The sequence below is a fragment of the Pseudopipra pipra genome, chromosome 13 (genome assembly GCF_036250125.1).
Source record: "Pseudopipra pipra isolate bDixPip1 chromosome 13, bDixPip1.hap1, whole genome shotgun sequence".
Classification (NCBI taxonomy): Eukaryota; Metazoa; Chordata; class Aves; order Passeriformes; family Pipridae; genus Pseudopipra; species Pseudopipra pipra.
In genome coordinates this window covers 17,305,229-17,412,518 of record NC_087561.1, presented here as the reverse complement: position 1 = coordinate 17,412,518, position 107,290 = coordinate 17,305,229, and the positions used below count along the sequence as shown (strand labels likewise).

At 48.9% G+C, this 107,290-nt stretch overlaps 3 protein-coding genes and 5 long non-coding RNA genes across 12 annotated transcripts; 1 reads left to right on the top strand and 7 right to left on the bottom strand.

Moving 5' to 3' along the window:
• Positions 1-3,902: 3,902 nt before the first annotated feature.
• LOC135421736 (serine/threonine-protein kinase PAK 3-like) lies at positions 3,903-67,927 on the bottom strand. The gene is made up of 6 exons (XM_064670423.1): positions 67,746-67,927; positions 67,045-67,279; positions 66,735-66,798; positions 5,544-5,592; positions 4,625-4,740; positions 3,903-3,906 (listed from the first exon to the last, which is right to left on the bottom strand). The coding sequence occupies exons 1-6, from the start codon at positions 67,887-67,889 to the stop codon at positions 3,903-3,905; spliced, it is 612 nt and encodes a 203-aa protein (XP_064526493.1). The 5' UTR covers positions 67,890-67,927.
• LOC135421603 (uncharacterized) lies at positions 35,865-37,086 on the bottom strand. Its single transcript, XR_010434116.1, has 3 exons — positions 36,868-37,086; positions 36,326-36,389; positions 35,865-35,915 (listed from the first exon to the last, which is right to left on the bottom strand). It is a non-coding gene; the product is annotated as an uncharacterized LOC135421603 (long non-coding RNA).
• Positions 44,146-47,880, bottom strand: LOC135421206 (uncharacterized). The gene is made up of 3 exons (XR_010433905.1): positions 47,758-47,880; positions 47,440-47,562; positions 44,146-44,218 (listed from the first exon to the last, which is right to left on the bottom strand). It is a non-coding gene; the product is annotated as an uncharacterized LOC135421206 (long non-coding RNA).
• LOC135421205 (uncharacterized) lies at positions 50,424-53,585 on the bottom strand. The gene is made up of 3 exons (XR_010433904.1): positions 53,473-53,585; positions 53,155-53,277; positions 50,424-50,496 (listed from the first exon to the last, which is right to left on the bottom strand). It is a non-coding gene; the product is annotated as an uncharacterized LOC135421205 (long non-coding RNA).
• LOC135421602 (uncharacterized) lies at positions 56,140-59,301 on the bottom strand. Its single transcript, XR_010434115.1, has 3 exons — positions 59,189-59,301; positions 58,871-58,993; positions 56,140-56,212 (listed from the first exon to the last, which is right to left on the bottom strand). It is a non-coding gene; the product is annotated as an uncharacterized LOC135421602 (long non-coding RNA).
• A 206-nt stretch (positions 67,928-68,133) lies between the features above and the next one.
• Positions 68,134-86,118, bottom strand: LOC135421735 (serine/threonine-protein kinase PAK 3-like). Its single transcript, XM_064670422.1, has 10 exons — positions 86,049-86,118; positions 85,415-85,546; positions 83,763-83,957; positions 73,491-73,680; positions 72,945-73,008; positions 72,454-72,502; positions 71,535-71,650; positions 70,561-70,678; positions 68,545-68,667; positions 68,134-68,139 (listed from the first exon to the last, which is right to left on the bottom strand). Exons 3-10 carry the CDS (start codon positions 83,769-83,771, stop codon positions 68,134-68,136), a joined length of 675 nt encoding a protein of 224 aa, XP_064526492.1. The 5' UTR covers positions 83,772-83,957; positions 85,415-85,546; positions 86,049-86,118.
• LOC135421218 (serine/threonine-protein kinase PAK 3-like) lies at positions 76,069-83,413 on the bottom strand. The gene is made up of 12 exons (XM_064669469.1): positions 83,252-83,413; positions 82,744-82,869; positions 82,240-82,365; positions 81,736-81,861; positions 81,250-81,372; positions 80,573-80,783; positions 79,451-79,514; positions 78,992-79,040; positions 78,072-78,187; positions 77,134-77,251; positions 76,651-76,750; positions 76,069-76,322 (listed from the first exon to the last, which is right to left on the bottom strand). The coding sequence occupies exons 1-12, from the start codon at positions 83,411-83,413 to the stop codon at positions 76,069-76,071; spliced, it is 1,575 nt and encodes a 524-aa protein (XP_064525539.1).
• A 9,432-nt stretch (positions 86,119-95,550) lies between the features above and the next one.
• LOC135421588 (uncharacterized) lies at positions 95,551-98,584 on the top strand. Of its 5 annotated transcripts, none has more exons than XR_010434099.1 (5): positions 95,551-95,565; positions 96,013-96,201; positions 96,574-96,737; positions 97,210-97,448; positions 97,748-98,162. It is a non-coding gene; the product is annotated as an uncharacterized LOC135421588 (long non-coding RNA). The 5 variants fall into 5 exon arrangements; XR_010434098.1 differs by lacking the exon at positions 95,551-95,565 and adding an exon at positions 95,572-95,666; XR_010434097.1 differs by lacking the exon at positions 95,551-95,565 and adding an exon at positions 95,572-95,721.
• Positions 98,585-107,290: the final 8,706 nt, after the last annotated feature.

Below are 107,290 nucleotides of genomic sequence, written 5' to 3'. Positions count from 1 at the left end.
TAACAACAATCACAAGAGCAACAGAGGCAGCTCTGAAGCACAGGTGGCTCGACAAACACTCTGTTCCTTTAGTACAGCTAAAGTTGACATGCATACCATGGACTGCTCCACCAGAAGTGAAATACATGATACGTACTGAGATCGGCGAGGTAAATACTTGTTAGTGAGGATATCAGTTGTGGCTGGTCTGAGCTTTTTCTCCCTGTGCTGGTTTCTGCAGAGCTTTTCTTCCCAGTGCTTGTTTTCTGTGTGCATTTTTTCCCAGTGGCTCTTTTGCCAGTGCTTGTGCTTGGCATTTCAGTGTCGGGCAAGGAGACTTCTTTAGGTTGTGGTGCTGCAGCAACACCTGCCATTGCAGAGCTCTTGAGGATCTGTGGCAAGAATTAGTTTATGTCAGAAAGGTGGCTTGCAGAGATGTCCTGAGATCATAGTTCAAATGCAAACCCTTGGGAAGATGCTGTTGGCCACAAGTCAGGCTCTTAAACTGTCTTTTGCTGCCCACTTCACAAAGTGAATGGACGAGAAGAAAAGACTGGATTTACACAAGTTCATGGGCAGTTTCCTCTTCAATTTTCATGCATTTTGTCAACTGGGTCGTGCAGAGGGGCAACTACCCTCTAGGGCACAGTTATTGCTGTGTGTCCTGAAAGGGACAGTCTGACTCAACTTGGAAGTTCCAGACTGCTTTTCCAGGTGTCAGTGGCTGGGCTGAAGCACCATGTCATGACAGGGCTACAGCCCTCACAATCTTCAGCCACAAAAAGCAAGCGCTGTCTGCTCAGGAACTTGCAGCTCTGATTGACACCAAAGGCAGTGCTAATGTACTCTGGCACTTACTGATTTCACTCCTTCAGGCTTTGCTTTGACAACTTTCTTCTCTACTTGCTCTTCTTTCCCCTCTTGTCCAGAAAGAGAGGGAGCCAGCAGAGGTTCTGGTGCCGCTGTTCTGGGTCTCCTGACTGCATCAATCAGAGGAGTCATCTCGGCAAGACTCTTGGATTTTCCTAAAAACGGATGCTGCACCAAAAAACCAAAGAAGAACAAAAGGAGCCATTACTTTCCAAATGCAGTTTCTCACAGGCTCCAGCGGGATTCCTCTGGTTACCAGCAATACACATCAGGAGGACGTAGGGAACTATCTAGACCTCCAACTTTCCTCTGAGGAAAGGCCAAGACAGATGGCACTGGAGAAGAGAAGGTGCCAGGGAGAGCTTATTGTGGCCTTTCAGTCCTTCAAGGGGACACATTTTTTCAAAGGGCCCGGTTGCAGTGGGACAAAGGATCATAGTTTTCAAGTGCAAGAGGATAGATTCTGGTTACATCTAAGGCAGTCATTGTTTAGAATGAGGGTGCTGAAACACTGGCACAGGAAGTGGATACCCCATCCCTGGTCAGGTGGGACAGGGCTCTGAGCAACCCAGTCTAGTTGAAGATGTCCCTGCTCGTTGCAGGGGGGTTGGACTAGATGCCACTTAAAGGTCCCTTCCAAGCCAAACTATTCTAGGATGCTACTTAGTTGTCATTTGAAAAGCACCAAGACTGGAGATTAGTAGGAGAGGAGGCCTCCTGATGCCTCTGAGTTTAGCTGATGACAAAGCCCATCCCTGGACAGCTGTTTCACCTGCAGCCACTTTACCTTCATCAGCTTCCTGGCCGTCCATCGACGCTTCACCTTCCGTTTCAGGCAGGACTGCAGGAAGGAACGGAACACAGGCGACAGGTTTCTGGGAGTCTCCAGCTCGGGTGGCTTGTGCTTAGGCTTGGGACAAAGGAAACACAAGACAGCCATTAACCATCCCTCCCCGAGGGGAAGAGCTCCAGCACAGGCCAGTCCTTGCTTTCTGAGACTTGACCTGGGGCTTCTCCAGGAGCCCTGATCAACATTTGAGCTTAAGGAAGCAGAGAATTTTCAGCATCCAGACCAGTCCTGCTAATTCCCTTCAACTCTTTTTGCTGCCTTCTGCAAGGCAAATGCAATCCAAAAGAAGTCTTCCAAGAAAAGTCAGGGACCTTTTTCAGATAGACTGGAAGACTGACATTTTCCATAATTGTTGCCTTCCTCAGGAATTAACTGTGCAGCATTTAACTTGGTTTCAGCTGTTAGTCATGGGGTTTTATCCCCGTATACCTTCCTGGCCTATTGCACACTCCTTTGGTGTAAGAGCGGGTCATTTCATTTTAGGGAATTAGCATCTACAACTGCAAACTGGAAATACATTGGCTTACTACAAGGAGCTGTGCTAGAACCTACTTTTAGAAATGTACTGGCTAATACATACTTGTGGCAGTACTAGAAGCAGTGACCTGCCCTGAAAGGCTCAGGTAAGCAGTGGGCACTGGTCCAAGTTTGAAAAGACTTCTGGCCTGCAGATCCCCTTGAAATGCTTCTCACAGTAATTCTCCAACGGGAGAATCCTGCTGCTGAAAAATTCCTGCCATTGGGAGATCCAGCTCCAAGGGAGTTCAAAGAGCACAGGAGGAATTCAAGCATTGTTGGAGGCCAAAACGGCCCATTTCTGCACTGGCACATGTCACTTCTCCTGTGAGCAGATGTGCTCCAGGACACTTTTAGACGTGGGCCTTGGTGGGACTAGTTCAAGCTGATGTGAGTGGGAGAAAGATATGGCTCAGGGGAGAAAGGCAGGGCTCTCTGACACTATTTGCACCTTACCTGTGTAGGACCATCCACCATTTCTAGTGCCATGATCCCAAGGGCCCAGATGTCCACTTTGGCATCATATTTGTCTCCTGTCAACATTTCTGGTGCCATATAGAAAGGAGTCCCAATGAAAGATGTCCGTTTCTTCTCCCAGGGCATAAGCCAAGCACAGAAGCCAAAATCAACTGCAGAGAAAAACAAGTACTGATAAAACCAGCTTGAATTATGAAAGCAAGCACAAGAATTCCCCACTCTCAGTTTGAGAGCACAGTGTTGAATCTAGCTGGAAGAGTGGCTGTGCTGTTTCCTCTGGAAGGGACATACCCAAACCAAAGGCACTCTTGACAGCCTCATCCTCTCTAGAGCTCTCTGCACATTGCAACTCTGCTCTCAGCTTACAGCAGTGGGCTGGGCACTCCCACCAGCACCACTTTTGGGGAACTGGCAGGCACTCAAAGGCAACCCCAGACCCTGCCTCCCAGGAACGCTGTGCCTGACCAAGAACACCTACTCAATTTCACAGATCCATCCATTCCGAGAAGAATATTGTCACTTTTGATGTCTCTGTGAATCACTAGATCTGAATGAAGGAAGTCCAGGGCATTCAGGCACTGAGATTAAATAAAGAAACGAGAGGAAAAATTAATTAGGCTGATTTTATCCCACAAAAAAGGAAATGGCTCTAAAAGATCAAATTTCAGGTGACACATCAATTGCAGACATACTTCAAGTGGCAAAGTTTGGAATAATAAATTAAATAAAATGAAATTAAACTGAAAAAGAAAGTACAACAACATTATAGGAGTATAATAACAGAGTACAAGAAATGTAGTGAGACTGGCAGGCCGTTCACTTGGATGCTCTTTTCTTCTCCACATCAGAACAGCAACGCAGAAACAAAGCTCTGAACAGGAAATCACTCCTGTTCTTACCACCTTTTGCAAAGAACCATCCTGTCCAAGCTGTCAGAAGCAAGGGCAGCATCCCTTACCTCCCGACTGATAGAGGCTATCATCTCTTCCTCAAGAGCTTGTATGGAAATGACATCGCCTAAGGTGCATCCCTCCACATATTCCGTCACCAGCCAGAGTTCTTCATTGAAAAGGTAGCTGAAAGAAGAAACCCACAGCATGGAGATGAATGGACCCAGCTAAATGACCTTATGGGAAAGACTGCAGTTGAGTTTTCTTGCCAGGTCACTTGTAAATGAAGAGAGAATCTGAGCAGGCTAAATGAGAAAGGCTCATCTGTGAAAAAGGAGATGTCTTAGATGGCAAGCAAGGCAAAAATGCAGTTTAGTGACAGCAGAGAGAAATCTGGAACCAGGACATTGCCATCAGCTGCTTCATCATCTTAACTCATCCCTTCCAGCCTGAACTCCAGGAAGCAGGCAACACAGACTTCTCCATGGGAGGAGAGTGTGCACCACTGAGGGCAGATGTTGGTCAACCCCTTGGAAAGCATTGCATAAAGTGCATTCAGAAACAGGGAAAACCATTTAAAACCTGGCACATTGTGTGGTTGTGCAAACAAGAGCCTAGTCTTCCTGGCATCCACAGCAACAACAAGTAGAGGGAAAACCCCAAGGGCAATAATTTCTAGGTGGGTTTATCAGCACGTATCATTAAGGCAAAGAAATGATGATCAGTTTGAAAAAAAACAGACCCCAAAAGAACAGGGAGGTAGTGAACTGAAGGGCTGTGGCTTTAGGAAGACATGGCAGATGCAGGTTTTGGAAGACACGCTTCAAACTACCTATTACCAGAAAAGGCCAAGGCAGACACAAGGCAAGCTCCTCCCTGAAGGAGCTAAGAGACCTGTGCCCTGCACCTCCCGTCCACTGCAGGTGGAGGAGTTATAAAATAATGAAGAGCTCCATGTTCTTCCAGTGACCAAAGTGGCTTTTTAGCCTTTGGCTTGCAGTTTGTCAATGAACCTCAACGTGATAATCCCAGAACCACTCACCTGTCTATGTAGCGAATGATATTGGGGTGCCTCATTCTCTTCAGGACTGCAACCTCAGTTAAAACAAGCTCCCTTTTGTTCTTTCTGTCGAGAACAAAAATCTTCTTGATGGCCACCTAAAAGGAGATTGAAAGCCACAGACTTGAGATGTCTGTTGCACGGGACCACAACGCACATGGAGCAGGTGTCTTTGGAATGATGGAGTCAGGGTGGGCCAAACTGCCTGGGATTAGACACCAGAGCTTCTTAACTGACAGGACAAGAGGCGATTCCTCCGCTCGCCCTTGTGTGCCAGTTACAGGACACATGGCTATAGACATTTTGCCTTGTAAACTCTGGACAAATGGTCTGCAAACAATCAATCCGTAATGGAGGAAATCCCATCCTAAAAGGTCATGAGGGTTACACAAAAAAATACAATCCCTGCACTTTGTAACATCTTGAAGTTGGATTTTGCAACTCTAAAGAACGTTTTTAACCCAGTTCCTATTTGCAGTTCTTTTCTGGGTTTGAAAAGGAATAACCCATTCTAGGGTATTTTATGGATGTGGCCGGGGTTATGAGCAGCGCTCAGGGCCTTTAGATCCCTTGCAGACTCCTGTGTAAGTGCACTTCCCAAGTGCAGCACTGCAGCTGGGTAAGGAGCCACCAAGTAGCTGATGCATTAGCATAGTCAGTAAATAAGTCTGAGCAAAGGTGTCCTTCTCTGAAAGATACCCCTGCCCTCCTTGTGTTCTTTTGGGGACTTAATAAGGACAAGGTCTGTCCAAACCGTGTCTTGCAGGCTGACACTTGTCTGCCCTCAGAGGAACAGTCTCTGCAGCAAAGATCTCGTGGCCACCCAGAGCTGTGGCCACAGCTCCCAGTGGAGGGGAAAGCACTCGAGAGCTGCACAATCTGCCGGGGGTGCTGCCCTTACCCGTCTTCCTGTGGCAATGTCAACTCCTCGGAAAACTGTTCCAAAAGTCCTAGAAACAGAGCAGCAGCCAAGAAAGGAGAAGGCATTTAGGCCCTGGGTGAGAAAGCCAGCCCAGAGAGCAGAGCTCTGCTGCCCAGAGTGTTTATAAAACACTCGGCTTCAGCCAGCAGCCCAGCAGCCCAGCAGCCCAGCAGCCCAGCAGCCCAGCAGCCCAGCAGCCCAGCAGCCCAGCAGCCCTCTGCCATGCAGGGTGGCCAGGAGAAAACATAGGACATACTCCATGTCCTGCTCCTTGTTACAGGCAAGAGACTGCCAGCATTGAGTTGTCTTTGACAATGCCTTCTGACCACAGTTATTAAATACTGATCAGGACTGACAGACAGGAGGATGTAAGCCCAGTGTCTGCCCATGTTTGCAGCTTGCCTGACTGCATGCTTGATATGACACCAGCAAAATCCCTGGCCCATGGTTTTGTAGAAGTAGCTGAGATTGGACTTACCCTTGGCCAATTATCTGCTGTACAGTGTATTTCTTCGTAGGGTTCCCCTCACTCACATGGCTCTCTGAAAGAAACAACATGAAAGATGCTCATGTGAAACAGAGATACCACCTTGCAGCAGATCCAAAAGGCAGCCCCACTGTGCAGGGCTGTGAGCCCTTTGTAGTCAGCTGGTAACAACAACAACAACAACAACAACAATAACCACAACAGCAGAGGCAGCTCCGAAGCACAGGTGGCTCCACAAAGACTGATTTTCCACAGTCTTTTGAGGCTTTACCTTGACAGGAAACCAAGCACATGGAGGAATGCTCAGAGCAGACAGAAATCAGAAAAGAACAGGCACCAATGCAAGAGTTTGTTGTCTACAAAAATTAAGGAGAGCTGGTGCAACAGAGCTCTATTTTCTTGGAGAGAAACACTCCGTGTGATTCAGCAGAAGGAACAGCCACAGTGCTCTGTTGCTTCCTCTCTTCCTTTAGTAGAACTAAAGCTGACATGCATACCATGGACTGCTGTACCAGACAGGAAATACGTGATACGTACTGAGGTCATCAAGGAAACGTCGTGTTAGTGGCAATAGCTTTGGCGGCCGGTACGTGATTTCCTTTGGAATGCTTTTCTTCCGAGTGTCTCCTTTCCCGGTGCTTGTGCTTGGCATTTCAGTGTCGGGAAAGGAGATTTCTTCAGACTGTGGTGCTGCAGCAACAGCTGCCATTGGTGAGCTCTTGAGGATCTGTGGCAAGAATTAGTTTATGTCAGAAAGGTGGCTTGCAGAGGTGCCCCGGGATCCTATTTCAAATGCAAACCCTTCGGAAGACTTGGCCACAAGTTGGGCTCTTAAACTGTCTTTTGCTGCCCACTTCACAAAGTGAATGGACGAGAAAAAAAGACAGGATTTACACGAGTTCATGGGCAGTTTCCTCTTCAATTTTCATGCATTTTCTCAACTAGGTTGTGCAGAGGGGCAGCTACCCTCTAGGGCACAGTTATTGCTGTGTGTCCTGAAAGGGACAGTCTGACTCAGCTTGGAAGTTCAAAACCTCTTTTCCAGGTGTCAGTGGCTGGGCTGAAGCACCATGTCATGGCAGGGCTACAGCCCTCACACTCTTCAGCCATGCATGGCAAGCACTGGCTGCTCACGAACTTGCAGCTCTGAATGACACCAATGGCAGTGCTAACCAAAGCTGGCACTTACTGATTTCACTCCTTCAGGCTTTGCTTTGTCGTTTTCCTTCTCTGCTTGCTCTTCCTTACTCTCTTGTCCAGAAACAGAGGGAGCCAGCAGAGGTTCTGGTGATGGTGTTGTGAACCTCTGTGTAAAGAATCTCCTGATTGCATCGAGCAGAGGCCTCATGTTGTTGAGACTACCGGATTTTTCTAAAAATGGATGCTGCCCAAAGGAAAAAACACAGAAAGAAAGGAGCCATTACTTTCCAAATGCAGTTTCCCACAGGCTCCAGCGGGATTCCTCTGGTTACCAGCAATACACATCAGGAGGACTGAGGGCACCATCTACACCTCCAACTTCATGTCCAGGACCTTGCTATCACAGGCAAACATGGCCCATAAGGCCCTTAATCAATTTCTCAAGGTCTCTGCAGCAAGGAGGTTTGCCTTGCCAGTGCTCGGGAATGCCACTTGCTGTCTCGGGCCTTTTTCCATTTCAGAAAACTCAAAGGACTCCCTTAGGTTCCTCTTCTCTAAAGACCTGGGCTATTTTAGGAGTGAAAACTGATGAGGAGCATAAGCCCCTCCTCGGGAAATTCCCGTACCTCTAAGCAAGGTCAACGCCAGGAGGATGCAGGCCTGTGTATTGTTCTGAAGAGCACTGAGGTGGAGGTTCTCAGCACCCAGACAAGAGCAGGGACACAAGGGGCAGAGCGCTGATGGACTCAGCTCTGGCTTGCAGGGAGAGCAGTGTGTGCATTCCACCCCTGCCCCTCCCTGTGCTGGCTGCCACCTTCCTTCCCAGCAGGGACAGCCCAGTGGCACCTTGTGCAGCTCCCTCTCTCTGCCACAAAACCTGCCAGAACCCTGGAGCACTTCTGGCCTGCTTGAATGTGCCAGGCAGCAAATGGGGCTGGGACAAGGCCCGCTCAGCTGTCCCTCCTTGAGTGGCAGAAACCTCAAAGAGTGGGGCAGGAGGGACAGCTGTTTCACCTGCAGCCACTTTACCTTCAGCAGCTGCTCGGCCGTCCATCGACGCTTCTCATTCCGTTTCAGGCAGGACTGCAGGAAGGAACGGAACACAGGCGACAGGTTTCTGCGAGTTTTCAGCTTGGGTGGCTTGTACTTAGGCTGGGACAAAAGACACAAGGCAGCCATTAACCATCCCTCCCCAAGGGGAAGAGCTCCAGCACAGGCCAGTCCTTGCTTTCTGAGACTTGACCTGGGGCTTCTCCAGGAGCCCTGATCAACATTTGAGCTTAAGGAAGCAGAGAATTTTCAGCATCCAGACCAGTCCTGCTAATTGCCTTCAACTCTTTTTGCTGCCTTCTGCAAGGCAAATGCAATCCAAAAGAAGTCTTCCAAGAAAAGTCAGGGACCTTTTTCAGAAGGACTGGAAGACTGACATTTTCCATAATTGTTGCCTTCCTCAGGAATTAACTGGGCAGCATTTAACTTGGTTTCAGCTGTTAGTCATGGGGTTTTATCCCCGTATACCTTCCTGGCCTATTGCACACTCCTTTGGTGTAAGAGCGGGTCATTTCATTTTAGGGAATTAGCATCTACAACTGCAAACCTGGAAATACATTGGCTTACTACAAGGAGCTGTGCTAGAACCTACTTTTAGAAATGTACTGGCTAATACATACTTGTGGCAGTACTAGAAGCAGTGACCTGCCCTGAAAGGCTCAGGTAAGCAGTGGGCACTGGTCCAAGTTTGAAAAGACTTCTGGCCTGCAGATCCCCTTGAAATGCTTCTCACAGTAATTCTCCAACGGGAGAATCCTGCTGCTGAAAAATTCCTGCCATTGGGAGATCCAGCTCCAAGGGAGTTCAAAGAGCACAGGAGGAATTCAAGCATTGTTGGAGGCCAAAACGGCCCATTTCTGCACTGGCACATGTCACTTCTCCTGTGAGCAGATGTGCTCCAGGACACTTTTAGACGTGGGCCTTGGTGGGACTAGTTCAAGCTGATGTGAGTGGGAGAAAGATATGGCTCAGGGGAGAAAGGCAGGGCTCTCTGACAGTATTTGCACCTTACCTGTGTAGGACCATCCACCATTTCTAGTGCCGTGATCCCAAGGGCCCAGATGTCCACTTTGGCATCATATTTGTCTCCTGCCAACATTTCTGGTGCCATATAGAAAGGAGTCCCAATTAAAGACCTCCGTTTCTTCTCCCAGGGATTAAGCCAAGCACAGAAGCCAAAATCAACTGCAGACAAAAACAAGTACTGTTAAAACCAGCTTGAATTATGAAAGCAAGCACAAGAATTCCCCACTCTCAGTCTGAGAGCACAGTGTTGAATCTAGCTGGAAGAGTGGCTGTGCTCTGTTTCCTCTGGAAGGGACATACCCAAACCAAAGGCACTCTTGACAGCCTCATCCTCTCTAGAGCTTGCAACTCTGCTCTCAGCTTACAGCAGTGGGCTGGGCACTCCCACCAGCACCACTTTTGGGGAACTGGCAGGCACTCAAAGGCAACCCCAGACCCTGCCTCCCAGGAACGCTGTGCCTGACCAAGAACACCTACTCAATTTGACGGATCCATCCATTCCGAGAAGAATATTGGCACTTTTGAAGTCTCTGTGGATCACTAGATTTGAATGAAGGAAGTCCAGGGCTTTCAGGCACTGAGATTAAACAAAGAAATGAGAGAAAAAAATTAATTAGGCTGATTTTTTTTCCCACAAAAAAAGAAATGGCTCTAAAAGGTCAAATTTCAGGTGACACATCAATTGCAGACATACCTCAAGTGGTAAAGTTTGGAATAATAAATAAAATAAAATGAAATTAAACTGAAAAAGAAAGTACAACAACATTATAGGAGTACAATAACAGAGTACAAGAAATGCAGTGAGACTGGCAGGCCGTTCACTTGGATGCTCTTTTCTTCTCCACATCATAACAGCAACGCAGAAACAAAGCTCTGAACAGGAAATCACTCCTGTTCTTACCACCTTTTGCAAAGAACCATCCTGTCCAAGCTGTCAGAAGCAAGGGCAGCATCCCTTACCTCCCGACTGATAGAGGCTATCATCTCTTCCTCAAGAGCTTGTATGAAAACCACAGTAGCTAAGGAGCATCCCTCCACGTATTCCATCACCAGCCAGAGTTGTTCATTGAAAAGGTAGCTGAAAGAAGAAACCCACAGCATGGAGATGAATGGGCCCAGCTAAATGACCTTATGGGAAAGACTGCAGTTGAGTTTTCTTGCCAGGTCACTTGTAAATGAAGAGAGAATCTGAGCAGGCTAAATGAGAAAGGCTCATCTGTGAAAAAGGAGATGTCTTAGATGGCAAGCAAGGCAAAAATGCAGTTTAGTGACAGCAGAGAGAAATCTGGAACCAGGACATTGCCATCAGCTGCTTCATCATCTTAACTCATCCCTTCCAGCCTGAACTCCAGGAAGCAGGCAGCACAGACTTCTCCATGGGAGGAGAGTGTGCACCACTGAGGGCAGATGTTGGTCAACCCCTTGGAAAGCATTGCATAAAGTGCATTCAGAAACAGGGAAAACCATTTAAAACCTGGCACATTGTGTGGTTGTGCAAACAAGAGCCTAGTCTTCCTGGCATCCACAGCAACAAAAAGTAGAGGGAAAACCCCAAGGGCAATAATTTCTAGGTGGGTTTATCAGCACGTATCATTAAGGCAAAGAAATGATGATCAGTTTGAAAAAAACCAGACCCCAAAAGAACAGGGAGGTAGTGAACTGAAGGGCTGTGGCTTTAGGAAGACATGGCAGATGCAGGTTTTGGAAGACACGCTTCAAACTACCTATTACCAGAAAAGGCCAAGGCAGACACAAGGCAAGCTCCTCTCATCCACTTCAGTTGGAAGAGTCGAGAAACAATGAAGAGCTCCATGTTCTTCCAGTGACCAAAGTGGCTTTTTAGCCTTTGGCTTGCAGTGTGTCAATGAACCTCAATGTGATAATCCCAGAACCACTCACCTGTCTATATAGCGAATGATATTGGGGTGCCTCACGCTACTCAAGAGTGAAACCTCAGTTAAAATTATCTCTCTTGCGTACTTTTCCTTGCAAAGACACATCATCTTGATGGCCACCTAAAAGGAGATTGAAAGCCACAGACTTGAGAAGTCTGTTGCACAGGACCACAACGCACATGGAGCAGGTGTCTTTGGAATGATGGAGCCAGGGTGGGCCAAACTGCCTGGGATTAGACACCAGAGCTTCTTAACTGACAGGACAAGAGGCGATTCCTCCGCTCGCCCTTGTGTGCCAGTTACAGGACACATGGCTATAGACATTTTGCCTTGTAAACTCTGGACAAATGGTCTGCAAACAATCAATCCATAATGGAGGAAATCCCATCCTAAAAGGTCATGAGGGTTACACAAAAAAAAATACAATCCCAGAACTTTGTAACATCCTGAAGTTGGATTTTGCAACTCTAAAGAACGTTTTTAACCCAGTTCCTATTTGCAGTTCTTTTCTGGGTTTGAAAAGGAATAACCCATTCTAGGGTATTTTATGGATGTGGCCGGGGTTATGAGCAGCGCTCAGGGCCTTTAGATCCCTTGCAGACTCCTGTGTAAGTGCACTTCCCAAGTGCAGCACTGCAGCTGGGTAAGGAGCCACCAAGTAGCTGATGCATTAGCATAGTCAGTAAATAAGTCTGAGCAAAGGTGTCCTTCTCTGAAAGATACCCCTGCCCTCCTTGTGTTCTTTTGGGGACTTAATAAGGACAAGGTCTGTCCAAACCGTGTGTTGCAGGCTGACACTTGTCTGCCCTCAGAGGAACAGTCTCTGCAGCAAAGATCTCGTGGCCACCCAGAGCTGTGGCCACAGCTCCCAGCGGAGGGGAAAGCACTCGAGAGCTGCACAATCTGCCGGGGGTGCTGCCCTTACCCGTCTTCCTGTATCAATGTCAACTCCTCGGAAAACTCTTCCACAAGACCTAGAAACAGAGCAGCAGCCAAGAAAGGAGAAGGCGTTTAGGCCCTGGGTGAGAAAGCCAGCCCAGAGAGCAGAGCTCTGCTGCCCAGAGTGTTTATAAAACACTCGGCTTCAGCCAGCAGCCCAGCAGCCCAGCAGCCCAGCAGCCCTCTGCCATGCAGGGTGGCCAGGAGAAAACATAGGACATACTCCACGTCCTGCTCCTTGTTCCAGGCAAGAGACTGCCAGCATTGAGTTGTCTTTGACAATGCCTTCTGACCACAGTTATTAAATACTGATCAGGACTGACAGACAGGAGGATGTAAGCCCAGTGTCTGCCCATGTTTGCAGCTTCCCCAACTGCATGCTTGATATGACACCAGCAAAATCCCTGGCCCATGGTTTTGTAGAAGTAGCTGAGATTGGACTTACCCTTGGCCAATTATCTGCTGTACAGTGTATTTTTTCGTAGGGTTCCCCTCACTCACAATGCCCTCTGAAAGAAACAACATGAAAGATGCTCGTGTGAAACAGAGATATCACCTTGCAGCAGATCCAAAAGGCAGCCCCACTGTGCAGGGCTGTGAGCCCTTTGTAGTCAGCTGGTAACAACAACAACAACAATAACCACAACAACAACAATAACCACAACAGCAGAGGCAGCTCTGAAGCACAGGTGGCTCCACAAAGACTGATTTTCCACAGTCTTTTGAGGCTTTACCTTGACAGGAAACCAAGCCCATGGAGGAATGCTCAGAGCAGACAGAAATCAGAAAAGAACAGGCACCAATGAAAGAATTTGTTGTCTACAAACATTAAGGAGAGCTGGAGCAACAGAGCCCTTATTTTCTTATAGAGAAACACTCCGTGTGATTCGGCCAAAGGTTTAGTAGTTTTGAATGCACTAAGTTAAGTGCATTAAAAATTAAATTTTGACAATTAAATTGAGTTTTGGAATCTACTGTTGTGAACAAGTGCCATTTTCAGAACAGAAAGAATATTATCAGGTGTTTACAGGAGATGATGGAATCTGCCCAACCTTTCAGCAGTTTGCCAAAAAAAAGCCTTTATGGTGTTCAAGAGCAGCATCTTAAGTTCTAATCCCTGAGGATGGGGCTTTAAGAACTAGGACCCTCATCACGGATCAGCAGGCTGAGTTCTGAAGAGGACCTTGCCTGTGCCATTTGAAGAACCACACTGCTTGTCTTCAACCTTAGAGATTTCGGCAAAGTCTTTGTACTCCAATGACTTGTGAGGAGTCAGGAGTCTAAAGAGAATTTAGGAACCCTAATATTCTCTTGGGTTTAGCCCTCTGCACACAGGAGTTCACTAGGTCATTCACTAGGTCAAAGCCTTCTGCTCAACCAGAAACCATCTCTGCCTTTGCCTGGAGCATAGATGGAAGCTCAGGAAAACTGAATCCAGCCCCAGCTGCCCTCAGAGGCAGAAGGAACAGCCACAGTGCTCTGTTGCTTCCTCTCTTCCTTTAGTAGAACTAAAGCTGACATGCATACCATGGACTGCTGTTCCAGACAGGAAATACATGATACGTACTGAGGTCATTAAGGTAAAGTTGTGTTAGTGGGGACAGCGTTGGCGGCTGGTGCGTGATTTTCTTTGGAATGCTTTTCTTCAGAATGCTTTTCTTCAGAATGCTTTTCTTCGGAGTGTCGCCTTTCCCGGTGCTTGTGCTTGGCATTTCAGTGTCAGCAAAGGTGACTTTTTTAGGTTGTGGTTCTGCAGCAGCACCAGGCCTCTTGAGGATCTGAGGCAAGAATTAGGTTCTGTGAGAAAGGTGGCTTGCAGAGCTGCCCTGAGATCATAGTTCAAATGCAAACCCTTGGGAAGATGCTGTTGGCCACAAGTCAGGCTCTTAAACTGTCTTTTGCTGCCCACTTCACCAAGTGAATGGACAAGAAGAAAAGACTGGATTTACACGAGTTCATGGGCAGTTTCCTCTTCAATTTTCATGCATTTTCTCAACTAGGCCATTCAGAGGGGCAAGGATCCTCCAGGGCACAGTTATTCCTATGTGTCCTGCAAGGAAGGTGAACTTCCAACTTGGAAGTTCAAAACCTCTTTTCCAGGTGTCAGTGGCTGGGCTGAAGCACCATGTCATGGCAGGGCTAGAGCCCGCACAATCTTCAGTCCCAAAGAGCAAGCGCTGTCTGCTCAGGAACTTGCAGCTCTGAATGACACCAAAGGCAGTGCTAACCAAAGCTGGCACTTACTGATTTCCTTCTCTCAGGCATGACTTTTCCAACAGCCACAGGTTCCTTCTCCACTTCTTTCTCTTCAACCTCCTGTCCAGAATCAGAGGGAGCCAGCACAGGTTCTGGTGCTGCTGTTGTGTCCTGGAGACAGTCAGTAGAGTCAGGGACAGTCACCATTCTGTCCCTTGCAAGGTTGGATAGTTACACACAATAACAAAAGGGTCACTTCACAAAAGGCCACTTTCTTGTTCAGTTTGCTTAGATTTTCTCAAGTAGGCTATTCAGACGGGCAGGTAACCCCAGGGCACAGTTATTCCTATGTGTCCTGCCAGGGACACTGGCTCAACTTGGAAGTTCAAAACCCCTTTTCCAGGTGTCAGTGGCTGGGTAGAAGCACAGTGTCATGGAAGGACTCCAGCCCTCACACAGTCTTCAGCCATGAAAAGCAAGCTTGCTCTCATCACAAGTTCTAAATTACACCAAAGGCAATGCTAATGTACTCTGGCACTTACTGATTTAATTTCTTCAGGCTCTGCAGCTCCAACAACAGCCACAAGTTCATTGTCCACTTCCTCTTCTTTAATGTCTTGTCCGGAAATAGAGGGAGCCAGCAGAGGTTCTGGTGCTGCTGTTGTGCCCTGAGGAGAGTCAGGGACAGTCACCATTCTGTCCCTTGCAAGGTTGGATAGTTACACACAATAACAAAAGGGTCATTTCACACAAGGGCCTGGCCAATTTCTTGTTCATGGATTTTCTGAAATAGGCCCTGTGGAGGGGCAGGTACATCCAGGGGACAGTTTCTCCTGTCTCCTAGGAATCCTGCACGGCAATCTAAAGATTAAACAGGAAGGGTCAAAACCCCTTTTCCAGGTGTCAGTGGCTGGGCTGAAGCACCATGTGATGGAAGGACTCCAGCCCTCACACTCTTCAGCCATGAAAAGCAAGCTTGCTCTCATCACAAGTTCTAAATTACACCACAGGCAATGCTAATGTACTCTGGCACTTACTGATTTAATTTCTTCAGGCTCTGCGGCTCCAACAACAGCCACGGGTTCATTGTCCACTTCCTCTTCTTTACCCTCTTGTCCAGAAAGAGAGGGAGCCAGCAGAGGTTCTGGTGCTGCTGTTGTGCCCTGGGGAAAGTCAGTAGTGTCAGGGACAGTCACCATTCTGTCCCTTGCAAGGTTGGATAGTTACACACAATAACAAAAGGGTCATTTCACACAGGGCCACTTTCTTGTTCTTTTTTTTTATGGTTTTCTGAAATCGGCCCTGTGGAGGGGCAGGTACGTCCAGGGGACAGTTTCTCCTGTCTCCGAGGAATCCTGCACGGCAATCTAAAGACTAAACAGGAAGAGTCAAAATTCCTTTTCCAGGTGTCAGTGACTGGGTAGAAGCACAGTGTCATGGAAGGACTCCAGCCCTCACACAGTCTTCAGCCATGAAAAGCAAGCTTGCTCTCATCACAAGTTCTAAATTACACCAAAGGCAATGCTAATGTACTCTGGCACTTACTGATTTAATTTCTTCAGGCTCTGCAGCTCCAACAACAGCCACAAGTTCATTGTCCACTTCCTCTTCTTTAATGTCTTGTCCGGAAATAGAGGGAGCCAGGAGCGGTTCTGCTGTCACGTTTGTGCCCTGGGGAGAGTCAGTAGAGTCAGGGACAGTCACCATTCTGTCCCTTGCAAGGTTGGATAGTTACACACAATAACAAAAGGGTCATTTCACACAAGGGCCTGGCCAATTTCTTGTTCATGGATTTTCTGAAATAGGCCCTGTGGAGGGGCAGGTACATCCAGGGGACAGTTTCTCCTGTCTCCTAGGAATCCTGCACGGCAATCTAAAGACTAAACAGGAAGGGTCAAAACCTCTTTTCCAGGTGTCAGTGGCTGGGCTGAAGCACCATGTCATGGCAGGGCTAGAGCCCTCACACTCTTCAGCCATGCATGGCAAGCACTGGCTGCTCAGGAACTTGCAGCTCTGAATGACACCAAAGGCAGTGCTAACCAAAGCTGGCACTTACTGATTTCACTCCTTCAGGCTTTGCTTTCACGTTTTCCTTCTCTGCTTGCTCTTCCTTACTCTCCTGTCCAGAAACAGAGGGAGCCAGCAGAGGTTCTGGTGATGGTGTTGTGACCCTCTCTGTAAGGAATCTCCTGGCTGCACCAAGCAGAGGACTGTTGTTGGTGAGACTATCGGATCTTTCTAAAAATGGATGCTGCCCAAAGGAAAAAACACAGAAAGAAAGGAGCCATTACTTTCCAAATGCAGTTTCCCACAGGCTTCAGCAGGATTCCTCTGGTTACCAGCAATACACATCAGGAGGACTGAGGGCACCATCTACACCTCCAACTTCATGTCCAGGACCTTGCTATCACAGGCAAACATGGCCCATAAGGCCCTTAATCAATTTCTCAAGGTGTCTGCAGCAAGGAGGTTTGCCTTGCCAGTGCTCGGGAATGCCACTTGCTGTCTCGGGCCTTTTTCCATTTCAGAAAACTCAAAGGACTCCCTTAGGTTCCTCTTCTCTAAAGACCTGGGCTATTTTAGGTGTGAAAACTGATGAGGAGCATAAGCCCCTCCTCGGGAAATTCCCGTACCTCTAAGCAAGGTCAACGCCAGGAGGATGCAGGCCTGTGTATTGTTCTGAAGAGCACTGAGGTGGAGGTTCTCAGCACCCAGACAAGAGCAGGGACACAAGGGGCAGAGCGCTGATGGACTCAGCTCTGGCTTGCAGGGAGAGCAGTGTGTGCATTCCACCCCTGCCCCTCCCTGTGCTGGCTGCCACCTTCCTTCCCAGCAGGGACAGCCCAGTGGCACCTTGTGCAGCTCCCTCTCTCTGCCACAAAACCTGCCAGAACCCTGGAGCACTTCTGGCCTGCTTGAATGTGCCAGGCAGCAAATGGGGCTGGGACAAGGCCCGCTCAGCTGTCCCTCCTTGAGTGGCAGAAACCTCAAAGAGTGGGGCAGGAGGGACAAGCTGGGCCCCCTCTGAGGCTCGCAGTGAGCTCCCCACAGCCCCTTCCTTCTCACAGGCAATTCTCTGATCGCTTGGCTGGGACTGCTTCCTTGGGTCCCCCTCCACCAACACCATTGCAGCCTCTGGACCTGCTATTATTCTACTCCAGGTCTTTTGCCACCAGGTACAACCAAGTGTCCTCCCAAAGTACAAGCCAGGGCCACAGACAGGACCAGATGGTGGAAGACCTTGCCTCGGAGGAAAGGCCAAGACAGATGGCACTGGAGAAGAGAAGGTGCCAGGGAGAGCTTATTGTGGCCTTTCAATCCTTCAAGGGGACATTTTTTCAAAGGGCGTGGTTGCAATGGGACAAAGGGTCATGGTTTTCAAGTGGAAGAGGAGAGATTCTGGTTACATCTGAGGAAGTCATTGTTTAGAATGAGGGTGCTGAAACACTGGCACAGGAAGTGGATACCCCATCCCTGGTCAGGTGGGACAGGGCTCTGAGCAACCCAGTCTAGTTGAAGATGTCCCTGCTCGTTGCAGGGGGGTTGGACTAGATGCCACTTAAAGGTCCCTTCCAAGCGTAATTATTCTAGGATGCTACTTATTTGTCTTTTGAAAAGCACTAAGACTGGAGATTAGTAGGAGAGGAGGCCTCCTGATGCCTCTGAGTTTGGCTGATGACAAAGCCCATCCCTAGACAGCTGTTTCACCTCCAGCCACTTTGTCTGCAGAAGCTGCTTGGTGGGCCATCGGGGCCTCACAGTCCCGTACAGGTAAGACTGCAGGAAGGATCGGAACATAGACGGTGGATTTCTGGGAGTCTCCAGCTGGGTTGGCACGTCCTTGGGATTGGGACAAAGGAAACACAAGACAGCCATTAACATGCACTTGGTCCTACGGTCCTCAGTTCTACAGTGCGTATGTCCCAGGCCAATTTAACTCTCTATCAAATTAGGGGAGTTGAAATCCCTCCACAGTCCCAGCTGCCTCTCAGTGGCAGGGCATTACATCCCATTGTCCCAAATTTGCTCTCTTTACCAACTAGTTAGACAGTGCTGCATATTGCTCTGACTTAGATATCCCACCATGGCTAAAATCAGCAAAAAATCTTCTGCCTGCAAACCCAGATCTTCCTCTGTTTAAAAGCTCTTGAACAGAAAATGAGAAAACAGCCAGGGATGCCTTGGCTGCTGCTGCTGCTGCTGCTGCTGCAAAGGCACTGACATGGACTTTCTTTCATGGACTTGCTTTCAGCCTCTCAGGCTGGCACTCTGTTGTAGCAGGCCAAGCTCACAGCTCGCTCCATGATTCTTAAAAACTAGGAACGTCAAAGCTTCCTTTTCCACTCACAGAAGGATGGGCTGCTCTCTGTCCACCTCCATATCCACTGGTGATTCCGTCTGCAATGGGCAAGGCAAAATGAACCAGACGCTGTCAGAAAACTGCCTCTTGTGGGGAATCCCATCACACAAGGCAACCCAAATAAAGAGCATTTTTCTTTCACAACATCTCTCCAGGAGCAGCAGTTCTTTTGCACAGCAAGCAAGAGAAGAGGACAAAACCCCATATTCATCTTCTACAGTTTCCTGTCTATTTTTTATGCTGTTTTCCCAGGAAATAAAACAAATAGAAACTCCATCAAGCAAATGTAAACTGTCCATTAACAGTCAATGCTTCTGTTCTACCCAAGAGCTAAAGCAGCTTTAGCTGAAGAGCTAAAGAAATTTCCTCTTCTTTTTTTTTTTTTCCTTTTTCTGTTCTGTTGGCTTTTGGTTTTTCTTTTAATAAATGGCAAGCATCAGTTCTCTTTAGCTTGCGGAAAATGGTTCCCCAGAAAAACTGTCCAAAAAATCCCCTCTAGCCATTCTAGCACACGAACAGCTCCTGGGTTCAGGAGCCTGCACTGTTTGGAAGCTGGCATTTTATCTCAGAGGTCATTGGTGTGATCAAATCCTTTAATTATGGAATTTAGCAAAAAGGATGCTTTCCCCTCAGTTCTGGAGATAACTGAACAGTTTTTAGAAGAACTTCTGAGAAGCTCTCCCAAGCCTGCATTTTGGAAGTCGTACTGGTAGAACCAGCAAAGTGAGGAAATTGCAGACTCCACAGGCTATCCAGTGGAGGGCACAGAACCCCCTCAAGTTCCATTCCAAATGCTGTCCACACACAGACCCCCCCCTTTTCAGACAAAGCTGTTGACAGGAGTTCTACCAAACTAAGGGCATCTTAAGGGCAGTTTTGTTTCTAAATCATCTCAGTGCCTAAGGAAGAGCATAAAGAACACAGCCATGCCAAAGCCAGGTATGCTGCCCCCAGGAACAAACACTACTCACCTCTCGGGAACTCCGTCACCTGGCAGGACCTGTCTGGAGAAAAATATAAATTTGATGAAAACAGCACAAAATCATGAACTGCAGCGCAGATTTGCCGAAACATTTCAGCAAAGCTGTGCTGCAGTCCAAGGGGCACAGCCCCTTGGGGGGGGGGGAAAAGAAAACCGCTCTCTGGTTTGCAGGGTCTCCACTGAGAGCTCCTCGATCTGAAAAATCCTCTTGGACGCCCGTTCACAACTCTCCGCTGAGAAATCCTCAATCCGAAGACTCCTCTGCGACGAGCACGTGACGAACTGCACCGCAAGCCGAGGCCCTTGGTGCCTGAATGAGAGCGTTCCACGGACACTGCAGTGGCCACCCAGCACTTCAGTGACATCACAGCGACAGTGGGGCAACAGTCCTGTGACATCACGGAAACAGCCGTTCAAGGTTCCCCACGCTGCAATGGTTTTGGGTGGCTTCTTGACCCCTGGAATGTTGAATCTTGCTCTCCTGTTGGAGCCTGACCTCCCTTTCTCGCAGTGACTTGTCAGCTTACCTCCTGATGTAAAGCTCATCTTTCTGCCTAAAACTCATCTGGAAATCAACTCTGCTCTTCCATGGAAAAATGGAATAATAAGTTTTGAATCCGTGTCTGTGTGGAGGCTGTTGGCTAGTCACCCACAGCCCATAGTGCTGTGAATAAAATAACGCCTTGCTTTTTAACACTAGCAATGCAGGGTTTGAGGGTTCTGTTATCCCGAGGATTTCAGAGGTATTTGACAACAGTAGCTGACTCCAGGAAGAGTGAGATTCCTCCCCAGCAGCCCTCACGGCACAGCCCTCGCTGTACCAAGCGGGGCTTCTCCCCTTTTACTGTGGAGAGGCTTGGAGGACATTCAGAACAGCTGTGATTGCCTGACATGGACAGCATTTGTTGTCAATCCCTCAGGGACACGTCCGTGTTCCACATGTGGCAGGGAGCCCTTGGAGCAGCTGTCAGAGTGGGGGTGCCCCCGTGGGTGCTTCCTGCCCGTTCTCCCCCCTTTGGCCACTTCTCCCATAGCCACTCAAGTCAGACTTTCTCCCAAGAAAGTTCTCTGCCCAGCACTGAGCTCTTGGTGCACCTGCAAAAACCAAATTCCCTTAGGCTTGTGGGAAACCTACAGGGTTGGAACCCTCAGTGGACATGGAGCTCTTAAATCCTTCTCCTATCCAACTTCTGTGTGCGTGTAAGATTTACTGGGGCCCTGACTAGCCTTTCTGTCTGCTACAGTGGAATATCAGGGCGACGGAGCAGCGGGTGTGTGTGAGGGGGTCTCTCTCTTTGCTGCCTGCTGAGGGGAAGGTGCTGAGAGACTGTGCATGCTCCGAGAGCGAGGGGAACCGTTCGGTGAGAGGCAGACTCGAAGCCTTCATCCCCTGCGACCACCCGAGAGAAGTGGGCAGGCGCCAGAAGGCGTGTCCCGAGATTTCCATAGAAATCCATACCACTCTGGGGTAGTTCCTGAATATGTCAAACCGTGCGATGGATATGGATGACCTGCTGGGAGAAAATGAAATGTACTGGCTAATACATACTTGTGGCAGTACTAGAAGCAGTGACCTGCCCTGAAAGGCTCAAGTAAGCAGTGGGCACTGGTCCAAGTTTGAAAAGACTTCTGGCCTGCAGATCCCCTTGAAATGCTTTTCACAGTAATTCTCCAATGGGAGAATCCTGCTGCTGAAAAATTCCTGCCATTGGGAGATCCAGCTCCAAGGGAGTTCAAAGAGCACAGGAGGAATTCAAGCATTGTTGGAGGCCAAAACGGCCCATTTCTGCACTGGCACATGTCACTTCTCCTGTGAGCAGATGTGCTCCAGGACACTTTTAGACGTGGGCCTTGGTGGGACTAGTTCAAGCTGATGTGAGTGGGAGAAAGATATGGCTCAGGGGAGAAAGGCAGGGCTCTCTGACACTATTTGCACCTTACCTGTGTAGGACCATCCACCATTTCTAGTGCCATGATCCCAAGGGCCCAGATGTCCACTTTGGCATCATATTTGTCTCCTGTCAACATTTCTGGGGCCATATAGAAAGGAGTCCCAAGGAATGACCACTGTTTCTTCTGCCAGGGTGTAAGCCAAGCACAGAAGCCAAAATCAACTGCAGAGAAAAACAAGTACTGTTAAAACCGGCTTGAATTATGAAAGCAAGCACAAGAATTCCCCACTCTCAGTCTGAGAGCACAGTGTTGAATCTAGCTGGAAGAGTGGCTGTGCTCTGTTTCCTCTGGAAGGGACATACCCAAACCAAAGGCACTCTTGACAGCCTCATCCTCTCTAGAGCTCTCTGCACATTGCAACTCTGCTCTCAGCTTACAGCAGTGGGCTGGGCACTCCCACCAGCACCACTTTTGGGGAACTGGCAGGCACTCAAAGGCAACCCCAGACCCTGCCTCCCAGGAACGCTGTGCCTGACCAAGAACACCTACTCAATTTTACAGATCCATCCCTCCCCGAGGGGAAGAGCTCCAGCACAGGCCAGTCCTTGCTTTCTGAGACTTGACCTGGGGCTTCTCCAGGAGCCGTAATCAACATTAGGACAAAACAAATGCTGCTAAAATATTAGGAACTTGCAGCTTTGAATGACACCAAAGGCAGTGCTAACCAAAGCTTTCATTCCTTCAGGCATTACTTCTCCAACAGCCACAGGTTCCTTCTCCACTTCTTCCTCTTCATTCTCCTGACGGGAGTCAGAGGACCCGAGACGACCACCCGAGAGAAGTGGGCAGGCGCCAGAAGGCGTGTCCCGAGATTTCCATAGAAATCCATACCACTCTGGGGTAGTTCCTGAATATGTCAAACCGTGCGATGGATATGGATGACCTGCTGGGAGAAAACGGGAGCCGTGAGGGGGGAGCGCTCGCGCGTGTCAGGCGGAGTCATCCCCCGCGCGTCCGGCAGCGTAATAAACAACTAGCGGCTTCATAGCGCCTGTGGCTCTTGAGTTTTACTACCGTGGCCTTTTCCCGGCATCACCGAGGCCTCAGCTGAGATGGGGTGATCCCCAGGCTGAAGCAAAACCGCTGCGGGCTGAAGCAGCGGGGCACAAGGGCTGAGATGAGAATGGCTCTGGGCTGAGACAAAACCGGCTGCAGCTGAGGCGGGGGGGGGGGGGCAGTTATGAGGCAGAAAGGGCTGTGGGCTGAGGCAAAATCGGCTGCGGGCTGAGGGAAAAACTGGTGCGGGCTGAGGCAAAACCGACTGTGATCTGAAGGAAAAATGGCTGAGGGTTGAGGGAAAAAGTGGTGCGGGCTGAGGGGAAAACCCCTGAGGGCTGAGGCAAGAACAGTTGCCGATGAGGCGGGGCGGCCCCCAGGCTGAGGCAGCAGCGGCGACGGTTCTCAGCCTGGGCGATGGGGTGGGGGGGGAAGAGGCCAGGCACTGAGCACAGTGGCGAGGAGTCTCCCTACAGCTCCCCGGCCCCACGCCGTCCCGCTCCCAACTTGAAGGAAGCCCCAGTCCCGTCCCGTCCCCCCCCACACCTTTTCGTTTTTCCTTTAATTTTTTCCTGTTCCTACACAAATACATATATATATGTGTATATATATATGTGTGTGTATGTATATATATGTTTATACATATATATACACACTATATGTACACACTATTTACAGTCTCTCTATATATACACACACACAAGTATGTACATTATCTATATATAAGGGAGCATTATATAAGGGGCTACAGTGCAGGAGAGTTATGGGGTGTCGTGCAAATGCCCTATAGAGTACAGAGTACAGGCCAAGCAGAATGTCTGTACATCTGCATTTATTATTTCTTGGAAGTAGCTGGAACAGACAGGGTTTGCCCATCAGAAGGAGCTGAGTTCCCAAGCTGGGAACACGACTGGCTGTGCTGATTTACAAGGCTTCTGGCTTCCCCAGTGAATCCCAGGTGAAGCAAGGCTGCCTGTTCCCCGCACGATAGCCCAGGCTGGGCAGGGACGATGCCCCCTCGCTGTGGGCTCCAGTTCCTAACAGCTGGGCAGTATTTTTTAACAACTTGTGGGAAAAACAGGGTTTTTTGGAGGGTGCTGCATTTATGTACATACTCAGGCCACCTTCAGCAGAGAGTCCCGCGGAAATGAAAACGGGGGAAATGGGTGGGAAATGTTTCATTTCGGCCTTTCATAACTTCAATGTGAAGTGACTGAAGCAAAAGGTTTACACAAACACATATTCAGGGACTTCTGCCTCCGCCTGCCCCGCTGGCAGCCGCGAGAGGGCGATCTGTATCCATTCACCCACCCATCCTTCCATCCGTCCAGGTAAAACCATGGCCAGGTACCGACGCAACACACACCCCGATAAATACAGGGTATCGTTTACTGAAGATATCATACATTATCCTATACACGATATTATACCTCTCTCTACAGTGTGTAGCACCTATAGAAGGGCCTCCAAATGTCTATAAAAATACATATTACATATATACATTATACACATATATTACATTATATACATATATACATATACTATAGATACAAACAATATATATTTACATAAACACTGTATATATACACATATATATATACATATAATACATATATCCTGCCTCCCAGTGCCTGACCAGGAACGCCTACTCAATTTGACAGATCCATCCATTCCGAGAAGAATACTGCCACTTTCGATGTTTCTGTGGAACACTAGATTTGAGTGAAGGAAGTCCAGTCCTTTCAGGCACTGAGATTAAACACAGAAACACAAGAGGAAAAATTAATTAGGCTGATTTTATGGCACAAAAAAGGAAATGGCTCTAAAAGATCAAATTTCCAGGTGACACATCAATTGCAGACATACCTCAAGTGGCAAAGTTTGGAATAATAAATAAAACAAAATGAAATTAAACTGAAAAAGAAAGTACAACAACATTATAGGAGTACAATAACAGAGTACAAGAAATGCAGTGAGACTGGCAGGCCGTTCACTTGGATGCTCTTTTCTTCTCCACATCATAACAGCAACGCAGAAACAAAGCTCTGAACAGGAAATCACTCCTGTTCTTACCACCTTTTGCAAAGAACCCTCCTGTCCAACCTGTCAGAAGCATCCCTTACCTCCCGACTGATAGAGGCTATCATCTCTTCCTCAAGAGCTTGTATGAAAACCACAGTAGCTAAGGAGCATCCCTCCACGTATTCCATCACCAGCCAGAGTTGTTCATTGAAAAGGTAGCTGAAAGAAGAAACCCACAGCATGGAGATGAATGGGCCCAGCTAAATGACCTTATGGGAAAGACTGCAGTTGAGTTTTCTTGCCAGGTCACTTGTAAATGAAGAAAGAATCTGAGCAGGCTAAATGAGAAAGGCTCATCTGTGAAAAAGGAGATGTCTTAGATGGCAAGCAAGGCAAAAATGCAGTTTAGTGACAGCAGAGAGAAATCTGGAACCAGGACATTGCCATCAGCTGCTTCATCATCTTAACTCATCCCTTCCAGCCTGAACTCCAGGAAGCAGGCAGCACAGACTTCTCCATGGGAGGAGGGTGTGCACCACTGAGGGCAGATGTTGGTCAACCCCTTGGAAAGCATTGCATAAAGTGCATTCAGAAACAGGGAAAACCATTTAAAACCTGGCACATTGTGTGGTTGTGCAAACAAGAGCCAAGTCTTCCTGGCATCCACAGCAACAAAAAGTAGAGGGAAAACCCCAAGGGCAATAATTTCTAGGTGGGTTTATCAGCACCTATCATTAAGGCAAAGAAAAGATGATCAGTTTGAAAAAAACCAGACCCCAAAAGAACAGGGAGGTAGTGAACTGAAGGGCTGTGGCTTTAGGAAGACATGGCAGATGCAGGTTTTGGAAGACACGCTTCAAACTACCTATTACCAGAAAAGGCCAAGGCAGACACAAGGCAAGCTCCTCCCTGAAGGAGCTAAGATACCTGTGCCCTGCACCTCCCGTCCACTGCAGGTGGAGGAGTTATAAAATAATGAAGAGCTCCATGTTCTTCCAGTGACCAAAGTGGCTTTTTAGCCTTTGGCTTGCAGTTTGTCAATGAACCTCAACGTGATAATCCCAGAACCACTCACCTGTCTATATAGCGAATGATATTGGGGTGCCTCATTCTCTTCAGGACTGCTACCTCAGTTACAACAAGCTCCCTTTTGTTCTTTCTGTCGAGAACAAAAATCTTCTTGATGGCCACCTAAAAGGAGATTGAAAGCCACAGACTTGAGAAGTCTGTTGCACGGGACCACAACGCACATGAAGCAGGTGTCTTTGGAATGATGGAGCCAGGGTGGGCCAAACTGCCTGGGATTAGACACCAGAGCTTCTTAACTGACAGGACAAGAGGCGATTCCTCCGCTCGCCCTTGTGTGCCAGTTACAGGACACATGGCTATAGACATTTTGCCTTGTAAACTCTGGACAAATGGTCTGCAAACAATCAATCCGTAATGGAGGAAATCCCATCCTAAAAGGTCATGAGGGTTACACAAAAAAATACAATCCCAGAACTTTGTAACATGTTGAAGTTGGATTTTGCAACTCTAAAGAACGTTTTTAACCCAGTTCCTATTTGCAGTTCTTTTCTGGGTTTGAAAAGGAATAACCCATTCTAGGGTATTTTATGGATGTGGCCGGGGTTATGAGCAGCGCTCAGGGCCTTTAGATCCCTTGCAGACTCCTGTGTAAGTGCACTTCCCAAGTGCAGCACTGCAGCTGGGTAAGGAGCCACCAAGTAGCTGATGCATTAGCATAGTCAGTAAATAAGTCTGAGCAAAGGTGTCCTTCTCTGAAAGATACCCCTGCCCTCCTTGTGTTCTTTTGGGGACTTAATAAGGACAAGGTCTGTCCAAACCGTGTCTTGCAGGCTGACACTTGTCTGCCCTCAGAGGAACAGTCTCTGCAGCAAAGATCTCGTGGCCACCCAGAGCTGTGGCCACAGCTCCCAGCGGAGGGGAAAGCACTCGAGAGCTGAGCTGCACAATCTGCCGGGGGTGCTGCCCTTACCCGTCTTCCTGTATCAATGTCAACTCCTCGGAAAACTCTTCCACAAGACCTAGAAACAGAGCAGCAGCCAAGAAAGGAGAAGGCGTTTAGGCCCTGGGTGAGAAAGCCAGCCCAGAGAGCAGAGCTCTGCTGCCCAGAGTGTTTATAAAACACTCGACTTCAGCCAGCAGCCCAGCAGCCCAGCAGCCCAGCAGCCCTCTGCCATGCAGGGTGGCCAGGAGAAAACATAGGACATACTCCATGTCCTGCTCCTTGTTACAGGCAAGAGACTGCCAGCATTGAGTTGTCTTTGACAATGCCTTCTGACCACAGTTATTAAATACTGATCAGGACTGACAGACAGGAGGATGTAAGCCCAGTGTCTGCCCATGTTTGCAGCTTGCCTGACTGCATGCTTGATATGACACCAGCAAAATCCCTGGCCCATGGTTTTGTAGAAGTAGCTGAGATTGGACTTACCCTTGGCCAATTATCTGCTGTACAGTGTATTTCTTCGTAGGGTTCCCCTCACTCACAATGCCCTCTGAAAGAAACAACATGAAAGATGCTCATGTGAAGATACCACCTTGCAGCAGATCCAAAAGGCAGCCCCACTGTGCAGGGCTGTGAGCCCTTTGTAGTCAGCTGGTAACAACAACAACAACAACAACAACAATAACCACAACAGCAGAGGCAGCTCTGAAGCACAGGTGGCTCCACAAAGACTGATTTTCCACAGTCTTTTGAGGCTTTACCTTGACAGGAAACCACGCACATGGAGGAATGCTCAGAGCAGACAGAAATCAGAAAAGAACAGGCACCAATGCAAGAGTTTGTTGTCTACAAAAATTAAGGAGAGCTGGTGCAACAGAGCCCTTATTTTCTTGGAGAGAAACACTCCGTGTGATTCAGCAGAAGGAACAGCCACAGTGCTCTGTTGCTTCCTCTCTTCCTTTAGTAGAACTAAAGCTGACATGCATACCATGGACTGCTGTACCAGCCAGGAAATACGTGATACGTACTGAGGTCATCAAGGAAACGTCGTGTTAGTGGCAATAGCTTTGGCGGCCGGTACGTGATTTCCTTTGGAATGCTTTTCTTCTGAGTGTCTCCTTTCCCGGTGCTTGTGCTTGGCATTTCAGTGTCGGGAAAGGAGATTTCTTCAGACTGTGGTGCTGCAGCAACAGCTGCCATTGGTGAGCTCTTGAGGATCTGTGGCAAGAATTAGTTTATGTCAGAAAGGTGGCTTGCAGAGGTGCCCCAGGATCCTATTTCAAATGCAAACCCTTCGGAAGACTTGGCCACAAGTTGGGCTCTTAAACTGTCTTTTGCTGCCCACTTCACAAAGTGAATGGACGAGAAAAAAAGACAGGATTTACACGAGTTCATGGGCAGTTTCCTCTTCAATTTTCATGCATTTTCTCAACTAGGTTGTGCAGAGGGGCAACTACCCTCTAGGGCACAGTTATTGCTGTGTGTCCTGAAAGGGACAGTCTGACTCAGCTTGGAAGTTCAAAACCTCTTTTCCAGGTGTCAGTGGCTGGGCTGAAGCACCATGTCATGGCAGGGCTACAGCCCTCACACTCTTCAGCCATGCATGGCAAGCACTGGCTGCTCAGGAACTTGCAGCTCTGAATGACACCAAAGGCAGTGCTAACCAAAGCTGGCACTTACTGATTTCACTCCTTCAGGCTTTGCTTTGTCGTTTTCCTTCTCTGCTTGCTCTTCCTTACTCTCTTGTCCAGAAACAGAGGGAGCCAGCAGAGGTTCTGGTGATGGTGTTGTGAACCTCTGTGTAAAGAATCTCCTGATTGCATCGAGCAGAGGCCTCATGTTGTTGAGACTACCGGATTTTTCTAAAAATGGATGCTGCCCAAAGGAAAAAACACAGAAAGAAAGGAGCCATTACTTTCCAAATGCAGTTTCCCACAGGCTCCAGCGGGATTCCTCTGGTTACCAGCAATACACATCAGGAGGACTGAGGGCACCATCTACACCTCCAACTTCATGTCCAGGACCTTGCTATCACAGGCAAACATGGCCCCTAAGGCCCTTAATCAATTTCTCAAGGTCTCTGCAGCAAGGAGGTTTGCCTTGCCAGTGCTCGGGAATGCCACTTGCTGTCTCGGGCCTTTTTCCATTTCAGAAAACTCAAAGGACTCCCTTAGGTTCCTCTTCTCTAAAGACCTGGACTATTTTAGGAGTGAAAACTGATGAGGAGCATAAGCCCCTCCTCGGGAAATTCCTGTACCTCTAAGCAAGGTCAACGCCAGGAGGATGCAGGCCTGTGTATTGTTCTGAAGAGCACTGAGGTGGAGGTTCTCAGCACCCAGACAAGAGCAGGGACACAAGGGGCAGAGCGCTGATGGACTCAGCTCTGGCTTGCAGGGAGAGCAGTGTGTGCATTCCACCCCTGCCCCTCCCTGTGCTGGCTGCCACCTTCCTTCCCAGCAGGGACAGCCCAGTGGCACCTTGTGCAGCTCCCTCTCTCTGCCACAAAACCTGCCAGAACCCTGGAGCACTTCTGGCCTGCTTGAATGTGCCAGGCAGCAAATGGGGCTGGGACAAGGCCCGCTCAGCTGTCCCTCCTTGGGTGGCAGAAACCTCAAAGTGTGGGGCAGGAGGGACAGCTGTTTCACCTGCAGCCACTTTACCTTCAGTAGCTGCTCGGCCGTCCATCGACGCTTCTCATTCCGTTTCAGGCAGGACTCCAGGAAGGAACGGAACACCGGCAACAGGTTTCTGCGAGTTTTCAGCTTGGGTGGCTTGTACTTAGGCTGGGACAAAAGACACAAGGCAACCATTAACCATCCCTCCCCGAGGGGAAGAGCTCCAGCACAGGCCAGTCCTTGCTTTCTGAGACTTGACCTGGGGCTTCTCCAGGAGCCCTGATCAACATTTGAGCTTAAGGAAGCAGAGAATTTTCAGCATCCAGACCAGTCCTGCTAATTGCCTTCAACTCTTTTTGCTGCCTTCTGCAAGGCAAATGCAATCCAAAAGAAGTCTTCCAAGAAAAGTCAGGGACCTTTTTCAGAAGGACTGGAAGACTGACATTTTCCATAATTGTTGCCTTCCTCAGGAATTAACTGTGCAGCATTTAACTTGGTTTCAGCTGTTAGTCATGGGGTTTTATCCCCGTATACCTTCCTGGCCTATTGCACACTCCTTTGGTGTAAGAGCGGGTCATTTCATTTTAGGGAATTAGCATCTACAACTGCAAACCTGGAAATACATTGGCTTACTACAAGGAGCTGTGCTAGAACCTACTTTTAGAAATGTACTGGCTAATACATACTTGTGGCAGTACTAGAAGCAGTGACCTGCCCTGAAAGGCTCAAGTAAGCAGTGGGCACTGGTCCAAGTTTGAAAAGACTTCTGGCCTGCAGATCCCCTTGAAATGCTTTTCACAGTAATTCTCCAACGGGAGAATCCTGCTGCTGAAAAATTCCTGCCATTGGGAGATCCAGCTCCAAGGGAGTTCAAAGAGCACAGGAGGAATTCAAGCATTGTTGGAGGCCAAAACTGCCCATTTCTGCACTGGCACATGTCACTTCTCCTGTGAGCAGATGTGCTCCAGGACACTTTTAGATGTGGGCCTTGGTGGGACTAGTTCAAGCTGATGTGAGTGGGAGAAAGATATGGCTCAGGGGAGAAAGGCAGGGCTCTCTGACAGTATTTGCACCTTACCTGTGTAGGACCATCCACCATTTCTAGTGCCATGATCCCAAGGGCCCAGATATCCACTTTGGCATCATATTTGTCTCCTCTCAACATTTCTGGTGCCATATAGAAAGGAGTCCCAACGAGTGACCACCGTTTCTTCTCCCAGGGCGTAAGCCAAGCACAGAAGCCAAAATCAACTGCAGACAAAAACAAGTACTGTTAAAACCAGCTTGAATTATGAAAGCAAGCACAAGAATTCCCCACTCTCAGTCTGAGAGCACAGTGTTGAATCTAGCTGGAAGAGTGGCTGTGCTGTTTCCTCTGGAAGGGACATACCCAAACCAAAGGCACTCTTGACAGCTGTGGTGGATGAGAAGACAGAATGGGAGAGATATGCTGCCTGGAAAAACATAAATGGGATCTAAATGGACCTGTTGCTTACTGAATAATTCACCCACCGGACTGACAGTTTTTCCCCAGTTTATTGTTGTGTGTTTATGAATTCTTATGCACCCCAGTTTATTGTTAAATTTTATGAATTCTGTCCTACCTCCATATTGTCTCCCTTTCTCCCTCAGATTTTCCGTCCAAAAGTTGTTTTTCCCCCTGTCTCCCCAGTTTTCCCGCTCCTCTGCCGCTGATTGGTCACAGCCTGCCGCAGTGCAGGGAGAGCTACCATTGGCCCATTCCCTCAGAGACCCGAGAGTTCCACCCACCTTTCCCCTGTCTCCCTATCACACTTTTCCCTGAGTTGTCAATCTCTTGCGCCTCCCCAGGTTAGAATCCACCCCTCAAACCTACTTTATTTAAACCCTTGTTGCCCCTAAATAAAGTGGCATTGCTGCACGAGACCTCAACTGTGTCAGAACCCTTATTGCAGTGCCCGGTCCCATTTCCCTTCCCCCCACGGACTGTGGCAGACAGCCTCATCCTCTCTAGAGCTCTCTGCACATTGCAACTCTGCTCTCAGCTTACAGCAGTGGGCTGGGCACTCCCACCAGCACCACTTTTGGGGAACTGGCAGGCACTCAAAGGCAACCCCAGACCCTGCCTCCCAGGAACGCTGTGCCTGACCAAGAACACCTACTCAATTTTACAGATCCATCCCTCCCCGAGGGGAAGAGCTCCAGCACAGGCCAGTCCTTGCTTTCTGAGACTTGACCTGGGGCTTCTCCAGGAGCCGTAATCAACATTAGGACAAAACAAATGCTGCTAAAATATTAGGAACTTGCAGCTCTGAATGACACCAAAGGCAGTGCTAACCAAAGCTTTCATTCCTTCAGGCATTACTTCTCCAACAGCCACAGGTTCCTTCTCCACTTCTTCCTCTTCATTCTCCTGACGGGAGTCAGAGGACCCGAGACGACCACCCGAGAGAAGTGGGCAGGCGCCAGAAGGCGTGTCCCGAGATTTCCATAGAAATCCATACCACTCTGGGGTAGTTCCTGAATATGTCAAACCGTGCGATGGATATGGATGACCTGCTGGGAGAAAACGGGAGCCGTGAGGGGGGAGCGCTCGCGCGTGTCAGGCGGAGTCATCCCCCGCGCGTCCGGCAGCGTAATAAACAACTAGCGGCTTCATAGCGCCTGTGGCTCTTGAGTTTTACTACCGTGGCCTTTTCCCGGCATCACCGAGGCCTCAGCTGAGATGGGGTGATCCCCAGGCTGAAGCAAAACCGCTGCGGGCTGAAGCAGCGGGGCACAAGGGCTGAGATGAGAATGGCTCTGGGCTGAGACAAAACCGGCTGCAGCTGAGGCGGGGGGGGGGGGGCAGTTATGAGGCAGAAAGGGCTGTGGGCTGAGGCAAAATCGGCTGCGGGCTGAGGGAAAAACTGGTGCGGGCTGAGGCAAAACCGACTGTGATCTGAAGGAAAAATGGCTGAGGGTTGAGGGAAAAAGTGGTGCGGGCTGAGGGGAAAACCCCTGAGGGCTGAGGCAAGAACAGTTGCCGATGAGGCGGGGCGGCCCCCAGGCTGAGGCAGCAGCGGCGACGGTTCTCAGCCTGGGCGATGGGGTGGGGGGGGAAGAGGCCAGGCACTGAGCACAGTGGCGAGGAGTCTCCCTACAGCTCCCCGGCCCCACGCCGTCCCGCTCCCAACTTGAAGGAAGCCCCAGTCCCGTCCCGTCCCCCCCCACACCTTTTCGTTTTTCCTTTAATTTTTTCCTGTTCCTACACAAATACATATATATATGTGTATATATATATGTGTGTGTATGTATATATATGTTTATACATATATATACACACTATATGTACACACTATTTACAGTCTCTCTATATATACACACACACAAGTATGTACATTATCTATATATAAGGGAGCATTATATAAGGGGCTACAGTGCAGGAGAGTTATGGGGTGTCGTGCAAATGCCCTATAGAGTACAGAGTACAGGCCAAGCAGAATGTCTGTACATCTGCATTTATTATTTCTTGGAAGTAGCTGGAACAGACAGGGTTTGCCCATCAGAAGGAGCTGAGTTCCCAAGCTGGGAACACGACTGGCTGTGCTGATTTACAAGGGGTCTGGCTTCCCCAGTGAATCCCAGGTGAAGCAAGGCTGCCTGTTCCCCGCACGATAGCCCAGGCTGGGCAGGGACGATGCCCCCTCGCTGTGGGCTCCAGTTCCTAACAGCTGGGCAGTATTTTTTAACAACTTGTGGGAAAAACAGGGTTTTTTGGAGGGTGCTGCATTTATGTACATACTCAGGCCACCTTCAGCAGAGAGTCCCGCGGAAATGAAAACGGGGGAAATGGGTGGGAAATGTTTCATTTCGGCCTTTCATAACTTCAATGTGAAGTGACTGAAGCAAAAGGTTTACACAAACACATATTCAGGGACTTCTGCCTCCGCCTGCCCCGCTGGCAGCCGCGAGAGGGCGATCTGTATCCATTCACCCACCCATCCTTCCATCCGTCCAGGTAAAACCATGGCCAGGTACCGACGCAACACACACCCCGATAAATACAGGGTATCGTTTACTGAAGATATCATACATTATCCTATACACGATATTATACCTCTCTCTACAGTGTGTAGCACCTATAGAAGGGCCTCCAAATGTCTATAAAAATACATATTACATATATACATTATACACATATATTACATTATATACATATATACATATACTATAGATACAAACAATATATATTTACATAAACACTGTATATATACACATATATATATACATATAATACATATATCCTGCCTCCCAGTGCCTGACCAGGAACGCCTACTCAATTTGACAGATCCATCCATTCCGAGAAGAATACTGCCACTTTCGATGTTTCTGTGGAACACTAGATTTGAGTGAAGGAAGTCCAGTCCTTTCAGGCACTGAGATTAAACACAGAAACACAAGAGGAAAAATTAATTAGGCTGATTTTATGGCACAAAAAAGGAAATGGCTCTAAAAGATCAAATTTCCAGGTGACACATCAATTGCAGACATACCTCAAGTGGCAAAGTTTGGAATAATAAATAAAACAAAATGAAATTAAACTGAAAAAGAAAGTACAACAACATTATAGGAGTACAATAACAGAGTACAAGAAATGCAGTGAGACTGGCAGGCCGTTCACTTGGATGCTCTTTTCTTCTCCACATCATAACAGCAACGCAGAAACAAAGCTCTGAACAGGAAATCACTCCTGTTCTTACCACCTTTTGCAAAGAACCCTCCTGTCCAACCTGTCAGAAGCATCCCTTACCTCCCGACTGATAGAGGCTATCATCTCTTCCTCAAGAGCTTGTATGAAAACCACAGTAGCTAAGGAGCATCCCTCCACGTATTCCATCACCAGCCAGAGTTGTTCATTGAAAAGGTAGCTGAAAGAAGAAACCCACAGCATGGAGATGAATGGGCCCAGCTAAATGACCTTATGGGAAAGACTGCAGTTGAGTTTTCTTGCCAGGTCACTTGTAAATGAAGAAAGAATCTGAGCAGGCTAAATGAGAAAGGCTCATCTGTGAAAAAGGAGATGTCTTAGATGGCAAGCAAGGCAAAAATGCAGTTTAGTGACAGCAGAGAGAAATCTGGAACCAGGACATTGCCATCAGCTGCTTCATCATCTTAACTCATCCCTTCCAGCCTGAACTCCAGGAAGCAGGCAGCACAGACTTCTCCATGGGAGGAGGGTGTGCACCACTGAGGGCAGATGTTGGTCAACCCCTTGGAAAGCATTGCATAAAGTGCATTCAGAAACAGGGAAAACCATTTAAAACCTGGCACATTGTGTGGTTGTGCAAACAAGAGCCAAGTCTTCCTGGCATCCACAGCAACAAAAAGTAGAGGGAAAACCCCAAGGGCAATAATTTCTAGGTGGGTTTATCAGCACCTATCATTAAGGCAAAGAAAAGATGATCAGTTTGAAAAAAACCAGACCCCAAAAGAACAGGGAGGTAGTGAACTGAAGGGCTGTGGCTTTAGGAAGACATGGCAGATGCAGGTTTTGGAAGACACGCTTCAAACTACCTATTACCAGAAAAGGCCAAGGCAGACACAAGGCAAGCTCCTCCCTGAAGGAGCTAAGATACCTGTGCCCTGCACCTCCCGTCCACTGCAGGTGGAGGAGTTATAAAATAATGAAGAGCTCCATGTTCTTCCAGTGACCAAAGTGGCTTTTTAGCCTTTGGCTTGCAGTTTGTCAATGAACCTCAACGTGATAATCCCAGAACCACTCACCTGTCTATATAGCGAATGATATTGGGGTGCCTCATTCTCTTCAGGACTGCTACCTCAGTTACAACAAGCTCCCTTTTGTTCTTTCTGTCGAGAACAAAAATCTTCTTGATGGCCACCTAAAAGGAGATTGAAAGCCACAGACTTGAGAAGTCTGTTGCACGGGACCACAACGCACATGAAGCAGGTGTCTTTGGAATGATGGAGCCAGGGTGGGCCAAACTGCCTGGGATTAGACACCAGAGCTTCTTAACTGACAGGACAAGAGGCGATTCCTCCGCTCGCCCTTGTGTGCCAGTTACAGGACACATGGCTATAGACATTTTGCCTTGTAAACTCTGGACAAATGGTCTGCAAACAATCAATCCGTAATGGAGGAAATCCCATCCTAAAAGGTCATGAGGGTTACACAAAAAAATACAATCCCAGAACTTTGTAACATGTTGAAGTTGGATTTTGCAACTCTAAAGAACGTTTTTAACCCAGTTCCTATTTGCAGTTCTTTTCTGGGTTTGAAAAGGAATAACCCATTCTAGGGTATTTTATGGATGTGGCCGGGGTTATGAGCAGCGCTCAGGGCCTTTAGATCCCTTGCAGACTCCTGTGTAAGTGCACTTCCCAAGTGCAGCACTGCAGCTGGGTAAGGAGCCACCAAGTAGCTGATGCATTAGCATAGTCAGTAAATAAGTCTGAGCAAAGGTGTCCTTCTCTGAAAGATACCCCTGCCCTCCTTGTGTTCTTTTGGGGACTTAATAAGGACAAGGTCTGTCCAAACCGTGTCTTGCAGGCTGACACTTGTCTGCCCTCAGAGGAACAGTCTCTGCAGCAAAGATCTCGTGGCCACCCAGAGCTGTGGCCACAGCTCCCAGCGGAGGGGAAAGCACTCGAGAGCTGAGCTGCACAATCTGCCGGGGGTGCTGCCCTTACCCGTCTTCCTGTATCAATGTCAACTCCTCGGAAAACTCTTCCACAAGACCTAGAAACAGAGCAGCAGCCAAGAAAGGAGAAGGCGTTTAGGCCCTGGGTGAGAAAGCCAGCCCAGAGAGCAGAGCTCTGCTGCCCAGAGTGTTTATAAAACACTCGACTTCAGCCAGCAGCCCAGCAGCCCAGCAGCCCAGCAGCCCTCTGCCATGCAGGGTGGCCAGGAGAAAACATAGGACATACTCCATGTCCTGCTCCTTGTTACAGGCAAGAGACTGCCAGCATTGAGTTGTCTTTGACAATGCCTTCTGACCACAGTTATTAAATACTGATCAGGACTGACAGACAGGAGGATGTAAGCCCAGTGTCTGCCCATGTTTGCAGCTTGCCTGACTGCATGCTTGATATGACACCAGCAAAATCCCTGGCCCATGGTTTTGTAGAAGTAGCTGAGATTGGACTTACCCTTGGCCAATTATCTGCTGTACAGTGTATTTCTTCGTAGGGTTCCCCTCACTCACAATGCCCTCTGAAAGAAACAACATGAAAGATGCTCATGTGAAGATACCACCTTGCAGCAGATCCAAAAGGCAGCCCCACTGTGCAGGGCTGTGAGCCCTTTGTAGTCAGCTGGTAACAACAACAACAACAACAACAACAATAACCACAACAGCAGAGGCAGCTCTGAAGCACAGGTGGCTCCACAAAGACTGATTTTCCACAGTCTTTTGAGGCTTTACCTTGACAGGAAACCACGCACATGGAGGAATGCTCAGAGCAGACAGAAATCAGAAAAGAACAGGCACCAATGCAAGAGTTTGTTGTCTACAAAAATTAAGGAGAGCTGGTGCAACAGAGCCCTTATTTTCTTGGAGAGAAACACTCCGTGTGATTCAGCAGAAGGAACAGCCACAGTGCTCTGTTGCTTCCTCTCTTCCTTTAGTAGAACTAAAGCTGACATGCATACCATGGACTGCTGTACCAGCCAGGAAATACGTGATACGTACTGAGGTCATCAAGGAAACGTCGTGTTAGTGGCAATAGCTTTGGCGGCCGGTGCGTGATTTCCTTTGGAATGCTTTTCTTCTGAGTGTCTCCTTTCCCGGTGCTTGTGCTTGGCATTTCAGTGTCGGGAAAGGAGATTTCTTCAGACTGTGGTGCTGCAGCAACAGCTGCCATTGGTGAGCTCTTGAGGATCTGTGGCAAGAATTAGTTTATGTCAGAAAGGTGGCTTGCAGAGGTGCCCCAGGATCCTATTTCAAATGCAAACCCTTCGGAAGACTTGGCCACAAGTTGGGCTCTTAAACTGTCTTTTGCTGCCCACTTCACAAAGTGAATGGACGAGAAAAAAAGACAGGATTTACACGAGTTCATGGGCAGTTTCCTCTTCAATTTTCATGCATTTTCTCAACTAGGTTGTGCAGAGGGGCAACTACCCTCTAGGGCACAGTTATTGCTGTGTGTCCTGAAAGGGACAGTCTGACTCAGCTTGGAAGTTCAAAACCTCTTTTCCAGGTGTCAGTGGCTGGGCTGAAGCACCATGTCATGGCAGGGCTACAGCCCTCACACTCTTCAGCCATGCATGGCAAGCACTGGCTGCTCAGGAACTTGCAGCTCTGAATGACACCAAAGGCAGTGCTAACCAAAGCTGGCACTTACTGATTTCACTCCTTCAGGCTTTGCTTTGTCGTTTTCCTTCTCTGCTTGCTCTTCCTTACTCTCTTGTCCAGAAACAGAGGGAGCCAGCAGAGGTTCTGGTGATGGTGTTGTGAACCTCTGTGTAAAGAATCTCCTGATTGCATCGAGCAGAGGCCTCATGTTGTTGAGACTACCGGATTTTTCTAAAAATGGATGCTGCCCAAAGGAAAAAACACAGAAAGAAAGGAGCCATTACTTTCCAAATGCAGTTTCCCACAGGCTCCAGCGGGATTCCTCTGGTTACCAGCAATACACATCAGGAGGACTGAGGGCACCATCTACACCTCCAACTTCATGTCCAGGACCTTGCTATCACAGGCAAACATGGCCCCTAAGGCCCTTAATCAATTTCTCAAGGTCTCTGCAGCAAGGAGGTTTGCCTTGCCAGTGCTCGGGAATGCCACTTGCTGTCTCGGGCCTTTTTCCATTTCAGAAAACTCAAAGGACTCCCTTAGGTTCCTCTTCTCTAAAGACCTGGACTATTTTAGGAGTGAAAACTGATGAGGAGCATAAGCCCCTCCTCGGGAAATTCCTGTACCTCTAAGCAAGGTCAACGCCAGGAGGATGCAGGCCTGTGTATTGTTCTGAAGAGCACTGAGGTGGAGGTTCTCAGCACCCAGACAAGAGCAGGGACACAAGGGGCAGAGCGCTGATGGACTCAGCTCTGGCTTGCAGGGAGAGCAGTGTGTGCATTCCACCCCTGCCCCTCCCTGTGCTGGCTGCCACCTTCCTTCCCAGCAGGGACAGCCCAGTGGCACCTTGTGCAGCTCCCTCTCTCTGCCACAAAACCTGCCAGAACCCTGGAGCACTTCTGGCCTGCTTGAATGTGCCAGGCAGCAAATGGGGCTGGGACAAGGCCCGCTCAGCTGTCCCTCCTTGGGTGGCAGAAACCTCAAAGTGTGGGGCAGGAGGGACAGCTGTTTCACCTGCAGCCACTTTACCTTCAGTAGCTGCTCGGCTGTCCATCGACGCTTCTCATTCCGTTTCAGGCAGGACTCCAGGAAGGAACGGAACACCGGCAACAGGTTTCTGCGAGTTTTCAGCTTGGGTGGCTTGTACTTAGGCTGGGACAAAAGACACAAGGCAACCATTAACCATCCCTCCCCGAGGGGAAGAGCTCCAGCACAGGCCAGTCCTTGCTTTCTGAGACTTGACCTGGGGCTTCTCCAGGAGCCCTGATCAACATTTGAGCTTAAGGAAGCAGAGAATTTTCAGCATCCAGACCAGTCCTGCTAATTGCCTTCAACTCTTTTTGCTGCCTTCTGCAAGGCAAATGCAATCCAAAAGAAGTCTTCCAAGAAAAGTCAGGGACCTTTTTCAGAAGGACTGGAAGACTGACATTTTCCATAATTGTTGCCTTCCTCAGGAATTAACTGTGCAGCATTTAACTTGGTTTCAGCTGTTAGTCATGGGGTTTTATCCCCGTATACCTTCCTGGCCTATTGCACACTCCTTTGGTGTAAGAGCGGGTCATTTCATTTTAGGGAATTAGCATCTACAACTGCAAACCTGGAAATACATTGGCTTACTACAAGGAGCTGTGCTAGAACCTACTTTTAGAAATGTACTGGCTAATACATACTTGTGGCAGTACTAGAAGCAGTGACCTGCCCTGAAAGGCTCAAGTAAGCAGTGGGCACTGGTCCAAGTTTGAAAAGACTTCTGGCCTGCAGATCCCCTTGAAATGCTTTTCACAGTAATTCTCCAACGGGAGAATCCTGCTGCTGAAAAATTCCTGCCATTGGGAGATCCAGCTCCAAGGGAGTTCAAAGAGCACAGGAGGAATTCAAGCATTGTTGGAGGCCAAAACGGCCCATTTCTGCACTGGCACATGTCACTTCTCCTGTGAGCAGATGTGCTCCAGGACACTTTTAGATGTGGGCCTTGGTGGGACTAGTTCAAGCTGATGTGAGTGGGAGAAAGATATGGCTCAGGGGAGAAAGGCAGGGCTCTCTGACAGTATTTGCACCTTACCTGTGTAGGACCATCCACCATTTCTAGTGCCGTGATCCCAAGGGCCCAGATATCCACTTTGGCATCATATTTGTCTCCTCTCAACATTTCTGGTGCCATATAGAAAGGAGTCCCAACGAGTGACCACCGTTTCTTCTCCCAGGGCGTAAGCCAAGCACAGAAGCCAAAATCAACTGCAGACAAAAACAAGTACTGTTAAAACCAGCTTGAATTATGAAAGCAAGCACAAGAATTCCCCACTCTCAGTCTGAGAGCACAGTGTTGAATCTAGCTGGAAGAGTGGCTGTGCTGTTTCCTCTGGAAGGGACATACCCAAACCAAAGGCACTCTTGACAGCTGTGGTGGATGAGAAGACAGAATGGGAGAGATATGCTGCCTGGAAAAACATAAATGGGATCTAAATGGACCTGTTGCTTACTGAATAATTCACCCACCGGACTGACAGTTTTTCCCCAGTTTATTGTTGTGTGTTTATGAATTCTTATGCACCCCAGTTTATTGTTAAATTTTATGAATTCTGTCCTACCTCCATATTGTCTCCCTTTCTCCCTCAGATTTTCCGTCCAAAAGTTGTTTTTCCCCCTGTCTCCCCAGTTTTCCCGCTCCTCTGCCGCTGATTGGTCACAGCCTGCCGCAGTGCAGGGAGAGCTACCATTGGCCCATTCCCTCAGAGACCCGAGAGTTCCACCCACCTTTCCCCTGTCTCCCTATCACACTTTTCCCTGAGTTGTCAATCTCTTGCGCCTCCCCAGGTTAGAATCCACCCCTCAAACCTACTTTATTTAAACCCTTGTTGCCCCTAAATAAAGTGGCATTGCTGCACGAGACCTCAACTGTGTCAGAACCCTTATTGCAGTGCCCGGTCCCATTTCCCTTCCCCCCACGGACTGTGGCAGACAGCCTCATCCTCTCTAGAGCTCTCTGCACATTGCAACTCTGCTCTCAGCTTACAGCAGTGGGCTGGGCACTCCCACCAGCACCACTTCTGGGGAACTGGCAGGCACTCAAAGGCAACCCCAGACCCTGCCTCCCAGGAACGCTGTGCCTGACCAAGAACACCTACTCAGTTTGACAGATCCATCCATTCCGAGAAGAATACTGTCACTTTTGATGTCTCTGTGGATCACTCGATTTGAATGAAGGAAGTCCAGGGCTTTCAGGCACTGAGATTAAACAAAGAAACACAAGAGGAAAAATTAATTAGGCTGATTTTATGGCACAAAAAAGGAAATGGCTCTAAAAGATCAAATTTCCAGGTGACACATCAATTGCAGACATACTTCAAGTGGCAAAGTTTAGAATAATAAAAAAAATAAAATGAAATTAAACTAGAAAGGAAAGTACAAGCCAGGACCACAGACAGGACCAGATGGTGGAAGACCTTTCCTTGGAGGAAAGGCTCTGAGCAACCTGGTCTAGTTGAAGATGGCCCTGCTCGTTGCAGGGGGGTTGGACTAGATGCCACTTAAAGGTCTCTTCCAAGCCAAATTATTCTGTGATGCTACTTATTTGTCATTTGAAAAGCACCAAGACTGGAGATTAGTAGCAGAGGAGGTCTCCTGATGCCTCTGAGTTTAGCTGATGACAAAGCCCATCCCTGGACAGCTGTTTCACCTGCAGCCACTTTACCTGCAGAAGCAGCCTGGTGGGCCATCGGGGCCTCACATTCCAGTTCAGGCAAGACTGCAGGAAGGAGAGGAACACAGGTGACAGGTTTCTGGGAGTCTCCAGCTTGGGTGGCACGTCCTTAGGCTTGGGACAAAGGAAACACAAGACAGGCATTAACCATCCCTCCCCAAGGGGAAGAGCTCCAGCACAGGCCAGTCCTTGCTTTCTGAGACTTGACCTGGGGCTTCTCCAGGAGCCGTAATCAACATTAGGACAAAACAAATGCTGCTAAAATATTAGGAACTTGCAGCTCTGAATGACACCAAAGGCAGTGCTAACCAAAGCTTTCATTCCTTCAGGCATTACTTCTCCAACAGCCACAGGTTCCTTCTCCACTTCTTCCTCTTCATTCTCCTGAGCAGAGTCAGAGGACCCGAGACGACCACCCGAGAGAAGTGGGCAGGCGCCAGAAGGCGTGTCCCGAGATTTCCATAGACCAGCGCCCACTCTGGGGTAGTTCCTGAATATGTAAAACCGTGCGATGGACATGGATGACCTGCTGGGAGAAAACGGGAGCCGTGAGGGGGGAGCGCTCGCGCGTGTCAGGCGGAGTCATCCCCCGCGCGTCCGGCAGCGTAATAAACAACTAGCGGCTTCATAGCGCCTGTGGCTCTTGAGTTTTACTACCGTCGCCTTTTCCCGGCATCACTGAGGCCTCAGCTGAGATGGGGTGAACCCCAGGCTGAAGCAAAAACCGCTGCGGGCTGAAGCAGCGCGGCACAAGGGCTGAGATGAGAACGGCTCTGGGCTGAGACAAAACCGGCTGCAGCTGAGGCGGGGGGGGGGGGCAGTTATGAGGCAGAAAGGGCTGTGGGCTGAGGCAAAACCGGCTGCGGGTTGAGGGAAAAATTGGTCCGGGCTGAGGCAAAACCGGCTGCGAGTTGAGGGAAAAATTGGTCCGGGCTGAGGCAAAACCGACTGTGATCTGAAGGAAAAATGGCTGAGGGTTGAGGGAAAAACTGGTGCGGGCTGAGGGGAAAACACCTGAGGGCTGAGGCAAGAACAGTTGCCGATGAGGCGGGGCGGCCCCCAGGCTGAGGCAGCAGCGGCGACGGTTCTCAGCCTGGGCGATGGGGTGGGGCGGGGGGAAGAGGCCAAGCACTGAGCACAGTGGCGAGGAGTCTCCCTACAGCTCCCCGGCCCCACGCCGTCCCGCTCCCAACTTGAAGGAAGCCCCAGTTCCCTCCCACACACACAGCTTTCCGTTTTTCCTTTAATTTTTTCCTGTTCCCACACAAATACATATATATATGTGTGTGTATATATATGTGTGTGTATGTATATATATGTATATACATATATATACACACTATATGTACACACTATTTACACAGTCTCTCTGTATATACACACACACAAGTATGTACATTATCTATATATAAGGGAGCATTATGTAAGGGGCTACAGTGCAGGAGAGTTATGGGGTGTTGTGTAAGTGCCCTAGACAGTACAGAGTCCAGGTATGCCCACAGCACTGTAAAACACTATCTATATACAACGGTAATAATTCTACAGTACCTTGTGTGTCTATATATTTTATAAATTTGCACACCCCCCATATAATGCTCCCACATTTAGTAATCTCCATGATGTCAGTTGTGCCATTTCATGGGGAGCCTCCAAGCCATGAGGATCCGCCGTTTTGTGGGGCCTGTCCCAGGGAAGGCTGTCACCCTCTGTGTCAGCCTCAGTTCCCAGGGCAGAACTGGGATGCCTAAAGGACACTCACCTGAGCACAAGCCTGTGGAACAGCCCAGCTCCCTCCCCCTCTGTCCAGAGTGGCACAGACACTCCCGACCTTTCCCAGGAGCTACGAGGCAACCAAGAGGTCAGGAGGCATTGCCAGAAACGACTCCATCACTCTGCTCTCTTTTGCCCTTCTCGACTCCTGTGCAGACCCAAGGTGGCAAATCCCATCAGTCCATGCATTTCCATGCCTGGCCACGATTCCCCTCTGGAGCAGCCCACACCCAGTTTGTCTCCGAGTCTGGAAGATTAGTCTGGTCCCAGAAAGATGCAAGCACCCCGGGCTGGGCTTCTTCCAGCCTGGCTCTGCGCATGCTGAGGCTGCTCTGCGCTCTGCCCGGGCTCTGCGGGGGCTCAGCCCCTCAGACTGCTGCTCTGAAAGCCTCGCATCAGACGTGCCCTTTCGGAGCACACGGGCTGACCTTCTGCTTTTTCAGCTGAGGAAGACTCTCATCCAGGCACAGAGATTGCAAGTGGTCATACAAACCCAATTGTCAAGAACTCAAACACTCTACGGTCCCAGTTGAATACCTGTACCCAGCGGGGGGATTTGTCTGCCCCACTCTCCATCTGATTGTGGCTGGACTTGCAATTGCACTTTCTTCCTCATATAGAAGTACCACGACTGGGCAAACACAGGCCAGTGGGATGAATTCCAAAGGCAATGTGGTCTGGAGCCGATGAATGAAAGAAACCCTTTCCCAATTCCAAACCATACCAAAACCCCCATCAATGGGACTTCCCAGCTATGAATAACAACAAAAGTTTATTTACAAACGAAGTGGCTGGAAAGATCAGAGTAGATATTGCCTGATTTCCTAGTCCTTGTCTACTCTGTGCCTCCTTTGCCAGTGGAGGCATTTCCATGTCGGGAAAGGAGACTTCTTCAGGTTGTGTTGCTGCAGCAGTGCCAGGATGTTTGAACTGTGCAGAGGGGCAGGTATCCCCAAGGGACAGTTTGTCCTGTCTCCTGTCTCCTGCAAGGGACCCTGACTTGACTTGGTAGTTCAAAACCCCTTTTCCAGGTGTCAGTGGCTGGGCTGAAGCACCATGTCATGGCAGGGCCCCTGCCCTCACAATCTTCAGACCCAAAGAGCGAGTGCTGTCTGTTCAGGAACTTGCAGCTTCCTTCTCTACTTGCTCTTCTTTCCCCTCTTGTCCAGAAAGAGAGGGAGCCAGCAGAGGTTCCGGTGCCGCTGTTCTGGGTCTCCTGACTGCATCAATCAGAGGAGCCATCTCGACAAGACTCTTGGATTTTCCTAAAAACGGATGCTGCACCAAAAAACCAAAGAAGAACAAAAGGAGCCATTACTTTCCAAATGCAGTTTCTCACAGGCTCCAGCGGGATTCCTCTGGTTACCAGCAATACACATCAGGAGGACGTAGGGAACTATCTAGACCTCCAACTTTCCTCTGAGGAAAGGCCAAGACAGATGGCACTGGAGAAGAGAAGGTGCCAGGGAGAGCTTATTGTGCCTTTCAGTCCTTCAAGGGGACACATTTTTTCAAAGGGCGTGGTTGCAATGGGACAAAGGATCATGGTTTTCAAGTGGAAGAGGATAGATTCTGGTTACATCTCAGGAAGTCATTGTTTAGAATGAGGGTGCTGAAACACTGGCACAGGAAGTGGATACCCCATCCCTGGTCAGGTGGGACAGGGCTCTGAGCAACCCAGTCTAGTTGAAGATGTCCCTGCTCGTTGCAGGGGGGTTGGACTAGATGCCACTTAAAGGTCCCTTCCAAGCCAAACTATTCTAGAATGCTACTTAGTTGTTTAGCTGATGACAAAGCCCATCCCTGGACAGCTGTTTCACCTGCAGCCACTTTACCTTCAGCAGCTTCTTGGCCGTCCATTGACGCTTTGCATTCGGGTTCAGGCAGGACTGCAGGAAGGAACGGAACACAGGCGACAGGTTTCTGGGAGTCTCCAGCTCGGGTGGCATGTCCTTAGGCTTGGGACAAAGGAAACACAAGACAGCCATTGACCATCCCTCCCCGAGGGGAAAGCTCCAGCACAGGCCAGTCCTTGCTTTCTGAGACTTGACCTGGGGCTTCTCCAGGAGCCCTGATCAACATTTGAGCTTAAGGAAGCAGAGAATTTTCAGCATCCAGACCAGTCCTGCTAATTGCCTTCAACTCTTTTTGCTGCCTTCTGCAAGGCAAATGCAATCCAAAAGAAGTCTTCCAAGAAAAGTCAGGGACCTTTTTCAGAAGGACTGGAAGACTGACATTTTCCATAATTGTTGCCTTCCTCAGGAATTAACTGTGCAGCATTTAACTTGGTTTCAGCTGTTAGTCATGGGGTTTTATCCCCGTATACCTTCCTGGCCTATTGCACACTCCTTTGGTGTAAGAGCGGGTCATTTCATTTTAGGGAATTAGCATCTACAACTGCAAACCTGGAAATACATTGGCTTACTACAAGGAGCTGTGCTAGAACCTACTTTTAGAAATGTACTGGCTAATACATACTTGTGGCAGTACTAGAAGCAGTGACCTGCCCTGAAAGGCTCAAGTAAGCAGTGGGCACTGGTCCAAGTTTGAAAAGACTTCTGGCCTGCAGATCCCCTTGAAATGCTTCTCACAGTAATTCTCCAACGGGAGAATCCTGCTGCTGAAAAATTCCTGCCATTGGGAGATCCAGCTCCAAGGGAGTTCAAAGAGCACAGGAGGAATTCAAGCATTGTTGGAGGCCAAAACGGCCCATTTCTGCACTGGCACATGTCACTTCTCCTGTGAGCAGATGTGCTCCAGGACACTTTTAGATGTGGGCCTTGGTGGGACTAGTTCAAGCTGATGTGAGTGGGAGAAAGATATGGCTCAGGGGAGAAAGGCAGGGCTCTCTGACAGTATTTGCACCTTACCTGTGTAGGACCATCCACCATTTCTAGTGCCGTGATCCCAAGGGCCCAGATATCCACTTTGGCATCATATTTGTCTCCTCTCAACATTTCTGGTGCCATATAGAAAGGAGTCCCAACGAGTGACCACCGTTTCTTCTCCCAGGGCGTAAGCCAAGCACAGAAGCCAAAATCAACTGCAGACAAAAACAAGTACTGTTAAAACCAGCTTGAATTATGAAAGCAAGCACAAGAATTCCCCACTCTCAGTCTGAGAGCACAGTGTTGAATCTAGCTGGAAGAGTGGCTGTGCTGTTTCCTCTGGAAGGGACATACCCAAACCAAAGGCACTCTTGACAGCTGTGGTGGATGAGAAGACAGAATGGGAGAGATATGCTGCCTGGAAAAACATAAATGGGATCTAAATGGACCTGTTGCTTACTGAATAATTCACCCACCGGACTGACAGTTTTTCCCCAGTTTATTGTTGTGTGTTTATGAATTCTTATGCACCCCAGTTTATTGTTAAATTTTATGAATTCTGTCCTACCTCCATATTGTCTCCCTTTCTCCCTCAGATTTTCCGTCCAAAAGTTGTTTTTCCCCCTGTCTCCCCAGTTTTCCCGCTCCTCTGCCGCTGATTGGTCACAGCCTGCCGCAGTGCAGGGAGAGCTACCATTGGCCCATTCCCTCAGAGACCCGAGAGTTCCACCCACCTTTCCCCTGTCTCCCTATCACACTTTTCCCTGAGTTGTCAATCTCTTGCGCCTCCCCAGGTTAGAATCCACCCCTCAAACCTACTTTATTTAAACCCTTGTTGCCCCTAAATAAAGTGGCATTGCTGCACGAGACCTCAACTGTGTCAGAACCCTTATTGCAGTGCCCGGTCCCATTTCCCTTCCCCCCACGGACTGTGGCAGACAGCCTCATCCTCTCTAGAGCTCTCTGCACATTGCAACTCTGCTCTCAGCTTACAGCAGTGGGCTGGGCACTCCCACCAGCACCACTTCTGGGGAACTGGCAGGCACTCAAAGGCAACCCCAGACCCTGCCTCCCAGGAACGCTGTGCCTGACCAAGAACACCTACTCAGTTTGACAGATCCATCCATTCCGAGAAGAATACTGTCACTTTTGATGTCTCTGTGGATCACTCGATTTGAATGAAGGAAGTCCAGGGCTTTCAGGCACTGAGATTAAACAAAGAAACACAAGAGGAAAAATTAATTAGGCTGATTTTATGGCACAAAAAAGGAAATGGCTCTAAAAGATCAAATTTCCAGGTGACACATCAATTGCAGACATACTTCAAGTGGCAAAGTTTAGAATAATAAAAAAAATAAAATGAAATTAAACTAGAAAGGAAAGTACAAGCCAGGACCACAGACAGGACCAGATGGTGGAAGACCTTTCCTTGGAGGAAAGGCTCTGAGCAACCTGGTCTAGTTGAAGATGGCCCTGCTCGTTGCAGGGGGGTTGGACTAGATGCCACTTAAAGGTCTCTTCCAAGCCAAATTATTCTGTGATGCTACTTATTTGTCATTTGAAAAGCACCAAGACTGGAGATTAGTAGCAGAGGAGGTCTCCTGATGCCTCTGAGTTTAGCTGATGACAAAGCCCATCCCTGGACAGCTGTTTCACCTGCAGCCACTTTACCTGCAGAAGCAGCCTGGTGGGCCATCGGGGCCTCACATTCCAGTTCAGGCAAGACTGCAGGAAGGAGAGGAACACAGGTGACAGGTTTCTGGGAGTCTCCAGCTTGGGTGGCACGTCCTTAGGCTTGGGACAAAGGAAACACAAGACAGGCATTAACCATCCCTCCCCAAGGGGAAGAGCTCCAGCACAGGCCAGTCCTTGCTTTCTGAGACTTGACCTGGGGCTTCTCCAGGAGCCGTAATCAACATTAGGACAAAACAAATGCTGCTAAAATATTAGGAACTTGCAGCTCTGAATGACACCAAAGGCAGTGCTAACCAAAGCTTTCATTCCTTCAGGCATTACTTCTCCAACAGCCACAGGTTCCTTCTCCACTTCTTCCTCTTCATTCTCCTGAGCAGAGTCAGAGGACCCGAGACGACCACCCGAGAGAAGTGGGCAGGCGCCAGAAGGCGTGTCCCGAGATTTCCATAGACCAGCGCCCACTCTGGGGTAGTTCCTGAATATGTAAAACCGTGCGATGGATATGGATGACCTGCTGGGAGAAAACGGGAGCCGTGAGGGGGGAGCGCTCGCGCGTGTCAGGCGGAGTCATCCCCCGCGCGTCCGGCAGCGTAATAAACAACTAGCGGCTTCATAGCGCCTGTGGCTCTTGAGTTTTACTACCGTCGCCTTTTCCCGGCATCACTGAGGCCTCAGCTGAGATGGGGTGAACCCCAGGCTGAAGCAAAAACCGCTGCGGGCTGAAGCAGCGCGGCACAAGGGCTGAGATGAGAACGGCTCTGGGCTGAGACAAAACCGGCTGCAGCTGAGGCGGGGGGGGGGGGCAGTTATGAGGCAGAAAGGGCTGTGGGCTGAGGCAAAACCGGCTGCGGGTTGAGGGAAAAATTGGTCCGGGCTGAGGCAAAACCGGCTGCGAGTTGAGGGAAAAATTGGTCCGGGCTGAGGCAAAACCGACTGTGATCTGAAGGAAAAATGGCTGAGGGTTGAGGGAAAAACTGGTGCGGGCTGAGGGGAAAACACCTGAGGGCTGAGGCAAGAACAGTTGCCGATGAGGCGGGGCGGCCCCCAGGCTGAGGCAGCAGCGGCGACGGTTCTCAGCCTGGGCGATGGGGTGGGGCGGGGGGAAGAGGCCAAGCACTGAGCACAGTGGCGAGGAGTCTCCCTACAGCTCCCCGGCCCCACGCCGTCCCGCTCCCAACTTGAAGGAAGCCCCAGTTCCCTCCCACACACACAGCTTTCCGTTTTTCCTTTAATTTTTTCCTGTTCCCACACAAATACATATATATATGTGTGTGTATATATATGTGTGTGTATGTATATATATGTATATACATATATATACACACTATATGTACACACTATTTACACAGTCTCTCTGTATATACACACACACAAGTATGTACATTATCTATATATAAGGGAGCATTATGTAAGGGGCTACAGTGCAGGAGAGTTATGGGGTGTTGTGTAAGTGCCCTAGACAGTACAGAGTCCAGGTATGCCCACAGCACTGTAAAACACTATCTATATACAACGGTAATAATTCTACAGTACCTTGTGTGTCTATATATTTTATAAATTTGCACACCCCCCATATAATGCTCCCACATTTAGTAATCTCCATGATGTCAGTTGTGCCATTTCATGGGGAGCCTCCAAGCCATGAGGATCCGCCGTTTTGTGGGGCCTCTCCCAGGGAAGGCTGTCACCCTCTGTGTCAGCCTCAGTTCCCAGGGCAGAACTGGGATGCCTAAAGGACACTCACCTGAGCACAAGCCTGTGGAACAGCCCAGCTCCCTCCCCCTCTGTCCAGAGTGGCACAGACACTCCCGACCTTTCCCAGGAGCTACGAGGCAACCAAGAGGTCAGGAGGCATTGCCAGAAACGACTCCATCACTCTGCTCTCTTTTGCCCTTCTCGACTCCTGTGCAGACCCAAGGTGGCAAATCCCATCAGTCCATGCATTTCCATGCCTGGCCACGATTCCCCTCTGGAGCAGCCCACACCCAGTTTGTCTCCGAGTCTGGAAGATTAGTCTGGTCCCAGAAAGATGCAAGCACCCCGGGCTGGGCTTCTTCCAGCCTGGCTCTGCGCATGCTGAGGCTGCTCTGCGCTCTGCCCGGGCTCTGCGGGGGCTCAGCCCCTCAGACTGCTGCTCTGAAAGCCTCGCATCAGACGTGCCCTTTCGGAGCACACGGGCTGACCTTCTGCTTTTTCAGCTGAGGAAGACTCTCATCCAGGCACAGAGATTGCAAGTGGTCATACAAACCCAATTGTCAAGAACTCAAACACTCTACGGTCCCAGTTGAATACCTGTACCCAGCGGGGGGATTTGTCTGCCCCACTCTCCATCTGATTGTGGCTGGACTTGCAATTGCACTTTCTTCCTCATATAGAAGTACCACGACTGGGCAAACACAGGCCAGTGGGATGAATTCCAAAGGCAATGTGGTCTGGAGCCGATGAATGAAAGAAACCCTTTCCCAATTCCAAACCATACCAAAACCCCCATCAATGGGACTTCCCAGCTATGAATAACAACAAAAGTTTATTTACAAACGAAGTGGCTGGAAAGATCAGAGTAGATATTGCCTGATTTCCTAGTCCTTGTCTACTCTGTGCCTCCTTTGCCAGTGGAGGCATTTCCATGTCGGGAAAGGAGACTTCTTCAGGTTGTGTTGCTGCAGCAGTGCCAGGATGTTTGAACTGTGCAGAGGGGCAGGTATCCCCAAGGGACAGTTTGTCCTGTCTCCTGTCTCCTGCAAGGGACCCTGACTTGACTTGGTAGTTCAAAACCCCTTTTCCAGGTGTCAGTGGCTGGGCTGAAGCACCATGTCATGGCAGGGCCCCTGCCCTCACAATCTTCAGACCCAAAGAGCGAGTGCTGTCTGTTCAGGAACTTGCAGCTTCCTTCTCTACTTGCTCTTCTTTCCCCTCTTGTCCAGAAAGAGAGGGAGCCAGCAGAGGTTCCGGTGCCGCTGTTCTGGGTCTCCTGACTGCATCAATCAGAGGAGCCATCTCGACAAGACTCTTGGATTTTCCTAAAAACGGATGCTGCACCAAAAAACCAAAGAAGAACAAAAGGAGCCATTACTTTCCAAATGCAGTTTCTCACAGGCTCCAGCGGGATTCCTCTGGTTACCAGCAATACACATCAGGAGGACGTAGGGAACTATCTAGACCTCCAACTTTCCTCTGAGGAAAGGCCAAGACAGATGGCACTGGAGAAGAGAAGGTGCCAGGGAGAGCTTATTGTGCCTTTCAGTCCTTCAAGGGGACACATTTTTTCAAAGGGCGTGGTTGCAATGGGACAAAGGATCATGGTTTTCAAGTGGAAGAGGATAGATTCTGGTTACATCTCAGGAAGTCATTGTTTAGAATGAGGGTGCTGAAACACTGGCACAGGAAGTGGATACCCCATCCCTGGTCAGGTGGGACAGGGCTCTGAGCAACCCAGTCTAGTTGAAGATGTCCCTGCTCGTTGCAGGGGGGTTGGACTAGATGCCACTTAAAGGTCCCTTCCAAGCCAAACTATTCTAGAATGCTACTTAGTTGTTTAGCTGATGACAAAGCCCATCCCTGGACAGCTGTTTCACCTGCAGCCACTTTACCTTCAGCAGCTTCTTGGCCGTCCATTGACGCTTTGCATTCGGGTTCAGGCAGGACTGCAGGAAGGAACGGAACACAGGCGACAGGTTTCTGGGAGTCTCCAGCTCGGGTGGCATGTCCTTAGGCTTGGGACAAAGGAAACACAAGACAGCCATTGACCATCCCTCCCCGAGGGGAAAGCTCCAGCACAGGCCAGTCCTTGCTTTCTGAGACTTGACCTGGGGCTTCTCCAGGAGCCCTGATCAACATTTGAGCTTAAGGAAGCAGAGAATTTTCAGCATCCAGACCAGTCCTGCTAATTGCCTTCAACTCTTTTTGCTGCCTTCTGCAAGGCAAATGCAATCCAAAAGAAGTCTTCCAAGAAAAGTCAGGGACCTTTTTCAGAAGGACTGGAAGACTGACATTTTCCATAATTGTTGCCTTCCTCAGGAATTAACTGTGCAGCATTTAACTTGGTTTCAGCTGTTAGTCATGGGGTTTTATCCCCGTATACCTTCCTGGCCTATTGCACACTCCTTTGGTGTAAGAGCGGGTCATTTCATTTTAGGGAATTAGCATCTACAACTGCAAACCTGGAAATACATTGGCTTACTACAAGGAGCTGTGCTAGAACCTACTTTTAGAAATGTACTGGCTAATACATACTTGTGGCAGTACTAGAAGCAGTGACCTGCCCTGAAAGGCTCAGGTAAGCAGTGGGCACTGGTCCAAGTTTGAAAAGACTTCTGGCCTGCAGATCCCCTTGAAATGCTTTTCACAGTAATTCTCCAACGGGAGAATCCTGCTGCTGAAAAATTCCTGCCATTGGGAGATCCAGCTCCAAGGGAGTTCAAAGAGCACAGGAGGAATTCAAGCATTGTTGGAGGCCAAAACGGCCCATTTCTGCACTGGCACATGTCACTTCTCCTGTGAGCAGATGTGCTCCAGGACACTTTTAGACGTGGGCCTTGGTGGGACTAGTTCAAGCTGATGTGAGTGGGAGAAAGATATGGCTCAGGGGAGAAAGGCAGGGCTCTCTGACAGTATTTGCACCTTACCCGTGTAGGACCATCCACCATTTCTAGTGCCATGATCCCAAGGGCCCAGATATCCACTTTGGCATCATATCGGTCTCTTCTCAACATTTCTGATACCATATAGAAAGGTGTTGAAAAAAATGACCTCCATGTCTTTCGCTGGGGCTGAAGCCAAGCACATAAGCCAAAATCAACTGCAGAAAAAAGAAATAGAGTTAAAACCGGCTTGAATTATGAAAGCAAGCACAAGAATTCCCCACTCTCAGTCTGAGAGCACAGTGTTGAATCTAGCTGGAAGAGTGGCTGTGCTCTGTTTCCTCTGGAAGGGACATACCCAAACCAAAGGCACTCTTGACAGCCTCATCCTCTCTAGAGCTCTCTGCACATTGCAACTCTGCTCTCAGCTTACAGCAGTGGGCTGGGCGCTCCCACCAGCACCACTTTTGGGGAACTGGCAGGCACTCAAAGGCAACCCCAGACCCTGCCTCCCAGGAACGCTGTGCCTGACCAAGAACACCTACTCAGTTTGACAGATCCATCCATTCCGAGAAGAATACTGTCACTTTTGATGTCTCTGTGGATCACTCGATTTGAATGAAGGAAGTCCAGGGCTTTCAGGCACTGAGATTAAACAAAGAAACACAAGAGGAAAAATTAATTAGGCTGATTTTATGGCACAAAAAAGGAAATGGCTCTAAAAGATCAAATTTCCAGGTGACACATCAATTGCAGACATACTTCAAGTGGCAAAGTTTAGAATAATAAAAAAAATAAAATGAAATTAAACTAGAAAGGAAAGTACAAGCCAGGACCACAGACAGGACCAGATGGTGGAAGACCTTTCCTTGGAGGAAAGGCTCTGAGCAACCTGGTCTAGTTGAAGATGGCCCTGCTCGTTGCAGGGGGGTTGGACTAGATGCCACTTAAAGGTCTCTTCCAAGCCAAATTATTCTGTGATGCTACTTATTTGTCATTTGAAAAGCACCAAGACTGGAGATTAGTAGCAGAGGAGGTCTCCTGATGCCTCTGAGTTTAGCTGATGACAAAGCCCATCCCTGGACAGCTGTTTCACCTGCAGCCACTTTACCTGCAGAAGCAGCCTGGTGGGCCATCGGGGCCTCACATTCCAGTTCAGGCAAGACTGCAGGAAGGAGAGGAACACAGGTGACAGGTTTCTGGGAGTCTCCAGCTTGGGTGGCACGTCCTTAGGCTTGGGACAAAGGAAACACAAGACAGGCATTAACCATCCCTCCCCAAGGGGAAGAGCTCCAGCACAGGCCAGTCCTTGCTTTCTGAGACTTGACCTGGGGCTTCTCCAGGAGCCGTAATCAACATTAGGACAAAACAAATGCTGCTAAAATATTAGGAACTTGCAGCTCTGAATGACACCAAAGGCAGTGCTAACCAAAGCTTTCATTCCTTCAGGCATTACTTCTCCAACAGCCACAGGTTCCTTCTCCACTTCTTCCTCTTCATTCTCCTGAGCAGAGTCAGAGGACCCGAGACGACCACCCGAGAGAAGTGGGCAGGCGCCAGAAGGCGTGTCCCGAGATTTCCATAGAAATCCATACCACTCTGGGGTAGTTCCTGAATATGTAAAACCGTGCGATGGATATGGATGACCTGCTGGGAGAAAACGGGAGCCGTGAGGGGGGAGCGCTCGCGCGTGTCAGGCGGAGTCATCCCCCGCGCGTCCGGCAGCGTAATAAACAACTAGCGGCTTCATAGCGCCTGTGGCTCTTGAGTTTTACTACCGTCGCCTTTTCCCGGCATCACTGAGGCCTCAGCTGAGATGGGGTGAACCCCAGGCTGAAGCAAAAACCGCTGCGGGCTGAAGCAGCGCGGCACAAGGGCTGAGATGAGAACGGCTCTGGGCTGAGACAAAACCGGCTGCAGCTGAGGCGGGGGGGGGGGGCAGTTATGAGGCAGAAAGGGCTGTGGGCTGAGGCAAAACCGGCTGCGGGTTGAGGGAAAAATTGGTCCGGGCTGAGGCAAAACCGGCTGCGAGTTGAGGGAAAAATTGGTCCGGGCTGAGGCAAAACCGACTGTGATCTGAAGGAAAAATGGCTGAGGGTTGAGGGAAAAACTGGTGCGGGCTGAGGGGAAAACACCTGAGGGCTGAGGCAAGAACAGTTGCCGATGAGGCGGGGCGGCCCCCAGGCTGAGGCAGCAGCGGCGACGGTTCTCAGCCTGGGCGATGGGGTGGGGCGGGGGGAAGAGGCCAAGCACTGAGCACAGTGGCGAGGAGTCTCCCTACAGCTCCCCGGCCCCACGCCGTCCCGCTCCCAACTTGAAGGAAGCCCCAGTTCCCTCCCACACACACAGCTTTCCGTTTTTCCTTTAATTTTTTCCTGTTCCCACACAAATACATATATATATGTGTGTGTATATATATGTGTGTGTATGTATATATATGTATATACATATATATACACACTATATGTACACACTATTTACACAGTCTCTCTGTATATACACACACACAAGTATGTACATTATCTATATATAAGGGAGCATTATGTAAGGGGCTACAGTGCAGGAGAGTTATGGGGTGTTGTGTAAGTGCCCTAGACAGTACAGAGTCCAGGTATGCCCACAGCACTGTAAAACACTATCTATATACAACGGTAATAATTCTACAGTACCTTGTGTGTCTATATATTTTATAAATTTGCACACCCCCCATATAATGCTCCCACATTTAGTAATCTCCATGATGTCAGTTGTGCCATTTCATGGGGAGCCTCCAAGCCATGAGGATCCGCCGTTTTGTGGGGCCTCTCCCAGGGAAGGCTGTCACCCTCTGTGTCAGCCTCAGTTCCCAGGGCAGAACTGGGATGCCTAAAGGACACTCACCTGAGCACAAGCCTGTGGAACAGCCCAGCTCCCTCCCCCTCTGTCCAGAGTGGCACAGACACTCCCGACCTTTCCCAGGAGCTACGAGGCAACCAAGAGGTCAGGAGGCATTGCCAGAAACGACTCCATCACTCTGCTCTCTTTTGCCCTTCTCGACTCCTGTGCAGACCCAAGGTGGCAAATCCCATCAGTCCATGCATTTCCATGCCTGGCCACGATTCCCCTCTGGAGCAGCCCACACCCAGTTTGTCTCCGAGTCTGGAAGATTAGTCTGGTCCCAGAAAGATGCAAGCACCCCGGGCTGGGCTTCTTCCAGCCTGGCTCTGCGCATGCTGAGGCTGCTCTGCGCTCTGCCCGGGCTCTGCGGGGGCTCAGCCCCTCAGACTGCTGCTCTGAAAGCCTCGCATCAGACGTGCCCTTTCGGAGCACACGGGCTGACCTTCTGCTTTTTCAGCTGAGGAAGACTCTCATCCAGGCACAGAGATTGCAAGTGGTCATACAAACCCAATTGTCAAGAACTCAAACACTCTACGGTCCCAGTTGAATACCTGTACCCAGCGGGGGGATTTGTCTGCCCCACTCTCCATCTGATTGTGGCTGGACTTGCAATTGCACTTTCTTCCTCATATAGAAGTACCACGACTGGGCAAACACAGGCCAGTGGGATGAATTCCAAAGGCAATGTGGTCTGGAGCCGATGAATGAAAGAAACCCTTTCCCAATTCCAAACCATACCAAAACCCCCATCAATGGGACTTCCCAGCTATGAATAACAACAAAAGTTTATTTACAAACGAAGTGGCTGGAAAGATCAGAGTAGATATTGCCTGATTTCCTAGTCCTTGTCTACTCTGTGCCTCCTTTGCCAGTGGAGGCATTTCCATGTCGGGAAAGGAGACTTCTTCAGGTTGTGTTGCTGCAGCAGTGCCAGGATGTTTGAACTGTGCAGAGGGGCAGGTATCCCCAAGGGACAGTTTGTCCTGTCTCCTGTCTCCTGCAAGGGACCCTGACTTGACTTGGTAGTTCAAAACCCCTTTTCCAGGTGTCAGTGGCTGGGCTGAAGCACCATGTCATGGCAGGGCCCCTGCCCTCACAATCTTCAGACCCAAAGAGCGAGTGCTGTCTGTTCAGGAACTTGCAGCTTCCTTCTCTACTTGCTCTTCTTTCCCCTCTTGTCCAGAAAGAGAGGGAGCCAGCAGAGGTTCCGGTGCCGCTGTTCTGGGTCTCCTGACTGCATCAATCAGAGGAGCCATCTCGACAAGACTCTTGGATTTTCCTAAAAACGGATGCTGCACCAAAAAACCAAAGAAGAACAAAAGGAGCCATTACTTTCCAAATGCAGTTTCTCACAGGCTCCAGCGGGATTCCTCTGGTTACCAGCAATACACATCAGGAGGACGTAGGGAACTATCTAGACCTCCAACTTTCCTCTGAGGAAAGGCCAAGACAGATGGCACTGGAGAAGAGAAGGTGCCAGGGAGAGCTTATTGTGCCTTTCAGTCCTTCAAGGGGACACATTTTTTCAAAGGGCGTGGTTGCAATGGGACAAAGGATCATGGTTTTCAAGTGGAAGAGGATAGATTCTGGTTACATCTCAGGAAGTCATTGTTTAGAATGAGGGTGCTGAAACACTGGCACAGGAAGTGGATACCCCATCCCTGGTCAGGTGGGACAGGGCTCTGAGCAACCCAGTCTAGTTGAAGATGTCCCTGCTCGTTGCAGGGGGGTTGGACTAGATGCCACTTAAAGGTCCCTTCCAAGCCAAACTATTCTAGAATGCTACTTAGTTGTTTAGCTGATGACAAAGCCCATCCCTGGACAGCTGTTTCACCTGCAGCCACTTTACCTTCAGCAGCTTCTTGGCCGTCCATTGACGCTTTGCATTCGGGTTCAGGCAGGACTGCAGGAAGGAACGGAACACAGGCGACAGGTTTCTGGGAGTCTCCAGCTCGGGTGGCATGTCCTTAGGCTTGGGACAAAGGAAACACAAGACAGCCATTGACCATCCCTCCCCGAGGGGAAAGCTCCAGCACAGGCCAGTCCTTGCTTTCTGAGACTTGACCTGGGGCTTCTCCAGGAGCCCTGATCAACATTTGAGCTTAAGGAAGCAGAGAATTTTCAGCATCCAGACCAGTCCTGCTAATTGCCTTCAACTCTTTTTGCTGCCTTCTGCAAGGCAAATGCAATCCAAAAGAAGTCTTCCAAGAAAAGTCAGGGACCTTTTTCAGAAGGACTGGAAGACTGACATTTTCCATAATTGTTGCCTTCCTCAGGAATTAACTGTGCAGCATTTAACTTGGTTTCAGCTGTTAGTCATGGGGTTTTATCCCCGTATACCTTCCTGGCCTATTGCACACTCCTTTGGTGTAAGAGCGGGTCATTTCATTTTAGGGAATTAGCATCTACAACTGCAAACCTGGAAATACATTGGCTTACTACAAGGAGCTGTGCTAGAACCTACTTTTAGAAATGTACTGGCTAATACATACTTGTGGCAGTACTAGAAGCAGTGACCTGCCCTGAAAGGCTCAGGTAAGCAGTGGGCACTGGTCCAAGTTTGAAAAGACTTCTGGCCTGCAGATCCCCTTGAAATGCTTTTCACAGTAATTCTCCAACGGGAGAATCCTGCTGCTGAAAAATTCCTGCCATTGGGAGATCCAGCTCCAAGGGAGTTCAAAGAGCACAGGAGGAATTCAAGCATTGTTGGAGGCCAAAACGGCCCATTTCTGCACTGGCACATGTCACTTCTCCTGTGAGCAGATGTGCTCCAGGACACTTTTAGACGTGGGCCTTGGTGGGACTAGTTCAAGCTGATGTGAGTGGGAGAAAGATATGGCTCAGGGGAGAAAGGCAGGGCTCTCTGACAGTATTTGCACCTTACCCGTGTAGGACCATCCACCATTTCTAGTGCCATGATCCCAAGGGCCCAGATATCCACTTTGGCATCATATCGGTCTCTTCTCAACATTTCTGATACCATATAGAAAGGTGTTGAAAAAAATGACCTCCATGTCTTTCGCTGGGGCTGAAGCCAAGCACATAAGCCAAAATCAACTGCAGAAAAAAGAAATAGAGTTAAAACCGGCTTGAATTATGAAAGCAAGCACAAGAATTCCCCACTCTCAGTCTGAGAGCACAGTGTTGAATCTAGCTGGAAGAGTGGCTGTGCTCTGTTTCCTCTGGAAGGGACATACCCAAACCAAAGGCACTCTTGACAGCCTCATCCTCTCTAGAGCTCTCTGCACATTGCAACTCTGCTCTCAGCTTACAGCAGTGGGCTGGGCGCTCCCACCAGCACCACTTTTGGGGAACTGGCAGGCACTCAAAGGCAACCCCAGACCCTGCCTCCCAGGAACGCTGTGCCTGACCAAGAACACCTACTCAGTTTGACAGATCCATCCATTCCGAGAAGAATACTGTCACTTTTGATGTCTCTGTGGATCACTCGATTTGAATGAAGGAAGTCCAGGGCTTTCAGGCACTGAGATTAAACAAAGAAACACAAGAGGAAAAATTAATTAGGCTGATTTTATGGCACAAAAAAGGAAATGGCTCTAAAAGATCAAATTTCCAGGTGACACATCAATTGCAGACATACTTCAAGTGGCAAAGTTTAGAATAATAAAAAAAATAAAATGAAATTAAACTAGAAAGGAAAGTACAAGCCAGGACCACAGACAGGACCAGATGGTGGAAGACCTTTCCTTGGAGGAAAGGCTCTGAGCAACCTGGTCTAGTTGAAGATGGCCCTGCTCGTTGCAGGGGGGTTGGACTAGATGCCACTTAAAGGTCTCTTCCAAGCCAAATTATTCTGTGATGCTACTTATTTGTCATTTGAAAAGCACCAAGACTGGAGATTAGTAGCAGAGGAGGTCTCCTGATGCCTCTGAGTTTAGCTGATGACAAAGCCCATCCCTGGACAGCTGTTTCACCTGCAGCCACTTTACCTGCAGAAGCAGCCTGGTGGGCCATCGGGGCCTCACATTCCAGTTCAGGCAAGACTGCAGGAAGGAGAGGAACACAGGTGACAGGTTTCTGGGAGTCTCCAGCTTGGGTGGCACGTCCTTAGGCTTGGGACAAAGGAAACACAAGACAGGCATTAACCATCCCTCCCCAAGGGGAAGAGCTCCAGCACAGGCCAGTCCTTGCTTTCTGAGACTTGACCTGGGGCTTCTCCAGGAGCCGTAATCAACATTAGGACAAAACAAATGCTGCTAAAATATTAGGAACTTGCAGCTCTGAATGACACCAAAGGCAGTGCTAACCAAAGCTTTCATTCCTTCAGGCATTACTTCTCCAACAGCCACAGGTTCCTTCTCCACTTCTTCCTCTTCATTCTCCTGAGCAGAGTCAGAGGACCCGAGACGACCACCCGAGAGAAGTGGGCAGGCGCCAGAAGGCGTGTCCCGAGATTTCCATAGAAATCCATACCACTCTGGGGTAGTTCCTGAATATGTAAAACCGTGCGATGGATATGGATGACCTGCTGGGAGAAAACGGGAGCCGTGAGGGGGGAGCGCTCGCGCGTGTCAGGCGGAGTCATCCCCCGCGCGTCCGGCAGCGTAATAAACAACTAGCGGCTTCATAGCGCCTGTGGCTCTTGAGTTTTACTACCGTCGCCTTTTCCCGGCATCACTGAGGCCTCAGCTGAGATGGGGTGAACCCCAGGCTGAAGCAAAAACCGCTGCGGGCTGAAGCAGCGCGGCACAAGGGCTGAGATGAGAACGGCTCTGGGCTGAGACAAAACCGGCTGCAGCTGAGGCGGGGGGGGGGCAGTTATGAGGCAGAAAGGGCTGTGGGCTGAGGCAAAACCGGCTGCGGGTTGAGGGAAAAATTGGTCCGGGCTGAGGCAAAACCGGCTGCGAGTTGAGGGAAAAATTGGTCCGGGCTGAGGCAAAACCGACTGTGATCTGAAGGAAAAATGGCTGAGGGTTGAGGGAAAAACTGGTGCGGGCTGAGGGGAAAACACCTGAGGGCTGAGGCAAGAACAGTTGCCGATGAGGCGGGGCGGCCCCCAGGCTGAGGCAGCAGCGGCGACGGTTCTCAGCCTGGGCGATGGGGTGGGGCGGGGGGAAGAGGCCAAGCACTGAGCACAGTGGCGAGGAGTCTCCCTACAGCTCCCCGGCCCCACGCCGTCCCGCTCCCAACTTGAAGGAAGCCCCAGTTCCCTCCCACACACACAGCTTTCCGTTTTTCCTTTAATTTTTTCCTGTTCCCACACAAATACATATATATATGTGTGTGTATATATATGTGTGTGTATGTATATATATGTATATACATATATATACACACTATATGTACACACTATTTACACAGTCTCTCTGTATATACACACACACAAGTATGTACATTATCTATATATAAGGGAGCATTATGTAAGGGGCTACAGTGCAGGAGAGTTATGGGGTGTTGTGTAAGTGCCCTAGACAGTACAGAGTCCAGGTATGCCCACAGCACTGTAAAACACTATCTATATACAACGGTAATAATTCTACAGTACCTTGTGTGTCTATATATTTTATAAATTTGCACACCCCCCATATAATGCTCCCACATTTAGTAATCTCCATGATGTCAGTTGTGCCATTTCATGGGGAGCCTCCAAGCCATGAGGATCCGCCGTTTTGTGGGGCCTCTCCCAGGGAAGGCTGTCACCCTCTGTGTCAGCCTCAGTTCCCAGGGCAGAACTGGGATGCCTAAAGGACACTCACCTGAGCACAAGCCTGTGGAACAGCCCAGCTCCCTCCCCCTCTGTCCAGAGTGGCACAGACACTCCCGACCTTTCCCAGGAGCTACGAGGCAACCAAGAGGTCAGGAGGCATTGCCAGAAACGACTCCATCACTCTGCTCTCTTTTGCCCTTCTCGACTCCTGTGCAGACCCAAGGTGGCAAATCCCATCAGTCCATGCATTTCCATGCCTGGCCACGATTCCCCTCTGGAGCAGCCCACACCCAGTTTGTCTCCGAGTCTGGAAGATTAGTCTGGTCCCAGAAAGATGCAAGCACCCCGGGCTGGGCTTCTTCCAGCCTGGCTCTGCGCATGCTGAGGCTGCTCTGTGCTCTGCCCGGGCTCTGCGGGGGCTCAGCCCCTCAGACTGCTGCTCTGAAAGCCTCGCATCAGACGTGCCCTTTCGGAGCACACGGGCTGACCTTCTGCTTTTTCAGCTGAGGAAGACTCTCATCCAGGCACAGAGATTGCAAGTGGTCATACAAACCCAATTGTCAAGAACTCAAACACTCTACGGTCCCAGTTGAATACCTGTACCCAGCGGGGGGATTTGTCTGCCCCACTCTCCATCTGATTGTGGCTGGACTTGCAATTGCACTTTCTTCCTCATATAGAAGTACCACGACTGGGCAAACACAGGCCAGTGGGATGAATTCCAAAGGCAATGTGGTCTGGAGCCGATGAATGAAAGAAACCCTTTCCCAATTCCAAACCATACCAAAACCCCCATCAATGGGACTTCCCAGCTATGAATAACAACAAAAGTTTATTTACAAACGAAGTGGCTGGAAAGATCAGAGTAGATATTGCCTGATTTCCTAGTCCTTGTCTACTCTGTGCCTCCTTTGCCAGTGGAGGCATTTCCATGTCGGGAAAGGAGACTTCTTCAGGTTGTGTTGCTGCAGCAGTGCCAGGATGTTTGAACTGTGCAGAGGGGCAGGTATCCCCAAGGGACAGTTTGTCCTGTCTCCTGTCTCCTGCAAGGGACCCTGACTTGACTTGGTAGTTCAAAACCCCTTTTCCAGGTGTCAGTGGCTGGGCTGAAGCACCATGTCATGGCAGGGCCCCTGCCCTCACAATCTTCAGACCCAAAGAGCGAGTGCTGTCTGTTCAGGAACTTGCAGCTTCCTTCTCTACTTGCTCTTCTTTCCCCTCTTGTCCAGAAAGAGAGGGAGCCAGCAGAGGTTCCGGTGCCGCTGTTCTGGGTCTCCTGACTGCATCAATCAGAGGAGCCATCTCGACAAGACTCTTGGATTTTCCTAAAAACGGATGCTGCACCAAAAAACCAAAGAAGAACAAAAGGAGCCATTACTTTCCAAATGCAGTTTCTCACAGGCTCCAGCGGGATTCCTCTGGTTACCAGCAATACACATCAGGAGGACGTAGGGAACTATCTAGACCTCCAACTTTCCTCTGAGGAAAGGCCAAGACAGATGGCACTGGAGAAGAGAAGGTGCCAGGGAGAGCTTATTGTGCCTTTCAGTCCTTCAAGGGGACACATTTTTTCAAAGGGCGTGGTTGCAATGGGACAAAGGATCATGGTTTTCAAGTGGAAGAGGATAGATTCTGGTTACATCTCAGGAAGTCATTGTTTAGAATGAGGGTGCTGAAACACTGGCACAGGAAGTGGATACCCCATCCCTGGTCAGGTGGGACAGGGCTCTGAGCAACCCAGTCTAGTTGAAGATGTCCCTGCTCGTTGCAGGGGGGTTGGACTAGATGCCACTTAAAGGTCCCTTCCAAGCCAAACTATTCTAGAATGCTACTTAGTTGTTTAGCTGATGACAAAGCCCATCCCTGGACAGCTGTTTCACCTGCAGCCACTTTACCTTCAGCAGCTTCTTGGCCGTCCATTGACGCTTTGCATTCGGGTTCAGGCAGGACTGCAGGAAGGAACGGAACACAGGCGACAGGTTTCTGGGAGTCTCCAGCTCGGGTGGCATGTCCTTAGGCTTGGGACAAAGGAAACACAAGACAGCCATTGACCATCCCTCCCCGAGGGGAAAGCTCCAGCACAGGCCAGTCCTTGCTTTCTGAGACTTGACCTGGGGCTTCTCCAGGAGCCCTGATCAACATTTGAGCTTAAGGAAGCAGAGAATTTTCAGCATCCAGACCAGTCCTGCTAATTGCCTTCAACTCTTTTTGCTGCCTTCTGCAAGGCAAATGCAATCCAAAAGAAGTCTTCCAAGAAAAGTCAGGGACCTTTTTCAGAAGGACTGGAAGACTGACATTTTCCATAATTGTTGCCTTCCTCAGGAATTAACTGTGCAGCATTTAACTTGGTTTCAGCTGTTAGTCATGGGGTTTTATCCCCGTATACCTTCCTGGCCTATTGCACACTCCTTTGGTGTAAGAGCGGGTCATTTCATTTTAGGGAATTAGCATCTACAACTGCAAACCTGGAAATACATTGGCTTACTACAAGGAGCTGTGCTAGAACCTACTTTTAGAAATGTACTGGCTAATACATACTTGTGGCAGTACTAGAAGCAGTGACCTGCCCTGAAAGGCTCAGGTAAGCAGTGGGCACTGGTCCAAGTTTGAAAAGACTTCTGGCCTGCAGATCCCCTTGAAATGCTTTTCACAGTAATTCTCCAACGGGAGAATCCTGCTGCTGAAAAATTCCTGCCATTGGGAGATCCAGCTCCAAGGGAGTTCAAAGAGCACAGGAGGAATTCAAGCATTGTTGGAGGCCAAAACGGCCCATTTCTGCACTGGCACATGTCACTTCTCCTGTGAGCAGATGTGCTCCAGGACACTTTTAGACGTGGGCCTTGGTGGGACTAGTTCAAGCTGATGTGAGTGGGAGAAAGATATGGCTCAGGGGAGAAAGGCAGGGCTCTCTGACAGTATTTGCACCTTACCCGTGTAGGACCATCCACCATTTCTAGTGCCATGATCCCAAGGGCCCAGATATCCACTTTGGCATCATATCGGTCTCTTCTCAACATTTCTGATACCATATAGAAAGGTGTTGAAAAAAATGACCTCCATGTCTTTCGCTGGGGCTGAAGCCAAGCACATAAGCCAAAATCAACTGCAGAAAAAAGAAATAGAGTTAAAACCGGCTTGAATTATGAAAGCAAGCACAAGAATTCCCCACTCTCAGTCTGAGAGCACAGTGTTGAATCTAGCTGGAAGAGTGGCTGTGCTCTGTTTCCTCTGGAAGGGACATACCCAAACCAAAGGCACTCTTGACAGCCTCATCCTCTCTAGAGCTCTCTGCACATTGCAACTCTGCTCTCAGCTTACAGCAGTGGGCTGGGCGCTCCCACCAGCACCACTTTTGGGGAACTGGCAGGCACTCAAAGGCAACCCCAGACCCTGCCTCCCAGGAACGCTGTGCCTGACCAAGAACACCTACTCAGTTTGACAGATCCATCCATTCCGAGAAGAATACTGTCACTTTTGATGTCTCTGTGGATCACTCTATTCGAATGAAGGAAGTCCAGGGCTTTCAGGCACTGAGATTAAACAAAGAAACACAAGGGGAAAAATTAATTAGGTTGATTTTATCGCAGAAAAAAAGAAATGGCTCTAAAAGGTCAAATTTCAGGTGACACATCAATTGCAGACATACCTCAAGTGGCAAAGTTTGGAATAATAAATGAATTAAATTGAAATTAAACTAGAAAGGAAAGTACAACAACATTATAGGAGTATAATAACAGAGTACAAGAAATGTAGTGAGACTGGCAGGCCGTTCACTTGGATGCTCTTTTCTTCTCCACATCAGAACAGCAACGCAGAAACAAAGCTCTGAACAGGAAATCACTCCTGTTCTTACCACCTTTTGCAAAGAACCATCCTGTCCAAGCTGTCAGAAGCAAGGGCAGCATCCCTTACCTCCCGACTGATAGAGGCTATCATCTCTTCCTCAAGAGCTTGTATGGAAATGACATCGCCTAAGGTGCATCCCTTCACATATTCCGTCACCAGCCAGAGTTCTTCATTGAAAAGGTAGCTGAAAGAAGAAACCCACAGCATGGAGATGAATGGCCCCAGCTAAATGACCTTATGGGAAAGACTGCAGTTGTGTTTTCTTGCCAGGTCACTTGTAAATGAAGAGAGAATCTGAGCAGGCTAAATGAGAAAGGCTCATCTGTGAAAAAGGAGATGTCTTAGATGGCAAGCAAGGCAAAAATGCAGTTTAGTGACAGCAGAGAGAAATCTGGAACCAGGACATTGCCATCAGCTGCTTCATCATCTTAACTCATCCCTTCCAGCCTGAACTCCAGGAAGCAGGCAACACAGACTTCTCCATGGGAGGAGGGTGTGCACCACTGAGGGCAGATGTTGGTCAACCCCTTGGAAAGCATTGCATAAAGTGCATTCAGAAACAGGGAAAACCATTTAAAACCTGGCACATTGTGTGGTTGTGCAAACAAGAGCCTAGTCTTCCTGGCATCCACAGCAACAGAAAGTAGAGGGAAAACCCCAAGGTCAATAATTTCTAGGTGGGTTTATCAGCACGTATCATTAAGGCAAAGAAATGATGATCAGTTTGAAAAAAACCAGACCCCAAAAGAACAGGGAGGTAGTGAACTGAAGGGCTGTGGCTTTAGGAAGACATGGCAGATGCAGGTTTTGGAAGACACGCTTCAAACTACGTATACCAGAAAAGGCCAAGGCAGACACAAGGCACATGTGAACCTCGGTGTGATAATCCCTGAACCACTCACCTGTCTATATAGTGAATGATATTGGGGTGCCTCATTCTCTTCAGGACTGCAACCTCAGTTAAAACAAGCTCCCTTTTGTTCTTTCTGTCGCGGAGAAAAATCTTCTTGATGGCCACCTAAAAGGAGATTGAAAGCCACAGACTTGAGAAGTCTGTTGCACAGGACCACAATGCACATGGAGCAGGTGTTTTTGGAATGATGGAGCCAGGGTGGGCCAAACTGCCTGGGATAAGACACCAGAGCTTCTTAACTGACAGGACAAGAGGCGATTCCTCCGCTCGCCCTTGTGTGCCAGTTACAGGACACATGGCTATAGACATTTTGCCTTGTAAACTCTGGACAAATGGTCTGCAAACAATCAATCCGTAATGGAGGAAATCCCATCCTAAAAGGTCATGAGGGTTACAAAAAAAATACAATCCCTGCACTTTGTAACATCTTGAAGTTGGATTTTGCAACTCTAAAGAACGTTTTTAACCCAGTTCCTATTTGCAGTTCTTTTCTGGGTTTGAAAAGGAATAACCCATTCTAGGGTATTTTATGGATGTGGCCGGGGTTATGAGCAGCGCTCAGGGCCTTTAGATCCCTTGCAGACTCCTGTGTAAGTGCACTTCCCAAGTGCAGCACTGCAGCTGGGTAAGGAGCCACCAAGTAGCTGATGCATTAGCATAGTCAGTAAATAAGTCTGAGCAAAGGTGTCCTTCTCTGAAAGATACCCCTGCCCTCCTTGTGTTCTTTTGGGGACTTAATAAGGACAAGGTCTGTCCAAACCGTGTCTTGCAGGCTGACACTTGTCTGCCCTCAGAGGAACAGTCTCTGCAGCAAAGATCTCGTGGCCACCCAGAGCTGTGGCCACAGCTCCCAGTGGAGGGGAAAGCACTCGAGAGCTGAGCTGCACAATCTGCCGGGGGTGCTGCCCTTACCCGTCTTCCTGTATCAATGTCAACTCCTCGGAAAACTCTTCCACAAGACCTAGAAACAGAGCAGCAGCCAAGAAAGGAGAAGGCGTTTAGGCCCTGGGTGAGAAAGCCAGCCCAGAGAGCAGAGCTCTGCTGCCCAGAGTGTTTATAAAACACTCGGCTTCAGCCAGCAGCCCAGCAGCCCAGCAGCCCAGCAGCCCAGCAGCCCAGCAGCCCTCTGCCATGCAGGGTGGCCAGGAGAAAACATAGGACATACTCCATGTCCTGCTCCTTGTTACAGGCAAGAGACTGCCAGCATTGAGTTGTCTTTGACAATGCCTTCTGACCACAGTTATTAAATACTGATCAGGACTGACAGACAGGAGGATGTAAGCCCAGTGTCTGCCCATGTTTGCAGCTTGCCTGACTGCATGCTTGATATGACACCAGCAAAATCCCTGGCCCATGGTTTTGTAGAAGTAGCTGAGATTGGACTTACCCTTGGCCAATTTGCTGCTGTACAGTGTATTTCTTCACAGGGTTCTCCTCACTCACAATGCCCTCTGAAAGAAACAACATGAAAGACGCTCATGTGAAACAGAGATACCACCTTGCAGCAGATCCAAAAGGCAGCCCCACTGTGCAGGGCTGTGAGCCCTTTGTAGTCAGCTGGTAACAACAATCACAAGAGCAACAGAGGCAGCTCTGAAGCACAGGTGGCTCGACAAACACTCTGTTCCTTTAGTACAGCTAAAGTTGACATGCATACCATGGACTGCTCCACCAGAAGTGAAATACATGATACGTACTGAGATCGGCGAGGTAAATACTTGTTAGTGAGGATATCAGTTGTGGCTGGTCTGAGCTTTTTCTCCCTGTGCTGGTTTCTGCAGAGCTTTTCTTCCCAGTGCTTGTTTTCTGTGTGCATTTTTTCCCAGTGGCTCTTTTGCCAGTGCTTGTGCTTGGCATTTCAGTGTCGGGCAAGGAGACTTCTTTAGGTTGTGGTGCTGCAGCAACACCTGCCATTGCAGAGCTCTTGAGGATCTGTGGCAAGAATTAGTTTATGTCAGAAAGGTGGCTTGCAGAGATGTCCTGAGATCATAGTTCAAATGCAAACCCTTGGGAAGATGCTGTTGGCCACAAGTCAGGCTCTTAAACTGTCTTTTGCTGCCCACTTCACAAAGTGAATGGACGAGAAGAAAAGACTGGATTTACACAAGTTCATGGGCAGTTTCCTCTTCAATTTTCATGCATTTTGTCAACTAGGTCGTGCAGAGGGGCAACTACCCTCTAGGGCACAGTTATTGCTGTGTGTCCTGAAAGGGACAGTCTGACTCAACTTGGAAGTTCCAGACTGCTTTTCCAGGTGTCAGTGGCTGGGCTGAAGCACCATGTCATGACAGGGCTACAGCCCTCACAATCTTCAGCCACAAAAAGCAAGCGCTGTCTGCTCAGGAACTTGCAGCTCTGATTGACACCAAAGGCAGTGCTAATGTACTCTGGCACTTACTGATTTCACTCCTTCAGGCTTTGCTTTGACAACTTTCTTCTCTACTTGCTCTTCTTTCCCCTCTTGTCCAGAAAGAGAGGGAGCCAGCAGAGGTTCTGGTGCCGCTGTTCTGGGTCTCCTGACTGCATCAATCAGAGGAGTCATCTCGGCAAGACTCTTGGATTTTCCTAAAAACGGATGCTGCACCAAAAAACCAAAGAAGAACAAAAGGAGCCATTACTTTCCAAATGCAGTTTCTCACAGGCTCCAGCGGGATTCCTCTGGTTACCAGCAATACACATCAGGAGGACGTAGGGAACTATCTAGACCTCCAACTTTCCTCTGAGGAAAGGCCAAGACAGATGGCACTGGAGAAGAGAAGGTGCCAGGGAGAGCTTATTGTGGCCTTTCAGTCCTTCAAGGGGACACATTTTTTCAAAGGGCCCGGTTGCAGTGGGACAAAGGATCATAGTTTTCAAGTGCAAGAGGATAGATTCTGGTTACATCTAAGGCAGTCATTGTTTAGAATGAGGGTGCTGAAACACTGGCACAGGAAGTGGATACCCCATCCCTGGTCAGGTGGGACAGGGCTCTGAGCAACCCGGTCTAGTTGAAGATGTCCCTGCTCGTTGCAGGGGGGTTGGACTAGATGCCACTTAAAGGTCCCTTCCAAGCCAAACTATTCTAGGATGCTACTTAGTTGTCATTTGAAAAGCACCAAGACTGGAGATTAGTAGGAGAGGAGGCCTCCTGATGCCTCTGAGTTTAGCTGATGACAAAGCCCATCCCTGGACAGCTGTTTCACCTGCAGCCACTTTACCTTCATCAGCTTCCTGGCCGTCCATCGACGCTTCACCTTCCGTTTCAGGCAGGACTGCAGGAAGGAACGGAACACAGGCGACAGGTTTCTGGGAGTCTCCAGCTCGGGTGGCTTGTGCTTAGGCTTGGGACAAAGGAAACACAAGACAGCCATTAACCATCCCTCCCCGAGGGGAAGAGCTCCAGCACAGGCCAGTCCTTGCTTTCTGAGACTTGACCTGGGGCTTCTCCAGGAGCCCTGATCAACATTTGAGCTTAAGGAAGCAGAGAATTTTCAGCATCCAGACCAGTCCTGCTAATTCCCTTCAACTCTTTTTGCTGCCTTCTGCAAGGCAAATGCAATCCAAAAGAAGTCTTCCAAGAAAAGTCAGGGACCTTTTTCAGAAGGACTGGAAGACTGACATTTTCCATAATTGTTGCCTTCCTCAGGAATTAACTGTGCAGCATTTAACTTGGTTTCAGCTGTTAGTCATGGGGTTTTATCCCCGTATACCTTCCTGGCCTATTGCACACTCCTTTGGTGTAAGAGCGGGTCATTTCATTTTAGGGAATTAGCATCTACAACTGCAAACTGGAAATACATTGGCTTACTACAAGGAGCTGTGCTAGAACCTACTTTTAGAAATGTACTGGCTAATACATACTTGTGGCAGTACTAGAAGCAGTGACCTGCCCTGAAAGGCTCAGGTAAGCAGTGGGCACTGGTCCAAGTTTGAAAAGACTTCTGGCCTGCAGATCCCCTTGAAATGCTTCTCACAGTAATTCTCCAACGGGAGAATCCTGCTGCTGAAAAATTCCTGCCATTGGGAGATCCAGCTCCAAGGGAGTTCGAAGAGCACAGGAGGAATTCAAGCATTGTTGGAGGCCAAAACGGCCCATTTCTGCACTGGCACATGTCACTTCTCCTGTGAGCAGATGTGCTCCAGGACACTTTTAGATGTGGGCCTTGGTGGGACTAGTTCAAGCTGATGTGAGTGGGAGAAAGATATGGCTCAGGGGAGAAAGGCAGGGCTCTCTGACAGTATTTGCACCTTACCTGTGTAGGACCATCCACCATTTCTAGTGCCATGATCCCAAGGGCCCAGATATCCACTTTGGCACCATATCTGTCTCCTCTCAACATTTCTGGTGCCATATAGAAAGGAGTCCCAATGAAAGATGTCCGTTTCTTCTCCCAGGGCATAAGCCAAGCACAGAAGCCAAAATCAACTGCAGAGAAAAACAAGTACTGATAAAACCAGCTTGAATTATGAAAGCAAGCACAAGAATTCCCCACTCTCAGTCTGAGAGCACAGTGTTGAATCTAGCTGGAAGAGTGGCTGTGCTCTGTTTCCTCTGGAAGAGACATACCCAAACCAAAGGCACTCTTGACAGCCTCATCCTCTCTAGAGCTCTCTGCACATTGCAACTCTGCTCTCAGCTTACAGCAGTGGGCTGGGCACTCCCACCAGCACCACTTTTGGGGAACTGGCAGGCACTCAAAGGCAACCCCAGACCCTGCCTCCCAGGAACGCTGTGCCTGACCAAGAACACCTACTCAGTTTGACAGATCCATCCATTCCGAGAAGAATATTGTCACTTTTGATGTCTCTGTGAATCACTAGATCTGAATGAAGGAAATCCAGGGCATTCAGGCACTGAGATTAAACAAAGAAACGAGAGGAAAAATTAATTAGGCTGATTTTATCCCACAAAAAAGGAAATGGCTCTAAAAGATCAAATTTCAGGTGACACATCAATTGCAGACATACCTCAAGTGGCAAAGTTTGGAATAATAAATGAATTAAATTGAAATTAAACTAGAAAGGAAAGTACAACAACATTATAGGAGTACAATAACAGAGTACAAGAAATGTAGTGAGACTGGCAGGCCGTTCACTTGGATGCTCTTTTCTTCTCCACATCATAACAGCAACGCAGAAACAAAGCTCTGAACAGGAAATCACTCCTGTTCTTACCACCTTTTGCAAAGAACCATCCTGTCCAAGCTGTCAGAAGCAAGGGCAGCATCCCTTACCTCCCGACTGATAGAGGCTATCATCTCTTCCTCAAGAGCTTGTATGGAAATGACATCGCCTAAGGTGCATCCCTCCACATATTCCGTCACCAGCCAGAGTTCTTCATTGAAAAGGTAGCTGAAAGAAGAAACCCACAGCATGGAGATGAATGGGCCCAGCTAAATGACCTTATGGGAAAGACTGCAGTTGAGTTTTCTTGCCAGGTCACTTGTAAATGAAGAGAGAATCTGAGCAGGCTAAATGAGAAAGGCTCATCTGTGAAAAAGGAGATGTCTTAGATGGCAAGCAAGGCAAAAATGCAGTTTAGTGACAGCAGAGAGAAATCTGGAACCAGGACATTGCCATCAGCTGCTTCATCATCTTAACTCATCCCTTCCAGCCTGAACTCCAGGAAGCAGGCAACACAGACTTCTCCATGGGAGGAGAGTGTGCACCACTGAGGGCAGATGTTGGTCAACCCCTTGGAAAGCATTGCATAAAGTGCATTCAGAAACAGGGAAAACCATTTAAAACCTGGCACATTGTGTGGTTGTGCAAACAAGAGCCTAGTCTTCCTGGCATCCACAGCAACAAAAAGTAGAGGGAAAACCCCAAGGTCAATAATTTCTAGGTGGGTTTATCAGCACGTATCATTAAGGCAAAGAAATGATGATCAGTTTGAAAAAAACCAGACCCCAAAAGAACAGGGAGGTAGTGAACTGAAGGGCTGTGGCTTTAGGAAGACATGGCAGATGCAGGTTTTGGAAGACACGCTTCAAACTACCTATTACCAGAAAAGGCCAAGGCAGACACAAGGCAAGCTCCTCCCTGAAGGAGCTAAGAGACCTGTGCCCTGCACCTCCCGTCCACTGCAGGTGGAGGAGTTATAAAATAATGAAGAGCTCCATGTTCTTCCAGTGACCAAAGTGGCTTTTTAGCCTTTGGCTTGCAGTTTGTCAATGAACCTCAACGTGATAATCCCAGAACCACTCACCTGTCTATGTAGCGAATGATATTGGGGTGCCTCATTCTCTTCAGGACTGCAACCTCAGTTAAAACAAGCTCCCTTTTGTTCTTTCTGTCGAGAACAAAAATCTTCTTGATGGCCACCTAAAAGGAGATTGAAAGCCACAGACTTGAGATGTCTGTTGCACGGGACCACAACGCACATGGAGCAGGTGTCTTTGGAATGATGGAGTCAGGGTGGGCCAAACTGCCTGGGATTAGACACCAGAGCTTCTTAACTGACAGGACAAGAGGCGATTCCTCCGCTCGCCCTTGTGTGCCAGTTACAGGACACATGGCTATAGACATTTTGCCTTGTAAACTCTGGACAAATGGTCTGCAAACAATCAATCCATAATGGAGGAAATCCCATCCTAAAAGGTCATGAGGGTTACACAAAAAAATACAATCCCAGAACTTTGTAACATGTTGAAGTTGGATTTTGCAACTCTAAAGAACGTTTTTAACCCAGTTCCTATTTGCAGTTCTTTTCTGGGTTTGAAAAGGAATAACCCATTCTAGGGTATTTTATGGATGTGGCCGGGGTTATGAGCAGCGCTCAGGGCCTTTAGATCCCTTGCAGACTCCTGTGTAAGTGCACTTCCCAAGTGCAGCACTGCAGCTGGGTAAGGAGCCACCAAGTAGCTGATGCATTAGCATAGTCAGTAAATAAGTCTGAGCAAAGGTGTCCTTCTCTGAAAGATACCCCTGCCCTCCTTGTGTTCTTTTGGGGACTTAATAAGGACAAGGTCTGTCCAAACCGTGTCTTGCAGGCTGACACTTGTCTGCCCTCAGAGGAACAGTCTCTGCAGCAAAGATCTCGTGGCCACCCAGAGCTGTGGCCACAGCTCCCAGTGGAGGGGAAAGCACTCGAGAGCTGCACAATCTGCCGGGGGTGCTGCCCTTACCCGTCTTCCTGTGGCAATGTCAACTCCTCGGAAAACTGTTCCAAAAGTCCTAGAAACAGAGCAGCAGCCAAGAAAGGAGAAGGCGTTTAGGCCCTGGGTGAGAAAGCCAGCCCAGAGAGCAGAGCTCTGCTGCCCAGAGTGTTTATAAAACACTCGGCTTCAGCCAGCAGCCCAGCAGCCCAGCAGCCCAGCAGCCCAGCAGCCCAGCAGCCCAGCAGCCCAGCAGCCCTCTGCCATGCAGGGTGGCCAGGAGAAAACATAGGACATACTCCATGTCCTGCTCCTTGTTACAGGCAAGAGACTGCCAGCATTGAGTTGTCTTTGACAATGCCTTCTGACCACAGTTATTAAATACTGATCAGGACTGACAGACAGGAGGATGTAAGCCCAGTGTCTGCCCATGTTTGCAGCTTGCCTGACTGCATGCTTGATATGACACCAGCAAAATCCCTGGCCCATGGTTTTGTAGAAGTAGCTGAGATTGGACTTACCCTTGGCCAATTATCTGCTGTACAGTGTATTTCTTCGTAGGGTTCCCCTCACTCACATGGCTCTCTGAAAGAAACAACATGAAAGATGCTCATGTGAAACAGAGATACCACCTTGCAGCAGATCCAAAAGGCAGCCCCACTGTGCAGGGCTGTGAGCCCTTTGTAGTCAGCTGGTAACAACAACAACAACAACAACAACAATAACCACAACAGCAGAGGCAGCTCCGAAGCACAGGTGGCTCCACAAAGACTGATTTTCCACAGTCTTTTGAGGCTTTATCTTGACAGGAAACCAAGCCCATGGAGGAATGCTCAGAGCAGACAGAAATCAGAAAAGAACAGGCACCAATGCAAGAGTTTGTTGTCTACAAAAATTAAGGAGAGCTGGTGCAACAGAGCTCTATTTTCTTGGAGAGAAACACTCCGTGTGATTCAGCAGAAGGAACAGCCACAGTGCTCTGTTGCTTCCTCTCTTCCTTTAGTAGAACTAAAGCTGACATGCATACCATGGACTGCTGTACCAGACAGGAAATACGTGATACGTACTGAGGTCATCAAGGAAACGTCGTGTTAGTGGCAATAGCTTTGGCGGCCGGTACGTGATTTCCTTTGGAATGCTTTTCTTCCGAGTGTCTCCTTTCCCGGTGCTTGTGCTTGGCATTTCAGTGTCGGGAAAGGAGATTTCTTCAGACTGTGGTGCTGCAGCAACAGCTGCCATTGGTGAGCTCTTGAGGATCTGTGGCAAGAATTAGTTTATGTCAGAAAGGTGGCTTGCAGAGGTGCCCCGGGATCCTATTTCAAATGCAAACCCTTCGGAAGACTTGGCCACAAGTTGGGCTCTTAAACTATCTTTTGCTGCCCACTTCACAAAGTGAATGGACGAGAAAAAAAGACAGGATTTACACGAGTTCATGGGCAGTTTCAATTTTCATGCATTTTCTCAACTAGGTTGTGCAGAGGGGCAACTACCCTCTAGGGCACAGTTATTGCTGTGTGTCCTGAAAGGGACAGTCTGACTCAGCTTGGAAGTTCAAAACCTCTTTTCCAGGTGTCAGTGGCTGGGCTGAAGCACCATGTCATGGCAGGGCTACAGCCCTCACACTCTTCAGCCATGCATGGCAAGCACTGGCTGCTCAGGAACTTGCAGCTCTGAATGACACCAAAGGCAGTGCTAACCAAAGCTGGCACTTACTGATTTCACTCCTTCAGGCTTTGCTTTGTCGTTTTCCTTCTCTGCTTGCTCTTCCTTACTCTCTTGTCCAGAAACAGAGGGAGCCAGCAGAGGTTCTGGTGATGGTGTTGTGAACCTCTGTGTAAAGAATCTCCTGATTGCATCGAGCAGAGGCCTCATGTTGTTGAGACTACCGGATTTTTCTAAAAATGGATGCTGCCCAAAGGAAAAAACACAGAAAGAAAGGAGCCATTACTTTCCAAATGCAGTTTCCCACAGGCTCCAGCGGGATTCCTCTGGTTACCAGCAATACACATCAGGAGGACTGAGGGCACCATCTACACCTCCAACTTCATGTCCAGGACCTTGCTATCACAGGCAAACATGGCCCATAAGGCCCTTAATCAGTTTCTCAAGGTCTCTGCAGCAAGGAGGTTTGCCTTGCCAGTGCTCGGGAATGCCACTTGCTGTCTCGGGCCTTTTTCCATTTCAGAAAACTCAAAGGACTCCCTTAGGTTCCTCTTCTCTAAAGACCTGGGCTATTTTAGGAGTGAAAACTGATGAGGAGCATAAGCCCCTCCTCGGGAAATTCCCGTACCTCTAAGCAAGGTCAACGCCAGGAGGATGCAGGCCTGTGTATTGTTCTGAAGAGCACTGAGGTGGAGGTTCTCAGCACCCAGACAAGAGCAGGGACACAAGGGGCAGAGCGCTGATGAACTCAGCTCTGGCTTGCAGGGAGAGCAGTGTGTGCATTCCACCCCTGCCCCTCCCTGTGCTGGCTGCCACCTTCCTTCCCAGCAGGGACAGCCCAGTGGCACCTTGTGCAGCTCCCTCTCTCTGCCACAAAACCTGCCAGAACCCTGGAGCACTTCTGGCCTGCTTGAATGTGCCAGGCAGCAAATGGGGCTGGGACAAGGCCCGCTCAGCTGTCCCTCCTTGGGTGGCAGAAACCTCAAAGAGTGGGGCAGGAGGGACAGCTGTTTCACCTGCAGCCACTTTACCTTCAGCAGCTGCTCGGCCGTCCATCGACGCTTCTCATTCCGTTTCAGGCAGGACTCCAGGAAGGAACGGAACACAGGCGACAGGTTTCTGCGAGTTTTCAGCTTGGGTGGCTTGTACTTAGGCTGGGACAAAAGACACAAGGCAGCCATTAACCATCCCTCCCCGAGGGGAAGAGCTCCAGCACAGGCCAGTCCTTGCTTTCTGAGACTTGACCTGGGGCTTCTCCAGGAGCCCTGATCAACATTTGAGCTTAAGGAAGCAGAGAATTTTCAGCATCCAGACCAGTCCTGCTAATTGCCTTCAACTCTTTTTGCTGCCTTCTGCAAGGCAAATGCAATCCAAAAGAAGTCTTCCAAGAAAAGTCAGGGACCTTTTTCAGAAGGACTGGAAGACTGACATTTTCCATAATTGTTGCCTTCCTCAGGAATTAACTGTGCAGCATTTAACTTGGTTTCAGCTGTTAGTCATGGGGTTTTATCCCCGTATACCTTCCTGGCCTATTGCACACTCCTTTGGTGTAAGAGCGGGTCATTTCATTTTAGGGAATTAGCATCTACAACTGCAAACCTGGAAATACATTGGCTTACTACAAGGAGCTGTGCTAGAACCTACTTTTAGAAATGTACTGGCTAATACATACTTGTGGCAGTACTAGAAGCAGTGACCTGCCCTGAAAGGCTCAGGTAAGCAGTGGGCACTGGTCCAAGTTTGAAAAGACTTCTGGCCTGCAGATCCCCTTGAAATGCTTCTCACAGTAATTCTCCAACGGGAGAATCCTGCTGCTGAAAAATTCCTGCCATTGGGAGATCCAGCTCCAAGGGAGTTCAAAGAGCACAGGAGGAATTCAAGCATTGTTGGAGGCCAAAACGGCCCATTTCTGCACTGGCACATGTCACTTCTCCTGTGAGCAGATGTGCTCCAGGACACTTTTAGACGTGGGCCTTGGTGGGACTAGTTCAAGCTGATGTGAGTGGGAGAAAGATATGGCTCAGGGGAGAAAGGCAGGGCTCTCTGACAGTATTTGCACCTTACCTGTGTAGGACCATCCACCATTTCTAGTGCCGTGATCCCAAGGGCCCAGATGTCCACTTTGGCATCATATTTGTCTCCTGCCAACATTTCTGGTGCCATATAGAAAGGAGTCCCAATTAAAGACCTCCGTTTCTTCTCCCAGGGATTAAGCCAAGCACAGAAGCCAAAATCAACTGCAGACAAAAACAAGTACTGTTAAAACCGGCTTGAATTATGAAAGCAAGCACAAGAATTCCCCACTCTCAGTCTGAGAGCACAGTGTTGAATCTAGCTGGAAGAGTGGCTGTGCTCTGTTTCCTCTGGAAGGGACATACCCAAACCAAAGGCACTCTTGACAGCCTCATCCTCTCTAGAGCTCTCTGCACATTGCAACTCTGCTCTCAGCTTACAGCAGTGGGCTGGGCACTCCCACCAGCACCACTTTTGGGGAACTGGCAGGCACTCAAAGGCAACCCCAGACCCTGCCTCCCAGGAACGCTGTGCCTGACCAAGAACACCTACTCAATTTGACGGATCCATCCATTCCGAGAAGAATATTGGCACTTTTGAAGTCTCTGTGGATCACTAGATTTGAATGAAGGAAGTCCAGGGCTTTCAGGCACTGAGATTAAACAAAGAAATGAGAGAAAAAAATTAATTAGGCTGATTTTTTTTCCCACAAAAAAAGAAATGGCTCTAAAAGGTCAAATTTCAGGTGACACATCAATTGCAGACATACCTCAAGTGGCAAAGTTTGGAATAATAAATAAAATAAAATGAAATTAAACTGAAAAAGAAAGTACAACAACATTATAGGAGTATAATAACAGAGTACAAGAAATGCAGTGAGACTGGCAGGCCGTTCACTTGGATGCTCTTTTCTTCTCCACATCATAACAGCAACGCAGAAACAAAGCTCTGAACAGGAAATCACTCCTGTTCTTACCACCTTTTGCAAAGAACCATCCTGTCCAAGCTGTCAGAAGCAAGGGCAGCATCCCTTACCTCCCGACTGATAGAGGCTATCATCTCTTCCTCAAGAGCTTGTATGAAAACCACAGTAGCTAAGGAGCATCCCTCCACGTATTCCATCACCAGCCAGAGTTGTTCATTGAAAAGGTAGCTGAAAGAAGAAACCCACAGCATGGAGATGAATGGGCCCAGCTAAATGACCTTATGGGAAAGACTGCAGTTGAGTTTTCTTGCCAGGTCACTTGTAAATGAAGAGAGAATCTGAGCAGGCTAAATGAGAAAGGCTCATCTGTGAAAAAGGAGATGTCTTAGATGGCAAGCAAGGCAAAAATGCAGTTTAGTGACAGCAGAGAGAAATCTGGAACCAGGACATTGCCATCAGCTGCTTCATCATCTTAACTCATCCCTTCCAGCCTGAACTCCAGGAAGCAGGCAACACAGACTTCTCCATGGGAGGAGGGTGTGCACCACTGAGGGCAGATGTTGGTCAACCCCTTGGAAAGCATTGCATAAAGTGCATTCAGAAACAGGGAAAACCATTTAAAACCTGGCACATTGTGTGTTTGTGCAAACAAGAGCCTAGTCTTCCTGGCATCCACAGCAACAAAAAGTAGAGGGAAAACCCCAAGGTCAATAATTTCTAGGTGGGTTTATCAGCACGTATCATTAAGGCAAAGAAATGATGATCAGTTTGAAAAAAACCAGACCCCAAAAGAACAGGGAGGTAGTGAACTGAAGGGCTGTGGCTTTAGGAAGACATGGCAGATGCAGGTTTTGGAAGACACGCTTCAAACTACCTATTACCAGAAAAGGCCAAGGCAGACACAAGGCAAGCTCCTCTCATCCACTTCAGTTGGAAGAGTCGAGAAACAATGAAGAGCTCCATGTTCTTCCAGTGACCAAAGTGGCTTTTTAGCCTTTGGCTTGCAGTGTGTCAATGAACCTCAATGTGATAATCCCAAACCACTCACCTGTCTATATAGCGAATGATATTGGGGTGCCTCACGCTACTCAAGAGTGAAACCTCAGTTAAAATTATCTCTCTTGCGTACTTTTCCTTGCAAAGACACATCATCTTGATGGCCACCTAAAAGGAGATTGAAAGCCACAGACTTGAGAAGTCTGTTGCACAGGACCACAACGCACATGGAGCAGGTGTCTTTGGAATGATGGAGCCAGGGTGGGCCAAACTGCCTGGGATTAGACACCAGAGCTTCTTAACTGACAGGACAAGAGGCGATTCCTCCGCTCGCCCTTGTGTGCCAGTTACAGGACACATGGCTATAGACATTTTGCCTTGTAAACTCTGGACAAATGGTCTGCAAACAATCAATCCATAATGGAGGAAATCCCATCCTGAAAGGTCATGAGGGTTACACAAAAAAATACAATCCCTGCACTTTGTAACATCTTGAAGTTGGATTTTGCAACTCTAAAGAACGTTTTTAACCCAGTTCCTATTTGCAGTTCTTTTCTGGGTTTGAAAAGGAATAACCCATTCTAGGGTGTTTTATGGATGTGGCCGGGGTTATGAGCAGCGCTCAGGGCCTTTAGATCCCTTGCAGACTCCTGTGTAAGTGCACTTCCCAAGTGCAGCACTGCAGCTGGGTAAGGAGCCACCAAGTAGCTGATGCATTAGCATAGTCAGTAAATAAGTCTGAGCAAAGGTGTCCTTCTCTGAAAGATACCCCTGCCCTCCTTGTGTTCTTTTGGGGACTTAATAAGGACAAGGTCTGTCCAAACCGTGTGTTGCAGGCTGACACTTGTCTGCCCTCAGAGGAACAGTCTCTGCAGCAAAGATCTCGTGGCCACCCAGAGCTGTGGCCACAGCTCCCAGTGGAGGGGAAAGCACTCGAGAGCTGCACAAACTGCCGGGGGTGCTGGCCCTTACCCGTCTTCCTGTATCAATGTCAACTCCTCGGAAAACTCTTCCACAAGACCTAGAAACAGAGCAGCAGCCAAGAAAGGAGAAGGCGTTTAGGCCCTGGGTGAGAAAGCCAGCCCAGAGAGCAGAGCTCTGCTGCCCAGAGTGTTTATAAAACACTCGGCTTCAGCCAGCAGCCCAGCAGCCCAGCAGCCCAGCAGCCCTCTGCCATGCAGGGTGGCCAGGAGAAAACATAGGACATACTCCACGTCCTGCTCCTTGTTCCAGGCAAGAGACTGCCAGCATTGAGTTGTCTTTGACAATGCCTTCTGACCACAGTTATTAAATACTGATCAGGACTGACAGACAGGAGGATGTAAGCCCAGTGTCTGCCCATGTTTGCAGCTTCCCCAACTGCATGCTTGATATGACACCAGCAAAATCCCTGGCCCATGGTTTTGTAGAAGTAGCTGAGATTGGACTTACCCTTGGCCAATTATCTGCTGTACAGTGTATTTTTTCGTAGGGTTCCCCTCACTCACAATGCCCTCTGAAAGAAACAACATGAAAGATGCTCGTGTGAAACAGAGATATCACCTTGCAGCAGATCCAAAAGGCAGCCCCACTGTGCAGGGCTGTGAGCCCTTTGTAGTCAGCTGGTAACAACAACAACAACAATAACCACAACAACAACAATAACCACAACAGCAGAGGCAGCTCTGAAGCACAGGTGGCTCCACAAAGACTGATTTTCCACAGTCTTTTGAGGCTTTACCTTGACAGGAAACCAAGCCCATGGAGGAATGCTCAGAGCAGACAGAAATCAGAAAAGAACAGGCACCAATGAAAGAATTTGTTGTCTACAAACATTAAGGAGAGCTGGAGCAACAGAGCCCTTATTTTCTTATAGAGAAACACTCCGTGTGATTCGGCCAAAGGTTTAGTAGTTTTGAATGCACTAAGTTAAGTGCATTAAAAATTAAATTTTGACAATTAAATTGAGTTTTGGAATCTACTGTTGTGAACAAGTGCCATTTTCAGAACAGAAAGAATATTATCAGGTGTTTACAGGAGAGGATGGAATCTGCCCAACCTTTCAGCAGTTTGCCAAAAAAAAGCCTTTATGGTGTTCAAGAGCAGCATCTTAAGTTCTAATCCCTGAGGATGGGGCTTTAAGAACTAGGACCCTCATCACGGATCAGCAGGCTGAGTTCTGAAGAGGACCTTGCCTGGGCCATTTGAAGAACCACACTGCTTGTCTTCAACCTTAGAGATTTCGGCAAAGTCTTTGTACTCCAATGACTTGTGAGGAGTCAGGAGTCTAAAGAGAATTTAGGAACCCTAATATTCTCTTGGGTTTAGCCCTCTGCACACAGGAGTTCACTAGGTCATTCACTAGGTCAAAGCCTTCTGCTCAACCAGAAACCATCTCTGCCTTTGCCTGGAGCATAGATGGAAGCTCAGGAAAACTGAATCCAGCCCCAGCTGCCCTCAGAGGCAGAAGGAACAGCCACAGTGCTCTGTTGCTTCCTCTCTTCCTTTAGTAGAACTAAAGCTGACATGCATACCATGGACTGCTGTTCCAGACAGGAAATACATGATACGTACTGAGGTCATTAAGGTAAAGTTGTGTTAGTGGGGACAGCGTTGGCGGCTGGTGCGTGATTTTCTTTGGAATGCTTTTCTTCAGAATGCTTTTCTTCAGAATGCTTTTCTTCGGAGTGTCGCCTTTCCCGGTGCTTGTGCTTGGCATTTCAGTGTCAGCAAAGGTGACTTTTTTAGGTTGTGGTTCTGCAGCAGCACCAGGCCTCTTGAGGATCTGAGGCAAGAATTAGGTTCTGTGAGAAAGGTGGCTTGCAGAGCTGCCCTGAGATCATAGTTCAAATGCAAACCCTTGGGAAGATGCTGTTGGCCACAAGTCAGGCTCTTAAACTGTCTTTTGCTGCCCACTTCACCAAGTGAATGGACAAGAAGAAAAGACTGGATTTACACGAGTTCATGGGCAGTTTCCTCTTCAATTTTCATGCATTTTCTCAACTAGGCCATTCAGAGGGGCAAGGATCCTCCAGGGCACAGTTATTCCTACGTGTCCTGCAAGGAAGGTGAACTTCCAACTTGGAAGTTCAAAACCTCTTTTCCAGGTGTCAGTGGCTGGGCTGAAGCACCATGTCATGGCAGGGCTAGAGCCCGCACAATCTTCAGTCCCAAAGAGCAAGCGCTGTCTGCTCAGGAACTTGCAGCTCTGAATGACACCAAAGGCAGTGCTAACCAAAGCTGGCACTTACTGATTTCCTTCTCTCAGGCATGACTTTTCCAACAGCCACAGGTTCCTTCTCCACTTCTTTCTCTTCAACCTCCTGTCCAGAATCAGAGGGAGCCAGCAGAGGTTCTGGTGCTGCTGTTGTGTCCTGGAGACAGTCAGTAGAGTCAGGGACAGTCACCATTCTGTCCCTTGCAAGGTTGGATAGTTACACACAATAACAAAAGGGTCACTTCACAAAAGGCCACTTTCTTGTTCAGTTTGCTTAGATTTTCTCAAGTAGGCTATTCAGACGGGCAGGTAACCCCAGGGCACAGTTATTCCTATGTGTCCTGCCAGGGACACTGGCTCAACTTGGAAGTTCAAAACCCCTTTTCCAGGTGTCAGTGGCTGGGCTGAAGCACAGTGTCATGGAAGGACTCCAGCCCTCACACAGTCTTCAGCCATGAAAAGCAAGCTTGCTCTCATCACAAGTTCTAAATTACACCAAAGGCAATGCTAATGTACTTACTGATTTAATTTCTTCAGGCTCTGCAGCTCCAACAACAGCCACAAGTTCATTGTCCACTTCCTCTTCTTTAATGTCTTGTCCGGAAACAGAGGGAGCCAGCAGAGGTTCTGGTGTCACGTTTGTGCCCTGGGGAGAGTCAGAAGAGTCAAGGACAGTCACCATTCTGTCCCTTGCAAGGTTGGATAGTTACACACAATAACAAAAGGGTCATTTCACACAAGGGCCTGGCCAATTTCTTGTTCATGGATTTTCTGAAATAGGCCCTGTGGAGGGGCAGGTACATCCAGGGGACAGTTTCTCCTGTCTCCTAGGAATCCTGCACGGCAATCTAAAGATTAAACAGGAAGGGTCAAAACCCCTTTTCCAGGTGTCAGTGGCTGGGCTGAAGCACCATGTGATGGAAGGACTCCAGCCCTCACACTCTTCAGCCATGAAAAGCAAGCTTGCTCTCATCACAAGTTCTAAATTACACCACAGGCAATGCTAATGTACTCTGGCACTTACTGATTTAATTTCTTCAGGCTCTGCGGCTCCAACAACAGCCACGGGTTCATTGTCCACTTCCTCTTCTTTACCCTCTTGTCCGGGAAGACAGGGAGCCAGCAGAGGTTCTGGTGCTGGTGTTGTGCCCTGGGGAAAGTCAGTAGAGTCAGGGACAGTCACCATTCTGTCCCTTGCAAGGTTGGATAGTTACACGCAATAACAAAAGGGTCATTTCACACAAGGGCCTGGCCAATTTCTTGTTCATGGATTTTCTGAAATAGGCCCTGTGGAGGGGCAGGTACATCCAGGGGACAGTTTCTCCTGTCTCCTAGGAATCCTGCACGGCAATCTAAAGATTAAACAGGAAGGGTCAAAACCCCTTTTCCAGGTGTCAGTGGCTGGGTAGAAGCACAGTGTCATGGCAGCACTCCAGCCCTCACACTCTTCAGCCATGAAAAGCAAGCTTGCTCTCATCACAAGTTCTAAATTACACCACAGGCAATGCTAATGTACTCTGGCACTTACTGATTTAATTTCTTCAGGCTCTGCGGCTCCAACAACAGCCACGGGTTCATTGTCCACTTCCTCTTCTTTACCCTCTTGTCCAGAAAGAGAGGGAGCCAGCAGAGGTTCTGGTGCTGCTGTTGTGCCCTGGGGAGAGTCAGAAGAGTCAGGGACAGTCACCATTCTGTCCCTTGCAAGGTTGGATAGTTACACACAATAAGAAAAGGGTCATTTCACACAGGGCCACTTTCTTGTTCTTTTTTTTTATGGTTTTCTGAAATAGGCCCTGTGGAGGGGCAGGTACGTCCAGGGGACAGTTTCTCCTGTCTCCGAGGAATCCTGCACGGCAATCTAAAGACTAAACAGGAAGAGTCAAAATTCCTTTTCCAGGTGTCAGTGACTGGGTAGAAGCACAGTGTCATGGAAGGACTCCAGCCCTCACACAGTCTTCAGCCATGAAAAGCAAGCTTGCTCTCATCACAAGTTCTAAATTACACCAAAGGCAATGCTAATGTACTCTGGCACTTACTGATTTAATTTCTTCAGGCTCTCCACCTCCAACAACAGCCACAAGTTCATTGTCCACTTCCTCTTCTTTAATGTCTTGTCCGGAAATAGAGGGAGCCAGGAGAGGTTCTGCTGTCACGTTTGTGCCCTGGGGAGAGTCAGTAGAGTCAGGGACAGTCACCATTCTGTCCCTTGCAAGGTTGGATAGTTACACACAATAACAAAAGGGTCATTTCACACAAGGGCCTGGCCAATTTCTTGTTCATGGATTTTCTGAAATAGGCCCTGTGGAGGGGCAGGTACATCCAGGGGACAGTTTCTCCTGTCTCCTAGGAATCCTGCACGGCAATCTAAAGACTAAACAGGAAGGGTCAAAACCTCTTTTCCAGGTGTCAGTGGCTGGGCTGAAGCACCATGTCATGGCAGGGCTACAGCCCTCACACTCTTCAGCCATGCATGGCAAGCACTGGCTGCTCAGGAACTTGCAGCTCTGAATGACACCAAAGGCAGTGCTAACCAAAGCTGGCACTTACTGATTTCATTCCTTCAGGCTTTGCTTTCACGTTTTCCTTCTCTGCTTGCTCTTCCTTACTCTCCTGTCCAGAAACAGAGGGAGCCAGCAGAGGTTCTGGTGATGGTGTTGTGACCCTCTCTGTAAGGAATCTCCTGGCTGCATCGAGCAGAGGACTGTTGTTGGTGAGACTATCGGATCTTTCTAAAAATGGATGCTGCCCAAAGGAAAAAACACAGAAAGAAAGGAGCCATTACTTTCCAAATGCAGTTTCCCACAGGCTTCAGCAGGATTCCTCTGGTTACCAGCAATACACATCAGGAGGACTGAGGGCACCATCTACACCTCCAACTTCATGTCCAGGACCTTGCTATCACAGGCAAACATGGCCCCTAAGGCCCTTAATCAATTTCTCAAGGTGTCTGCAGCAAGGAGGTTTGCCTTGCCAGTGCTCGGGAATGCCACTTGCTGTTTCGGGCCTTTTTCCATTTCAGAAAACTCAAAGGACTCCCTTAGGTTCCTCTTCTCTAAAGACCTGGGCTATTTTAGGAGTGAAAACTGATGAGGAGCATAAGCCCCTCCTCGGGAAATTCCCGTACCTCTAAGCAAGGTCAACCCCAGGAGGATGCAGGCCTGTGTATTGTTCTGAAGAGCACTGAGGTGGAGGTTCTCAGCACCCAGACAAGAGCAGGGACACAAGGGGCAGAGCGCTGATGGACTCAGCTCTGGCTTGCAGGGAGAGCAGTGTGTGCATTCCACCCCTGCCCCTCCCTGTGCTGGCTGCCACCTTCCTTCCCAGCAGGGACAGCCCAGTGGCACCTTGTGCAGCTCCCTCTCTCTGCCACAAAACCTGCCAGAACCCTGGAGCACTTCTGGCCTGCTTGAATGTGCCAGGCAGCAAATGGGGCTGGGACAAGGCCCGCTCAGCTGTCCCTCCTTGAGTGGCAGAAACCTCAAAGAGTGGGGCAGGAGGGACAAGCTGGGCCCCCTCTGAGGCTCGCAGTGAGCTCCCCACAGCCCCTTCCTTCTCACAGGCAATTCTCCGATCACTTGGCTGGGACTGCTTCCTTGGGTCCCCCTCCACCAACACCATTGCAGCCTCTGGACCTGCTATTATTCTACTCCAGGTCTTTTGCCACCAGGTACAACCAAGTGTCCTCCCAAAGTACAAGCCAGGGCCACAGACAGGACCAGATGGTGGAAGACCTTGCCTCGGAGGAAAGGCCAAGACAGATGGCACTGGAGAAGAGAAGGTGCCAGGGAGAGCTTATTGTGGCCTTTCAATCCTTCAAGGGGACATTTTTTCAAAGGGCCCGGTTGCAATGGGACAAAGGGTCATGGTTTTCAAGTGGAAGAGGAGAGATTCTGGTTACATCTGAGGAAGTCATTGTTTAGAATGAGGGTGCTGAAACACTGGCACAGGAAGTGGATACCCCATCCCTGGTCAGGTGGGACAGGGCTCTGAGCAACCCAGTCTAGTTGAAGATGTCCCTGCTCGTTGCAGGGGGGTTGGACTAGATGCCACTTAAAGGTCCCTTCCAAGCGTAATTATTCTAGGATGCTACTTATTTGTCTTTTGAAAAGCACTAAGACTGGAGATTAGTAGGAGAGGAGGCCTCCTGATGCCTCTGAGTTTGGCTGATGACAAAGCCCATCCCTGGACAGCTGTTTCACCTCCAGCCACTTTGTCTGCAGAAGCTGCTTGGTGGGCCATCGGGGCCTCACATTCCCGTACAGGTAAGACTGCAGGAAGGATCGGAACACAGACGGCGGATTTCTGGGAGTCTCCAGCTGGGTTGGCACGTCCTTGGGATTGGGACAAAGGAAACACAAGACAGCCATTAACATGCACTTGGTCCTACGGTCCTCAGTTCTACAGTGCGTATGTCCCAGGCCAATTTAACTCTCTATCAAATTAGGGGAGTTGAAATCCCTCCACAGTCCCAGCTGCCTCTCAGTGGCAGGGCATTACATCCCATTGTCCCAAATTTGCTCTCTTTACCAACTAGTTAGACAGTGCTGCATATTGCTCTGACTTAGATATCCCACCATGGCTAAAATCAGCAAAAAATCTTCTGCCTGCAAACCCAGATCTTCCTCTGTTTAAAAGCTCTTGAACAGAAAATGAGAAAACAGCCAGGGATGCCTTGGCTGCTGCTGCTGCTGCTGCAAAGGCACTGACATGGACTTTCTTTCATGGACTTGCTTTCAGCCTCTCAGGCTGGCACTCTGTTGTAGCAGGCCAAGCTCACAGCTCGCTCCATGATTCTTAAAAACTAGGAACGTCAAAGCTTCCTTTTCCACTCACAGAAGGATGGGCTGCTCTCTGTCCACCTCCATATCCACTGGTGATTCCGTCTGCAATGGGCAAGGCAAAATGAACCAGACGCTGTCAGAAAACTGCCTCTTGTGGGGAATCCCATCACACAAGGCAACCCAAATAAAGAGCATTTTTCTTTCACAACATCTCTCCAGGAGCAGCAGTTCTTTTGCACAGCAAGCAAGAGAAGAGGACAAAACCCCATATTCATCTTCTACAGTTTCCTGTCTATTTTTTATGCTGTTTTCCCAGGAAATAAAACAAATAGAAACTCCATCAAGCAAATGTAAACTGTCCATTAACAGTCAATGCTTCTGTTCTACCCAAGAGCTAAAGCAGCTTTAGCTGAAGAGCTAAAGAAATTTCCTCTTCTTTTTTTTTTTTTCCTTTTTCTGTTCTGTTGGCTTTTGGTTTTTCTTTTAATAAATGGCAAGCATCAGTTCTCTTTAGCTTGCGGAAAATGGTTCCCCAGAAAAACTGTCCAAAAAATCCCCTCTAGCCATTCTAGCACACGAACAGCTCCTGGGTTCAGGAGCCTGCACTGTTTGGAAGCTGGCATTTTATCTCAGAGGTCATTGGTGTGATCAAATCCTTTAATTATGGAATTTAGCAAAAAGGATGCTTTCCCCTCAGTTCTGGAGATAACTGAACAGTTTTTAGAAGAACTTCTGAGAAGCTCTCCCAAGCCTGCATTTTGGAAGTCGTACTGGTAGAACCAGCAAAGTGAGGAAATTGCAGACTCCACAGGCTATCCAGTGGAGGGCACAGAACCCCCTCAAGTTCCATTCCAAATGCTGTCCACACACAGACCCCCCCCTTTTCAGACAAAGCTGTTGACAGGAGTTCTACCAAACTAAGGGCATCTTAAGGGCAGTTTTGTTTCTAAATCATCTCAGTGCCTAAGGAAGAGCATAAAGAACACAGCCATGCCAAAGCCAGGTATGCTGCCCCCAGGAACAAACACTACTCACCTCTCGGGAACTCCGTCACCTGGCAGGACCTGTCTGGAGAAAAATATAAATTTGATGAAAACAGCACAAAATCATGAACTGCAGCGCAGATTTGCCGAAACATTTCAGCAAAGCTGTGCTGCAGTCCAAGGGGCACAGCCCCTTGGGGGGGGGGGGGGGAAAGAAAACCGCTCTCTGGTTTGCAGGGTCTCCACTGAGAGCTCCTCGATCTGAAAAATCCTCTTGGACGCCCGTTCACAACTCTCCGCTGAGAAATCCTCAATCCGAAGACTCCTCTGCGACGAGCACGTGACGAACTGCACCGCAAGCCGAGGCCCTTGGTGCCTGAATGAGAGCGTTCCACGGACACTGCAGTGGCCACCCAGCACTTCAGTGACATCACAGCGACAGTGGGGCAACAGTCCTGTGACATCACGGAAACAGCCGTTCAAGGTTCCCCACGCTGCAATGGTTTTGGGTGGCTTCTTGACCCCTGGAATGTTGAATCTTGCTCTCCTGTTGGAGCCTGACCTCCCTTTCTCGCAGTGACTTGTCAGCTTACCTCCTGATGTAAAGCTCATCTTTCTGCCTAAAACTCATCTGGAAATCAACTCTGCTCTTCCATGGAAAAATGGAATAATAAGTTTTGAATCCGTGTCTGTGTGGAGGCTGTTGGCTAGTCACCCACAGCCCATAGTGCTGTGAATAAAATAACGCCTTGCTTTTTAACACTAGCAATGCAGGGTTTGAGGGTTCTGTTATCCCGAGGATTTCAGAGGTATTTGACAACAGTAGCTGACTCCAGGAAGAGTGAGATTCCTCCCCAGCAGCCCTCACGGCACAGCCCTCGCTGTACCAAGCGGGGCTTCTCCCCTTTTACTGTGGAGAGGCTTGGAGGACATTCAGAACAGCTGTGATTGCCTGACATGGACAGCATTTGTTGTCAATCCCTCAGGGACACGTCCGTGTTCCACATGTGGCAGGGAGCCCTTGGAGCAGCTGTCAGAGTGGGGGTGCCCCCGTGGGTGCTTCCTGCCCGTTCTCCCCCCTTTGGCCACTTCTCCCATAGCCACTCAAGTCAGACTTTCTCCCAAGAAAGTTCTCTGCCCAGCACTGAGCTCCTGGTGCACCTGCAAAAACCAAATTCCCTTAGGCTTGTGGGAAACCTACAGGGTCAGAAGCCTCAGTGGACATGGAGCTCTTAAATCCTTCTCCTATCCAACTTCTGTGTGCGTGTAAGATTTTCTGGGGCCCTGACTAGCCTTTCTGTCTGCTACAGTGGAATATCAGGGCGACGGAGCAGCGGGTGTGTGTGAGGGGGTCTCTCTCTTTGCTGCCTGCTGAGGGGAAGGTGCTGAGAGACTGTGCATGCTCCGAGAGCGAGGGGAACCGTTCGGTGAGAGGCAGACTCGAAGCCTTCATCCCCTGCGACCACCCGAGAGAAGTGGGCAGGCGCCAGAAGGCGTGTCCCGAAATTTCCATAGAAATCCATACCACTCTGGGGTAGTTCCTGAATATGTAAAACCGTGCGATGGATAGGGATGACCTGCTGGGAGAAAACGGGAGCCGTGAGGGGGGAGCGCTCGCGCGTGTCAGGCGGAGTCATCCCCCGCGCGTCCGGCAGCGTAATAAACAACTAGCGGCTTCATAGCGCCTGTGGCTCTTGAGTTTTACTACCGTGGCCTTTTCCCGGCATCACCGAGGCCTCAGCTGAGATGGGGTGATCCCCAGGCTGAAGCAAAAACCGCTGCGGGCTGAAGCAGCGGGGCACAAGGGCTGAGATGAGAATGGCTCTGGGCTGAGACAAAACCGGCTGCAGCTGAGGCGGGGGGGGGGGGGCAGTTATGAGGCAGAAAGGGCTGTGGGCTGAGGCAAAACCGGCTGCGAGTTGAGGGAAAAATTGGTCCGGGCTGAGGCAAAACCGACTGTGATCTGAAGGAAAAATGGCTGAGGGTTGAGGGAAAAACTGGTGCGGGCTGAGAGGAAAACCCCTGAGGGCTGAGGCAAGAACAGTTGCCGATGAGGCGGGGCGGCCCCCAGGCTGAGGCAGCAGCGGCGACGGTTCTCAGCCTGGGCGATGGGGTGGGCGGGGGAAGAGGCCAGGCACTGAGCACAGTGGCGAGGAGTCTCCCTACAGCTCCCCGGCCCCACGCCGTCCCGCTCCCAACTTGAAGGAAGCCCCAGTTCCCTCCCACACACACAGCTTTCCGTTTTTCCTTTAATTTTTTCCTGTTCCCACACAAACGCTACATTCTATATACACACTATATACACACACACTATATACACACACACACTATATACACACACACACTATATACACACACACACTATATACACACACACACACTATATACACACACACACACTATATACACACACACACTATATACACACACACACACTATATACACACACACTATATACACACACACACTATATACACACACACACTATATACACACACACTATATATACACACTATATATACACACTATATATACACACTATAGGAGCACACGGGCTGACCTACAAAAGTTTATTTACAAATGAAGTGGCTGCAAAGATAAGAGTAGATATACACACACTATATATACACACACTATATATACACACACTATATATACACACACTATATATACACACACTATATATACACACACTATATATACACACTATATATACACACTATATATACACACTATATATACACACTATAGGAGCACACGGGCTGACCTACAAAAGTTTATTTACAAATGAAGTGGCTGCAAAGACCGCTGTTCTGGGTCTCCTGACTGCATCAATCAGAGGAGCCATCTCGGCAAGACTCTTGGATTTTCCTAAAAACGGATGCTGCACCAAAAAACCAAAGAAGAACAAAAGGAGCCATTACTTTCCAAATGCAGTTTCTCACAGGCTCCAGAGGGATTCCTCTGGTTACCAGCAATACACATCAGGAGGACGTAGGGAACTATCTAGACCTCCATCTTTCCTCTAAGGAAAGGCCAAGACAGATGGCACTGGAGAAGACAAGGTCCCAGGGAGAGCTTATTGTGGCCTTGCAGTCCTTCAAGGGGAGACATTTTTTCAAAGGGCCCGGTTGCAGTGGGACAAAGGATCATAGTTTTCAAGTGCAAGAGGATAGATTCTGGTTACATCTAAGGAAGTCATTGTTTAGAATGAGGGTGCTGAAACACTGGCACAGGAAGTGGATACCCCATCCCTGGTCAGGTGGGACAGGGCTCTGAGCAACCCAGTCTAGTTGAAGATGGCCCTGCTCGTTGCAGGGGGGTTGGACTAGATGCCACTTAAAGGACCCTTCCAAGCCAAATTATTCTAGGATGCTACTTAGTTGTTTAGCTGATGACAAAGCCCATCCCTGGACAGCTGTTTCACCTGCAGCCACTTTACCTTCAGCAGCTGCCTGGCCGTCCATCGACGCTTTGCATTCGGGTTCAGGCAGGACTGCAGGAAGGAACGGAACACAGGCGACAGTTCTCTGGGAGGCTCCAGCTGGGGTGGCATGTCCTTAGGCTGGGACAAAGGAAACACAAGACAGCCATTAACCATCCCTCCCCGAGGGGAAAAGCTCCAGCACAGGCCAGTCCTTGCTTTCTGAGAGTTGACCTGGGGCTTCTCCAGGAGCCCTGATCAACATTTGAGCTTAAGGAAGCAGAGAATTTTCAGCATCCAGACCAGTCCTGCTAATTCCCTTCAACTCTTTTTGCTGCCTTCTGCAAGGCAAATGCAATCCAAAAGAAGTCTTGCAAGAAAAGTCAGGGACCTTTTTCAGAAGGACTGGAAGACTGACATTTTCCATAATTGTTGCCTTCCTCAGGAATTAACTGTGCAGCATTTAACTTGGTTTCAGCTGTTAGTCATGGGGTTTTATCCCCGTATACCTTCCTGGCCTATTGCACACTCCTTTGGTGTAAGAGCGGGTCATTTCATTATAGGGAATTAGCATCTACAACTGCAAACCTGGAAATACATTGGCTTACTACAAGGAGCTGTGCTAGAACCTACTTTTAGAAATGTACTGGCTAATACATACTTGTGGCAGTACTAGAAGCAGTGACCTGCCCTGAAAGGCTCAGGTAAGCAGTGGGCACTGGTCCAAGTCTGAAAAGACTTCTGGCCTGCAGATCCCCTTGAAATGCTTTTCACAGTAATTCTCCAACGGGAGAATCCTGCTGCTGAAAAATTCCTGCCATTGGGAGATCCAGCTCCAAGGGAGTTCAAAGAGCACAGGAGGAATTCAAGCATTGTTGGAGGCCAAAACGGCCCATTTCTGCACTGGCACATGTCCCTTCTCCTGTGAGCAGATGTGCTCCAGGACACTTTTAGACGTGGGCCTTGGTGGGACTAGTTCAAGCTGATGTGAGTGGGAGAAAGATATGGCTCAGGGGAGAAAGGCAGGGCTCTCTGACAGTATTTGCACCTTACCCGTGTAGGACCATCCACCATTTCTAGTGCCATGATCCCAAGGGCCCAGATGTCCACTTTGGCATCATATCTCTCTCTTCTCAACATTTCTGATACCATATAGAAAGGCGTTGAAAAAAATGACCTCCATGTCTTTCGCTGGGGCTGAAGCCAAGCACATAAGCCAAAATCAACTGCAGAAAAAAGAAATAGCGTTAAAACCGGCTTGAATTATGAAAGCAAGCACAAGGATTCCCCACTCTCAGTCTGAGAGCACAGTGTTGAATCTAGCTGGAAGAGTGGCTGTGCTCTGTTTCCTCTGGAAGGGACATACCCAAACCAAAGGCACTCTTGACAGCCAGAAGGCGTGTCCCGAGATTTCCATAGAAATCCATGCCACTCTGGGGTAGTTCCTGAATATGTCAAACCGTGCGATGGATAGGGATGACCTGCTGGGAGAAAACGGGAGCCGTGAGGGGGGAGCGCTCGCGCGTGTCAGGCGGAGTCATCCCCCGCGCGTCCGGCAGCGTAAGAAACAACTAGCGGCTTCATAGCGCCTGTGGCTCTTGAGTTTCACTACCGTCGCCTTTTCCCGGCATCACCGAGGCCTCAGCTGAGATGGGGTGACCCCCAGGCTGAAGCAAAAACCGCTGCGGGCTGAAGCAGCGCGGCACAAGGGCTGAGATGAGAATGGCTCTGGGCTGAGACAAAACCGGCTGCAGCTGAGGCGGGGGGGGGCAGTTATGAGGCAGAAAGGGCTGTGGGCTGAGGCAAAACCGGCTGCGGGCTGAGGGAAAAACTGGTGCGGGCTGAGGGGAAAACCCCTGAGGGCTGAGGCAAGAACAGTTGCCGATGAGGCGGGGCGGCCCCCAGGCTGAGGCAGCAGCGGCGACGGTTCTCAGCCTGGGCGATGGGGTGGGCGGGGGAAGAGGCCAGGCACTGAGCACAGTGGCGAGGAGTCTCCCTACAGCTCCCCGGCCCCACGCCGTCCCGCTCCCAACTTGAAGGAAGCCCCAGTTCACCCCCCCACCCCATCTTTCCGTTTTTCCTTTAATTTTTTCCTTCCCCAATTCCAAGCCATACCAAAACCCCCATCAATGGGACTTTCCAGCTATGAATAGCAAGAAAAGTTAATTTAATAATGAAGTGGCTGCAAAGATCAGAGTAGATACTTGCCACCGCCCGGTAGGAAGGAAACAGGGACGCGACACTGCACAGAAGGCTTCGACAACAGAGAAGGAAACGGTGCAACGGCCACTTTATTAGGAGGAACGAGGACTTATGTAGGGTTCAAGTGAGGGAGGTCCGATAACCGGGGCGGAGCACGGGACGGACATCTCAGGGTGCCACAGGATTGGGGAGTAGGGAGAAGGAGGGAGGGACTTGGGAGGAGTCAGGTATCTGGGGCCAATGGGAGCTCACTCCGCACTGCGGCATTTTCTGGCCAATCAGTGTGGGATGAGCGGGAAAGCAGGGGAGAGTAAGGGAGAAAACTTTTGGTGGGAATAACTGGGGACAAGTTCAGACATGTCTGGGGTAGTACAAATCAAGGGGATTGATACAGAGATATATGTGCGGGTATGTTATAAGTAAATGAAACTCAGCCTAAAATATAGCAGCAAAATTTATTAAAGATTTATATAAAGTGCAAATAAGCAAATCAGCACGCTGGGCTGCTGGGGAGACCCCTGCTCCACACACGGCCAGCAAAGCAGTGGGCAAAAGCAGTATTCTTTGTACTATTGTCAATTCCCTTCCCATAGTCACTTGTTATCCTTCTATTGCATCTGAGTTCGCAGACCTGGTTCTGGTTGGTTCTTTTGCATGCTCGCTTTTAGTTGCCAGGTACTTTCCTTTCCATAGTTTTAGGTAATTTTTCATCCTTGAGGCCTACTGTGTGAGTCTCTTCCAGATGTCCATCTAGGATACTTTTTATCGTCTTCGTTCTTGACCCTTTGATCCTTGTCCATTCTTTCGTTACTTTAAGCGTACACTTTTAGACAATATACAAAAGACTTATTCAGTAAGGCATAACAACTTTTTTTGTCAGCTTAGAAACTGCAGCTGCAGGACTATCAGCTTATAGTACTGACAGATTAATTGCCCATTCTGTAACTTACAGTCCACCGGCCTTAACAGAACCTTGATTACAAATATATATATATGAATATAACATGCAATACTATTAGAAGAGTAAATTACTACAACTATTACAACTATTACTACTACTGATTTGATGAGTAAATTATGTGACAACTACTAATCTATTACAAGGGGCAGGGCAGGGCAGGCCGCTGCCCCTCGGCCCCTGAGTGTGAGGGGGGTGTGGAGGGAATGGATTGGCCGGGCTTTGACAATCTGGCCCCTAGAAAGACTAAGTGACCTCTTCCAACAAAGGAAGACTGAAGCAAGCGGTGCCAGAAAGAACTGGAGTTTCTGGAGAATAAAACCTGGAAGTATCCCCCGGAAAATCCCCCCCGGGTGGTCACTGGTCTGACTTCCACAGACCGGTCGCCTTGACCAGGAGTGTCCCAGCAGTCCTGCCGGAAGCGCGTTTGCCCACAATGTAATTTCCATTTGATACTGGCAAAGCCCTTCTGAGTGAGCCTCAGTCCCTGGAATGAGTGGACCAGGCTTCCAGGGCACTAATTCCAGGCGTTGTGTTTAAGGGAAGAGCAGGGGAGCCTTTCTCTGGTCCAGAGGAGCTGCAGTGTTTCCCTCTCTGGAAGAATAAGAAATAAAAAAATAAAAACCAAACAAGAAATAAAAGAAAATGAAAAATGAAGAGAATAAAAAATAAACAAAATAAAAAAGGAAATATAAAATACAGAAGAAAATAAAAAAATTAAAAGCAAGAAAACTAAAAAGGAAATAAAATAAAAAGTGAAATAAAAGAGAAAAAAAAAACCTTCTTGGGCACCCCGTTTACTTCCACCCCCCACCCTCCGAACCGTAAACTGGGGGTCACCCCTAAAATGTGAGAAGGGGACCCCGAAACGTGGGTGGGGGAACCCCAGGGACACGAAAAAGTGGAGGGGGAGCCGCGAAACGTCAGGGAAGGGCCCCAGAATGGGTGGGACCCCAGAAAAGCAGGTGAGGCGTCCGCAGTAAGAAAGCGAAGCCAGAAGGTCACGTGGTGAGGGTCCCCCAAGCAGGCGGCGTCGGCGCATGCGCAGTCATTTGTGAGACGTCCGCGATCACGTGGTAATTAAGGGCGGTCAAGAGAGGGAATGACGCATGCGCAGTGACTCTCATGGCACTGCAGCGCCCCCTGCTGAACTTAAGGGCGGCACTGCAGCGAAGGGCCCTGCACGCGCGCGGTGCCTGCCGCGGCTGTTCTTGGGAGTCTCGAGGGTCCCGCCCGCAGCGAGGGGAAGAGCAGCGGAGAACGGGGAGGGGGCGGCGGCCCTTCGGAGGCCTGCTCAAGGGGGCGGGGCCCGCCAGGAGGCGGCTGAATCAGCGGCACCGAGCAGGGAAGGAGCGGCCGCGCTGGGGCCTGGCCGGTTCCCGGGGCACGACGGGACTTGTGGTCTCCCGTCTCTCTCGGGGTTGGGGGGCGGGACTAAAATGAAGATTTTGAGGTGAAACCGTAGAAATTAGTGAGGGACATTCAAAGGGTAAAGTTGGGGACCGGGAGTGGGAGCGACCGGAATATTTTCAACGCCTCAGCAAAGATGGCGCCCCCCGGACCTGAGGTCCTGCGAGGCCGCACAGAAAGATGGCGGCCCTCGGACCAGAAGTCCTCCAATGCCGTACAGAAAGATGGTCCGCCAAGCCAGAAGTGAAGATGGCGCTACCAGGACCGGAAATGAGCCAGGACAACACTAAATATGGTGGCGCGAGGCCCCCTGCCTCAGAGAGGCGTCTTTCCTGTTGCCTGAGCTCCATCCCAACCCGGACCCCCACCCCGCGCTCGCAGCGCCGTCTCGCTGCGGTGCTTCCCGCTGTGAGGACAGGACAGGGCAGGGCTCTCGGCGGCGCCGGGCGCCGGCGGCAGGCACCGGACGGGCAGCCCCGCTTGGGGACGCGGCGCGCGGCTGACAAGCGAGGACCCCAGGCAGGAAGCGGATCGGCGCTCAGGCGGCTTCGCCGCCCGCCCGGCCACCCCGCTCCGCTCTGCTCCGTTCCCGGTACCGCCCCGGGAGTCTGTGTTTAATGAAACAGCTTTAGTGTTTTGTTACTGGCTTCTTAGGGCTTAAATGCAGAGTTTGAAATGATGCCTTGTGGTTGAGTGAGTGTCTTCCTGCTGAATTCAGCAGGCATTCGGTGAATTTGGGCTTCTGCAGGTGAATTCAGTCTGGTGTTGTGGTTTTGTTTGTTTCTGTACTTGGGACAGTGAACCAAATGTTCTTTTTCCCTCTCCGTCAGTGCTCTGAGGAGACCAAATGTCCAGAATGGTGCCGGTGACTTTGCTTGTGCACCTGCCGGGTAGAGGAGCAGGTTTGGCTCTGTGCAGCCCTGCTCCGGAGGCCGGCAGGGTGCTCTCTGGGTGCCCTGCAGCGCTGCCCTGGGAGCAGAGCAGCCCATGCTGGGCTGTTCCTCAGGGCAGCTCTTGTGCTCTCTCTCGTCCTTTGCAGCGGAGGAGGCGGACCAGCTGAAGAGCCTGTTGCAGCCGAAGCGGCGCGAGCTGGCGCTGGACGTGCCGAAAGCAGAGGAACTGCCTGGGCTGCCAGAGATGCTGAGAAAGGGCTGACGAATTAGTGGTTACCACGACAACCTGTCACCTGTAGCTGAGCTCCACCCACCGCATGTCCAAGGAGCTGCAGGTAATGGAAAGCCAGCTTGTGACCCCCAACTCTTAAGGGCTTTAAAGACAGTTGGGTCCTTTTCTGAGCTCGTCGGGAAGAAACACCACTGCTCCCATTCCTGCCGGGCCCGTGTGGCTGCCTGCATGCTGAGGATGGAGGGGTGATTGTACCGAGTTCGAGGGAAAGGGAGGAAGGAGCACACTGTGCATATCCCTTTCCTTTCTGCAAATTTGGAGACTAACCAATATTTTCACTGGAGAGAAGACATAACTTCACTTTTTCAACGGCTTTTCTCTTTGTAACTGGTTCCTGTCCCCTCTCCTGAAAGTTCATTTGTTTTTCTTTTCCTTGCTTTCCCCTCCTGCCCCACTGCTTGGTGAATTTTTTCAGGTGAGGAACAAAGTGAAGCAGGAGCAGAATGCCAGGCTGCAGCACCGAGGGAGAATTGGAAGGAGCGCAGCTTGGAGGTGGCAGTGCTGGAGAAGCGTGTTAGTGAGCTGCCAGAGCACCTGGAGAAGAGAAAGGCAGCTCTGTCCCAGGGAGAGAATGTACCAGTAAGTGTGAGAGATGTCCTAACAACAACATAAATTTTGTTACCTGGACAGTCTGAAGTAAAAACTTGCTTGTGGGGGAGGGGGAGTCTGTTCAGATGCTAGACCTGTTGTCTTGATCCATATGTAGTGGAAGTCTTGTGTTATTAAAGTCCTTTTCTTGGTACATTAGTGTTAACCTACTTATTCTTTACAGGCAAGAACTCTTCTAATGTTGTCATGGATTTTTTTTTAAGGTTTTTGTTGATTTTTTTTTTAATTTGCTATTTCTACCTCAAGTTTATAATTTTTATTATAATATATAATAAACCCTAATTATATAGTTATAATGCTTAAAGCTTTCTCAAAAAAGCCTCTAATATTGAGGTATCATTTGCTACTTGTTTTGTCCTTTGTGACTTCTGTTTCAAGCTCTGGACAGACACTGTGGCATAAAATTCTTTACATTTTCATCTTTTTTTTTTTTTCCCCAAAGGTTTCTTCAGATGGGAATTCACCACAGCCAGTGGCTTCTGCTCCAAGGGGAGTGGCAGCAGTAGGTCCTTCTATCCAGTCCTCTACTATGCCACATATTGCTTCCAGACCTGAACTTTAGGTGAAAGCAGCATTCTCAGGTGGGACGTGAGCCTTGCCGGGCAGCTGAGGGTCTGCTAAAATCACAAACTCCGCCCAGCGTGGGAGCTGGGAACCGTTCACAAGCTAAAGCTCCTGCAGGTAAGAGCTTATGATTAATAGTTCTTATCCAGACATGTTTTGGTTCATCTAACTGCTCTGTTTTGGTGGTTTGGGGTTTTGTTTGTTTGTTTGTTTTTGAAGCAAAGAGTTACTTGCGATGTAAGTCTCGCTACTTGCAATTATTTTTTTTTGTGCCTGTGAATACATTTATAAGCAGTGAGGTTATTCGGTTCAATGTTATAAATTAGGTAATTCTCCTAGTGAGCAGCTGGAGTTGTTATACAGTGTGGACTGCAGAAGGATTTGTGTGTAAACTAATTATTTTTTTTATTTTAAAGCTCTCCTAAAAACTATACACCAGTGTGCGTTTGAGTTTCTAGAGTCAGTTTTGGGTCGTACCTGGTAACAATCTGGTGCCTGGATTTAACAACTAGCAAAGCCAAGTTTTGTGATCATGCATTTTGGAAATGACACGTGTAAAGGATTTACCATTAGCGTAGCTAACATGGCTACAGGCTCTGAAGTTAGAACTTCAGAAAAGAAGGCTCCCTGCCAAGGTCAAGGAGGAGTCTTAGAAAGCTAAACAAGTTTTTTCATCTCTTATGGACACCTGCGATGCTCCAATTAACACCGGACAACAAAGTATGTTTCTCTTATATATCCAGTGCTGTGTGAAGAAGAATCACACGTCCAGGTGTAGCAGCAGTATATAATAAATGTTCTTCTTCTAATAAACGGACATTTTGCCAACCATATTGGCCTGTGAGCCGTCTGTTCCGAGCCCCTCCACCAGTAGCTTTGTTCTTTGGGGTTGGTTTGTTTGGTTTTGGTTTGTGACTGTGAACCCCTGAAGAGGAAACTCTTCCCCGCCCAGATCTGAGACATTTTGCAGCCCTGAAAAAAGTAGAATTGTACCAGGCCATCCCTGTGCCATCTCTCCAGCTGACCTCCCAGCTCCTGCCCTCCAAGATCACCTCCAAGACTCAGCAGGGAGAGTTCATCTTTTGTAAGGAGTGGATGTAGGGAACCGAGTTTATATGACCCTGGGAGAAACATAGAAGGGGAACTTGGCAAGATAAATGCGGATGTGGTGAGATGTATCCTTGTGTGTGGGAAATTAATTGAGAGTAATTTTCTCCTAGACAGTGAATGCTTAACGAAAAAGTAGATATATAGAAAAGTTACTAAAAAGAATTTACTGCTGATGTAACAGGGTATATAAACCATGAAAGAACTGTAATAAATGATTCAATTATACCACACTCCTTGGAGTCCGTGCCCTAGTATGCCACAGGGGGTTGAGGTGAACAGCCTGAAAGCCCATCAGGGGCAGCTGAGCTATTCTGTGTCTTTGACCATGATGAGTGGGAGCTCAAGGTTCCCCACGCTGCAATGGTTTTAGGTGGCTTCTTGACCCCTGGAATGTTGAATCTTGCTCTCCTGTTGGAGCCTGACCTCCCTTTCTTGCAGTGACTTGTCAGCTTACCTCCTGATGTAAAGCTCACCTTTCTGCCTGAAACTCATCTGGAAATCAACTCTGCTCTTCCATGGAAAAATGGAATAATAAGTTTTGAATCCGTGTCTGTGTGGAGGCCTTTGACTGGTCACCCACAGCCCACAGCGCTGTGAATAAAGTAACGCCTTGCTTTTTAACACTAGCAATGCAGGGTTTGAGGGTTCTGTTATCCCGAGGATTTCAGAGGTATTTGACAACAGTAGCTGACTCCAGGAAGAGTGAGATTCCTCCCCAGCAGCCCTCACGGCACAGCCCTCGCTGTACCAAGCGGGGCTTCTCCTCTTTTACTGTGGAGAGGCTTGGAGGACATTCAGAACAGCTGTGATTGCCTGACATGGACAGCATTTGTTGTCAATCCCTCAGGGACACGTCCGTGTTCCACACGTGGCAGGGAGCCCTTGGAGCAGCTGTCAGAGTGGGGGTGCCCCCGTGGGTGCTTCCTGCCCGTTCTCCCCCCTTTGGCCACTTCTCCCATAGCCACTCAAGTCAGACTTTCTCCCAAGAAAGTTCTCTGCCCAGCACTGAGCTCCTGGTGCACCTGCAAAAACCAAATTCCCTTAGGCTTGTGGGAAACCTACAGGGTCAGAAGCCTCAGTGGACATGGAGCTCTTAAATCCTTCTCCTATCCAACTTCTGTGTGCGTGTAAGATTTTCTGGGGCCCTGACTAGCCTTTCTGTCTGCTACAGTGGAATATCAGGGCGACGGAGCAGCGGGTGTGTGTGAGGGGGTCTCTCTCTTTGCTGCCTGCTGAGGGGAAGGTGCTGAGAGACTGTGCATGCTCCGAGAGCGAGGGGAACCGTTCGGTGAGAGGCAGACTCGAAGCCTTCATCCCCTGCGACCACCCGAGAGAAGTGGGCAGGCGCCAGAAGGCATGTCCCGAGATTTCCATAGAAATCCATACCACTCTGGGGTAGTTCCTGAATATGTCAAACCGTGCGATGGATAGGGATGACCTGCGGGGAGAAAACGGGAGCCGTGAGGGGGGAGCGCTCGCGCGTGTCAGGCGGAGTCATCCCCCGCGCGTCCGGCAGCGTAATAAACAACTAGCGGCTTCATAGCGCCTGTGGCTCTTGAGTTTTACTACCGTGGCCTTTTCCCGGCATCACCGAGGCCTCAGCTGAGATGGGGTGACCCCCAGGCTGAAGCAAAAACCGCTGCGGGCTGAAGCAGCGGGGCACAAGGGCTGAGATGAGAATGGCTCTGGGCTGAGACAAAACCGGCTGCAGCTGAGGCGGGGGGGGGGGGGGGGGCAGTTATGAGGCAGAAAGGGCTGTGGGCTGAGGCAAAACCGGCTGCGAGTTGAGGGAAAAATTGGTCCGGGCTGAGGCAAAACCGACTGTGATCTGAAGGAAAAATGGCTGAGGGTTGAGGGAAAAACTGGCTGCGGATTGAGGGGAAAATTGGTGCGGGCTGAGGGGAAAACACCTGAGGGCTGAGGCAAGAACAGTTGCCGCTGAGGCGGGGCGGCCCCCAGGCTGAGGCAGCAGCGGCGACGGTTCTCAGCCTGGGCGATGGGGTGGGCGGGGGAAGAGGCCAGGCACTGAGCACAGTGGCGAGGAGTCTCCCTACAGCTCCCCGGCCCCACGCCGTCCCGCTCCCAACTTGAAGGAAGCCCCAGTTCCCTCCCACACACACAGCTTTCCGTTTTTCCTTTAATTTTTTCCTGTTCCCACACAAACGCTACATTCTATATACAGACTATATATACAGACTATATATACAGACTATATATACAGACTATATATACACACTATATATACACACTATATATACACACTATATGTACACACTATTTACACAGTCTCGCTCTGTATATACACACACACACGTATGTACATTATCTATATATAAGGGAGCATTATGTAAGGGACTACAGTGCAGGAGAGTTATGGGGTGTTGTGTAAGTGCCCTAGACAGTACAGAGTCCAGGTGTGCCCATAGCACTGTAACACACTATCTATATACAACAGTAATAATTCTACAGTACCTTGTGTGTCTATATATTTTATAAATTTGCACACCTCCCATATAATGCTCCCACATTTAGTAATCTCCATGATGTCAGTTGTGCCATTTCATGGGGAGCCTCCAAGCCATGAGGATCCGCCGTTTTGTGGGGCCTCTCCCAGGGAAGGCTGTCACCCTCCGTGTCAGCCTCAGTTCCCAGGGCAGAACTGGGATGCCTAAAGGACACTCACCTGAGCACAAGCCTGTGGAACAGCCCAGCTCCCTCCCCCTCTGTCCAGAGTGGCACAGACACTCCCGACCTTTCCCAGGAGCTACGAGGCAACCAAGAGGTCAGGAGGCATCGCCAGAAACGACTCAATCACTCTGCTCTCTTTTGCCCTTCTCGACTCCTGCGCAGACCCAAGGTGGCAAATCCCATCAGTCCGTGCATTTCCATGCCTGGCCACGATTCCCCTCTGGAGCAGCCCACACCCAGTTTGTCTCCGAGTCTGGAAGATTAGTCTGGTCCCAGAAAGATGCAAGCACCCCGGGCTGGGCTTCTTCCAGCCTGGCTCTGCGCATGCTGAGGCTGCTCTGCACTCTGCCCGGGCTCTGCGTGGGCTCAGCCCCTCAGACTGCTGCTCTGAAAGCCTCGCATCAGATGTGCCCTTTCGGAGCACACGGGCTGACCTTCTGCTTTTTCAGCTGAGGAAGACTCTCATCCAGGCACAGAGATTGCAAGTGGTCATACAAACCCAATTGTCAAGAACTCAAACACTCTACGGTCCCAGCTGAATACCTGTACCCAGCGGGGGGATTTGTCTGCCCCACTCTCCATCTGGTTGTGGCTGGACTTGCAATTGCACTTTCTTCCTCATATAGAAGTACCACGACTGGGCAAACACAGGCCAGTGGGATGAATTCCAAAGGCAATGTGGTCTGGAGCCGATGAATGAAAGAAACCCTTTCCCAATTCCAAACCATACCAAAACCCCCATCAATGGGACTTCCCAGCTATGAATAACAACAAAAGTTTATTTACAAATGAAGTGGCTGAAAAGATCAGAGTAGATATTGCCTGTTTTCCTAGTCCTTGTCTACTCTGTGCCTCCTTTGCCAGTGGAGGCATTTCCATGTCAGGAAAGGAGACTTCTTCAGGTTGTGTTGCTGCAGCAGTGCCAGGATTTTTGAACTGTGCAGAGGGGCAGGTATCCCCAAGGGACAGTTTGTCCTGTCTCCTGTCTCCTGCAAGGGACCCTGACTTGACTTGGTAGTTCAAAACCCCTTTTCCAGGTGTCAGTGGCTGGGCTGAAGCACAATGTCATGGCAGGGCCCCTGCCCTCACAATCTTCAGTCCCAAAGAGCGAGTGCTGTCTGCTCAGGAACTTGTAGCTTCCTTCTCTACTTGCTCTTCTTTCCCCTCTTGTCCAGAAAGAGAGGTGCCGCAATCAGGTCAAGACTCTCAGTGCAGGTACAAAAACGAAACTAACTTTATTGATTACAGAGGAGTATATATATCTGAGTATACACTTCAAACAGCATCTGATTGGTTGATTCTGAGTACACAGCTGGTCTTTCTTAGTTTTCTTTCAAGTCCCTCTATCGTACTTAAAACATCCTGGTCTGTGACATCCCTCAAGTTTTATGGCCTTGTTTACTTCGCTTCCTGCGCGGACAAGGTCACTTCGCCCTGGGTCAGTCACGACATCTTCTTGAAGAATGGCTTCCACATTACAGCGCCTGTTAATCCCGCAACATCTCCCCCTCTCTTATCAAAAACTGCATCAGCCATACTATGAATTCTACTAGCAAAGCACTGAATAATACAAGGAGCCATACAGAGTACAATTCCAATAATTAATACAATGATACATATCCATTTCAAAACATCCTTGACCCATGCAGATAAACCTAATGATAGTAACCAATCGTCCAAAGGATTTGTGCTCACAGTGATCCTTTTTGTATGTTCTTTCAACCACTTCAATTGCTCCTGGATGGACTCTGAGTGATCTGAGAGATTAAAACAGCAGAGTCCTTGGTATTCCTCACAACCTTTTCCTTGTACCAATAGCAAGTAATCGATGGCAGCTCGATTTTGGAGCACAGCCTTGCGCATGCTGCTCATATCTTGTGCCAATTGGGAAAGTACATTAGTGGTGACATTAGCTTGTTTAGCAGTCCAACACGCAAGGTGTTGTAATTGGGTCAACGCTTCCTCTGCTGCAATTTGGGGAATTATGGCAGCAAACACTCGAGCTGTGGTTCCCCACAAGCTTACCTCATCAGAACAGTCTGAGGACAATTGTTCGAGACTTCTACGAGCTCTTTGTGTTTTGCCATGCAGTATGGTTTGCCATTGCTCTTTAGAAGGTGCTAGGAGAGCAAGTTTTCCAAGATAACAAGCTCTCCCATGGGCTTCTTTGGGGATGCCTTGCCATGCTCTATCACCACAGATAAGGTATATTTGATGTGGCAAGGAGGTAGCATAGGAATAATTAAGGTGGATGTGGCCTGAACCCCATCCATAAACGCGATCAGGAGAACAATATTGGGACGTGTTGTAATTTTTGTGAGGTGTTAACCAGGTACGTCTTTTCTTTTCTGTTAAATTGTACGATCCAAAAAAGACACATCCTGAACCATTTGATGGTCGACTATCCAGTAGGTTTAACTCCTGAGGATCCCAAGGCAAAGGTTCTTTAAAACTTTTCAACAGCATACCTAAGCAATAACTAGCATTTCGTGCAGTACAATTTATACTTACTACATTCTTAGCAAGCTCAAATGGACTTACAGGAACACCGATTAGGCAAGTCTTAAAAGGATTAGTTGCTGCAGTGAGATGCAAGCAAAAGGCAGAGGTGTTTGTCTGAGTTGCCCATTGAATCCACAGATTGTCTTGGGCTTGCGTCTCACCGATGGCAAATAACAGGAGAAGGAAAGAAAGGGTCAGGAAGGTAATGCCTTTTTGATCCACGGTCGAACCCATTTGGCTGGGATCCAGATGGTATCGTTACCTGTAGAGACACAAGCGTAGCCACGACCCCAGGTTATTAATTGCTGTGGACCTTGCCAAGCATTCTGTTTGGGATCCCATATTTCAACAGACACATCTGGATATTGGACAGTAGAGGATAAAAAGTGCAAAGACATTGGTGCTATATATTGCGTTTTGGGAGCTTTTGGCGATTCAACAAGATTTTTCCAATTGTGGACATATAATGCTTTTAGAACTACCTGTTGTGGTGACAGGGTCTGCTCCCCCTCTTTCATTAAAACACGGAATAAACGTTTAAGGTCTTGGTGCTTTCGCTCAACAATAGCTTGACCGGTGCTGTTGTACGGGATGCCGGTAGTATGTCGTACATTCCAGCGTGAGAGAAAATCATTGGAATAAGTGCTAGTATAATTTGGGCCATTGTCAGTTTTAATTTCTTCAGGAACACCTAAAACAGCAAAGGCTTGCAGCCAATGTAAACAAGTGGATTTGCTGGAAGTACTCGTTAGTGGCGTAGCCCAGGTCAGTTTACTGAACGTATCCACGGTAACGTGAACATACTTAAATCTGCCAAACGAGGGAACTAATGTAATGTCAGTTTGAAAAAGGGAACGTGATGAAAGGCCACGGGGATTCGTTCCCATCTGCTGTAAAGGAGGGAGACGGGCACAGTCAGGGCAGGCAGAAATAATGGATTGCGCCTCAGGTTTTGAAATATTAAACTCTGCACTGAGGCTGGGGGCGGATTGATGAAAAAACGCATGCGATTGTTGAGCGGAAAGGAAAGCAGAGGACTGAACTGCAGGAGCACTAACAGCGGTATCAATCATGGCATTACCTTCTGCAAGGATTCCAGGAAGCAGAGAATGACTTCTCAAATGAGTTACAAAAACAGGGTGGTGTCTAAGATTAACAACATTTAGTAATTCTAGTAACAGATCAGCAATGACAGGGTTAGCTACTTTTCCCAAAAGAGAGTCTTCGATACGGTTAACAATAGAATAAACATATAAAGAATCAGTTACTAAATTAAAAGGTACAGTAGAAAAGGTAACAAATGCTAATACAACAGCTTTTAGCTCAAGGACTTGCACAGAAACATTTGGAAGTGAGTCAGTAACAACTTTCCAGTTGCTGTCCTGTAAATAGGCATAACCATATTTGTGAGTACGTCCACTAGCGTCTGTAAAAACAGTAAGAGCATCTGGGAGGGGAGAGTCAGAGAGGATTTTCAAGGGTACAAATGGGAGATTGGCTGAAAATATAGGAGACGCAGGAAAGTGATTATCAATGTTTAATCCAACTATAGCTGTAGCAAAGGTGACAGAAGTATCTGCCCATTCCTCGACCAATTGCAGGTTAGAAATAGGCAAGATAAGGTAATCAAGATCTTTACCAAATAAACAACGAGTCCTATGTTTAGCTTTAAACAGCAAATCGCCTAATTGATCTACTCTTTTCTGGATAGATGTTGTTGGGGTGGATTTTGTAAACACCCATTCAAGAATATAGCATGTTTTGTGATCAGCCTCTAGTTGCCCAATAAGGGCAAAAAATTCTCTCGCAACATTGAGGACAAACAGATAAAGAGGTAAATGCGCATCATAGCGATGGGCACACACGTTCTCTAATTTCGTAGAGATATGTTGAAGAGCTTCTTGTGCAGCTGGAGTTAGGGTCCTGGGCTCTGCTATAGAGGTTGAATTTTTAAGGAGGTCGATTAGTGGCTCTAATTCTGTATTAGAAATTCCAGCCCAAGGGCGAACGCTTTGAATGTCCCCAATTAACTTTTGAACATCATTGACTGTTTGAATTGTAGGATGAAGTGATAATTTTAAAGGCCGAAAGCGATTTTTCGTGACTTCAAAACCCAAGTAATGCCAGGGATCTATCTGTTGAATTTTTTCAGGAGCAACAGATAGGCCCCAATTTTGTAATTCTGACAATAATTCATTTTGTTCCTTTTCTGGTAGGGGTTTAGGACTGGCCACAAGGATATCATCCATATAGTGATAGGTAATGTAATTGGGGTGGCTTTGACGCCAATTTTGTAAAGCTTGATTGACATACCATTGACAAATGGTAGGACTATTTTTCATACCTTGCGGTAATACAACCCATTCGTATCTCGCCATGGGTGCAGAATTGTTGATTTGAGGAACACTAAAGGCAAAGCGTTTAGTATCATCAGGATGAAGGGGAATGCTAAAAAAGCAATCTTTAATGTCAATAATGAACAAGGAGTAATCTTTAGGAAGACCAGCTGGAGAAGGAAGGCCAGGTTGGAGTGCTCCTAAAGGAAGCATTTGGTTATTCACTTCTCTTAAATCATGTAAGAATCGCCATTTACCTGATTTCTTTTGAATAACAAAGACAGGTGTATTCCATGGACTCTGAGAAGGGACAATGTGTTTTTTCTCCAGTTGTTCTTGTACTAAAATATGTAATTGTGTCAATTTTGCTTGAGGAAGTGGCCACTGAGCAACCCAAATAGGGTCATCGTTTATCCAGCCTAACTTGATCAGTGGTTGCCCTTGGAGTTGCTCAGTGGCCCCTACTAAAAATGGTTAGAAGTGAGAACCATACGCCATTGACTCAAAGCATCACGACCCAATATCCGTAAAGTTGTCTGCAAAATGTATGGACGTACAGAAGCGACGTTGCCTTCATTATCTGAGATCTGAACAAAATTTTGACTTTGAATGGTTTGGGCTATTCCGGAAACACCCAGAATAGATTCTTTTTTCGCATGTTTTAACCAAGTATCTGGCCATGCATCTGCTGGAATTATAGTAACATCAGAACCCGAATCCAGCATCATTTCAGCTCGTAAGTGAACCGCAGGGTCATCTGCAGAAGTGACAAGGACTGATCGGAGTGGTTTGTTATTTGAGAGTATTTCTGTGAAGGCAACTAAAGGTCCTGTACTTCCAAAACCACCTGTTCTTTCAGTGTTACTGATGCAATGCTGAGGCACCTGGGGATAAAATGGTATTAGTTGAGCAATTTTACTGCCTGTAGGGAGAAAAAAGGGTGGATGTAAAACTCTCAACATAATTTGAACAACACCATTATAATCAGCATCAATAACACCAGGTTGAACAAAAAGCCCTTGTTTGGTGGCAGAGGAACGTCCTAAAAGTAAAGCAGCAAGTCCATTTCCAATGGGTCCCTTAAAAGTGGTAGGAATTAAATGAACTGAATCATCTGTGATAGTTACAGATTGAGAAGTTACCAGGTCAAGCCCTGCACTGCCCCGGGTGGCTGCTTCGGCAGCGTACTCGGGTTGGGGGGTGTTTGGATAGGGTTCACCGCCGCGCCCCCCACGCGGCTCCTGAAGTTTCCCTGGTCTTGCTTTGTTGGTCCAAGTAAGGGTGTCCCATCCTTTCTGAATTTGGATCGGCAATCTGCAGCTC

Excerpts from the sequence above, each read along its gene's own strand:
- LOC135421736 (XM_064670423.1), bottom strand. The coding sequence starts at position 67,889 with ATGACTCCTCTGATTGATGCAGTCAGGAGACCCAGAACAGCGGCACCA. Across the intron at positions 67,280-67,745 it reads AGCCTGAAGGAGTGAAATCA|ATCCTCAAGAGCTCTGCAAT; the intron begins GTAAGTGCCAGA and ends TTCTTGCCACAG. Across the intron at positions 5,593-66,734 it reads CAGCAGCAAATTGGCCAAGG|GACTTTTGGAACAGTTTTCC; the intron begins GTAAGTCCAATC and ends CTCTGTTTCTAG.
- LOC135421735 (XM_064670422.1), bottom strand. Across the intron at positions 73,009-73,490 it reads ACGTTTCCTTGATGACCTCA|AGAGCCATGTGAGTGAGGGG; the intron begins GTACGTATCACG and ends TGTTTCTTTCAG. Across the intron at positions 70,679-71,534 it reads ATCATTCGCTACATAGACAG|CTACCTTTTCAATGAAGAAC; the intron begins GTGAGTGGTTCT and ends TTCTTCTTTCAG.
- LOC135421218 (XM_064669469.1), bottom strand. The coding sequence starts at position 83,413 with ATGGTGACTGTCCCTGACTCTACTGACTCTCCCCAGGGCACAAACGTG. Across the intron at positions 82,870-83,251 it reads AGCCTGAAGAAATTAAATCA|GGCACAACAGCAGCACCAGA; the intron begins GTAAGTGCCAGA and ends GACTCTCCCCAG. Across the intron at positions 76,751-77,133 it reads TAGCCTCTATCAGTCGGGAG|TGCCTGAAAGCCCTGGACTT; the intron begins GTAAGGGATGCT and ends GTTTAATCTCAG.